The sequence below is a fragment of the Xylocopa sonorina genome, chromosome 4 (genome assembly GCF_050948175.1).
Source record: "Xylocopa sonorina isolate GNS202 chromosome 4, iyXylSono1_principal, whole genome shotgun sequence".
Taxonomy (NCBI): domain Eukaryota; kingdom Metazoa; phylum Arthropoda; class Insecta; order Hymenoptera; family Apidae; genus Xylocopa; species Xylocopa sonorina.
Window position 1 is genome coordinate 5,323,997 of NC_135196.1, and position 144,179 is coordinate 5,468,175.

At 40.6% G+C, this 144,179-nt stretch overlaps 4 protein-coding genes across 6 annotated transcripts; 2 read left to right on the forward strand and 2 right to left on the reverse strand.

Annotated features, from left to right (window-relative positions):
• Positions 1-15,185: 15,185 nt before the first annotated feature.
• Positions 15,186-98,069, forward strand: Ets98b (DNA-binding protein Ets98B). Of its 3 annotated transcripts, XM_076894347.1 has the most exons (7): positions 15,186-15,458; positions 38,415-38,564; positions 71,865-72,250; positions 72,431-73,101; positions 75,162-75,316; positions 82,016-82,211; positions 83,635-84,007. In XM_076894347.1, exons 2-7 carry the CDS (start codon positions 38,550-38,552, stop codon positions 83,997-83,999), a joined length of 1,788 nt encoding a protein of 595 aa, XP_076750462.1. In that variant the 5' UTR covers positions 15,186-15,458; positions 38,415-38,549; the 3' UTR covers positions 84,000-84,007. The 3 variants fall into 3 exon arrangements, with proteins under 3 accessions (XP_076750462.1, XP_076750463.1, XP_076750461.1); XM_076894348.1 differs by lacking the exons at positions 38,415-38,564; positions 83,635-84,007 and adding an exon at positions 97,966-98,069; XM_076894346.1 differs by lacking the exon at positions 38,415-38,564.
• Positions 98,070-107,550: 9,481 nt separating this feature from the next.
• Positions 107,551-109,563, forward strand: LOC143423340 (annexin B11-like). The gene is made up of 7 exons (XM_076894611.1): positions 107,551-107,607; positions 107,991-108,167; positions 108,229-108,433; positions 108,518-108,670; positions 108,752-108,925; positions 109,012-109,193; positions 109,438-109,563. The coding sequence occupies exons 1-7, from the start codon at positions 107,590-107,592 to the stop codon at positions 109,486-109,488; spliced, it is 960 nt and encodes a 319-aa protein (XP_076750726.1). The 5' UTR covers positions 107,551-107,589; the 3' UTR covers positions 109,489-109,563.
• Positions 109,564-123,954: 14,391 nt separating this feature from the next.
• Positions 123,955-128,440, reverse strand: LOC143422649 (transmembrane protease serine 9-like). Its single transcript, XM_076893450.1, has 10 exons — positions 128,309-128,440; positions 127,949-128,099; positions 127,620-127,872; positions 127,402-127,539; positions 127,094-127,283; positions 125,557-125,649; positions 125,141-125,309; positions 124,718-124,970; positions 124,334-124,471; positions 123,955-124,177 (listed from the first exon to the last, which is right to left on the reverse strand). The coding sequence occupies exons 1-10, from the start codon at positions 128,358-128,360 to the stop codon at positions 123,983-123,985; spliced, it is 1,632 nt and encodes a 543-aa protein (XP_076749565.1). The 5' UTR covers positions 128,361-128,440; the 3' UTR covers positions 123,955-123,982.
• A 1,722-nt stretch (positions 128,441-130,162) lies between these two features.
• On the reverse strand, positions 130,163-133,041 carry LOC143423213 (chymotrypsin-1-like). Its single transcript, XM_076894373.1, has 6 exons — positions 132,908-133,041; positions 132,171-132,285; positions 131,740-131,992; positions 131,405-131,542; positions 131,122-131,274; positions 130,163-130,497 (listed from the first exon to the last, which is right to left on the reverse strand). Exons 1-6 carry the CDS (start codon positions 132,969-132,971, stop codon positions 130,483-130,485), a joined length of 738 nt encoding a protein of 245 aa, XP_076750488.1. The 5' UTR covers positions 132,972-133,041; the 3' UTR covers positions 130,163-130,482.
• Between the last annotated feature and the right edge of the window lie 11,138 nt (positions 133,042-144,179).

The window sequence follows — 144,179 nt, forward strand, 5'->3', positions numbered from 1 at the left end:
GATTCAACAGCAGACGAAACGCCGGCTCTGCCGCGTCCGCGACCCTATGGTCGGCTTAAGTTGTGAGAATTAAATTGGTCACCCTTGTGAAATAATGTATTTTTTTGCTGTGAACCTCGAAAATTGCGAAATACGAATTGTGCGTCGTTTTGCAGCCTACGAATTTAAGTCTCAAATAATTTCGCGAGACTAGAATACGAGAACTGAACGGGAATAACGAGGAAGAAGCGAGAAAGTGAAACGAAGAGAATGATAAAGATTGCATTAAGAAGAAGAGAGAAGAGATAAGAAAGTGAATGCGAAGCGATGCACAAATTCTTCGCGAAGTTAACGTTCTTTAAAAAAGCAAGGAAACATAAGCGATTTACGCGTTTAAATAATTTTTTTTTTAAAGAGGAGTCATTCTTACGATTGAAACTTGGAGGCCCCATTTCGCTTGTTCGATAAAGAATTTTGGCGCGTAAAAGAATCCTCGTAGCGAGCGTATTTGCATAATGCATAAGTTCCATTGAAATCGACGATCTATCTGCTTTCGTAGAGCCTCGTCGCGAGCGTTCCGCCGTGGCGATCGTTCAATTATTTTTCCAGCGATACCACGAAAAAAAATTGCGGATAATCAAAGAACATTATGCAGTTAATTGAACATGACTATTAAATACGTAATGAGCGGTTCGCCGATAAGAATATCTCTCTTAAGTGCTTAATAAACTATCGCAAATTAGATAGAGAATAATCGCCGTGCAGAAGAGTACCTGCATTATTCGAGAAATTATTATCCCAATATATTATATGCCGTTAATGCCTGAGGAATGTGCGACGACAATTACCGCACATTTTAACGGACGAACAATCCAGTGTAACAGGGAAACCATTCAATTCTACGAGCGCGACGATCGCACTCTCCTTTAAACGGAACCATAAATCTAGCCTCCTCCGTTCGGAAGATTTGTTATCTACGTTCCATTATTTCTCCGTGTATTTTATTATAATTCCATTCAAATTCCCTCATTTGCGCGTACGCAAATATACGAGACGCTAAGTGTCACGGTGATGGATGCCAGGTAAACGCATCTTGAGAAATCGATGCCTTTTAATTAGCGTCTTCGAGCAGTTCTTTACATTTTCTTCTTTTTTTCGGTTTCGATGGGATATTGACTTTAAATTGTGCTCGAAGAAATTAAAACTAATTTTATATATTATTTTCCTCTGTACAATACTTGATATAGTATACTTGAAAAATATTAGTGACTAACTATTAACCAATTCAGATCGCTGAATATACAATATTGAAATTATATGTAAACTGAACAATTTCAAGAGTAAATGAATGAACAGTGTCATTAGGAAAGCAAAAAAGACAGTCGAATAATCTGGAAAAGAAACGGAACCAGCGCACGAGCGTTGGTTCACAATGGCCGCCATCGCCAGGAGCAACGGCGTTCACCGCAGTGAAACGCGGTGCATGCTCGTGGATAAAAGGGAGGACGCGGCCTGTGTACAGGTTTCACGGGGCTGGCTCGCCACGAAAATCCCTGAAACGGAATTTCGCGCCGATAAATAACAAGAGAGCTCACCGACTGTACCGGCTCGAATCGTTCTGTACCACATGCCACTTGGTACTCGGGCAATTTAAATAAATTAACGGAGAGCAAGCGTATCCAGGCCCGCGTCCTCCGTGGAGGTGAAGCAACAGCAGCAGCAGCAGCAGCAGCGGCACCAGTCGAGGAGGCAGAAAAAAGAGCGGAGGTGGAACAAGAACAACGAGAGGACGAAGAAGTCGATGGTGAAAGAGGAAGCCTATGTGTACGCATCGAACGATTGTAAGACTGGAACACCCACGCGTGCTCGCGATGCCTTCGTGCAGCTTTTTTCTCCTTTTCTTTTTTTTTCTTTTTTTTTTATTTCCCTCGCGGATATAATTGCAGCTAATGGCAATCATCGGGAATGCGAGATGCGTACCGATCTTGCGTACGTGTGCCGCTTGACTAGCGATGGGCTCTGGGACGATTCGAGTCGCTTTCGACGTGTAAGATCGCGAACAACAGTATGACTGTGGTTAGTCAGAGAGACGCGATGGTATTACGTTAGCTAAAGAAATTCTCGAGATTCAAGAGATTTACGAAAGTATTAAAAGTTTCAAGACTTCTTTGATCTACTGAAACTTTGAAAACTTCAAGACTTATCAAAATTTAAGGACTCAAGATTTATCTTCACCTAGAAGACTTCAATACTCACAGGACGCGTCGAGACTTCAAAGACTCAAGCCTCAACTCCACCTAAGATTCAGGATCTACCAAAGACTTCGAAGCACATTGTATCGAATCGTGTTCGCAATAATCGCTACGTCCGACGGCAACGGTTCGAGGCTGCGTCGATATTTAATTTATTGGTTGAATCGTTAAGTAGTCGTCGGCTTTATCGAGGCTGGCTCACTTGGAGGATTGACGGCGAACGAGATAGGATCGATCGGCGGACGCGGCGCACGGAAGATCCACGGAAGAAGATGAAGAGAGGCACGGCTCCGCGCGGGGATTTTCCGATGTCTCGAGCCAAAGATTTATTTTCGTCAGCTTCTCCTCTGCGAGTAGAGTCGCGTTCGTGCCGGCAACGTGTCGCTCGCGCAGCGCGCGCTTGCCGCGAGGATCGCGTACCCTGTTGTACACGCTGCTCCGATAGCAGCCTCCACTCTTCGCTACGTATTTGTTCTCCTTGTTAAAGGGTGGAACGTAGCCGAGTGTGGGACCGGGAGTAATTTATCGGAGCATCGTTGTTGGAATAATTCATTCGAAACGGATAAATGGTCGACGAAAATTAATCGGAGCGCCTGGTATCTGCATGCTGCTGAAAATGGCTGGCGATGCACAACATTTTTTCAGATAACGTACAATAACGACGAAGACGAAAATACGTGTATCCGATAAAATTGATTACATCGACCGCGAGCGCCAAAAGAACCAAACGAACTTCACGCTGACTCGAGGCGCAACGGTAAAAGCTTCCCAAAGGCGATTTACAAGAACACTCGGCGCCTCATCAAACGAGATCATCGCCACAAGATCCAAGCGGTATAAATAACATTAATTAGCCATCCGAGCATCAATTTTCGACTTCTTTGCTCGGACACAACCGCGCACCCTCGACAATAACGCTCGCGAGCGCGCATCCACCCTTACATTATTGTTCACCAACGAACCGTTAAGGATAAGACGAGCAAGCGATCGCTAATCAACTCGCGAGGAAGATCGAAGTCGTCCATCAGCGGGCAAGAGCGATTTATCGTTTCGTTGATCGTGGCGGGTGGGGAGTTTTCGCGAAACTTGGCGTGCGATCGCGACTCGATCCTTCGCGATCTATCGTGAGAATGCGCGGGAAACAGCGAGCTGCGATTTCCTTCGACGAACGACTCGCGAGATGACAGGCTGACTCAACTGTACGCTCCATGGTCTCGCGTATTGCCACACGTTTTCTATGATTCAGTACGGAAAGGATTCGGCGCGCACGGAGAACCGCAAATTGGATCGGTGAGCTGTTCGATCGCCGGATAATTAAGGGCGTCCTTGATCGTATCTCGCGGTCGAGATCAATCGGTATAATTTCTGTATGGATGTGGTTGCAACGATATTTGAAGAAGCGGTCGCTGGTAATTTTGCTTAACCACTTATGGAGTACTTGGAGTACATTAACGTGTATTGTTAATGTTTCTGGAATTTCAATGGTATTGATAAGTGTGAAAGTAGATAAAAGTTTCGACAGTGTTAGTTAAAATAATTAAAATAATAATATATATAACGAACCTCTGAGGATTCAGAAAATGGATCGATATTAGAATTAAATTTTCCTGCTTCGAAATAATTTCAATTCTAATTAGTCGAATCTCAAAGAAACAGGTGTCCACGTTGAAAGACTACATTATAATGACTTGTCGCGTATGCAATAATTGCAAATAGCATCAGTCGATACTTAGATTTTCCAATAAAACAGATTTCTACGTAGCATGATATATAAATAAGCGTTTGTAGTTTCATAAAAGCCGTCGCGTTTGAGGCTAATTGATAGTTATTTACTTAAACGTAGCAGCGGATATAATATCGTGTAACGCAGCGCTTTTTGCGTCCATTGTATACACTTATTGTATCTCCGAGCCGCGATCAAACGCTATAATTCTGTACGGATAGAGAGTTTAGAATCGGGACGAGAGGGCATCGCCGGTTTCTCGTTCGATGTTACGCGATACTAGATTCGATGCGCCGATAACTACGATCTGAGCGTCGCGGGTTCTATCTTCATGCATCGTCAATTGCACCGGTAATGGGGATGTTTAGTTTATGGCCAGACTGCGGATGTTTATGCAAATCCGTATTTTTCTAACGCGACTAATGAAGTGGAACTTAGATGGAAGATTGTCTCTTCATTTTCTATCTTCCTAGTTTTACAATCTACAATACTTGTACATCTTAATACGCCGTAGGATATCGTCGTAGACGAGAATTTTTCTTGCACAACGTACACTCGATCTCTGTATTAAGAACGATCGCGTGAGAAAGCAGAAGGAATCGATAGTAACCAAGAACCGAACGCTGCTTATTTCCCGCGTTACATCCAGGCAGTGATCGCGATTATCTACGTCGCGATATAGAAGTTCGCATACGAACTCAGATTACAGAGGAGTCTACTTAATCACGAAACGCTGGCTCATGAGGCTCATAAAACGTACAAGGCTCTCCGTACAGTCTCGCGTGTCTCTACGTACCGCGGAGCGTAGCGATTACCCGACAAAAAGGTGATCCTGGCGCGGAATATTCTCAAGGGAGGCGATCCTCGAGCGGAAGGGCGGACAAGAAATTAGCGTCCGAGCGGGCGTTTTGAAAATGAGTCAATCGAGGAGGAAGTCGAGGCGCGCATAGCTCGACGTGGTTCTCCGTGGTCCCGGTAGCGCGCATAGGAGAGACGACTCTCCACCCCTCGGCGGGCGTTTCACCGAAAGGCGAGAAAGAGGAGCGAAGGAGAGGAGCTGAGAAGAAGGTGGCGGCGAAAGACGGCGAAAGGCGACGCGGGGGGGTGTCGGGGAGGCGGTGGCGGGAGTAATGCAGGAGCAAAAGGCAGAAAACACCGGTAGGCAGTTTTGTAGCTGTTTTTATCAGCTTCTGGGCATCGGGGGTTCAGACCCGACGATGCCAGGACGCATCTTGGGGGGTTCGTGTGGGAACGTACGTCTCTTTAGCGTACCTCCCCCTCTTCCTCCTCGAACGGTGGCCTTTTTATCCTCGTCCGTTCTCGCTTGGTCCTTCTCCAGCGGCGGCTACGACGGGTCGAGCTTCCCTGCTTGGCTTTCCTTTTTCCCCCGTTCGCCAGCACGGCGACTTGTTCCTCTCCCGCGCCGTCCCACCTTCCCACCGCGTCCCCGCTTCCTCGGGGCCTCCTCTTCATCGTACGGCTGCCTCGGGTACCAAGGGTCATCGAGGTCACCCTCCGCGGTGCACTCGGCTACGTGGTGTGCCCTATATTTACGCACGGTAAGAGCACCCTGAAGAGGAGGTGGTCACCTATCCGCGTCCCTTTCTCTCCCCTCTTCTTCACCAGTTTCGTCCTACCCTGCGCGTCTCCTTCCCAGCATCGTCCTCCTCTCGCACCGTGAAACTCGCTCGCCTCTTCCTCTGCTGCTCGCTCTAGAGCTCTCTTTCTCCTCCTACCTTTTTTCTCCACCCTCTACTCAGCTCGCTCTTCAATAAGCGCCGATCGCCTTAAGATCGGCTCACAACAATCATTCGAATGCTCCGTTCGTCGAGGCCCGATTGAGTTGGCGTGCTTTTCGGCGGCCCCTCGTGCCAGCACGAGTGATTAACCATGGGAAGATCGCGTCGAACGTGTTCTTTACCGGGGCAGAAGTATTATCGAGAGAGATAATAGGAGCGGGGGATGTTCGCGGTGGCCATTAATGTCACGGGTGGCGTTCGCGGTGATCGCGCGCGTCAGGGTAGCTGGTCTTTTAAACGGGCGCGTGGTAAATCACTGATCAATTTTACGTTATCGTAATAACGAGGAGATCGAGGCTCGCGCCTCGACACCGAGTGCTCATTAAGGCACTCGTAACTCGGGGAGCCGGGTGCGAGGAACGTTGACTCGTATACGTGGACAGAGAGCCGTACGATTGTTCCGACACCCAGCGCGATACTTGGCTGCCAACGATAATGCCATTTTTTTTTCGCCACTGAACGCCACATTTCTAGAACGAGATCTATGCTCGTTTGTTTGCGTCGTGGGGAGCGTAAAGAGGATATTGCGCTGTGCAGTTCGACTGAAGAGCGTGGCGGAGTCGACGAACTTGCTGGCTAAGAGAACGGTGTGAATTATTGTTGAATGTGGGCTCTCTTCATTGCCAAGTTCTAACAGGACTAAATGCTATAGCATAATGATTTAAATCTGCAGACCAAATATTTAATATCCAAAAGATTGACTTCTTTAAATATTCTGAAGCGAAGGTATGCCATGGAGAATGCGAGGTCACTTTGTCAAAGGAACAGCTCTTAACTTTTTTTACGGAGCGTATAATTATTTGAAAAAAATAAATTGATTTCCCTTTCCTTCTTTCAATTTTTCTGAACTCCTCGCATGGCTGTGACATCTGGGGAGCGCGGTTGAAAAGCCACGGAGTATTAATTGGTATAATAAACCGTCTATACGCGGAGGGAGCGCGTATTCCGAAAGGTTACGATACGAATTGCAATGCCGCGTGCCTTAACCTTTCGCGAACCGCATCGTACGGCCGTGGATACGGCAGATAATGGCTAGTATTATCTGGTTGAATTGTAATTACGTAGCCCCGGCCTCCACGCCTGTTTAATGCGATTTTTCGACCCGCGTCCTGTCGCTCGATCTTATCTAGCGAAAGTTGGTCTCGCGCGTTTCGCCATGATCTGCGTCACCGGTTGCAGGTGCGATACCAATAACTTTCGATGGCGTTTGGCGTCATCGAACCGCCGTTTCGACTCGTTCCATGGCGTGAAACAGCTCCTTGGAATGGCTTTTACCTCTGCTTAGAATGTGAGCGTTGCTCTGAAAGGAACTGCGTCGTTCTATTTAACCCAAACCTCGTCCTATCTAGCAATTTTTCATTTTTCCAGGATACGCTCATTTTCACGTGTATGCGAGATCAGACGGCAGATTTTAGAGGCATTTACGAAGTGAGAAATTGCTGAATTATCGCGTTCGTCAATACGAAGATATTCCATTTGTTAATTATCCCTTCTTTGAAGTCTTTTTAATTTTTTCTAAAATTATCTGCTATCAGACGATCGTTTCGCTTTCTATATTGCAATTAGACATTTTCTGGAATATTTTAAAGTATACGAAGTTTTCCATACGAGTTAGTCAATTTTCCAAGCGAAGAAGAAGAGACGCATTCTTTGCCAGCCTCTTCGCGAAATCGTTCAATTTCAATTTTGCACCATTTCGTAGATGAGAAGATCGATTAGTTCACGGTGGAATTTCTCTCGAGCGCTCGTTCGAAATGTTAGGACAATTAAGCTAAACAGGGCAGGGACGAAACACGTAAACGCCTAATGAACCGCGCGAAACGCGAATCCGCTGGGCGTAACAAGCGGCTGGCTTGTTAATTAGCTGCTTAAGCGAGGCTAGACTCGGCGATCATTGCAATACTATCTAGCGTTGGATGGCCGTCGAGCTCCAGTGTCGACTATTAACTCGCATGGAAAAGAAGATATAACGCTTAGCCTCGGTGAAAGGGAATGGTCTTTTGTGCGATGCGATTACAGGTGCTGGCAAAAACCGGCGCGATGCCAGTCGATTGTGGGATGATTATTTTAACGGGGCTGATTGGAATTTTCTACGCCGTGGAAATTATTCGCCTAGCGATGTTTAGCGTAACTTTGCGAACAGCAGGGATAATTTCAGTCGAAGTGCGGGTATTTCGTATTTCTGCTGCTTTATTAACAGATGGAAATTTAAGAACTACCTGACTGTGGGAATACGAATTACTTTCAGTTTCAACGAATAACGTGGAGCGTATCATAGAAATTTATCGCTATTTCGATTTTATTTCGCTTCATTTCTAATGCAAACAATTTTTAGTAGATTTTTAGAGTTTCGTTCTTTCTTTTTTCACTTGTGCTTGATTTATCTCTTTATCAGATACGTTGTGCATGTTATTATTTGATATATAGAGGGAATAAGGATGGGTGATTCCTTCTGAAACATTGCTATTGGCAATTATTGGAGTTTTATCATAAATATTCAAAGGTTTGCAAGAGTAATGCGATACAACGAGTATGAGTCACACGCATACTGTTCGCAACATGAATCTTGCTACTAAAATTGCGAACTATTGCGTTTATTTCGTCATTTCGTCGCTGACATATCAATCTTTTCATTTTTCTCTACTTCTACGCAATCTTAAAGATCGCCAGGGAGCGCCCATTTGTTTCTCGGTAATTAAGTTAGCAATCTACGATTAATTTCAATGATCAGAAAATTAATCAGCTTAATAATGCCGTAGACAGTGATCATTAAGAATCAGACAATAATTTGTCTGTATCTTTCAAATTGAACGGGTACTTGCTCCATTAATATTCGCACAATGCAATCTGCGAACTCATAAAGTTTACATACCTCCATCGAACAGTCATTAATTACACCTCATTAATAGTACAGATTTTATCCACGACTGAAAAGAGTAAAATATGAGATACTAATTTCCTTCTTTTTGTCAAAAATCTTCTACTTCCATCTTACTATTATTAATTAGCTTCGTTGTGCACGATCGAATTAAATCATCGCGAAACAATTTAATTAATTTTGATTAATTTTGTGGAAGAAATTGTAAAAGTTAGAGATCATGTCGATATCAAACACTACCCTAAAAGACATACAACGAACAATATTCAACAAGTAACGATATCATCATCGTGTGTAATTTCAAAGTCTTTCCCTCATTATTTATCTCTCCAACTAATTATCACACTTTTCTTACACGAAACAAGAAAATCTCAACGTACAGCATTTAACGCTGAACAACATTAACAAATAAGCTTGTTCTTTTATAGCACAATATATTAAAGCATTCAAGACTCAATTACGATCACGTCTGTATTATAAAACATCGATCTATCGTGCGCATAATGCATCGAAACTAATGTAATGACAGGAAAATTGGAATTTACAACGTGTTCGAGTGGTTGGTTGGCGAAGCGGGCGGGTGTGTACGGTGCCTAAAGATGCTCCGGAGACCTCATGCAAGATACCACGGGGTGGTCGCAATACGCGAACGTTACGAAGATGCGGGACGATGAAAAATCTCTGGTATCTCAAGCCAAGATCCCTCGAACAATGGGATATCTTCGGGACTCGACTCGCTTACGGTGGACAATTATTGCTCGATTGCCGGAAGATAATGTTTCATCCTGGATGAAATAATGATTTTCTTTCGGGCCGGACGAAAACATGTGAAAATTCCACGATAATGGCGACCGTAAATTATTTCCGTCCCCGGTTATATACCGATGGCATCACGATAATTGGATACCACGGTTACAGCGGATCATCGGGGCGATCGATAAATTTCGATGAAAGGAAAAGTGATCTGGTTCACTTTCCTCTTGAGCATCGACCCGGCTAAGATACGGTAATGTCTTGCCCGTTTTTTCCTTTGTGCCTCGCCGAGAACCGTTTAATCCGATGGTTGCAAGTTAATGGATGGATAAGTCGGTTTAAAAGCTCTTTCGATCATTTCAGGCGTCCGTTCCGTTTTTCTTTTCTTCTAACGAGGAACGTGAAAACGTTCAATTCGTCACTTGCAATTCCCGATTCTTGATTTCTACTCGTTTCGTTGTAATATTTGTTGAACGTGGAATATTGTATAGCTATTTAAATCATATGAATTTGTCTTTTCCTTTTTCTGTGATGCAAACGTCCTGCTTTATATGGAGAATACCCAGATATACTTATGGTTGCGTTTCAATTCTTGTATGAATAATATTTTTTCTCACTCGCATTGAGAGATAGAAAGTAAAACTTACTTCATCACAGTACTAGATATATATTTCTTCAATTTTCTAAGCTCATTCACATGCAAAACCCTCTAAAAGAGCATCCATACTTCTGCAGTATCTCGAACTTCGCCAGAATAATCTATACTTCTTCAATTCAATTTCCAAACTATGAATTTATATCACCACGTTTGTATTAAAGAATGAAGTGCAATGACAAAGTAACTCCGATATAGCACACACATGCACTCCGTGTCAGCTAGTACGTACCGTTTCCGAAAGGAGGAGAGAGAACGTGGTGGACGCTCGACCCGTAGCGCGTATCCGCCACGAATGTCGCAGATTGCGAAAAGAGGGTGGCGGCGGTTGCCCTTGCACTTGGACCAGCCGCGTACGAGGGCCGCAGTTCTTTTCTTCGCGACATAAATCCTCCGCCCTTTTTTTCCCCCTTTCCCGTGCTTTCTCACAGCTGAACGACGTTAACGCTCCGCGCGCCGACGTCATCGTCGCATCGTTCGCTTTTATTTTCTGCCCGCGCTGCTACGATTCTCACACGATCCTCTCCCGCGGAACCGGCCGCGGCAAAACAGACCCGCGCGACGGACCAGACTGTTTCCACTGAATCAAGCTCCCCCGATTTCCGTTCCGCTGACGCAATTCTGCTTATCCAATCAGACGAACCGCGCGACGGTTACGAACAGGATGATCGTTGCTAAAAGATGAAATAACCGGTTCCTTTGTTCCGCCGCGTTTGCGGAGCCGCGAGAAGAAATTGCGTTTCGCGTGCTCGTTGCATTGTCGCAAATATTGAAAACAATTTCAATACGAAATAAACTGGGAAAGTTGTAGAAGGATTGGATGAGACTTAATATTCCTATGTTCGAAATAACATCTGTAACAAATGATTTACAAATCATTCGTATCGATTACTTTTTTATTTTCTAAACATAGCGCAAATTGTATTAAAGTTTCTTTGAAATTTTATTCATACTCGTAATCTTCCGAGTCATCGTTAGAATTTTTGCTGTCATAAATTATACGTCTTTATGGTCGCTGGTTTTACATTGTAAAATATGTTCGATCTACTTCTGCATATTGCTCGTGCGATTTTCATAAAAAAAAAAGGTTTCGCGTTGTTTGCGCATCGTCTCGTAACTATAACTCTGGGTGGTGTTACTTAACACGGACAAATTGGCGCGAATCGCAACGGAGTGAAAATAGGAAGCCACAGTTACGATATAAATAAGACGTTAGGAAGGAAAGCGCGTTTATATGTCAGAATTTACGTCGATGAACGTAAAACGATTTTTTTTTTTCGAACAAGTGCAAAGGAATTAATTTCCCAGCCGGATACGGACTTTCGCAACGGGGAAAGACCGATTCGAGCGCGGCCAACTGGTAGAGACCTGTTCGTTAGCCCGTGAACGATTCTACAATAACGCTCAAAGTGTTTTTATTGGGTAATAAGAGCCATTGAAATCGATAGATCAATAGAGCGGTAAAATTTATCATCTCACTCCCGTACGTATCTCCTTTATTTGCATAAGAATTTTTTCCACGGTCATAGTGGATTCGCGTCGATCAAAGCACGAGAACGATTGTGTATGGCCCTACAAATTACTCGGTTCTACCATTCGGACAATTTATGATCTATGCTTCCTCAAACTTGAGTATCAATTTGTTAAATAATTGCTGGCTTCTTTAAATAATAAAATTATCGCGTAAGGGTAATTCATAATTTTATTGCGTGGGAGTCGAACGCGTTTGAAATTATGAAATGTTAATTAAACTACTTTTAAGCTGTCAGATACTACACATTGTTATTGCTGGCAAAGAAACTGTAACAGAATACAATAGTCTACAGTATTTTATTTCTTCCCGTGTAGGCGCATTGCAGTCGCCGGTGCTGTAATTAATGTCCTTATTTAAATTGGAGATTTATTTCAACAAAAATCATTCCTATATATATATATCAATTTCAATCTCCATATTGCATCCATCTACTATCTAACCATGTAATTAGATAACCAATCATACATACGTTAGATTTATTTATCAGGATGTTTGCGGTTTTCTCGAATAAATAATCAAGGAACGCGTACTCTGTACATAAGTAAGTGACTCACGTAACGTTGCGCAGGTTATTCGTGAATCATTTAGCAAAAAGTCAGAAAATGTTCGACCTGAAGAAAAGAATTGAAAGAGGAAAAAAGAGGAACGAACGCTAATTTTTTCAAACGATCAGCTTAACCGCACGGTTTACCGCGTAAGATTCGTTCGTTCGTAACTTTTTTCTTGTCTTTTTTTTTTGAGACAGCGGTAATACGAATTAACATATGTGACGCACGTGGATGTAAAAACTCACGGTGATTGTTGCCTCATGATTGATCGTTTCCTTTAATCAACGCTACACTGCTAACGATACAATTAAGAGTAAATTTGCACGCTGGAAGACAGCCGTGTTTTCAACGATTAAAAGCGTGGCGGTAATCCACGGTTTCCGTTACCGTTTCGGCACAGAAAACGTTAAAAAGACTTAAAGAGTTTCCTACCACCGATCGGATTAGTCAGCGTTCGCATGATCTGTATAGCGATGCGAGCTGGCACGCGCTTTTGCTTCTGTTGACACGAAACATCCCAAGTATCCTGAGCATTCCTTGTTTTGTAGGTGCGCATGTATCGCGTAATGATAGAGACGACGTCATGACGCGTATCTTGTAAAATCATTTTTCATGAGATTCACCGTGGGATCGAATCAATCTTTTTCATTCCTCGTGAGTTACGACTGTCGTGCCGCGGTAATATTAATCCTCGTAGAATTTCATTCGTCTTAACCAAGAGTCGATCAAAAGCTTGATAACACCTTAGAAAGAATAAATAATTTTTCAATTGCTCTCGATAATGAATATTTATTATCGCCTTGCGAGCACGCTTGTGCAATTCTGGTGAATTTAAAACGCGTGCAAAACATACAGAATGCGCGCAAGACGGTAAATATAAACAAGTTTAGTCATTATAGCATTTACGAGATGAGAAGTTCCATTTCTTCGATCGCATTTGTAACTATTTGACGTTATTACGTAAACGTCGGCAGTCTATCAATCACTCGAGCGATATTGCGCAACGGAGACTCTAATGTCACAATTTTTCAAATCGCATGCACATACTTTCCGAACAATTTCTTCCACTTTCGATGGTCGCTTTACTCGGCGCGTACGAGCGCTTCTTATTAACCGCAGCATCATGTAACCTACGCGCTACACGGTATACCATTAAACGAGCCAGCAATTTCCGGTTTTTCGCAGACGGCTTAATCTTTGGAAAGTTTTACGTCAGAGCCGGAAAGGCTCTGGCCTGGAATCCGTTTCACAATCCTCCGTAGCGGCGCGGCGCCATCGTCCTGCATCGCCATAAGTCAGAAAGGGCCATTGTGTCCACTTTTCCTCCATAAACCGTGTCGCGGATCTAATCGCCGACTAATCGCCCACGCAAATACCTGCGTGCTCTCGCGCGGATCGTTAGAGTGCGTTTCCAAGGAGCCCGCTACGCGTGTACCGGGATATTTACTGTCGGATCAAGGCTGGTAGCGGATTCTACGCTGCCGTCCCGTTCAAGAATGCCGTAACAAAGCTTTTCATCGGCTATTTTCGCTCCTTACGATAACATCTCTCGATTTCTTTTTTTTTCCACCGTTTTTTCCCTGCGTTTTACATCGCGAACGTGCGGATCGTTTCCGTATTATGGCGACCGTATAAACGCGCGCCATTCGTTTCGATCGATCGCGTGCTTTTCCATCGTATCCATCTTGTATTAAGGGTATCGTTTCGCGCAAAGTTTATTAGTCTCTCATGGGACATATTCTAAGATTTCTCTCGAAATTATTTAGAAAATTTCGCTGTAAATTTTGTCTTGATTTTAATTTATCGTATTCGAGTCTAGATTTCGAAGTGGATTGTATTATTGGAAGAATTATCGTAGACCTGTTCGTTGTTTCTAATCCAGTGGTACTATAGAGACGTCATCGTTACTCACGCAGTGATACTGAAAATCTGTAGGAGTGTGTTGGCTATAAGCAAGACAATTTCTTTAGAAAGTGTATAACTAAATGGAGAAATCGTGGTATTTTGTAAAACGTAGCAAAACGAAACATTGAGGGACAGTAAATATTTTACAAAATTCGAATCCTCTATAAATAATTGGCAAAGGACACGATTTATTGCGTTACGGGATACATCTCAAAGATGCATTAATTGGAATACAATTTATGGTTAATTGAAATGGAAACATGCAGCAATAAATAATACAGATGTACATAGACAGTGTCGTACAATTTCAAACTAAATTCCATCGATTCGTCTTCAAAATTTATCGTCCATACAGTTGACGAAACGATTAAAGAATAATTTCAAAAGCAACAAAATTAAAATTAAACGCTAATTGTAAATCGTTAAGCAAATTACGCGGTGGTCGTGTATCATCGGTAAAAACGGAGAGGACCGTGCGCATGCGCGCGGCTCGTTAGTAGGTCGCGTCAACGGCTTGAACGAACTCGTGCCGCGACTCTCGTTCCGAACAGTCGCAGAAAGGTGACTCGAGACACACGACGCGCATAAATCGTCCACGATCGACGGAAGAAACCATCGTCCGTCGAAACTAAGCCAGAGTGCCGGTTCAATCCCGCGCGAGTGTCGTTCGCAAAAGCCTCCGAATCGAGTGATTCGTGGATCGACGCGGCTCGAGGAGAACACGTGAGAACGCGTCGAATCTGTGCGCCGGTTACGGATTCGCGAGGTAATCGCGAGGTTCGTACGGGTTCGAAGGGATGGAATATCGAGGGGTGGGAGGAGGAGGAAGCTTTCGAAGGTAATCGTTGGTGTGGATCCAGAGGAATATATCGGAAGGTGTTGTCAGTGCGCAAGGATCGTCGCATCGGTAGTTTTCGCGAGGAAGCCGCGCGATAGTAGGTCGAGACAGCGCTCGGCTAAGCTCGGCTACGGTCGGCTACGGTCGGCACGCTCGAATTCGAAGTTGGTTCGCGGCGACCGCGCGCTCAGTCAGTCAGTCGCACGCGGCAAACGAAGGCCTCGAGAACTCGAGGGAGGTTCGACGACGCGCGAGAAAAGCAGCTACGAAAACGAGACCGTAAGCGGGAAGCAGAGACACGGGGACACTGGACGAAAGGTGAAGGGGAGAAACGATTAAGTGACTCGTTGGAAACGAAACACGGGGTTTTGAGAGGACGACACCGCGGGATCTTGCGTCGCGCGTTGCATCCACGTGAAGACTGGAGCCACTCTAGGGAGTGAGTCGATCTCTCTTCTCGATTCGAGAGATCGACTGTCATCCTTCGAGCCGACGCCGTCAGGCAGACGAAGGAGAGATTGTCAAAAGTGTGATAGAGCACGGAGGCGCAGAAACGAAATGGTGTACGGAGGAGGCTTCGACATGGTGGAAACGGTGAGTCCCTTGTTTTTGTTTATATTCCGCGAGCAATAAAATACCGCATTGCGCGGGGAATAACAACTAGCGTAACCGTGGTTGTGTCGTACCGTTGCGTTCTTTCGACGTCGAAGTATTTCTGGTCGGGTCTCTTCTGCTTTTTAACTTAAGCTTGCGTAAAATGATGTCATACGCCATTTGCAGATTATTTCTTACTTCATTGGTAGACGCGAACGTAACGCTGATTTCCTAACAAAGAAATATGTGCTATTATGTTAATGGTTAACGATGGAATGCGACCATTGTCATATTTCATATAATAATGTTGCATACGGGTGTAGATTCTATGCTTTCAAAGTTATTTGAGAAAAGAACTTGTATAAGAACTGATTCTTCAGGTATCGTGTTCTGAGACATACGCAATAGCACGTAAAGAATTGGCGCGAAAACTGTCGCCATTCAAACGTATGTTACGCGCGACACGAATATTATTCCCATTAGATGGAATTTATAATATGCATTGCTAAAGTAGTCAACGCTGTGCATATTAAAAACACTATTTCCTTAAGATATTGATATTTTTATTAAATACGTTACACAAATACGACAGATATATTTTAACTTAAATATTGTTGCAGATAGTAGTTGAACTAGGTAATAATTTCGACTTACAATTTCATTGCACAATACCTTGTACCCTACGTATGTTATTTATTAACCCCCTACGTATGTTCCCGCCAAAATGATTATTCCCGTGTAAATCTGTAGAAATGCGTGAACAATGAATTAGCGAATTGAACGCGACTTTTAATGGCAGTCTTGAGAAAACTGTAAACTCTCGAGATAAAAGTTATTTGCACGCCAGGCGCACGTACGTAAAGGCAATTAGAATTAATTTGACCCGAGTCGCTCGAGAGGCAACGGGTGTTTTACAAGTGAAATGCCGTATTCCGAGCCTGGTGGTTGACGATAATGAGCAAAAACGATGGTCACATCGTCAACCAGGACCCGGATAATTTTTCCGGGACGATTAAAGTTGTGTACACGTAGCGGCGCGCGTAGCATCTGTCCTTTCGTTAGTCACCTCTAAAATCGCGCTCTCCTCGCTACGTATTTGCAAATAAGCGAGATAAATTTATCTGGCTTGAATATCTATGCCGATGGATAACAGGCTGAATTCTAGGAAACATCTTGCATAATATTTTTGTCCCGCTAGGTACGTTTTCGCGTTCATCAGGTGTGCGTAAATGCCTTATACGTATGGCAGACGCGCGTAACTTTTTTCGAAATATGCGTATACAGTGTACGATGGAATCGCGTTGGTTTTATACTTGTGTAATCGTTATTTCGCACGATCTGTTAAATAAGAGTCGATATTACATCGTTGCAAATATTTTTCATCTTTTCTTTTCGGATGAACTTTGGTTAAAGTTAATAAGTTTCCGGTGAAATTGGAAAATGTATTTCTACAAAGCAGCTGGCATAATTTTTACACTCGATGCCACGAGTATTCTTGTGTTCATCCAGGTGTATGTAAATGTCTGATAAAGAACGCATGAATATTTTATAACTTCGCAAACTAATTTGTAACGAATAATGCTTAAGTTCCTAATAAAAATCCTGGCTTCGATCACATTATTCCTATAAATCTAAATGTTCAATATTCATTCTTTTCACTTTGTTTCTCATACAATTAAAAATCGTATAGATTTTTAAAAGTGATTGTAGCAATACCTAATTAGATCAACCACCGATTATTCTTAGAACTTCTTCAATTTTAGATAACCATATGTTTCATGATGCAATCGAGGAATGAATTTCATTTTATTAGACAGCATAATTCATCGCACAACATTATTATCGTAAACCGCTTACATTCGCGAAACTAAATTACAGAGAACATAAGATGAGATATTACAATGATAAGCATATTCATGAAAATATTGAAGCTAATTAATTCGTCTGTTTTGAGATATTGCTCGAATGTCCAATGCGTTTCAAAAATCTTATTCCGCTTATGCAGAGTTTTCGTTCGAACGTAACGTATCGTACGGCTTTTTAAATTGTATGGTAACGAGCACCAATTTGTACCAGTCGGAACGGACACGCTTCTTCCACGATTCAATCGAGGTTACGTGGATGATTGAAATTATTCGAGTCTCTTATCTTCCCCGTGGATCGATGGAAACGCAGTTTCGTTGTTACGAACGCATTGTCCCAGTTTGTTTAAGTAGATACGGCACTGTCGTAGAAAGACACAAACAGTCGGAGACGGTCGCGCGGAAGGCTAACTTTCGAATCTACTACCACTAAACTGTCGGTAGTCAGGTACGAGAAATTCACTCGGCTGGTACGTAATGGAAAATTTTGCAGTAAAAACGGAAGCGAAACGGGTCGTTTCTTCGTCCCGAAATTTCACATAGGGGGATGCGTCTTCGTTCTCGCGATAATCGCTAATCGTAGGTAATTATCGTATAAGACACCGATAACGATACAAAACAGCAGAGTTGAATTTACTATTTTCCTTTTCTAGCCATCAGAGATACATGTCTCTGCTAAAAATATCAATAATTGACCAATCATATCGCTTTGTACTTATTTCTTCGACACTCTCACCGTATTGGAGCAACTGGTGTTCCACATAAAAGCGGATACTGTGTTGCACAAGATATTAATACACATTAAACAGTTCCTTAAAATAATTAGATAAAAATTGTTGCTTTCAATGTCTGTGACATGAAACAGTTTTTATACGATGTCGCACGCGAGATAAGGCACTTGAGACTCGATAGAAGAGAACGATGACAGAATCGAGTTCTTTTCATCCGGTCTCCTCTTCGTTGCACATCGCGTACAGTGGCTGACGTAAAAATTATTCGTCCGCTCGTAAATACCAGACGGCCAAACGGCCGTGAATTTCGCTTTCGCGAGACATTTTTACCCCCGCGCGTAAAAGAAGTAATTGTTGTTCTTCTTTGGATTTCTTCCTCGTGCCGCGGATAACTGTTCACGTGCAGCGGGAAACCGATACGTTCGACCTATTTCTATTTTACAATTCACTGCACGGCGCTCATAGGAAATTTATATCGCTTCTGTATCACGGACAATTGAACAGCTGAGTGAAACGGGGATACAGCTCTGGAAATATTGAAAATACCTTGCCATCTTTAATCAGCGATCACTGATTAGCCAATCGTATGGTTTATTCACGTATTTTGGGATAGATACGATTGCTCGCTACTATGGTATTATAATTAGCTTAATAGTAGCTTGTTCGATGTCAGTTGATTTATTTGGATAGTTTTCGTTATTTTTTTTCGCTACTAATTATAGAGGACAGCTGCGTACTTGCGTTTCTCTGGCAAGTAGAGTACCTACTTCCTTCGTTCGGTATATCATTTCGCGTTCGGATTCGTTTAATCGCGTTTCTCAAACGTTCTCCTTTTTCTATCGCGTCGAATGGTTAAATAGTTAATAGGTACGTTCTGTAATAGAATTATTTATTCATGAAAGAACTTTATAAGACTCAACGACATGAATTTCGCATTAGCATATTCATACGCATCTAAAATGTCGCTAATCTGTACGGTCACACTTGTCCCTCGATTCACGCGTACAAATTATATTTGCCATTTTTTCTCCTTTTTTCCATTTTACCTTAGACACGCATTATCGATGTCTTTAACCTTCTTCGAAGTTTTTAATGGCTCGTCGAGCCTGAATCGTGATCTAATCTTATTAAAATAACCCCCACTTGTAGCGCACGACACCTCATTCCGTGTTCAATGTTTGCACTCGATTGATCATTGGTAAAGTTAGCATGGAAATACCAGGAATAATTAAGTATCACTAGCCTACCCGTCGAATGGTTCTTTTTTATCGCATGCAAACTTCGTCGTTGATGCGATTACGTTATTATTTATACATTTACACATTAATATTCAATAAGAACACATTTAGCGTCGATCTATTTTAGCTGCATGCTTGATAATGACGTTGGTACGAGTTATTTATTTTCGTGCAATTCCCTAAGCGTAGCATTTTTCTAACTGGTTACACTATTATTATCTAATTCGACAGTTGCACGCATATACGTGCGCGTTACACATTTAACGGATACGTTCGGTCATCTCCATGGCCTTCTTAAAAGTTTCCAACGTATTTATTTCCAAGTGTGCACAATAACGATAATTATATTTTATTGTGCCCATAAAATTAGTCGCAAGCCAGCAATAATATAATATATCTCGTTCGTTTCAATTTTTCAAAAATTTACATGCTTTTATGATTCACGCGGCCTTCGTTCGATACCTTTCATTTAAACTCTGCGTTTATAAATTGTAGGACCCTGAATTCGACAAACAGTTTAATTCTTTTTCCTTTTTTTCAATTAATACAATTTCGCATACGCGTTCGATAATCTATAAAAGGCGAATATAAATACGAAATCTAACGAAGCACGAAAGCCATCTTCTTAATTAAAATAACAGTAACCAATTCTATTCATTCGTAGATTATTAGAAAATTCAATGAAACACGAAAAGCACAGAAACGAGTTCGTTTCCACGATATTTTATTTTATCCAAGTAATATGTTGCTTGTAAAAATTCCACATATGAACGATTACAAACACAGTTAATTGCGATGCGTCAAAATTTCAAGCCAAAGATAATCGGTTTTGGAATTAGACGAGCCTAGAATTCTATGCTACTAAAATAGACAGCCTTGTTCGTTACCAGCAAAAATTACGTATATTCCAATGGCTCTTGTTTCACTCTAAATTGATACGTATGATACCTACTGCTTTAACCACTTGGTTGCAATTCAGTCAACGACTACGAGACCCACGAGCGTGTACTTAATTAACCGAAGAAAATCTTTATAAACACGCTAATTGAACCGAGTGTTTTTCATTCGTTTCCACTATAACAGTACGCGAACGTACGTTTAATTATTGAAAATGAATCGTAACGAAAATAAAAAGGATCAACTCGCAAATGGAGCAAGTACGACTCGCTTTCGTTCCAAGCTATCCGTCACGCGCAAGAAACGTAGCCGCTGCTCCAACTCGAGTGCTCGCGGTTTATATATCGAACTCGTTGCACCTTAAACGATTCTAAAACCACGCTGCGCACCCCTCTCAACTGCATCGCGTACGCGCGGACAAAAATCGACACGGAATCTCTTCGTCCGTAAAGTAAGATTCTCGAAACTCGAGGAACGCGTGGCCATCGAGGATCGTAAATCTCATTGTCGTTGATAGGGGACGGTGGAGAACAAGCCGGACGGTCGCGAGCGTACTTCTCTCGCGGCTGACCGCGTAAACAGGGTGTAATTAAAAAATCTCGCTAGCCGGTCTTTGTGTCGGCCGTTACATATAGTTGATGTCCTTGCCGAGGCAATTCGAAATCCTGTCCCGGTCTCGCATTAGCGAGGGCGTGGTTGGTCGTTCGTTCCTGGTCCGAGGATAGCAGCCTCGTAGTAATTGCACCGGACTCGTTTCCACGACGCGACTTTCGCGGATTCGCGTACCTCGCCTCTTTCTCTGCTCGCTCGCACGTATCCACGTCCCGTTTCGACGGCTGACGAGTGTCGCGGACACCCAGGGCTTCCTCGTACCCTCGAGACGCCGGATGCGCCCGTTCGCTGAACGTTTCAGCGCCGCTTGGAATGCCGCGTAATGGGTAACGATATCGTCTACGTAGGATACGCGGGTTCGAAACGTTAGGAGCCGTTTGTTATATAACTGGACTCGCGAGATCGTAATTACGATCCCGCGCGCGCGCGCACGCGCCAGGGGAGTACCGTTGCGGGGACGCGCGGGTCGAAGAGGGAAAATCGCGGTGTTTTATTAATAGAATTCTCCTGGGCCGTATCGATAAACGATAGAATCGGAGTCCTTGAACGAGTCGCACGTAGCTGAGCGTGACCGAATTCGAATGGCGGTTCGAACGATATTCGATCGCGAGCGGACGTCGCGGGGTGGTTTTACGAGGATCGTTAACGTTTCCGAGGGTGGTTCGCAAAAAGCGCGATGATTGCTTGCCAGGCTTCGAGGCGACTTTTCTTTCTTTTGGCTTTTTCTCTTTTCCTTCTGCGGCTGGTTCTTTACGGCGCACGCGTTTACGCTCTCGATGCAGTTCGAGAGACAATTGCAAAGTAATGTAGACGAGGAGAGATAAATGTCAGCGATGAAAGAAGTATGCACCGGGTTCTCTCGTGGTATTCGAGTGACGTCAAAAGGTCGATTCGTCGAACCGTGGGTATAGCTGCACGGGTGATTATAATTCGGTTCGCCGGTTTCGCTGTTACCGCAAATCCACAAGGGATACTTCTCAGTCGATCTTAATCGGATTATTAAACATATTCAATGGCTCGGGAATTAAAATCGGCGATTGCTGGTAGAACGTACGGTGAAATGAAGCCAATTAATATGCAATAGAGATACTTACGAGAACAGTAGAAAGACTAGAGCATTTAAATTGATTTGTCGTACTCGGATATGATATGTAATCGAGCATAATTCCTATTGCAATTATCCGTTTAGCCAATTATTTTTCATATGTAAACACAAGGTTTTATCTAGCGAACACACATTTCCTTTCCACGAGCAGTAATAATTTCTCATTTACACGTGTCATATAACACTTATTCCTTGCGCCAATGAAGGCGATCGTTAAAACCTCTTGTTAAAATTGATCCCTCGCGTTTTGAAACGCGCAATACCGTCCGAGAACGGCGTGGCGCGTTGAAACTCGACGAAAAAAGAGAATGAAACAGCAAAAAAGAGGAGAAATACTTATTATATCCACGACGATGGCAAGAACGAAGGACCGACTCAATTCTTGCCCGCGGACTCATTGTTTCATTCGTTTCTGGTAGCCGAGAAAGAGTCAGGCGGTGGTGACCTTCTCGACTTTCCTGGAACAGCGCCGCGTTTTTCTCGTTTCGCCCTTTCGCCCGTTCTTCACCCTTCCTTCGCGCGGCTTCGGGGCCACGCGGACCAAAGAATTCGCCGGTATTATTCCGGCGCAAAAATGTTTAAATGCTCGGACGGTGCCTTTTCCACGCGCGTTACTCAGTGCCTGCCCACCCCCTTTGTTCTCCAACCTGAACGGCTGGCGAACTTTTCACTCGAACTGCACGGATTTACACGCGCACGGCACAATACACCGATCATTCGGACGTCCGCCGAACAATGCCGATTTACATAAGCGAGATTTGTCGATTTTTCGTTCCACGACCACCGGACACGTCGATGCACGCCGACGTGTATGCACGTGCAACATTGTTCGAGAGCTCGAATACACTTGTTGCGTTTGTCGTTTCGAAATAATCGCGATTAGAACCAGCTTTAGACTCCACGAATTGATACGTTAAATATCGCGTGAGTTAGGAACTATGCGATCATTTTTTACGGGAGAAAACATTTTTTTATATTTTTTTTTAATTATACAGAGTGAATGGAAAATTGTGAAATTAAAAGTAAGTTGAAAATATAGAATGTATATACAGTTTGAAGGAATTTGGCACTTGTGTAGAATATTGGAGTATTATTAAGAACAGTAGGTGTTTTATGACTTCCGAATAGATTTTCACGTTGTAGAAAAAGGTATAGCGGAAACGCGTCGACGTCGAATCGAGAATATACCGCGTAGTCGTTCAATATTTAATAATACCAGTGTTTAGTTCTGCTTGGAATCGCGTACTTGAGAGATAAACGCTGACGGGGATCGTTTCGATGGTTGTTGTCATCGAACAGCCTGTAATCGCGTGGAGGAACAGCGTGTACCTTGGAATTATATCATTCCGATCCGAGAAAGTAATGCTCGCGGCTTTGCATCCATCCTCGACTTCAGGTTTGCATCCTCGATTGCTTAGTTACGCGTCGACCTAAATCGAGCTGTTTTTATTTCAATGGCGTTCAACAAAACATTTGAGGACAAACGTTTTATTTCTTCTCAAATCTATCGCGTTACATAGTTTACTTGTAAATTTATAAATGATTTTTTCAAACAAGTAATTAGCGACTGATCAGCCGTGTACTTCATGCATGACTAATATTACTTTCATTTCTATTTTCGTTCGTTTTCTCTTATTGCAGCTATAGTGTCTGAAACGATAGACACACGCATATGTTAATATCTTAATAACTAACGAAATATATTAATTTTCAACATTTTTTTTATAAATATAAATATTGTTTAATATACCACGTGCTTAATGAAGATTTGTACAAGTTCAATTCTAGTCGGTTCGATCGTTGAAATGAAATTTTGCGTTTCAAAATTGCCACATAAATAATCGACATGTACTACTTGCGATATTGATGAACGATCGATTCGATCGATAAGCAAAACGACAAATCGTCTCGGCTTACGCGATATTAATAAATCGAGTCGAATGCTGGCCGAGTTTGTGGTATTGACCACATCGAAGATCAATGGCACCTCTAGACAACGATAGAAAGGTCATTTGACCAAGGCCTGAAAAGTGGTCAGGCGGGATTTAGTACGGATCTTATTTTCAGAGCTTTGACAATCGATGGTAGATAATTCGTATTTCGAAACTGGATCGCAATAGCCTTTCTAAATGCTAGACACGATTTCATTTCCCTAATTGTTCGTTTGTCCTTATTTTATAATATGTAATATATTCTATAGGCCCCATCGTTATTCAGTTATCCAACAGGTTCTCAGTTTGAAAATTACACACGTACGATGCGAGGTAATACTGAACAGAAGGTGATTGTGCGGAATTATTTAAAATTTATTGCGAAAACCTCGTTCAAATTAATTAAGTTCTACAAACTCAAACTGCTCGAGCGGAGATAATTTCAAACCAATTTACCAATCCGAATCCATTATTTACCGCACCTCAAGTACGGTTTCGCGTTTCAAGTAAATTTCATCCAACTATTCCTAGCCACGAAATATATCTCGATGCACGTGCACGAGGAGCAATAACCATAAATAACGAATAAAAATCGACGATATATCAGACATCTTACTACTCGAAGCTCGGTTACTCGAAGCATCTCAACTCGCGTACGTTCAAACACCAGAGACTTAATTACCCGAATCTTCGTCTAACTTAACCAAATTGAACCGCACTAGGATTACCTCCGAATCGTTAAAATAAAACGAACCGAAGGACTCATCCGCGCGTATAGAAGCCGCGCTCGTCTCTGCTCGCGGCGAGTCGAGTCGACGAATGAACGATCCTAATCTTCGACTGACGAATATCAATGGCATCTCTAAATACCAATAGAAAGGCCTGAAATGTGGTCGCGCGGTACCTTGCGCAACCGTTACGATCGAGCTGGGTACGAAGTGACGCTGTCGTTGCTCGCGTGTCGGCCCGCGCCGCGATCTACAACGATCTAGCCACGGCTACGATCCGGGGAGGCCGAAATCGGGGGCATTAATCAGCGTGTACGGTGCGTGCACGTGGGTGGCGAGCATTGACGCAAATCGTGGTAATGATCGCGGCGCGCGTTTTATCCAACGCGGCGTAGATAAATCGAGCGAGGCCGGCGGTTTCGACGCGTCGCGGCTCTCGAGAGCGGTCGATTTCTCGAAACGCGGTTCGCCAAAGGTCGCTCGATCGCCCCTGGCCATTTCTCGGACGCGAGAAAGTCGTGGCGACGACGACCGCGCCGGCTGCAGGCGAAAAACAGGGGACAAACGGTGGATGGAAACGGGGGAAAGAAAGCAGCGGGCAACCTGTGGGATGTGTCGGAAAAAAACGAGCCGGTTCTCACGATCCTCCGCGTGTGAAATGAAATTGAAACGCGAGTTGCATAAATGCGCGCCGCGATATTTGCCGCCGCTGGGTTTCGAAGACGCCGAGATAATGATCGGGATCAGACGGTTTCGTGGTGATTGGGTGCGCGGTAGCCATGATTGATTTATTGTTAACCCCTCGAGACCGTAATTTCGTTCGTTTGTGGGAAGTTTCTCGGTCTGCTTTGAAGGCTAGAAACTGATAATTGCTTGAAATTCATTGCGCGATGCCAGTGCAATGGCATACCAATAAAACACGCCGGTGGTGCAGTAATATATCGTAAGAATAGCAGAAGATAACAGTTTTTGAGAGGCGAGACGCGTGGATACGACTACGATGTTGTCCCTCCGAATGTATCTGACTAAGCGTAGAACAGATTCCGCCCTGATTGGATATCCCTGCTCTTGATATAATTTATGACGCGTACGCGCAATATAATTTAATTTGACCGGCGGAGTGATAATGAAGCAATCGTAAGAGGCAATTCATCTTTTACGTCAGCCGCTTAAGTGTAGGAGATTGAATAGAGTAGTAACGCACCAAGCACCAGGAAGGAAATGTATCATTATTGAAATATTTATATCGCACTCTCGATCAATATCCGAGAATTTAAAATACGTATCAGTTATTCCCGTCGAGGAACGAGATGGATCGTACGGATAATTCATCAAGTTTTGAACAGCATTTAGCGCAGCCCGGCAATCAAAATGCCTTCGACGTTGACTTCTTTTAATAAATCTGCAATTTTAATCGCCATGATATTAACGTCTTATAATTGCACGTAATGCCGCTGATTCGACTCCGATTACCAACATTTCTTTTCCTACTTCCTCCCTGTACTTAACGCGCCACGTTATTTCTTCATTACCATACATCACGGCGAGCGTTTCGAAAAATTAGCCTCAAAGATATCCAGTACGTTCAGCGTGTATCAGCGGGTGTACACCACGCCACGGTTTCGTTTGATAGACCGCAAAGTGTCCATACGACACTTGTTTATAAAACGACGCCCAAGAAGCCCGCCTCTAGAGGGTGTCCTTCGCCGTGGAATTAACACGGCCCCAACAACATCTCCGAGGAATTATTCATACAGTACCCTGTACGATATAACGAGGTCCTAATAAGCATCGCGTACACGCATGATTAATTTATGTAGCGTGCACAACGCTTGAACGAAGGGAGAGAATTGTTGAATCCTAGGAAAAGAGAAGACGCGCATGAGGGGGTGAGTTTTTGGGCTCACTCGCTAATTATTCGATCTATTGACGTCACTAGTATTATTTGAAACGATATTCTGTCTCTGAAGTGATTTTTTCGCAAATTTATGTTACCAGAGTAGTATTGTTGCGTTAAAAATTGTTAGCTTGCGATGAAGGAACGAGGATAATCGACTAGCTTGAAAATTGCGTTACAATAGTTCGTTTTATTCTAATAGTACCGTTTTACTGTGGTATTTCGATGGATTAGAAAGCACAGTCGACGTTATTGTTACGTCTCTTCCTACGTATAAATTTCCTATTTTGATTTCTTCTTTTTGATAGAGTACCGTATGTATGGTCACATTAAACGTTCCACATTTTGCGACACGGGGTGAATCAGTTACGTTCAGCTCTATTTCGCAGAGCTTACGCTAAACTTCTCGACCGTTTATTTATCGGATCTTTATCAATTCGTTTATTAAGGCGCTCGAGTGTTTGTTAAATCTGATATTCACGGCTTTGCTACATCGTCCGATGTTGTCCGTTGATGTTGCCCGTTATATCTGACCGGTTTTGCAACTTTGTGATACCACAGCGTTGCTGTATGCTGCCTTCTTGATTTAAATCTGCTACAGTGTTTGAATTTCCTTCGATTTTTGCACGCTCCTATTTCCTCGGTGCAAAATAACAAATTTAGTATAAATATTAGTATCAATTTACATTTTACGTGCAGAATATTCATCTCGAAAGTAGAAGATTTCAAAGAAGAAAAATCAAATGAAAAATGTCCATCGGAAATGCTGCAATATTTCTAAAACGTAAGTAGTCTCGAGTTGAAGTATCTCGTAGGAAAACATTCTAGCATCCGTTAAACAATAAACGTGGGGCTTTCTAAACGTTTGACGGTTAGAAAAATGCAGGATATCGCGGACACGACGTTCGAACAACTAAAGCAGACGGAATGCTTGACAAATCGGGGCGTAGGAGAGCAAGGGCTTCGCGTAGCCTCTTCTTCGTCCTGGACCAGACGAGTCCCTTAGCCCGTTGTGTCGTACGCGTGCATCCATCCGTCTGTCCGTCGAGCAAACTATGCTTTGCGTCCTCGGTAACGCGAAATTTACAGCGGCCATTACGCGCTGATATTCTTTGTCTTGTCGCTCAACCGCGTTCCTCTCCGCTCGGCTTGGTACCGCCTCTGAAATATACTTTGTTGCCGCGGCGTGGAGCGCGCGAACAACGCTTTTACCTCCCGCAGAATCTCGTCCCGAGGAACGATTTGCCGGCCTCTAATGCGAGCTCCGCGCGAACGAATCGTCGTTCGGCTGGATGCTCTTTAATAGTCGTATTACAGAAAGGGTTGCATAGCGGTCGGTGATCCGATTACGGAGCGAAACAGCGCTCTGAAATAACAGCGATTTAAGTAAATGGCGTTTTGAATAGTTGTTTCAATAGAGCAATTTAGCGGAATGTTAATTTCAGATCGTCGCTCCACTTGTGAATGTTATCTCGAAGCAGTAGCTCGTTTTCTACCATTGAAACGAGAAAGGATCGCGAGTGAGGGAAACAGTAAATAAGTGGAGGATAAGTATCTCAATTGAAGAAGAATATAAAAGGAGTATAAAAGAAGTAGTATAAATTAGACGGAAAATAAGAGAACGGATATTTCATTCGCGTTGAATCCAAATAGATTTACTTGGTATACGTAGACACGAAAGGAAGTAATATCGTAAGGTGGCATTTTATTGCGCAAAATAGTTTCAATCGACACTATTTCTACGATTTTTCTCAACCTGTCGCGAACATTCCTCAGTCCCGATAGATCACAAGTTGATTCTTCAGCGAAGTTGCGTGAAAGGTCTCTGTGTTCCCCTAGCGAACGAGCATTTTTCGTTGACCCTTACTACTGGCAACGAGTGGAAGCAGTGTCTGCTGTGGGAAGTTAGGGTCTCCAAGCAACCAATTAGCGTTTCATCTCAGAAAAAAAACTCAAGTATTTCAGCTATTAATAATTTCAACAGAAACATGTTTATTTTAAGCGCATACGCAAAAAGTATGAAATTTTTAAAGCCTCCAATTCTGACCAAAAGAGTACTAATTATTCTTGAAATTATTCTTGAAACATTTGAAAAACAAGTATTGTAATGTGACACAAACGAAACAAAAAATTTTGCAAAATTTACAAGAAAGGAAAAATAAGCCCACTGCGAGTGCTAATTTTTTTAAACAGAGTTCACACTCCTTCCAACGCGTTCATTCACGCGATATAACCCATTCAACGTGTGTCTACTGACATTGTACATAGCCGCAGAGAATAGTCGCGTTATTAATACAAGAATCGCAGGGATCAACCGCGATAAGATACCGTGTAACGCAAATAAAGTACCCCGCGATCTTTTGCGAAACGTCGCTGTTGACTCGGCTACTCCGTGACACGCTCAAGGTTCCGTCGTTTCGATCTGGACTACACCGTCGACCGAGTCTCACTTTCACCTCGTTTGTTACACGTACACCTTTTCGCGATTACACGGGATTCCCGCGGACAATTCGAGCGGAGAACGCCTCGAACGAACTCTCGTAAACGGATTTCCAGCCGGCTAATTCGTTGTTAACAAATCCATTCCCAGTTCGCCTTGTCCCCTTCACGCGATCATCGCACGTTGGAGTTAATGGATCGCTCGGCTAAGTCTCATTTCGCAAAATATGCTCCATTTGTCTGCTTTGCTCGTTAATTTGAAATTCCACTCGAGAAATTATTGTACTTTTCTTGCATTTTTTTATTTAAATTTAACTTGTGTTTCATTGCATCGGTTCAAAATGGTGCAAATTACAAATTAATTAATGTGTTTGTGGTTTTTTTTTTTGTTTTGTTTGTATGGACGTTGGTTGGTCCGTAGAATCTTTGCATTGGTGATTTTACTGAGAAAGTAGTAAATCTATTTTGATTTCTGGCCCGATTTCTACACTAGAAAAGCTCTTAATATTTGTGTGCATAGTCTTAACGATAGAATTCTTTTTTCTCGCCGGAGAAATTGTACCTATTTCATATGTAACGAGTAATTTCTTGTCTAAGAACATTTCGGTGTTACTTTCTAAATAATTGCGAAAACTAGCTGTTCGCTCGCTGTCTTAAGTATAGTGTTTACCGAACATTTTATCTAACACTTGTTTCATGCATTCTATTGCAAATAGCGTCTTATTTCACATTTCAATCGTTGGAGGCACCGTTTCAGAAAATTTCGCGTCTAATTTATATAACAATTCTTACTCCGTGCCTCAACTTTTCCAACCGCAAAATGGCAACACAAATAGGGGTTACATCACTAATACCCGAGTTTCACGAATCGTTTATAATTACTGCTAGGTTCTGTGATTGCGTTACTAATCGCAACTATCTATGCGAGACCAAACAAATTCTCGCCCATCTATAAAGTGACTAATTAAAGTGGAAACAAAGGTTAAAATGCAATCTAACAAAATGCCAGAGTCGTTCCTTTTCAATCACAATTGCATCACATTCTCCAATCGTCTATTTCAAAATTTCCATGATTAATTATCATTCTCGTCACTCGCGAACCTTGCTGGCCAATTAAAAATTCTATCGATTTCTACGCCGCTTGCGAACATCTCTTCTCCTCTCCGTCAATTAATTTCGATGGACAGGAATCGCCGATTAGAATAATCGCCGCGCGATTATAGAAGAAACACAAGGTGTTCTACTTTAATAATTATCATGCAAATTGTATGTAAGAGATGTCCAAATCGAAGTCCGAAAGAATAATTGCGTTACCTTAACCATCCGCGATTAGCACAACACAGCTATCCGCGCCACGCGATCGAGGCTAACGAGCATCCCTCGTACAAATTCACAAGTGTCGGAGGTTGCCCATTAATAACGGCTGGGAAATCAATTAATCGATCGAACGACGAACGGTTTCGTCATGCAACGCGCGGTATTATCTTTAGAAAGCCACACAGGTAAATAGCCAGGGTTCGCGCACACACGCGCAGAGGCTAGATCGGTGAGTAATACTTACGGTTAATGTTCTGCGACGCTCGAACGCAAGACGTCCAAGTGCGACCGGATTCCGCGGCAGCAGCGACCGTTTTACGCGTATCCGGATGAGGAAGGTACGAACCGAGTAAAAGTGTACACGGCTACGATGGAACAATGACCAGATGTCGCGCACCGTTCGCATACGCGTTCATTAATTAGCGTGGATTCGACTTTACGTTCCTCCATCTTATCGTTCAATTAATACAGCGTACTTTTAAATCCGTTGCGCTTGAGTAACGTCAATCTCTGTATATTTGCGAGAGTCTGCTCGAAGCTCCAGTTAAAAAAGCAATTTCTAACATTACTTCCTTTTTTATAAGGAATTATAAATGTACCTTGAACCATTCGCTACTAACGAGTATACTCGTGGACGATAAGATCTTATCGATTGCCAGCACGAGTTTACTCGTTATATTTTAAGTGTGTTCTAATATTAATTTTCTTGCTTGAAATTTGAAACAGGAATGGTAATACTAATGCAATCACAAAAATTTTGTGCTGGCATCGAATGGTTAACCTTGAGAAATCTTGCAGATCACATAAAGCAAGTTCAAGGTACTGAAATTCGAAATTTATCGGACCACTATAAAGGACGAGGATAAAGGCAGGAAAAGATATTTCAAATCAACTGGAGGCAACACGCATCGCGAAACTACTTTCGAGTGATTTAAATTCAAGCGACTTGAATTCACGAAACGCCTCGACCGTTCTAACCGAGGCATTAAACCAGCGGGGCCGTACAGTCTGCGCTAACGTCATCCGTGACTACTCGCTCGTCCTGCAAGCGTAATTAAAGCATCGCCGCGGGACCGTTCGTCCCATTCATGCCATTGTGCGTGTACGCTTGAAAACGAGCATTCTTTCCGCCCTCGCCCCGTCCCTCTTCCGCCTCTTCCCAGCTTACCTCCCGCCTTTTCTCTGACTCCGTTTTCACGTCCATCTTCGTGGCCGCGGAGACGCGGAGTCCGCGCCTGAATGGAATAGTAATGGCCAGCATTATTAGTTGAACGCCGCTACGTAATCGACGAGCAGCGTTTAGCTTGAAATTAGCGTGCGTGAGCAGAAAGGACAAGGTCCGTCTGGTGTCCACCTTCCTCGTCGACGGTATACGCGGGCCGCATTACACTCGACTTTCTAAATTCCGAAAAACAGTCCAGTTTTTCTGGATCGACGGGGATACGAGGCGAGATGGTTATGGGGAAAGTGGAAAAGTGTTTGGAAATCCTAGCTGGTTTGTTAGCAGTCCTACTTTAGTTAATTGGAGGATTGAATACTCTGAAACAGCGACCCCTTTTAGTGACTAATCATTTTCTTCATGTTTCGAGAAGCAAGCAGACAGGGTTACTCAAGAATTGTATAAAATTTACGTTTCCGTTGTATAAAATTACGTGATGTTTTACGCGTCATACGCGTGTATTCTGTGTTATTTGTTTCCATAAATTATCCATGTAAATGCGTAAACGCCAGGTCTGTATAATCGTGGAGAACATGGACATGTGGTTGCTGTTCGCGTTGAATCTCTACTGTTATGCCATTTTCGTAGTTACCACGATCTACCCCTGCTTCGCTGGTTTATTGCGACGCACTGCTTTCATTAAAACGGTTTTCCTCGCGGCGAGTACCGTTTTCATGAAAGAAAGTTTCCATTCGATAGAATCTCTGCGCTGCGACGAGATTTTTCGCTCGCTGAGAAGTACCATAAGGTATAAAAGCAAGCGTAACACATATGAGAAGCGAGGAGTTATTGGTATTCCGTGTATCGGTAACAAGTAGTTCTTAATTGCGTGTAATAAAGATTTTCGAAAAGTCTCTGAAAGCTGTTTGAGAAGATAATTAGTGGAGGAAACGCGTAAACCTACTTAGCTGTTCACTTATGCCAGTCATTCGTTCGAGAAGAAGAAACAGAACGACTTTACACGAAAATGTAGAAGCGCGACTTAAAAAAACGAAAAGTTTTAGTAACATCGCAATTAGTATGCCCAAAGGTTAACGATTCGAGCAAATTATGTACGTTTTACGACAGGTTGTACGAAGAACACGTGGCTGTTTAGATGGCATGGTTATTTTAAAAAATTCGTTGGTAATTTCCGAGCATAGTTGTTTAAAAATATTCGATATCATTTATGGCCACCTATATGCCGTAAAATACCCTTAGAATTTGCAACGATCCTCATTTTATTAGCTAAGGTGTTTGTCCAGCAACACTTTGCTCGCGCAAAATGGAAATCGCATTCTCTTTGTACAGTGTACAAGGCTCGGGTAATAATTGTAATTAGCCTTTCTTTTTCTACACGCAGCCGCGCGAAACAGGCGCGCGTACGCGCACAGTGGCCGTAAATTCAAATTTTCAGGCAGAAACCGATGGAAAGATGGGGAATGGCCGATGAAAAATTCGCTGATCGCCGTGGAAACACGTAACCTTCGTTTATGGTCGCCGCGAGCGTAACAGTCGTGTTTCGTAATTACCAAGGAACTCTGCCGTCGAGCTGTTCTTTTGTTCCACTAAGCACACCAGTTCCCCTCACGTGCGACCGAAAAAGTTACCCAGACGAGAATTATCGCTAATCGCTTGTCTTTGTTCATATTGTTACGTTTATTCGACAGTGATTTAATTGATGCCACTGTTTGCAGTGTTTACCGAGCTTCTGTCGAGCTATACATCACAAAAATTCTATTAACGTTGAAAAATTGTTTAATTATATTCGTCTAACATTTTCGAAAGCTGAGACTTTATAGTGGAATCAAATCGTATCGTTAATTAAAATTATGTAAATTGTTTCAAGTAGATAATTATAAGTGGTAATTAAAAATAGTTTGTCTTGTTGAGGAAATGAAATTATTTTTAGAGATCCACGGATACGTAGAATTGCAAATATTTCGAAACACTTAAATGTAACAAAATGATAAAAAAAAATCAACGAACTCTTTCTTTATTATACGTATAAAATCCATTTCAATTGAAGAGTTAACGCTCTTTCTTGATGAAAGAAAAAATGAGAAAAACGTAGCAATATTTTATTGCTAGAAAAGAATCTTTATTGGTCATTGTTATTAATTTAATTTCACGCTTTTGTGGATACTTAGCCTCGATTCGTTCCGGTTTGATTCTGTTTCATTTAACATTCGCGCGTTCGCGTGAATGGAAATATGCAGTCACCGTCGTTAATGTGCCAAGCAAATAGATGGTTACACACAATGGTGCTCTCAGCAAAAACGTTGCGCGTTCTGGCTATCGTTTCGATGTCAGAAAAATCTAACAGAGTATTAGAATTATCCGAGGGAAATTATCGACACCATTCTTGCCGATCGTTATTCCCGTTCTTCGTTATCTGAATATGCGTGTAGATACGGTTGTATCGAGGCGTCGAATCTCCGATTCACCGGCGAGATTGTTTGTTAATTTTCATGATAGCGCGTTAACCCAACGAGGATATGTTCACGCTTGTGCGAATGAAACGCTTGCGGTAATTGGCTTTCCCCTCGTTCTACTTTTATACCCGTGAATGCATGCGTTTTCGCGTTAGACGTGAAATTGCAAACATTAAGAACTCGTTAATCCCGCAACACGTGCTGGAAATATCGATGTCGGCTGTTTCTACGATTCGCTGACGTTACGCTGTATATTTTGTGTCTTCGTTGCAATGAATGTCCCTGCTGTGACGAACGAAGGAATTATTGGAAGAATTAAAATATTATTACGTGTTACTAAAACTAACAGAAGTTTAAATGCGCTTAATCGTGATTTCTATTCTGTACGCAGGTACAAATATAGAGTCTATTATCTCGCTGCATTTGAATTTTTCTACTGTTATAAAAAAAAAAGCCATTTTATTCTCGTTGAATTGATTTGACATTTCACGAGCGAACAGAAAATTCACCACCTTCGGTACCAGGTCTCGATATTTAATAGCGCATTGCGTATAAACGCGTTAGAGCGTTGCGCTAATGATAAAAAAAAACCGAAGTAATTAAAACGCGCGCTATGCTCACATTGCAAATTACGCTATTATACTACCGCAACGGAGATACAATCTCCACGTGCACAAAAATTAGCATGCATTTGCGTCACTAAGGATTGCAAGGAAACCACGTAGAGAGATCACTAGCCAACTGGTTCCACCCTCCATTTTGGTACCACCGCGAGAATTCGTAACCAAGCTAAATCATTAACTTCACATGTTACGAACAGACGAATTGCATCAACGAAACAAATGTCATTTTTCCATAAGCTACAGTAAATAATTGGAAAAATTTCTGAATTTCGATGATCGAAAGAAGAGATCCAATAAACGTCGATCCAGCTGTTGCGTTTATCTGTATACTTACAATTACGCTACGCGTATCATTTCACGAAAGCAACCAAGAACCTCGCGATCGTTTAACGTCGATGACGATCAGTATTTTTGATTCGTTCGAATTTTCCACGCGCAAATGGCCGTGCTCGATAAACGCTGAAGCACGTGTGCTCGCGTCGACGGCGTCCAAGTACGTAGGCAGTCGTGCAGCAACCGAGTTTCTTCGGTACGTGGCTTTACCGTTAGCCCGCTTGATACTCTTGTCCGCGAGTCGCCTATATACGGGCCGGCCTTTACGTACGTACGTTTAATGGACGAGTTCTCGAACCTTTTTCTTCGTTCTCCTCGTTCCTCGCGAGTTCACGCTCGAACGATTCGGCGGTGGTCGCCGTGTCTCGAACGCGAACACGCGGTGCTCCTCGGCGTCGAAATTGCTCATACTTTTCGGTCGCCTAGAAAGTTCTCCGCGGATGATTTCTCTCGCGATCCATCGTAGAATCGACTGTTCTTACATGTACAGTATGGCTAGTCTCACTCTTTCTTCATCGATTCCAGTGAACTCTTCTCGTCACTCTGAAAAGAGTACTCGAGTAAAGAATTGTGCCGCTTAAAGAGATGTACGTCTCTTAAAAATGAATAATTAATAGTAACGTATGATACGTTGGAACACAGACGAAGTGTTTCCACACGGATTATTACGTTGCAACAGGCAGTGAAGGGTGATGCGATTTCATTAGCAGCGTCCCAGCATGGTCCAGTCCTCTCCCCCTTTAACGAGTACTCGCTGGTTAAATTTAATCGGAAATTTAATCGGCCAGCACGGAATACCAGATAGCTCCCTAATACTTTCGTTAACGGCGGAATTCCGGGTAAAATCGAAATCCCCGGATACGATTGTGCGAAACCGGGAACGAAATAACGGGAGGGGGGTGGTGGCGGCGGGGTACGTTGCGCGGAGGGAGAACACGAGTTTCATTTGAATAGAATAGGTCGATAGTGATTTACGATACCCCGCGCTCGTCCGCTCGTGACTGTTTTCTACTTCTTCCTTTATCTTTTTTCCACCGACGCTACACCTCTCGCAGCGACCTCTGTTTTTAATGACATTACAAAATTCGTGTGCGCCAGCCTCCCAGGACTTTTGTCCCGTATCGGTTCGAGAACAGTGATCACGCTGTTCGAGTCGACGTCGCTCGCAGGAATGAACACGTTCATTATTAAAGAACAGAATAGTCGAACAGCTTCGATGTGAGAGTGACATTCAGCCAGAGACAACGGCTCGTTCAGTTTGATGTTTCGTCTACACCTTTTCGTCAGAGTGAAAGAGAAATTTTACTTTTTACTGGTGCCTCTGGTATCTTGTTTAGAGAATTATGGGGCAAACATTTGTGCGTGGTTTGCATGCAAAAATTGTATCCTATAAAATACTTTTCCAATATTTTACAAATTTCTTTTAATACGGTATCCAGAATAACAATCAAATTAAATAGAGAAGTTTACGAAGGTATCTGGCGCCATTTAGAACCAACTACGTTCCTTCATTTATTTCGATTTTGCACAGTACACCAATTTCGAGTCTAATTTACTATTATAGGACTCAATTATCTAAGAATCGTCTAAGCCTCGAGTAATCAGTTTCGCAGCGTTTCCCTGAACCGCAACGTTCGCCAGCACCCCTCTCCGATAAATCGCGGCTCGCTTCCTCGTGCTCGTCGCCAGTCGATCGTTTGAATCTCTCCGCGACGCTCGCCAAGATTTAACGCATCCTGAAGGAGTTCTCCGCACCTGTATCCACCGGCGCGGTCCACGTCTCGTATTATTTATCAAAGTTTGAGTTAAACGCCGCGGCGTCGGGCCGACGCGCGAACGCGTCAGAGCCGCGGCGGGCGAAAAAGAGAACCGTTCCCGAGGAGTTATAGTATCGCGTTTTAATTCTACATGTTTCGCTTACATACGCGCCGCGTCGCGGGCTAGAATTTACGACGCCACGCTCTCCCTCTCACCTTTCCCGTTCATGAACGCAACTTCGTGAATTATGACGCCGCGACGGAGAACGATGCGCGGCGTATCGGTGGCCCCGGGTTAGGCTTCTGAGAATCAACGCCCGCCATTACCCGGCGTCACCCCCTGATATCTCAATAAGGGCGCCCGATCTCGATCTTACCCTGGCTCCAGCAATTTTTACTGTCGTCCGCGGAACGCGATTGTTCAGGTTTTTATTTCTTTTTACCAGAGAGACGGGGTTTTGTTTCATTTATTTCGTAGACTTCGTTGTTCGCTTTGGATGGCTGGTTGTAGCGGTTCGATTCGAAAAGATTTGCTTCGAGGTTGTGGTTAATACGAATTGTTTGAGAAATATTTATTATCGTTAATATTGGTCGTTGCGAGTATACGAATATTAGAAATGTTAATTCTGGATCATTATGGCCTCGTTTCTGTTATGAAAAGTAGGGTGAATAGAGTCTTGGTAGACTAATCTTTTGTAATACTGAACTTATTGATAACATTGGTCACTGCACATTGATAGAGGAAGTTAATTTCCATTTTTATATTAAACTAAATCACATCTTCTATGAGCATTTAAAAAAAAAAGTATTTTGTCAAAGATTAAAATAAACTAATACCGTTGAGAAATGAATCATCTTCCTCAGGTGGAATATAAGGGTAGTTTTACTCCTCGCAACCGATGCGATAAGTTTCACGGTTCGCTTATAAATTATTGCACGCGTCTACAAGCGAAGTTCCGTTGGGGACGGGAACTTTTTCAGATTTCCTGACCGTTCAATTATACTTTCCTGCGGTCCACACGACATCGAAATCCTCTTTGCATCGTACGAAAATAAAAGAAGGGGGTGGGGGGAGGGGTGAAATCTGATTACAGCTACACGGTTACATGTATAGATAGTCATACCCCGCATTGCGCATGCAGAAAGAGAGCGAGAGAGAGAGAGAGAGAGAGAGAGAGAGAGAGAGAGAGAGAGAGAGAGAGAGTACCGCGCATATATCCTATCTGCTCTGGATACACACAGGAGGCGGGTTTCTTAGAACGGGAGGCCATTACCGGTGCCCAGGCCACATACTGATATCTCAATACAAACCCTTAGTTTGAATCCATTATAATGCCGGGCTACGCGAGCACAATCGTCGCGTCGTGTACTCGTCCACGTATGCGGCCATACAGTATTATCCTGCGAGGATGCCATCCACACCACGTTCCAGGAACGCCTGCTGGAACCCTTTCTCTTTCCTAGGCATGAATTCTCGCGCGTTTTACCTTTCCGTTTGTTACGTGCGCGCGGGTTCGCTTTCGTTGCGTCGCCGCTCGATCAATTAGGATTTATGGACTCCGAAAAATCGTATCTGCTAGGTGTTGTTCAGTAAAATTGTAACAGTGATAATAATTCTGCGTTTCTATTGTATTTAGTTTTTGCCAATTCCAAAATCAATTTTCTTTTGGTGTTTTCGAACGTGTTGTAGTGTGCAACATCTCGAGTTTATTATCGTTGGTATTTTAGTTGTAGCGTATTATTGGCACTTGTTTAGTAAAACTTATTAGTTAGAATTTGTATAAAGCTCTGAACGATGTTTTTTGTAATGTTAGATATTATTGCATCTGTTATTAAATTGTTATTGTTTTTAGGTAGCATGCGGATCTTGAATAGCATCTCAGCCTAGCACCTCAGCCTAGCTTAGCACCCCAGCTTAGCACCTCAGCTCAGCACCCCAGATTAGCACCCGTTGACGTTGTTTTTCTAATTAATTCATACTGGGACATATGCAACTGAATAAGGTACCAAATTTAGAGTTGCATATTTTCTATTCCTTAGATTCGAATGCATCCACAAGCTTCACTTCGATCTTCGTACCACGTCGTGCAACGATATGCAAAGTTACAGCATTTATTAACCGTTTTCGTACACGATCCGGGAAATATCAAATTGCCAGCCGATTTCCTATTTTTAATCTGTTCCATTCTCTCGCATAAATTTTTCTACTGACCTTTGACGGAACCTTTCTCCCATTTAACTCGCAGAGAGAATGGAAACCACAAATATCCAATTCGAAGGCATATTATTAGCCTATTACATTTCAGGTACACCTCCTCCGACCTTTATTGTTTATTCACACCCTTATCGTGTTCACCATATCATTCATCTTCCTCGCCGTTCCCTGCGAACTTCTCGCCATCGCTATCTCTGCGAAACATGAAAAAACGAGAGCAATTATGCTCTCGACAACGCGCTAGGAATTCTGCTTTGCGCTACTACGGTTCACGAATGCGCACGTTATTCCAATGAAACCCTTTTCCAAAATTCGCTTACGACTACACAGAATCCTATTCCAACTCGTGGCACCCGAACGGAACGGATCCCAACCCCACCCAAGCGAAAAGGAAAAAAGAACCCTGCCTTACATTCCCCTCGTATTGTCTCGATAATTCACGCTCTCGCCGCCTCATCTGACCTTTCAATCACGAATCCAAAGATCAACTCATTCTCAACCTCTCAGGCATCGCGCGTGCACAGAGGAGAGGTTTAAACCCGCGCGAAGTCCTCGCGCACCCTCGAATTAACCGTGGCGCCCGTAAAACGCGTGTCCCCCAGGATGGCCGTCGCACGGCCATTTCAAACGCGAATGATACGCGTGTCGGTGACACGGTGCACGCCGGCTACGGGGCGAATTATCGACGTCGCCCAGAGTATATCGTAAAGACGGGGACGTAATGTCTTTAGCAGCCGGGCAGGAGACCATCGATCGGGCGCCCTCGATCGCATCGTTGCGCGCCGCGCGCCGCGCGCGCGATAGCCCACGGCTCGCGGAGACATTCGCCTCCGCAATGTCTCGACGCAATCGTCGAGCCGGGCCTCTTGTTCTCCTCTAACTATCGCGGCTGTTCGGAACGAGAGCGTTCTTGCGACACCGTTCGCCGCGCGATTTTACGATAGAGAATACGACGCGGTGAACGTCCCCTTTGAGGCGCGTATCGCGAGCGCGGCTGCGAGATATACGCGCCCGGTTTCCTAAGGACGTCGAAATACGTCGGGTCGAGGACTGCCGGTGGGGACTAGTCGTAGAACCTCCAGCACCATTTTATATCACTCGAGAGCATGTCTTCTGTCTTTTATTCTGATCGTGATTCTTGACTTTTTGGCCCCTTTGGAATTTCACGATACCCCTGGGGGGGTGTCGGGATCGTCGTATCGCATGTGGGCTCTGCGTTCGAGTGCCGCGGTATTCTAGATAGCCATTTTTCTTGCTCCACGGTCTTATGAAATATCGTACGCGTATTTTTCGCGACTTAAACGAAGTTGCGTTGGACGTCGCAGTAAAGCAGTGATTTGCGAGTTCTATTGTTAGCGCGAACGAGCGTCTTAGCAACATTTTCGTAAAAGTCTCCGGTAAATTTGTATGGTCGCGATTTGTTAAAGTGGTTTACGATCGAAGGCAGATGATAAAGGGACGAGTGGGAGACCCGGGAAGTGGACACAAAGTAGATCTAGCGGACATTGTGCAAGTATAATGTATATTTTCGAAACGACTGATCTCCGAGCAAATTGCATTAATAAAACGGTTAAACAATCGAATCGAACTTGCGGCGATCATAAACAGCTCGTGCTGCTAACAATAAGCCGCAATTCTATTCAAGCCGGGATTAGATTTTGCAACAATAACTGATACAAAACCACGCCCATTCGTTATCTCCTTGCTCGCCTTTCTACGCATAACTCACATTAGATCCAGATTTCTATACAGTGTAGCAAAATGAACGCGTTAACCGCTCGCGAGGGATCTTATAAAATTCCCAGTGATAACCCTGATGATTTCCAATATCAAGGAAGCTCCAAAATTCATTTTTCTCAAGAATTTCCACTCTTCAGAATTCAATCTCCATTGTATCGTTAAAAGAGTGCTTCAGGGTGCTCTTTGGAACTGTAAGCCGTTTTCAATGCAAAATGGACACCGAGCAAAAGAGAACGTTGTCCACGAATCGCGCGGAACAGCGTCGCTGGTCGTCATCGATTCATCATCCGCACTTTTCGAGCGGACGCGGCTCTACATCATCCGCGCGGGGTGTTCACCCCGCGACACGGTCGAGCGTCCACCGCACGCATATTCGAAGCGGCACGCATTGCAACGGAGGTACAGTAAATAAGCACGGTCCGCCCACCGGTGTTTCGCGAAGCGCGGGTGTGACGACAGTCGGCGAAAACGTGGGACGAACAGAAGAAAACTGTGACCGGGCACCCACGCGGCCGACATGGAATTTTCTGCGACGGAGCGCGCGCGTTCCCGTGAGCGTTGTCGCGTCACCCCATTTTTTCCCGCGAATCGCCGTTCCCCAGGCGCATTTGTCGCCGGCAAATATGGCGAACACCCGCTTCCAGCGGAACAGTCGTAAAGTAACAGCCAGGGAATCTTTCGCGACGCGTACGTGCACGCGTGTCGATTCCGTGTCCGCTCGATGGATAAAATCGAAGAACTAGAGGTGTCGTTTCGGTGGAATCGGTTGGTAAAGGGTAAGCAGCTTGAAATATTGATGCGCGCGTTGCGCGTTGAGAGGTAGGCTTCGTGAAAATCGAACGCGTGCATTGTTTCGATCACCTCGCGAGGTAGAATCAGACAAATTTTGCTGGAGAGTCGTTTGAATAGCCAATTTCAGTGCAAATCTTTTTCTGAAGATTCTTTAGAAAGAATTACGTTGATATATTCTTTATTTTATTTCATTTATTAATTATTATACTACTGTGTTTTATGCAGATTAGAGTATTGTAATCAATGTTGTATTAGTTTTAAATTTTCACTAAAAATGTTCTGGAACAAAATGCTCCAGCACTAAGGGGTTGAAAAGAATTCAACATGAATCGACTCGACCAAACTCGATGAACAAGATCGCCATCATCACCCGTCCATCCGCTCGATTCGACAGCAGGCGTTGAAACGCGCGGAAATTAAGCATCTTGTTTAAGGATGAAGGAAAGAAAGATAGAAAGGCGGAGAGACCAATGGCGATCGCGCATCGAAATGCTCAAGGCGTGTTGAAGCGGGTCGACATGGAAGGCGTGCACGGACGTTAGCGAAAATAAATTTATTGCCGCGTTTCCAATTTTTAACCCGTTCCGGCCGTTCCTCTTTTTTTTCTCTCTCTCTCTCTCTCCCCTTCTCCCTTCTCCACCTCCTCCTCCTCTCCTCCTGTTCTTTTTCTTTTCACGACGTTTGCTCCCTCGACCCGGCCAATCTACGCTCAATCTTCCCGCATTCGCCGATCCTCTCTCCGTCCGTATGCGAGCTACGGAACCGCGGTGTTCCGCTGAATTAAACATAAGTCAGCGAGTATAAAATATGCCGCGAACGTTACCGGCAGATATAAAACGCTACTCTTGCTAGGTGTGCATATGCGCCACGTGCACCGCCGGTGGAATGCGCGGGCCACCTTAACCCCTTACCAACTCCCTACCAACATCCCCCGACCCGGCGATCGAGGAAAAGTTTACGTTCCACCGAAAACCAGTCGCTCGATCCATCCGAGGCTGTAAACTATGTCGCGGACTGGACAGATCGCGGGATCTCCCGCGGTCTAGCGCGCGTACGCTGCTACACGCCGATCGTTATCGGCTGCGGTACCAACTGGAGGCGCTTTTGAGGGACCGTTCATCGAAGGCGTCGAGATATCACGGTTTGCTTCTTTTCTTTCTTTTTTTTTTTCGATCGTATGTAGTGTGAGTTACGGACATTTTTTTTAAGCACTCCTCTGAGTGTCACTTGGCAAGGTAGATATTAGATACGCCTGTGTTTGGTAAACGATTCGTTCGGGACAGATGGAAGGTTTTGTCCTGTGGAGATATTGATGGAGGTTTGTTTGGGTTCGTCTGGTTTTTTGGTCGAATTTTTTTGTCACTTGATGTTTATGTAGAATTACGTGAAGTTTGATAGTGTCGAATTGCACAGAGTTAAAGTTAAGGAATCTATGAAATAAGAAAAGACGGAATTTTGCTTATTTCATATATTCCGGGTAATTAACACGTTATTTAGGAGGATAAGTTTTATCTTCGTTTCGATGATTTTCAATATTTTCGATTATTATTATTACTTTATCCTATAATATACTTCGTTGGATATATATTACGTATTTAGTGACTTCGAAGCGGGACATGTTACATTAGGAGCTGAATATTGGATGTAATTTGAAATTGTTTCCATGCGCAAGGAAATAATCCGACGTTGCGCTGGTGAATGCATCGAAGGAAAACCAGTGAAAGACTCCGCGATGCTAGGAACCGGGAGAGAAAAATTCGTTTCATTCGCGATAGGGGATTTAGAATTTTTTCATCGCTCGAGGATGATAGGTACCATAGTAAAATATCGCAAAGTACACGGTGAATTTGTACAAAATAACATAGATACGCGTTGCTCGCATAAAAATATGTAAAACAGTGTCCAATTTGCATAAGTATATGCTTCGAGCTTCTTTATTACCATGATATTAAACGCTGCACATGGTACGAACCCCGCAACAAATTAAAGTCGTATCTGTACGCACGAAATAAATGTGCCATTAACATTTCTCACGGTAATAACGATCATTCCTCGTGGTATAAGATATTCAATATTATTTCAGACACAATAACAGAGTATTTTCCACAATTTTAACTATTCCTGAGGGATTCAACGGAAGAAAAGAAACGAGAATACGAATAAGGAATTTTATACCCGTGTATATCTGTACTTCGTTTGTTCGCCTTAGACAATTTTTGCATTTATGAACCAGAATGCAGTTGACGCGTGTATCCACTTGCAGCAACCCCTTCGAAAATTACACACCCACGAATACATTACGTTTTGTAAAATTCGATTTCATCTGCTCGCCACTATACTGTTGTATCTTATTGGACCGGAACATTATGAGACCGCGGACGTTCGTACATTTATGCGAGATTTTAATATGCAGAAAAGCCGGAATGCATGTAACATGCAAAAGTGTACAAAAAATATGCAAAGCCAGGACTAAAACAAATTTCTATACTTAGATTCTTTAGTAAAATCCCGGCGACCGTATTTGGCGAGCCGAGCATGGACGTGTGCGCCTCTCCTATAGATTGTTTAATTCCTACTTTTCGCTGTAGGCGAGTAAGAACGATTTATAATCGTTAGGTAAACTTTATGGAACTCGATGGAAATTTAATCAACGGCTGAATAATTATACCCACGTCGGAACCCGGCAATTTAGAGCAATTATTAATTTCACTTAATTTCAGATCGAGGTAAAGCACTGTAATCGGATACAATTTTCTTCTATAAGTAGCGTGTAAAACTCTGTTTCTCTGAAGGTTAAGAACCCCAGCCAGTGGTGGTACCGTCGAACGACCGAATCGAGAACGGACCCGACGATCTTCGGCCGAAACAGTACAACCTAATTACGTATGTTCGCTCGGCGAACAGCGGATCATACGCATGCACGACGAATACCGAGCGTCGTTTCGCATGTAAAAAGTATCGTATTCATCGAACGACAGCGTTTCGAGATGGGACCGTCGCGTATACTGGGTGAACCGCTTATCGCGATCATCTTAAATTATTCTGTCGTTAGTGGACCGCCTCGAAACCGTTTTTCAAGACCCGCGATACGGTTCGAGGAGGCCCTTAAGACGATCGCAGGGCACTTGTGGTTATACATACCATCGAGACCACTAGCCGTATATTCCCTTGCATTTTTCTGCTCTCGAACATCTCTGTAAGCTATATCCTCCGATTGGACGTCGATCTTCAGATCACTTTGCAACCATATACCACGCGTTGAAGTTAGTCCCCACATTCTATTCGATATTCTGCATTTTACCGTTTTCTTCGACAATTTTTTCAACGTGTCACATATAGTATATTTTGTTAGATTTAAACATTTTACATGGCACATTTATAATTTATATTGCGTAACCGCGATATGCTCGATACGCATCGATTAAGCAATATCATGGAACTCTATCGGAACAGAACAATTCAGGACGATCACGCTAAGCGGTGTTCACCCGGTACGCTTGTTTGTTTCACCGGCTGTACCGTTGCGCGCAGTATCTTCAATTAAACGCGCAACTTAATAACCGGGATCGTTATTAATGCGTGGCGACGCGTATCGACGTCCTTTCAGCGTTTTTGCCCGCCGTTCGCCCCCCGTGGATCACCAGCCGACGCGGCCATCTTATCGAGGAATGAATTATGTCATAACGGGCCCGATCGGTGCCCGTTGTGTAAATGGTAATAGACAGGGGGCCTTTGTGCGCTTCCTAGGCCAGTTACGCGCGGAGCGCGGTTATGTTAATTAGACGCGCGAAACGTAGGGACGACGCGTCGGGTAACGACGTTGGGCAATTATACTTATCGAGGAGTAACACCTAACGGATGTGCTTTACTCGTGTCGTGCAACTTTGCACGCGGCTAAAGAAACCGGAAATATCGGATACTCGTCTCGTTTTATCGGTGAGAAAGTTTTCGTTTAAGGGATGAAAGCGTCCTTGGAATTTTTGGAGGGTGCAACGATACGTGCTGATTCGAATATTTTTAGGAAACGTGAGTACTGTATTTGGCAATTCGAATTGGAGATTCGTGTGTCGCGAACATAGAAAAATATGAAATATTTATTTTGTTTTATTAGTGGAAAGATATAGCTAGAGGGTGAGAACATCCTCGGAGTGTAATGATACGTGTCGAATCGAATATTTTTAGGAAACGTGAGTACTGTAAGTATTTGGCAATTCGAATCAGAGATTTGTGTATTTCGAAGATAGGAAAATATGAAGTATTTATTTCGTTTTATTAGTGAAAAGATATAACTAGAGGGTGAGAACACCCTCGGAGTGTAATGATACGTGTCGAGTCGAATATCTTTAGAAAACGCGAATATTACAAGTACTTTGCAACATAAAAATTGCTCGACCTTTCACAACGAGTAATTTCAGGTAAATTAAAAATCAACGTAATTTTATAAATTACGCTACCACACGCGAGAAAGGCATTATAATCCCTTTTCGCGACTGTTTATCAGTATAATTTTAGTAGGAGGTTACGAAAATTGGTAAACCCGAAATGTTTTCATTAAATAGAATTTCGCCGAGTATACGGAAATCTGATGTAATTAAGGAAATTACACATTTCTCGATTGCATATTGTACGTAAGAAGCGTAAGAAGAAACTTTAATAAGTATTATCATGTCTGAAATACGACAGTGTTCTTAATTTAGGTAAATGTTCTTAAATACAAGCGGTCGCCTCTTATCCCACAACTTATTACATCCTTGGATAATTCAAAAAAACACCGAAGGCACACGACGCATAAACTGTGCTAAAAGAAATTCCCATAAAGAATAATGGTACTTGTTCGCGAAGAAAACAAGAAGGACGTTAAGATCCAAGTTTAAAGGTTTAAAGTACGCTTTCCTTTGAATACAGCGTCCCCTTCCGTTTCCCGCTGTATTAAACGCAATGTGCCACCGTGTAACGGCGCTAGTAAAGCGAACAATTTATTCACACCTCGCTCGTAATCGTTATTATTATTATCCATCCAGGTCGTCCCTTCGCTCCGTCGAGCTTAACGTCACCGAGTAACTTTTATCTGCACCCGCTGACGCAACTCGCGAGTTAAAATGCATTCGATGGCCACGTGAAATCGACGTGGTTCACGATTTGGTTAACGCTCGCGAATGATTACAAAGCACGGCTCCATTTCGTTTGTACTCGCGAAACATTGATACGATTCGTATTCGCTGTGAACCACCGTCATTTGTTTTCGTGGGGATGAAAATGCAACGGGTTATAACGAGGAGACGAGTCACTGCCAATTACCACCTGCCATTATCAACGAGGCTACAATTTCCAACTTCCTGAATTATTTACGACCATTGCGGCCAACAGTGTCGATAAATTGGAATCAGAGCTGGACGAAGCAAAAATATATCGACAATTGCTTTGAATTTCATTTGAATTAACATTTCCAAGTCGAGAGGAATTTTCATTCGATCTTATTAGCAAGTTTTCTTGGAAAACGCAACGCGTATTTTATGTACTGGCCGATTCACGGACATTTTCAACGCGCATCCCAGCATTAAATCATGTAATTGAAGCAGCTTATTAAGTAGGAGCGAGTACGCGTCCGTGCGCACCCACCCGAATCTGCTCGCCTACATTCGACGTCGACGGAGCACGAAACCGCAAAGAAAAATTCTTAATTAGCTGCACTATCAGCCGTGGGTACGGAATCATTGTGTACGTTCAAGGAAAGTAGGAACTAGGGAAAGAAGGCGTTGCTTTATAATTGCGGGGCCCAGTGGAGAACAGGTAGATGTCCACTGTTTTATGATCAGGAGGAGATATCAGATTCAAGGAAGAATTGTTTTTATACGAAATATCGTACGAAGTGAGGATTATTTTTGATGGTGAATGAAAATTATTGTCAAACAATTCATTGCATTGTTTCCTTTCAGTGTCAAGAAAGTTCAGTTTGATTCTGATTGGAGAAACGTTGTTAAACTATGATTTTTCTTAGTGACAATCATTTATATTAAAAGGATGAAAACCATCCCTAAAGTTAACCGCGACTATCTCGAATATTATTAATGCACAGTATCTTGCAGTTTAGAATTCGATTCTATAAACTATCTTATAAAAGTAGATTAATTTAAATAACTGTTTAAAAAATCTGTTTTGTTAATTTCTACAAACCAGTTCACACACTCCAATTCGTTATTAAAAAGTACCAATTACATCAATTTACATAATTACTCTATCTCTGTTAGCTTTCAAGATATTCACGGTGTCAACTTTGGGGGTAGTTTTTCATTCCATTGATACAAACGATCTCTACCCTCGAATTCCATTAAAATCAGCGATCGATACTTGGATATATCTCCACATTATCCTGCGTCAGTCCTGAACTAGCAGTGTGTTGACAAAAATTAGCATTCAAAGGTTTCGTTTGGCTATTCTGCAGAGTTCTTCGAAGGTTCGTCCAGAGTTGCGAACTGAGCTCGATAACAGACGTTCCGAAACACGTGCCCAGGCACAATGCGCGTAAACGAGCATAGTTTAAGAAACGTAAAGCAATGGATTTCATACGGCTAATAGAGTAGACCGACTGCGGTCCTCTAATTAAATCCATTTACGCGGCGCGCTAACTGAGGCCCAGGTCCCGGCTCAATGTCGGTGCAACAAGTCGGCTATAATTCATTTGTCGGATCCGCGGGCGCAGCGACGCGATGCAAGCCGTAATGCGCCACTTGTTCGGTTTGCAGCGAGCCAACGTCACTGGATCTTAATTGGCTCCACTGTTTTCGTCTAATCTTGGTCAAGGGGAATTAATATTCGCGTCTTACGCGACACGAATTCGAAGACCGATCAGGGACACGCGAAGCGCATTGAGTTCATTGAAAAAACGGTTAAACATTTTTATAAAATTTATTTAAGTGTGAAATTGATACTTTCTTTTTGGAGACTCTAGGAATTTACTTTTGTGCTTTGTTGCAAGATTTTTTGGTTAAATATGAATTGTACTAATGGATTACGAGTAAAGAAGCGTATTCGTAGATTCGATTGTAGAATAGTCTGCGTTCTCGAAAACGAGGAGCATCTGAATGGCACGGGATTAAATACCCGGTGATTCTCATGCGAGGATCAGAATAAACCCTCGCGAAAAACTATTAAGGGATTAAGCAACGTGTAGTTTGTTGCGGTGTACACGGGCAATTGCTCGATGCCGCGATTTATCGTGCCGCTCTGAAAACTGGCGCGAAACGAGTCGGCGCGATCAACACATCGCGTAAAATAGCGCTCCCGAGTGAAATATGGTATCCTCCGGTGATTGCGCCTCCAGCGATTTATTCTCGCTTCGATAATAACGGCGGGACGCGGAACGCCGATACAGTTTACTCTCTCGGCTACGGAAGAAAAAGTTGTCCGAGTAGATAACAAGTAGGTTTAATTGAGTGCAACGGTATTCGATTATATGTTGTTGGTAGAAAAAAAAAAAAAAACGATCGCCTCGCGGGTATCGCCGATAAATTGCTCGTATGAATAATTTATTTTTCAGCTGAGGATAAATTTCTACGAGCTGGGGTGTGCTTGACGAACGTAAGCAAATGTGTCGATCGCGACGATATACTTTTAGTTTAGCTAATCATTCATTTGTTTTCCGCGTGCACGCGTGTCGCACGTTCGTTTCCCGCACGACTAAAAGCGCACCCATTTGCGTTAATTTCCAAGCGACATCGTCGATTGAAATATTTATCCAGTACTCGACTTTCTCCCCGTGCCTTTCGACTCGGTTTAAATTGGCCGGAGCTTCGCACTTTCCAACTTAATTACTGTCGAACCGTAAATTTAACGGCAACGTCCGCGTAAGATTTAAAGGCGCCTCCTCGAGAGCCCTCATCGAAAACTGTACGCGCTCTTCGTCAGAGTCGATACGACGATAGTCGCAATCAAACGATCCCGAGTAATCAATCGCGAAAGCAGTATCGTTACGATGGTTCAGGATAAATTCGAAGATCATTATAGAACAATTAGAAAAGTATCTCTTGGAACAAACAGTGAAAATTATTTCGCGAAAACATTTTCAATTTCTGCCGCGTGTTCCACTATATCTATCGATCATTAAAATATCTAAATGCTGAAGCTTGAACAGAGTCTCCATAGCCAGTCTCCATGAAATTAATAAACGAAAATTAAAAAAAAAAATAATTTCAATATTATTTAAACAACACAATTGCCACTTAATAATACCGCCATACGTGCAACTAACTCAGCTCGAACAAAGAATACTGAAACCCTACCGATCAGACCCAATTATAAAGGAACAAAACGCTTTCGAAACACTTCAGCCAACGATTCGTAGCGGACTTAGACAGGCGCCATGTTGCTTGCCACTTGATTATTTATCGCAGCGTAACTCCACGTCCTCCGATTAACCGTTTATCTGAACGAAAACGATTCGCAGGCTCGCGGAAGAACTGGTTAATTATTGGCTCCGTTTGACGCGGGCGGGCCTCGCGCGTGAACTTTTTAAAACCGCCGCGGGCCCGGACCGGGACACGGTTCACGGGTCGAAATAAATTATTCAAGTACGTGGCCCGACATTTACCTGCTTAGCAAATCCTATTAAACCTTTTTCTCGGCGATATACGTGAAGTCTTCGACACTGGCTTTTGTTGTCTGGAAATGGAACGGTTGCGCAAAGAGAAAGGCGCCGCGCGATGCCTCCTTGAATAAAGGAAAAGAAACTCCGTCTAATCTTTTATACAGGTTCTGCTGGCCGGTTAGCTGCCTCTGGAATTATTTTAGACAGCCGTGCCCGCGCGCGCATCGCGTTCACCAATCGGAAATTGAAACGTCCGCGGCGATTTTGCGAGCCGATAATCACTGGCTCTCGCCGTGCGAATATCCGCGTGCACGCTGCCCGGCTAAACGATCCGAGCGATCGATGCTTTGGAACACGCGATGCGTAACGCTGCTGTCGATTGTCGGACACGATCGATTTTAATTTATGGAAATTTCCAGAGTTTCGTACGCGTGGATATGATTGATGTTCCGTTTCGCAGGTACTAAACGACCGTGATGGACTTTGCGAGGCTGAATTCGCGATGAGGAATACATACTTTTTCGAGCGGTCATCGTGACTCGTCTCTCTCGTAACTTAACGAAATGCTGCTCCATATTGTTCCTTTAGATCTCTTTGAGAATTCGTTCCTCTTTCAGCCAGTGTATAATAATTCTCTGTTTTATCGCGAATATTTAGACGGAGAATAGTGTACGAACAAATATGCGTTAGATTTATAATACAACTCGCTAATATTTTATAGTGTGGGTTTTTTGAGATGACGAAATTTAATAGGAAAGCAAAGTAGAATCGTATGCAGAAGTAAAGAAAGAGTTACCAAAGAATCCTGTCTGTTTAAGAAAAGTAAATTACCCGAAAAGCATTGAATCACACTCGTGATGCAACAATTGTGACGCATGCCTGCGTGTGGGAAGAAAGTAGAAACTAAATTTCCAAGAAAAATGAGGAGCCCCAAGTAGTCGATATAAAATTTATTTCCACCGTCAGAGGGGAAATAATTAACTGACAGTAAAATCAATTCTCCGTTCCTTTCAAACATCTGTTAATGAGAAACCCAATTAACGATGTACAATGAAATAAGAAATACAATACCAATAGTCGTACTCGAGAAAACATTTACATATAATAATCTCGCTAGCGAGAATACGATCGTGAAGAAAGAAAACTACACGTGTAACACGAAATATGTATCACGCAACATCACGTTCCACACGTATTTTATACAAGCGGGATAAAAGCAAAAAAATAAAGGATCGATCCGGCGCAAATAAGAGTTCACTATCCTCTCCGCGCGACTTTCACCCTGTCAACATTTCAATCGGAGCATTACGCAAACCTGAACGCGTAGAACCATAACTCATAGCATCCATCGCAACGAGCGCTCGGAATAGCTGAGCGACTTCGATCAAAGTCGCTTCGAACGAGCCGGAAGAGCGTTTCAAAATATCTACGATCAGAATGCCCTCTCTATTCTAAAGTGATGACAATTAAAAAACGAACCAGAGGAGAGTAGGAGTAACGGCAGACGAGCGCAAAGTGACTCGCGAGTGGAAAAGAGAATATCGTGAACGATGTATCTCTGCGTAAGAAGAAGAAAAGAGTGAACACGAATCTGGCATCGTGGTACGTTAAGCAATGATATTTATTTCTATATAATTACAGACTATTTAGAAGGAAGAAGAGGAAGATTAACGCAGACATCGCTTAAGCTCGCATATGCGCGGAATTTTCCCCATGGATTAAAGTATTCCTCTGGGTAAAGGCAAAAATAAAAATGTATGGTTGCGGTTCTAATGGTAGCAAAAAAGTAATTGTGCCAACAAAAACGTAGACGTATTATTACGATGTTAAATTTCGGAATGGTATGGGCCAATCTTTCACTTCTTCGAATGATGCAAATGAGTTAACAGAGAGGGAATGAGGAAAAACAAGAGAAGGATGGAAAGAAATGATCGAAAGAGGAAAACGCAAACGAGTATACGTAAAAAATGTAATGAATAGGGAAAATAAAAGGAGGAACAAAGTCGGACAGATGTAACGCAACAAAAACGAGGATAATAGAGAATAAAAGCCGGAGAATGAAAATAAACGATGGAAAGGTTGAAACGAAGGCGGGCAGATGTAATAAAAGTGAGAGCAACGAGGATGGTAGAAAAGGCAAGGATCAGAAATAAACGGGAGACGGGGCAGAATATCAGCACGGAGATAGATATCGTGCGATAAAAAAGAGGAGCAGCAAAGAGGAAAAAGCGAAGGAGAATGAACGACAGAGATGAAGACACACACGCAGTCACGATACAATAAAAAAAAAAAACTATTAGACGATGTAGAAAAGATCCCGTTAAAAAGAACAAGAACGAGCGATAAAAACCCCAAAATGCAGTCAGACAGATCAGACATAGGTGAAAATGCAAGGTAATAAAGTGGGAAGAAAAACGAAGATCGCCAATGAATAACGTAAAGAGCAACGCGAAAGCAGACAGTCGTAACAATTCCTCGATCGAAAACAAGGATAGAAAAATAGACAACGAGGACGGATATCGTGCAACAAAAAAAAAGAAGTATGACAAAAAGGTGAAGAAAAGACGAAGAACGAAAATGGATAACGAAAAGAAGTGACATAGATGCTGTGGTGCGACGAGGTAAAGAAGAAGTGAAGGGGAAGGGGAAGAATAAAACAGAGAGAGAGAAAGAGAAGAGCGCGAGGAGAGGACTAGAGAAAGGACGTTGGGGACTGTCCTTCTCCCGCGTGGAGAACGGCACCTCCAAGGTCGGCCACTCCGGGTTTTCCAAATCGCAGTCCCACATGACGAGGCTTCGACTTCCTAACGCTGTCTTCCTCGCACTCTCTCGAGCTACCAAACGGTGGGAGCAGGATGGAAACGCGGTACACGCGGTGGAGCAGGGTGCGAAACGGAGGAGCTGAGGACTGCTTGCGTGTCTCGACGTAACCGTGCACGAAGAGAAAAGAGAAAAAAGTTGGCGACCGCTCGATGTACAGGGTGACTCAGAAAGAGTGACTGGCTTCTGAGAGATCGCGATTTATAAGTTGTTTCGTGCCGGGAGAATTGACGCCTGTAACGATACTGAGGTGTAAGAGGGATGGATAGGTGCGCGAGGGAATTGGAAATCGAGTCAGCTGTGCACTCGAGTGGCCATTCACGGTCCCTGACATTCAACGCGTTTTAACGTTAATGCAACGAATGCTAATGAGAGGATAGCAAATGGGAAACGAGATGGAATATGTAATGCTTCCGTAACGACGCTGATTGTATTTGGATTGAGTGGCAAAGATGAATTTAGTCATCGTGTTTTATGGGCTAAGATTCTGGTTCTGACGTAAGTGGTGTCAGCTGGGGGAATTCTAAGAGCGGATACGAAAATAAGCTTAACCAGATTGCTAGTCGATTCTTTTCAATTAAATTGAAGACAGTGCAAATATTAATTTTTAAATTTATTTTTCTATGATTTTTAAAGCATAAACTTTGACGATTCCAAAATGTTTTGGCATTCAAAAAGTATTATTTAATGACTCATGCAATATGAAAATTTAAGGGTTTATATATCGTAATAACCAATCGCCCCTCACTATAATACTTGAAAATTTATCAATCGATAGGAACGCGACAGAAGCTAACCGTTGAAGATTGATATCGCCGACACGTCACTAATAACACACCGCACAACCTAACCGAGAAAAAAATGATTGTCGACTAAGCACTAGCAACCATTTTTCGAATACCGGAACACCCGTGGCTCCTGCCATTTTTTTTTTTTTTTTCTCCGCCTCCCAAGAGCCAACGATCGTTTAGTAACCGCGGTCGTACGATGTGTATCGATCGTATCGATCGTTATACGCCTGGGCCCGCGGTTTTTTTCTATACCGTACGTGGGTGATCGGCATTCTTCCGGGTAGTTAATTTAAAAGCGGAGCAAGGTTCTATCTTATCGTAAATAACGATTTGCGCTACCATATCCGGAACTCCGCGACCACCGAAGCAACACGTTTAATGGGCATCAGTTTTTTTTCTTTCCCTACGAGTTCCTTTTCTATTTTAACTGCAACATTAAACTAAGAAATAATTGGGCCAAACTCGTTGTCAGTCTTTTAATTAATTTAGAGTATGTAATAATAAAACAGGAATAAAATTCGTTTGACTATTTCATTTTCAAGGCATCAGAACATTTAATACATCAGCTATACCAGTGATTAAATAATGATTAATGAGGAATTAAACAAGCAACGTAAAAAGCAAGAAAGCAACTAGGAAATGAGCAACTATAAATGTTACAACTGTAATCGTGTTTTTAAATAATAATACTAATAACTTCTAATTGAGGAAGCAATCTTATTTATATACCTTTTGATTAGATAGACAGATATCATGATAAATGTTAAACGACATCACAGATCTACATACCACGCATCTTTGGTTTCCAGCATGCAATTCTACGTATTTTACATTCGATTCTAAGATCACTGGGAAATGACTGACTTTAGATTTATGGTTTCCCTCGATTCACTGTTTCGATTACTCAGGGGAAGGCAATAAAAAATTCTGTCAGACGCAAATTGACCTTGCTCAATTCTGCTTTCTGGTCGAAATTAGCACCCCAACTCTTCGTTATCCGTAGACCAACAGCTAAGATTGACGAGAAGCGTAAGAAAAAAAAAAAAAAGAAGGTGGAGTCGATCAGCCGGAACAATTTTCAAGAATTATATTTATATTTGCACGCGGATGGAAAAAACCGTGTCTCACGTTGGCGAACGCATAAAAACTCCGGAGATCGTATCGACGTCGTGGCTCGTGATTCTTTAAACAATCGACATACGACTCATGACTTCATGAGACGGTTTTTCCCGATACAAATCTTTAGCCGGTGATTTTCTTATTTAAAGATCGCTGCGACCGATACGTGTCGCGAACTTAGTCGCGATTTACAGTCGGCCACGATCGACCGGCCGCGCGATACAAACCGGTGCTCCATTTAACAGAATTAATGGACGTATCGTTTATTTATATTCGCGCGCGCGGCGGAACGGTGCTGCCCTGACGGTGTTTAAATCGCTTTTGTTCGCCGCGAGCCGATGAAAATGGGAAAGTTTATGGGTGAACCGTAGAAAACCGCGGCGGGTTTCCGTGAAATTTCAAGCGCTACAGGCCACGCTGAACCGGCGCCATGTTTAGGTAAGTTACCGTTTATGTAACTTTATTTATGTCGGGTGTACTCGCGGCGTAAGGCATTGCCATATTCTTGTCCGATAATTGCGAATTAATCTTCTAATACCGATTTTATTTGTTATCCTTCTCGTATTTACGAGTACAGCGTAGACCGCAACGTTTCCGTGAAATTGCACGCCATTATATCGAGGGGGCCGTGTGTTTGAACGAGTAATGTCATTCGTATAATTGTTTCCTGAACTACGCGTTTATGATTGGATCTCTTTAAATCCTCGTGACAATCATCTCCATTTTCTTATTTTCTAACTTATTAGGCCAGATCTAGTAATATGTAACGTATTAAATTTCCAAACGTAGAATTCCATCACATAAATATTTCGAGGGAACAACTTTCTTTTTCAATTATCACGCAAAGAACATTGTCTAACTAAAATTGTCGTATCCCATCACGTTTGTCAACCAAAATATCGCAATTCCTCCGCGTCGAACGCTCGTTCCAATCCTGGAGAGTTCCTTCTTGACAATTTCTCCAGCCGCAACCCCCGAGCACCCTCAGATTCCACAACGGATCGGCACGATTGTCGAGCGCGCGCAAAAATGTGGAAAGAACGGGTACCCGGTCGGAAGTTTGAATTGAATCGTCGGATTATGCGAAACGCGAGCTTTCCGCGGCTTTGTTGGGCCGCGTGCGAGCATCCCCGAGGCGCGCGCGTCGTAATGTATGCACCGGGACCGCGCCGCGCTGGACCCACTCGCAACAATGCCGATGCGTGGGCGGCAAAGTGTTATTAATAGCGAGCACTGCCAATATCTCGGGTAGAAGCGACGCGGCGCAACGCCAACCAATAATGAGGCAATTATTAACGAGACGCGATTATGCGGTCGTGGTAGCGAGCGCGGAACCGCGTTCCATCGTTGGGGAGCTCGTCCTTAAAATTGACTCGCGTTTTAGACACGAAGTAACGGTTTGATAGTCGCTTTGGAGTCGATTGATTCGTTCACGTGTGTCTTTGGAACGATTTTGAGGGAGGTTTGTGTGTACTAGGAAAGTTGATCGTGCAGATAGTTAGTAGCGTGTAACTTGATGGTTCTCTAGGTATATATTTTGTTATTTAGTATTTGCTGATGGAGAGTTGCTTCTGCGACAGATTACGATCGTTATTTTTTAAGTATAGAGCAAGGTTATATGCTGTTATATGCTGTTTCTTCGATGAAGTTTTAAATATTGTTCGATTACTTGCGGTCATGTAAGCGAGATGGTTCAGTCAGGTGAAACGTGTTTCGAATGAATATAATTTGAATATATATTTGAAATTGCACGATTTCGTGTTATACATTCCAGCCTGTTTAAAGATATCAAGATAAAAAGCGTTTTATAATAAAAAGTGGCCAGCGTAGAAACGAAGGAGGTGTGCCTATAGTTTTTCGGGCTTTGAAGTTAAAACGGCGTCCTGTTTCTTGTGAAAACACATAAACCCGTCGAGTGATAGACAGTTCGTTTGCTTAATTTCGAATGTGAAGTATTTCTCGTCCCATAATTTATTCCTGTTGACAGAATTAAAAGCGGTAAACGAATGAAACTTTGGGTCTGTTTAGCTTGCGCAACTCTCTTTTTAAAGTCTGTTTACAGACGCGTGGTAGAAAATGCTTTAGGTGTCACAACGGCGATAATTCAATACCAGTAATAAAATCTGGGACTGAAAAAATTGAGGAAAATATCTTCGTATTCTCAGGTCTTCGATCTATAAATCCCGCTTTCGGTATTTTCCAACATTCTAAAATCGTGGCTAGAAAAAAATATAGTGGAAGGACAAAGGATTTCCATACACGGCCTTTTATCTAAATGATTGCAAATAGATTCAGTTGGGTGTAAGTAGATTCAGCCAAGCGCGCCACTGGTCGACTGATAGACTCGTTAAATCCAGGAAGCGTGGCTGGCCCGTGTGGCTGATTCTACTTACAATTAGCTCGATCCTCGTAGTCGTATACCACTGTTGTCTTTCTATTATACTTTGACTACTTGATTTTAGTGTAGCTAGAAGTAAATCGAAGCATTGAAATTCAGACAGGAAGACGGTTTCGAAGACTTGAAAAGCGAGTCCCAAATTTGCATAATGAGGATATTTTTTATATTTTTTTAATGCAAACAATATACCCTCCTCTCTTTTTTATCAACGATTTCAAACCCAGTAAAATGAAAAGACAAACCTCCCTATTTCCACATAAAAATTAGGATATATTTATATTTTTAAACAATTTTAACAATATAAAATAATACAATACTGATCGATTCAGTATGAAATAATTCATGTACAATTAAGTGCTTTTTAACACAACAAAGTTTGTATATAGTTATCTTTGAAATAGGACGCGTATAACTTCTCCCGCACTTAAATACGTGGAGATCTCTCCTACCCATGCGTTGAAGTCTCCGCAAATCACCGCGTAAGCGACGCTCTGGTTCGTCCGCGCTCGTGTCGGTTAAAAAATTCCCACACTGTTATTTGCTACGATTAATATTTCAATTTTGACAAATGTTACAGTTACCATTATGCTTGTAATTTCGAAATCTGTTTTATAAAAAAAATGATACGATAAAGAGGACTATTCGTGATTTCGAGTCGAGCTTCGATCGACACGAGACGTTTTGGTGTTTGTGCCTGCAACAGGTCGAATCTATAACGTCCACAGGGTAAATACAAGGAGTGCACGTAGCTGTTCTAGGACAAGGCCCACGCAAAGTTCCGGTATACCCTATAGTACGCTTAATAACGCGACCTTAAGGGCCGCTCAAGGCGGACAAACTTAAAGCCGTCGTAACTTCTTCACGGTGATGCACCGATGGCATTACGGGCCCGCGTTATGCCCCTATTATGCGGTATTACGTTACTATTTACGCTATCGCGATTGCCTATCTATTTGTCTTGCCCCGCCTTTCGTGTCCGCCTCTTCGTCTTCTTCTCGATTCTTATTTTTCACCGTAACACGAGCCTCCGTTTAACATGATCGAATTTCCGAAAGAAAAAGAAGTACTGATCTTCGTTGTAACTGATAGAAAGTGTTTGCAATTAGCAATTTATAAATGGAACAGTAAAATTTCATCTAGGAATTAATTTTACGCGGGCCACACTGAAACTCAGGGCTCAGTGACTTGTATTATATTCTCGATGAATCTTTGTCTCCGTGAACAAAAATAACAAACTCGAAGCGTGGAAAGTTGAATCGTTCGAGGACATCGCCGTTGAAAATTGAGGATATGACAACCTACGCTTGGACGGGGAACGAAACGACGTCAGGTGTGAATCCGTTCAGTAAAAAGTCCAGTTAAGTAGTAACCAGTATCGAAACATAAGAACGTCTCAGATATCTCGTTTAATTTGCGTTAAATTGAACGAACATAAATAATACACGCGATCTTGCCAGCGTACAAACATTACTCCTCTCGACGAGCACCAAAACCTACCCCTTTTCGCGTGTTTCACCATCGCTTTTTTGCACATTAGAAACTCCTCCTTCGTGGACGTTCCACCACGACGCGTGGTGGATTTCTACGCAGCTACCGTACGAGCTAATAGAATTTACGATCACCGCGAAATTCTACAATCTTTTTTCGCTACTCCGCTTTATGCATCGCTGCGGCCCGATAAGCTCGCCTGGCGGTGCTCGACGAAAGACAAGCGTGAGAATAAAGAACTGCGATAGGCTCGCAGTTACGTTCAGTCATTAATACCCGCAACAACATCGTTTAACTAGCCGAACGCAGGGAACTTGGAACGCTTTATGGTTCCGAGTACGCAGTATCTGCCTTGTTATCTCTCTTACCTGCGAATCGTCACGTGGATCGAAACATTATTGGAAGAGGGCTGCGCTACACGGGAAAGGGTCGCGCTATTATCGCTCGGATTCATTAAGTCGGTTCGTTAAAATGGAAACCGTGTTATAAAGAAATCATCTGAAACTTTACACAGAGTTAAATCGAAATCGCGTGATAGAACGTCGGGCGTGTATAAATGAATTTCTTCCCGTGATTACGTAATCTGGGGATCGGTATGATCACATCAGGAAAACGGGCGTAATAAAATTTATAGTACAGTAGTTGAATGTTACACGAAACTTACTGATAAGGGGAGTTATAAAATTAGCAATTAAATTCCTTTTAACAGAGTCACCATTATTGCAAAAGCTCTGCGCCTATTATAAATGCCGTGCATGTACGCGTACGTAGCCGTGTGCATTCCTTGTGGAGCGAAGAAAGGTACGGGAACGAGCAGGGCCGTGTTTAGTCAACATTATTACCATTCGGAATCTTTAGCTAGTTTACCACGCCGGCATTCCATATAACGACGCCACGAAGGTGCAACGCCGATGGTTCGCGCCACGTACTCGCATTATACGCGCATAAGTTATGCACATTATCGTTATGCGCCAGTTCGAGCATAATTTCTCCTCTCAAGTGGTTCGTACTCACGCGCCAGACCCGATGTAACGTTACTTAGAAACCTCCGATTTCAGTTTCTGTACCCTCTCTCCCTCTCTCTCTACTTCTCTCTTCCTCTTTCTTTGATCTTGTTCTGCACGTCTATCGACCTGTTTTACTTGACTTTTCTTGCGTTCAGCTTTTTACTGCTTTCATTCGTTGCGGTTATTACGCGCGCAGAGTGGTTTTGTTAATTTCGATTTTAGCCCCTGAAAACGTGTGAAATATGTGTACTATTAGGGAATGTGACAAGAGAATGGAGAATTGACGAGAATAAGGTTTCACGGAGGGAATTTACACGTGTAGAAAAAATCCAAAGGTGATTAAGAAATGTGAAAATGAGAGAGAGATTCTTTTAGTGTTTCATCTCTAATTACTATGGAAACATGTTGTAGTTAATGATACATTCTCTCGATATTTAATGCTACAGAAAAGTTAGAAATTAGAAAGAGAAGAATTGTGTAATAAAAAAATAACGACTAAGAAACGAACGAATCGCACTGCGCAGGATACTCGAATAATTAATGAAGCGGGGTTATGTAATCAAAATTTTGTCCGTTGGCTCTGCTTTGTATATTCAAATAAAACGCAACGTGTACCGTTACTCTTCGACGCGAAACAGGTATTCAAATACGCACGAGGTTTATTTACTGATATGCACCTGCATACGTATCCCCCTCGTTTCTCTTTTCTGTCACGGTTTTAATTGCATATGGACCATCGCAAGGGAATCGTTTCCCATTGAATTTTTAATTTAATTTTAATTTGTGGTATTGTCTCGCTGACACTTTTAATTTCCCTTCAATTTTATCTGCTTTTATCGAACGGACGTGCACCTTTCACCTAGCGAGACCATCGAGGAAGAATAATTCATTGGTCGCAAGAACGTAAATTAATTCGCGACAGGATATAAATTGCAAATAATTATTAATTATCAGATAATTTACATTACAATTTAAAGTATTTATTATCGGTAATTTCAATGAGCTCTGCCTTGCGCCATGCTACATCACTGTAACGTTATGCGCTGATAAAAAAAAATTGTCGACCATTGAACGTTGAATCTAATTGAAATTGGAGAAGCATCGTGAACGATACAGTTTAAGACGAGGAATTATGTTTATAATCAGCCTTCTCGATGGAAGTATCGGTGATGCTAGTTTTAGACGGTTTCAGCCAATCAAAATGGCAGGGACCACCATTATAAGGTCATCGTGGCTCGTACGTTATAGATCGCGGTTATTCGATAATCGAGACGTATCGAGGGGTTCGATCGGTTTGCACGGTATCCTCGCGGTTGTTGAAAATAATCAAGGTAGCATCTAAGTAATTTTCATAAGGCTCGCCGGTAGAACGCAGAATCTTTCCGACCTTGCAATCGAGGAAGAGGAAAAGGTTAGTCGTAAAGAATGAGAAACGGGAGAACGCGCATTTTTTTCCTCTTATCAAACCACTTTGATCCTCGTTGTCTGGATGTAAAAGATGGAGGAGAAACGAAATGTAAACAGAGATATAAATAACAATCGAATGGTTTTATTTAATTATTGGGAATTTTCATGAAACGATGCGAATGAAAAATTATGCAGACATGGATTTAATTTCAAACGATATTAATTCGAAATTGGAAATCGTATTTCGTAACACTCGAGCTTGAAGTAAAGCTTATTACAATGCAGTCGAACAAATATACTAATAAAAAAAATAAATAATTGCACGATTGTTAATGTTGAATCTATAATTAACCGACTACTGTTTCTAGGAAGGCACGCAAAAAGAAGTAAAAGAATGTTTCTCGGAAGCAATGAATGAATTTATGTAAATCGATGATCTAATAGGCTCAGTGAAGTATGAGAAATATTAGTGCTTGAATATTCAGAAATTTCAACAAAATTCTAATACTTTTTTCTAGATAAACACATTTTATTCAAATTCAACATATAATTCCTTAATTACTGGATAAGTAGATGAATTGCAATGTACACACGATTTTATTCAATTTGAGAGCAACGGATATTTCTGCAATTAGACGTGTACAAAGTATGCAAAAATATACGTAGAATATATAAATATTGCAGAGCATGCTAACTAGAGCAGTAATGAGCAACCTGCTATATTACGGGTTACCAAGCTATTTATGCGATCGATTTTTTGCTGAGTTGTACTATTTTTTAATTTAGTGTAGCAAGTATATAAATTCATCGACTAATATTCTAAATAATTGTTTGATTCCCATAGTAACAATGCGATTAGAACAGCAGTATCACAAGAAAGACACATTTTTCTTCATCTTGCATACATCTTTTTATTTGTCTATAAAGTATTAAAAAAGTATAAAACAGGATAAATGAAAAAGATACTATGAAAACGACTAAACTGTACGATTTTAATCAAGTGCAATAACCTCGATATAAACCCAAATTTATATGTGTTAAATATGGTCGGAAAGATATCCCAACACCTTCAGAACAGAAATTCGTTTCATCCTAAAAATATTTAGGCGCGTTTAATTTCTCGCGAATGCACACGAGAATTCGTATCGAGACTTAACGAGAGTGATAAAAATTGAGGATCGGTTGGCAGGCGCGAAAACCGATGGCTCCTCCTCCCTAAAAGAGCAAAGAAAAAGTAGGCGGTGGGATGATCGCGAGGGACGATGATCTTAGATAGTACGCAACTGTCATGGATGGTACATGTGTTACGGAGCGACGGTCGTTCACGTCCAGTTCAGGTACTCGACCGGCCGCGTAATCACGTCAGATCTCCAAGTGAAGTGTTCAGTGTTCGAACGGCATTTTCGTGGCCCGAGCGTCGAATTAAAAGTCGAATACGACCAACGCTCGATTCGTGGAACGATAATTAAGTGACTAATCGAAGGATGAATGCTTCTAATCGCCTCAACGCGTCCAAGGAAATCTCGATGGAAAGTTCAACCTTCTATAATTGAATTTTTCTTGTTAGTGAAAAAATTGATTACGACTACTGCTAGTGTTCTATTCGATTCGATGACATAATATGGATTGTGTAAAGTATAGAAACAGGAATAAGTGGTTTTCGTTGCCTCCCGTTTTATACTCGTGCAAGGGGTGCAAATATTTTTTCAAACTTTTCTAACTTTTTTCAGTTATAGATGGAATTATTTAATTTACATAATGAAATAAGTGTTTTAGTGACGTACAATTGTTAACAGTGTTTCGAATACAACTGTCGAGGCAGAATCTGATGAATTTCACGTGATTTGGTGATAATTTTCGGAATCTATTTAAAGTAATAGATAATTCACATACATATGCATACATACGTGGGTTATTTTTAATTGAACTTTCGATATTAGTGATTAACGGCACGCAGTTGGTGGTGAAAAATTGTTGAAAAGAGAACGGCGCGAATTAATATCGTCATTCGAATTTACGATCGATTGTCAAGGCTGAGTTAATTGAATCTCGCATTGAACATCACTTCCTGATTCCCGATGCGCCTGCAGATAATTGATTCCATTCGACGACATAAATTACTCGAGCGGTTACGTGATTCCGGTAAAGCATCCACGTAATCGATGCCCCCCTACTTACATCGTTCACTTCCATTATTCGCGCGGAGAAGATTCAAATCAGCCTCTTTGACGTTCGTATGGATTCCCATTATTTATCTGATTTATGCTTACCTCCAATATCGCGTCACGTACGCGTATTGAAAATGCGGCTGTTTCGAGAAAAAGTATTCGAGACTTGTTTGAGATCTGCAATTTTTCAAACTGTCCAACGGTATTCCAAAGATTCGTCGAAGGAGATTGCAATAACTGGGATTAAGTCAGAGAAACTTTTTTTTTCAATTCTTAAGCATTTTCATCTTCAGCCAATATTTTTACATTGCAAAACTTTTATGTAGGTACAAATTACTTATATTTTACAATTTTCTTGAGATTAATGCAATTCTACAGATTTTCAGAATAGATCAAAGGTGCGAGAATTTAAATGAAATTAGTTAATTAATTTCTAAAAGCAAGACTACTACTAACATTAAAATATAACTCATTGATTGAGAAACGCAATAGGAGAAAGGACAATATTGCAAAAATCATTGAAGTTCGTGAGAAACCACCCCCGACGTTTCTTGACAGAACCTCGTCCAAAACTTCTACGCAAACCGCTTCTAGTTGACGCCATAAACAGATTTCGATGAAATCGCCGGGAACTTTACCACGCCAAATCGTCGGAATTTTTCCTTAACGAAAAACTGCAATTCCTTGAACCAAATTTCCCATTCCACCGAAAAACCGCAGACCGCATCGATTTCGTCAAAAACAAGGGACAGATTAAACCCTGTGATTCCAATTATCCGATTCCTCGCCCCTCTAATTCCGCGTAATTCGTCATTGTCCAGCGAAACCGCTAAACAAACTCCCGATAATCACGTTGCATAATGGCCGCCGCGTAATTGCCCCGAAGAAAGAAGATTAATCGATCGTTCCTCTTTTTTTCTTCTCTTTCCACGCTACCATTGCACAATCCTTCAGCCCGTCGTCGCCGTGGTCGTCGTCGTTCCGCGAACCCACAAATCAATTCGACCGGCGACAGATTAAAAATTGCTGATGGCCAACCGAAAGAGAAAAGAAGAAAAAACGAAAGAAGGAGAAATGGGGTTGAGATGATTGGGGATGAGTCTCCTCTGGTTTGGAGCGTTATTCGAGGCGTTATCGCATCAGAAACGAAGACAAAGCCAGGCTCGATCGAGGGCTGGACGATTTCTCGGCATTGTCGGCCGGTTCGATCGGGTGTCGAATGCGATTCGAGCGGGCTCGTTAAGTCGTCCCAGATGAGGCCTCGCGGCCCGTTCCGCGCCGCCTCGGATGGTAATTATCCCGGCGAGAAGTATGCGGATCGGCGCAGAATGTCATGACAGGTAACGGTACAATCTTGTGACATTCGAGCGTATTACGTGTCGCCGTGGCGCGTTCCGCGTTTCGTACGTTCATGGAAGTGTAGCGAGCTGGATTCCTGAATGCGAAATCGTCTCGATGTTTTGGTGCAACCAGAGACGACGCCACGCGAAGTTTCGACGGGGACCACAGCGAAAGAGAGAAAGTTGAAAGCGAGACTCTGCTGTTGGCCACGGGACTCGCGGGTTTCGAGGAGAATCGCGGCGAATGATTTTATATTTAAACGGAATTGGTGGAGTATCTCGTGAGAGATCGAAGATATTGGAAACAGGTGGCAGTGAAAGTCGATTGGCCGTGGACGAGGAGGAAAAATTAATTTTACTTTGAAAACTACCCCTTTTGTAAAGAGCACGCTATTATGTTTGCAGAAGTATTTATAACCCCATAATTTACTATTTGTAATGTACCAAATAATTTTTGTGGGGATATCATCTATTGGTATATGTCGCGTATAAGAAAATCCACCCCAGGCTGACAAATAGTAGAGCGCCCACCTGAAAATTAGAATCTCAGAATAGAAATAAAAAACGTGTGATCCACGTGTATTTAAGTTAAACTAATTACGTAACGGAACGTTGAAATCAATTGAAATTAACGTCCATGAGAATAGATAATCTACGAACGCCACGTGTACTATCGGAATGACGTTGTCTCACGAGGAAATCCCTCACGTGAAAAAATGTTCACTAGCAATGGGTGACCGTGATCGAGTCTCTCTGCAACTCTAGTGCGACAAAAAGTTGTAACGATTGGACACTTCTTTTACACGCATACGATGGCCTTGCATCGTGTGCGTCGATCGAACAAGCATAGTTTGCGATGAACGCGATGATTGAGAGGTGTCTCGCGGGTTTTACGTCTTGGCTGTGTATTAATTCAGCGGAAGCACAGTTATGTGTTATTTCGCTTATGCTCAAGCGTTTTACAACAATTACGTGGAAGAGTTCCGAGGTGGCATTATTTTGCTTTTCAATGAGGTTTTATATAGCGATGACGTTAGACGTGTAGATCTTTCTGAATGATTCTGATGTTATTGACATACACTACTTGCCAGTGACTTAGGATCACCACTTATTTTGAGGGGAAGTTAGAAATTAAAAAATATGTTTTTCGAAGTATATTATATAACCTTATATCGAACCTTATTAAATTGAATTCTAACTTTTTTAATCTAAACAAAAATTATTGAATTTTTAAACTGTTAAAAGATGGAATTCGTTTCAAACTTTTGTTGAGTTTTATAAAAGTAGTATAGATTTATTTTAATATTATTTATTAGGTTCAGGAAGATTTTTTCTTTTTAAATTTAGTCTTCTATGCTATATATATGTTGAACAATCGTTTTTTTTATTAGAACGTTTTAACACGAAATAAAAAACATAAACCAGTGACGTCCAAAACAATGAAGGCACTTGAAATGTACTCATCCACTCGGTTTATTCATTCTCGTGTAAGTGAAGCAGATCGAACACCCGAATACCATCAGGATTCAATTATGCAGACAATATTCCCTTATTGCTTACTTACAGCCGAACCTGTCTCGTCGAGATCGTTTCAATCGTAAAGAAGATGTGCGAAGGTTTCGCGTCAATTTTTCTTACCGCTTCGCTCAAGGCTGGTTAATAACCATCCAAGCGCTTTAATTGTTTATAATATGAGTTGGCTGGTGGTTAAGTACGAGCCGACGACGGGGAGTTTGCAAATGACGCGCGTAATTGGGCGACTGAATGAACTCGATGAAAATAGCGTGGGAAGTTCGCGCGATGAAATTCTTGCGGTTGCATTTCCGGATTTTTCGGTGTCTCAAGACTGCTTTCCAATTTCTGAGATTAATGTGAACGAAATATAGATTAGATAAAAAGTATCTATAGAAAATTTTCAAAGCACATTAAAGATACTTAAAATGGTTTCTTCAAGAAGATTGATATTACGAATCGATCTGCATCGAATTCTAAAGTTAAAGGATAAAAGAAAACTTACGGGATTATCTTTTCATTATTTTATGCTCGAGAAAATTGCTTGTTGTATAGAATTATGAAATGTTATTAACAGTGTAAACTTATATAATGAACGACAGACTTTGATTACAAAATTTTTAATCGGGACACCGCGTTACCTAATGAATTATGTTACATTAATCTCGTCGTATTTCTATATTTCATAATGTATTTAAAGACAAAGTTGAATTTAAAAAGTCAACAGATATCTGACTCTATCTCGAGCAATTTATTAGGTCACTTCTCGAATTGAAAATAGCTTGAAAAAATTGTTGCTAATTGTTGTAAAATATTTTAGTACGAGTTGAAACGATCTGTTTCAATTGAAACGCGAGAAAAAGAAGTTGGCAGAAACTGATGGAGCCCTGACGTCATATTCCTTTCTAATTTCGTTACGTCACGACAGATTAAGAACCATCCAAGGTGGATGGTCCTGTGAACCGTGCGATTATTGTCCTTGAACCTGCCTGTTGTTCTCTCGTCAGGTCACTGAACCTCTCGCGAACTCTATTTCGAGATTTCATTTGTATCTTTTTTCCGGTTTAAAGTGCCTTCAAGAATTATATCATAGCGTAAAAATAAAACAAATGGCGCGGAATATCTTGCCCAATACATCATTTGGTACATCAATGTTGGTTACATCATTTTGCCAGGGGGCGAAATGTTTTTCGAAAAACTGTACTTTGACACTTCGAAATTATATCGGAGAAAAATACGAAAGATGCTTTCAAAACAGCGATTCTCGATCAATGGTACGCGAATAATTTATGTGGCATTTGTTTTCATAAATTAAGTCGAACCACGTGACCAAGTGTTTTAATTATTCAGCTCCAATTTTGACACTTTCCATGTATAGGAACGTAATTATTAGTTATTGATTCTTGGTTGTACATTAATATATACAAAAATGGAAATCAGTGCTGTGAAAATTATTTTCCAATTTGCGTAGAAACAAATTTGTTAAACATTTCAAATTTCATTTACTCAAAAGACGTAGGTACGATGAATTAACTCTCACATGTTATTTTTAAACTTCCACGAACCAAATTTATCGTCACGTGCACGCGGAAATCAATTAAAGGGGGCATATCGACGTTGGACGAGCGACTTTCCCCGGTGTTATCGCAGGTCAGGATTTTTTAGCGAAAAAGCATTATCGTTCGCGCGCAAAGTCCGTTTTGGCCAAAACGTTGCCGATTACGAAATCGTGGCCGTGGTTGTCCCGTGATCGTCACGGAAAGTTGCGAATTCTGGGAACCCGCTTACGAGAAAGGTGCATATCGCCGCGAGAATGATAGTTTCCTATCGATCTTGTCCGATTCGAGGCTGGACTTTGACGGTTTACATTTAATCGACTCAATTTCGTAAACAAAAAACTTACGAACGAGATTACTCAGAAACTAGCATGCGCACCGTCATTGATAATAATTTAGAACCGATTGAAGCGTAACACCCAATTTTTTTATACCCAATTTGAACGCGACTCTCTGAATGACAACAAAGAAAGGTTATTTATTGTTTGGCAATGATTGATCACAAATTAGTGATGAATCACTACCTCTTATCGAAGCTTAAACGAATCGTAGAAGATTCAAATATTTACGTAATACAGAAACTCTGCTACCGTTTTGAGCCGACCAACTTTTATTTCGATTTCATTAGCACGAACACAAAAAAGAAAAGCATATCTAGTATATATATTAAAAATTTTATTTTATCCGCTACTGTATTTCGCGACTGCACAAAAACATGATTAACAAAATAAAATTCATTTATTCCTGCAAACTCACGACCCAATCGCAACAGAGAACGAAATTACGAATGCAAATGTGCGATAAAAATCTTCCATCTCAGGTTTAATTCTGTTCGTCGCAAATTTTATAACAAACAGACAAAAAAAAGTCACGGCATTCAACTTTCAAACTGTATCGTCAAAAATAGGCCGGACTTCAGTACCGCGTCACTATCTTAATATTCATTATCGAAAGCGAAAGAAACGAGAGCCCCTCCTCCTCTTTCTCCAATTATATGAAACGTCTCAGCGGGAGGAGTACGCCGATTAATATCGCGGGCGAGATCCCGCGGCAAAAAAGAAATCATTCCCACGAGTCGATTCATGGCCAAGCACGAGCCGTTAAGATGACATTTTATCTCTCGCTGCTCCCCGCGAGGATGCCCGCCACCGCCCGCAAAAACTTGTCCCCGAGACGAAATTAATTGCGGCCACGAGCCCCCGCGCCTCGATTCCGAAGGGTTCCACGTCGAGGCGGCCGCGTTTTTCTGGCCGACGACTCTGCCCGGGGCCGATAGGTGTCGATTTCTCGAAAATGATGAGGTCGGATCGTGACTCGGTTGGAATTCCGCGTTTAATGCACGAGAGGAGAGAATGCAGTCTCGCCGCGTCGTCGACTGGCCGATGCCGGTGACGTCAATGGACTGGTCCTTAGGAAAGGCCAAGGAGATAGCAGGAAATCGAGGAAGCCGTAAAAACTCGTCGTTACGGAGACGATTTTGTGGTACCCGCCAGTATGGCAAAAAGGAGAGTTCCGTTTCGAGCGGGTATATATACTACAAGATCGGACTGCTCGCTGTTTGCTGGTTAATTAAGCGGTCTGTGTGATACCGTCCGTTTCTACTGTCGAGGCCTTCGATTACAGCCGCTTCGATCGCCCGTGAGACGTCCTGATGGAATTTAGGATAACGCGATCTGACTAATTAATTGAGGATATCGAAGAACGTCGATGATGGAACGCGTGCAATCGTCGTCGTATAAATCGTTCGATGGAATTAATAAACGCTTCGGATAGGTTTGGCATCCTCGACTGTGCGAGGATCGTAAGACTCAGTGTAATTGTAGGCACTCGCAGGCGTGCTTAAGATATCGATAAGATGCAGCAGGCAATTTTGAATACAGAAGCATTCGCTACCAGAGAAATCGGCCATTTCCGCAATCCCAGGCATCTTCCCGTTCGCGTGAAGATGGTGCTGGAAAGGCCCGCGGCGGGAGGGTTAAAGCGCCCCGTTCTTTCGCGCTGGCGAACCAAGAAAGCTTCGTCCAAGAATTCCATCGTCCATAGATCCCATCAGCATAGATAAACATTCTCTTTCCTGCCGGGACCTTTCGCGGGAGGCTAGGCTAGAAGTCGAGAAATAAGCGGTTCTCTTTTGTGCCTCGACCTACCCGTATCTCTCCTCCTAGAGCTCGTCTCTCTTTCTCCCTTACGCCCTTTTATTTCTCTTTCCCGTTCGTGTCCCTCCCTCCCTCTCTTTTAGCCTCTATCTTTCTCGAGCCAGAACGAAGTGTACCCACACGGCAATGATGTACACTGGTGCCCAGTCGGAGGAGGGATGGTATTGTGTCTCTACGTGGGTACGTACAGCGTAAGCGTGCAAATCCGCGGCGGGGCCTCGTGTATGGGTATAATCGTTTATTTCGCGTCGACCTTTGCGGGGCACTACGTCAAAATGTCAGACGCGACCCCGCCTGAGCGTAGGGAAGATGCACTGGGAACGTTGTAATGGGCTTACAAAGCGTAACAAACTGATGCGAGGTCAAACACACGACGGGCAATAAACACACGGAGAGATAAATGGGCCCTTAAGGTGCACGGGCGCACCGCGACGCGGTGGAAAGTGTTCCGTTTCGTTTCGTTCCGTTCCGTTCTGTTCCGTTTCGAACCTCGCGCCACCGGGGCCTCGTCTTACCTCAACCCTTTTCGCATTTTTACTCCGCCGCGGCGGGGCTTTCTTTCGAGCCTCGACCGGGATAATAGCGAGTCGTTAGCGATTATTTACAGGGAAAGCAACGGAGATATTTATTATCGCGCCGGTGGATCGCGAGCCCGCCGCTATTTTCGCGCTACGATATTCCGCGGCCGATCCTATCGAGCCCCGCTGATCCCGTGAACCCCCCGCACGACGGACTGCCCGGGTGAAGTTTTAATTACCGAGCGCCCCTCTTGCTCCGCCGATCGGTGAGAGCTGCTCTCATCTCCGCTGCTTCTTTTCATTCGGACCTGAGGAACGTTTCGAATAACCTTCCGACTCTGCTGTTCAAATTAAGTATTAATTGCACGCTGTTGTTTATACTTTTCATTCGAACAGGGAGGTTTCTTTTGTAATTAATCGATGCGAGCCAGGTTTCTGAAGCATCCATTAAAGTCTGTTTTTTTTCTTGGATAAGAAAATGTTATTCTATGGGTTCTCAATGAATGATCTTCGTACCATTTTGACCACGTCTTCGCTTAATTACATCCCATGAAGTATACCTTACTGTTTAAACAATTAATTGAACACTTCTCTCAAAATATAATTTTCATAAGTTGCTAGTGGTTTAGTTCCAGATAAGAGGAACAATTTAACTCGACAATTAAAATTGACGATGTATAGCCAACGTACACGTTACACGATAAGTGCGCATACTTGTCCATAGCGCCAAGTGCTGCTGCACCTTCCGCGTTTATCAGCATCCGCAAGAAATGGCTGAAAGTATTCCGAGCTAGCACGACAGATAAGACGCTCGCAATTACGCGTTCGTATCGGAATGATCATGACGTTAACGTTCGAATTAGACAGTTGACAGAACGATATCGCGACCTCGGCCGCTTGGCCAGTTTCAGAGATGGGCATGGAGATCGCCCCGAGCCATAAGTGACTTACGGAGCGTAACAAACTGACGCGAGTTTAAGTACGGGACGGGCAATAAACACGCGGAGAGATAAATGGGCCCTTTGCCCGTCGTTCCAGCCCCGAAGAAAGTGTATCATTTCAACTAGATCTTCCCAGTTGTACGTGCGAACCGAAATAGAAATCGTGGATCGCGGGAATGTTGCGGACGCTGCAACTGCTGATAAAGCATATTAAACGTTCGATAAATGAAAAATCGAATGCCATCCTTATTCGACGTACCTTGATTGCTATCTGAAGATCATAATAGGACGATCATTTTTTAAGAATTGATTAGGTATCGTCGTTTGATTCGAACGTCTGGAACGTATATAGACTAAAAGTATTGAGTTAAGGACGTAGCCATTTTCCATACAATTAAATTTATTTCCTTCTGTTATACTTTAATATATCATTATTACTTTGCTAAGATTGGCGATAGAAACAGAAGTACGAGGATAGGCAAAATTTGTAAAATTACAAAATTTACATAGATTATATTTTAACGTCGATTAACAGCAAGTACTCTACATCGATGCGATTAAAAGCTGACGCTCAAAGACCCACAATCCTTTAATTTCAAAGTAATGTAATAATTTCGCGATGATACAACGTGCTACAGAATAATATTTGAACGCGAGGAATCATCTCGGCGAGAAATGAAAGAAATTCTTTCCAGAAACCCGCTCGGAGGGAACGAGAAACCTAATCAATCTTAAAACACCTTTGTTCCAGATGCCACAGACAGTGCCTACCGCAGCCGGCTACTCGCCGTCATTCGACTACAGCACATTCCAATTCGATTTGTCCCTTCTTTCGGACGATTACTCCGCGGCGATCCCGCAGAACACGCTGAAACCGGCGCAGATCAAACAGGAAGCGCAATCACCGCGCCCCGGCTCGCCGACCACTTACTCGAGCCCGCCTTATACCGGCGCCGGTGGTGAACTGTCCCCGAACTACTCGCACGAAGGTTCACCGGGGTATCCGACCAGCCCTTACTACGTGCCCAGGAGCCCTCAAAGCGCGCAATTTTATCCGACCAGCCCGGAACCAACCGCGAAACAGCCGGTGAAAAGGGAGAAAAGCCTCGATCTTCTGGCCATCTTGCAAGAGTCCAGGTAAATCCTGTTAAATCATTTCGATATCATATCTCCAACACTTTTGCATCATTAGCGTCTATGGCGTAATTCGTAAAATAGATAGAATAGTGGCTTGTAGTTGAAATTTCATATTTCTGCTAACTCTCGATATTAAGCCCCACGAAATAACACGCAACCCCCCGCACCACCCGTTTTCAGACTCTTGGCAGAGAGTCTGGGCTACAGAGAGGATTCGACCGATTGCACGGTGCCGTGCACGCCGCCCAGAACCGAGGAGGACATCTACAACAGCCTTGACGCGGACTTCTTCGCGAAGAAAGAGGATACCGCAGTGCAAGGACACCCGTTGCTGAAGGAGATCCTCTTCAAGGAGGAGCCACGGTCCAGCTGCGGCAGCGCCGCGAACAGCACCTCCTCCTCGTCGCTGTCGTCCTCCTCGTCGAGCACGTCGTCCACGCCGGACCCAGTGGAACTCGAGAACGGCGGCTCCTCGCTGAGGAGCTTGCTGTTCAAGGGCGCCAGAAAGGATTTCGCGGAGACCGCCGCGAGAACAAATGCTCTGAAACTTGAGAGAATACAGGACGAGGTCAGGAATCCCCTCGAAAAGGAGGAGGAGCTGTTCAAGGACGGACAGAAGAGCGATCACCAGTTGCTCAGGGAGGTTCTGAGGGATACCAGCTTTCAAAGGAAGTACAACCTGAGACCAGTGGATCTGGGCAGCGTTGGGACCGGGTTCGTGGAAGACATGGAAGCCGGCGAATGCGTCGGTGACCTGACCAGAGAACAGATCGAGCCTGTCCTCAGCTTGGCCATCCAACAGCTGCAGAAGGACTTTGATAATACCTGCGTGGCGCTTGGTATTCATCCTGGTGAGTGATTTTTACTTTCTCCATTTCATTTATTAGTTGAACAGAGAAACGAGCTTGCACTTTGATACTTGTTAAAAGCCCCTTGCGTTTTCAAGCTTTTTCAATGCAGTCCAACGAACTTTTTATCAATATCACAATACATAAGTTGTTATGAGAAAAAATATGATTGAATTTTTTAAATATTTAATGCACATAAAAGCACGTAAATCTTGAGAAATACGACGCAAGGAATATTACCCTTGAATTATCGAGGAATGAATTTCTTCTCGCAAATAATTCTAACTTTGTACCTATCCAAATGATCAATCACTCTACGAGACGTACGCGAAGATTTCCTACAGAAGAAGTCCTCCTGCGTCTCTAATCGTTCCTGCAATTAACCGCTAAAAGGTGCGAAAAGACGTCCGCTTAATTAGAATGCTTCGTGTCAGCCATTAATTTCGCGCCTCCTTTCGAACTTGAAGAGAAGTCTGTACCGTTATAACGTGTTTAACGATCGCGCCAACAAATTGTCGCATAATAAATAAATAAATCGGGAACAGACATAGCGTCGACAAGCAATACGAAGGTGCGTGAGCGTCCATTAGACTCATAGACCTTCTTGCTACCTTGCCGCGGGCGAACGTCCAGCGTTATCTTCGTGAACGTAGGAGCGACCGGTTCGACTATTAGTTGGTCGCATGATGTCATGCTCGGAATAAGTTACGGAGTCACATCGTGCTTTCACGAGCGGTTACGAAATTTCGAGGCACCGCTCAAGGCCGCCACGGCTTACACTTCCGCCAATTTTCTATCACTTTCGTGGTGAACGTGGACGCCATTTTGACGCGCGCGAGGCCCGCCACGTTTCCGGCCAAACGCTCCGAGCCGCGAGAAAAGATTCACGAAGAGGAATCAGCTTTACGATCGCGGGTGTAGAAAGTTTGACAGTGAAATCGAAAGTAACTGTACTGATCGCGCGTCGTGAAACCTTGCTACACGTTTGTGTACGTTTCAATGAAGAAGAGGCACAAATTCGTTGCGTTAAACAATCGGTTGTACCATAAGAGACAGCAAAGTATGAAATTGAAAGTTGGAAAAGTTTTAATTATGTACGACTGTGTTGAAATTATGCGTTTTACGGTTGAATTCTGAGATGATCGAAATCATGTAGTACTCAATAATTGTGTTAATTACGTCATTGTTTTGCCATTTTGGGACATCGTATAAAGTACAATTGCTTAATATTAACAATTCTCAGTTCAGATATTTTCGTGACTTAATTTCGTTCCATTAATTAAACTGTGGGCGTCGATCATTGTTATTACTGTACAAGCTTTGTTTCTGGTAATATTTTCTGAACTTTTAAATTATACCTTTACAGTTAACGATAATGAAGCTTTGTAGGACGTAAGAATTAATTTAAACCACCAGGCAGAATTTTTAAGAATCTTATTACAAGTTCGATGACTGTCCTACTTATTGAACAAAAGCTAATCAGATTTATTACCCATCCATCGCATGTTCGGTCTCACCAAGAATTTAAAATTCCATTAGTCTCTAATATTCTAAATAAAAATGTCGAATCCTCTGCGATATTCAATGGTAATTAATGATCACTTGATAAAAATTCTGCAAACTTTTGCGAACACATGTTTCAGACAAATTTAGTAGAGCAATATTCTGCTTTATCTCAAATATTTGGTATAAAATGAACATAACGATATAAAAATCCTCACATGTACATCTTCGCATTGGAATCTACATAAAAATTCTTACCTCTATTATACATTCTATTAGTTTTCTAGTTCAACTCTCTTCAGTGACCAAAGCCACTGTTATCGTTCCGATATTAAATCCACCAAATCCGTTAAATAAGTCCTGATACATGTAACAAAAAACCATTTCATGTTAATCGACAACAAAAACGGGCACTCGTTAAATACGCTAATGTTTTAATCGCGAGGGCGCCCCGTTTACTCGCGGCTTAGAGAAAAAGGTGTTTAAATCGTCGACACGATTCACGACGTTAACGATATCGACGATGAAGTTCCCATTCGAAATGGCCCGACTAATTACAGAGCCACGACGCTGGAGTGCCGCGGACGTAGCAGCCTGGATCCAATGGGCCAGAAGGCAGTTGCAATTACCGTCGGTGCCGCTGGAAAGTTTCAACGTGGACGGCGCTACATTGGCTACCCTCACCGAGGAGGAGTTCTGTCAACGTGCCCCTCAGGTGAGCACCCGTCGCGCGATCCTCCGGCGAACGATCGACCACGCTTCGGCTACTGTCGTTCGCCGGCTTGTCTGGCTAAAATCGGCCAACCGCATAACGGGTATCGTTCACTTTCAACCGGTACCGTTACGCAACGCTGTTCCGCGTGGCAGCGACGATTATTCGCGGACCGTTTTAACGAAGCAATTAGCCGCGAATGGAATTTCGTGGTGTTTCGATAGACCGTCGTGGAAAAATGGCCAACGATCGATGAGGGACGAACGTCATCCCCGATGACGCTCGCGTCAGACGAGATAAACGAGGAGATTGGTTTGGCAGACGTAGTAGATATGTTTGCTGTTGTCAGCCTTTGTTACTTGTAATTACGTTGTTTATGTTTCACGATCAATTTTATATCGTAATTTGCATTGCTTTTGATGGGAACGAGGCAAGGGTTGTTTTATCCGAATTATAGAAATTATTTGGTATATAATATTATTGATGTGTCACAGACAATATGGAAAATGTCTGGTCAAATATCATTTTTCATTCGTTTGATCTTGTAAGGGTAAATGAATAAGGAAAGTGACACGCTTTAGTGAATTATGGTTACCAAGCATGAGCAACATTTTAAGACGTTATCTGTGATATCTTCGCTGATGGTTTTAGAAGAGTTTATTTGTTGTCATTCCAACAAGAATTTATGACGGGTGCTATTTTTTGGCATTATCGATGTTGCCGCTTGTTTTTAGCAAACAATTTACTAGAGACTTCCAGGTTGCGCTACATTCGTCGACAACAAAATGAAATAGCCTCACGTGATTTAGTAAACAAGTGTCGTCGAGTACCATGAATCAGTTAATGTTACATAAAATATGAGAAAGATATAACTTGACGCAACGATTAATATTTCATTAATATTGCAAATCGTTTTGTTGCGCGTGATGTCGTACCTCGTATGTTTTACGGTTATTATATGTTCCATGAATATAAATTAGCACAGACTAAATAATTGCTGAGTAATCACGGTTGTTAACATTTCGCGATGAATACATTTAGTGCGAACAAGAATAGTAACCAGAGAAATAGAAAAAAGCTCGGAAATGTCAGTGAGAGAAATAGATATTCCAGGAATTACCCAGCTTATCTAAACAACTTTCCTGAGGAATACTTAGGAAATTCTATTATGTCACTAGAAAATCCCAGAAAAGAACAACTTTCACACTTGCAAAACACCGTATTTCCAATCCCCGTCGGCGGGAAGAAGGAAAAAAATGCCGAAGACCTCTAATGCCTGTGTACACACTCGCACAGGCCAATAATACGCGCGTTCGCTCCACTCGTTATATCTCTCGCCATCTACCACCGCCATTTTATACACGCATTGTGGTCTCGATGCGGGGAGAAAGAAAAAAAGCTTCGAAAGAAATGAAAAAGGAAATAATAAAAGAAGAAAAAGTAACAGTCCCCTGGCCTGGGCTCGTTCGATAAAGAAACTAATGGCGCGAGTCACTGAAGAAACACTCGCGGGCAAGGTCCGGTGAAAGTGAATTTCCTGGAAATCGGTGTGCGTCCACGTTCTTTCCTCGTAATCCATACTGGACACGAACGGGAAGGGCACGACGTCGGCGTGAGTAAGCGCAACTGGCGTAATAATACGGTTTGTGCCGCTTAACGGAACCAGGATTCTCCCGATACACGTTTCGTACGCCGCTGGAATACGTGCTTTTAGCCTCCGCGGCCGATTGCAGATTTCTGTACTCGGAGCCCGATAGACCGTTATTGAGTGGACTCGACGGGGCCTTAAAGCGAGGATCGCCGAGTTGAAGCGCAAATGAATGCAAATAGTCCAAGTTAGAGGCGGCTATTTGCATCGAGGAAGATGGCGTAGTTGTTACAGCTGATTTTTAACCCCTCGCGGTAGCTACGTGTCGCAAATTTAAAAGGGACGCGCTTATTAAGAAACTATTAGGTCGATTGTTTTTATGTTTCCTATGTAGAATGGAACAAGGAAAAGAATCATGCGATCACACGTGATGTGTTTGCGCAAATGAACTAATTACATGGATAAATTTGCTATTAAATCATCGTGAAGATAATTACTTCTCCTAAATCGAGGCGTCTGACAGTAAAAGAAAACTGGATATGAAATAGTTTCAAATTAAAATACAAATCGACACGTCGCTTTTATATGATATCCTTTTCCACTAAACTTCAAGAAATCGCACTTTAAATTAAATTTTGTTCTAAGACATAACGTTTATATGAACTTTTTTGTTGCTTTTGAGGTGTAGTATCAGCTGCAAAAATTTATCACGCAAGTAGTGAATCACTTCGTATAGATTGCACATGATACACGAAAGCATAGAAAATACCTAAGGTTAGCATGTTATAACATATGAAAAAGATTTAGCAAATCTATACTGATTCAGTAATTTTTTTTAGTTGAGATTATAAGAATGAACATCGAAAGCATATGAATGTCTTTGAATAGGGACTTTCCTGCTTTGCTTTTATTTCCTGTTTAAAAGCGTTACGTTATCGTGTCTCTTTGTTTAATATGGTTTTACAAATATGTACGTAGACGCGAATTTATGTCTGGCCAGTTATCAACTAGCGCCACTTAAATAGCAACAATGAAGACAAATTAACTCCTGTTAAAATGAGTGTAAAATGGCTCTGTCTTGATTTAGTAATTATTGCACGAGTTGTCATGTTCACGTGCTGTGCGCCTCTGGACGGTCTTAACTTCTGTCTAATAAATTTCCGGGATTTTCAAACCACGAAACGACTTGCGTCGGACGATACTCCTAAAAGCATTCAACTTTGTTATCTTCGATTTTAATAAGCGGTGTGTTTCATCAGGCGTGTCTTCTGAGATTCTCCATTTGCATCAGATGGTACTAATTCCCGATTGAAATGTGAAAAATCATCGTATCAAATATCAGTTTTGCGCTTAGAGATCAAGAATGGCACCTTTCACGATTTTTGTGTTTCATCAGGCGTGTCTTCTCAGATTCTCTATTTTCGTTAGATAGTACTAATTCCCCATTGAAATGTGAAAAATCATCGCATCGAATATCAGTTTCGCGCTTAGGGATCAAAAGTGGTACTTTTCACGATTTTTGTTGTTTCGTCGTGCGTTAATGTCGTTTTATTCGGTTTCTCCAGCGGACTGGTTTCTACCTATGTAACGCTGTTCGGTTAATGTCTTTAAACGAGCGTTCGAGCTGAACTCGATAATAGTCACGATCCGCGATGAGACGTGGAGCAATTTTACGATGCAAAAATTAGGAAAGGTTAACGGTCCAGTTCGCGTCAGGGGAACCGGTCTCCCTACCGGTTTCTCAAAATCGTACGTGGTGGACGCAATGGAAATCAATAGGGAACAAACGGGTATGCTTAGATCAGTGCACGAGGACGGGTATATAGCCATGCATAATGGATTCAGCTTTGCGTCTTGTAATTGGATAATTACACTGTGCCGCGGTTCACTTGGTAACGTAGAATCATGATTGAACCCATGGTCATGCGCTATCTACAATTTCGAGCGCTGTTCGCTTCTCATTGTTGGGTTTGTACTTTGAGTACAAGTTGGGACATCCTGGGTTACTTCAAATTTTAGCAGATTCATTCGAAATTAATATAGTGTTTAAATATGCTACTTCTATAAGTATTCCTATGAGTTATTCTTTAGATACTTGGTGTCGTATGCATAGCTAATAGTTTAGAAAACTAACCAATACAACGAAGACGATATTGGAAATGCGTAAATGAGCTCTGAACAGCATTACGTAGGAAGGAATCAAACGATGGATGACGTTCGTCTCCTTGATTTTTGTTTCTAAAGAACCATTCTCAATACAATCTACCTAACTTTTCAGAGATCACAACCTCTTAATTCTATACAAAATTCATCCCCCATTAACCCTCATTGACGTACCAGTTACAATCACAAATTTCACACCCCGTTTCGAGGAAACTTGGCGTTCACGCGAATTCCCCCGGCGATCATCAGCTCTCGAGAAGCAATAACCGCGAGGCTCAGCTAGGAAAGGAGAATCGTCTCGCGAGCGGACCGTTTTGCCTTTGACCTGAAACCGAGCGTGGCACCCCGCAGGTTAAATAATTCATGCGGCGCCGCGGCGAATCCTGAAGAAGTCATTAACGTGTATTCCGGATTCGTTATGGATGCTCGCCCGGCGTGCGAGGCGCTATGTAATTGACCGCTGGGAATTCGATACCGCGGACGATTCTGAGGATCGCGGACCGCGAGCACCGTTCCCATTGCTGGAAATTACACGCGGTGGCTGGGCTCGCGTGTTGCGCCCAGGCGCCCGTCCAGCAGGCGGGGTGCATTGTTACGTCCGATACGAAGATACGCGATCGCTTTATTAGATACCACCGCGCATTTGCATCCGGTGAAATATGCGGCTTGCTATGCGCCACGAGCAGCTAGGCTTGAATTTAGGAAATCCCAGTGATCACAGGTCAAATACCTGGCGTCAACTTTTTTATTTTATCCATCCTGCCATACGCGAGGATGCTTTCGCGTGTACGTTATTTGCTTGGGGTAGTACTGGACTCGGGATAATCGATTCTGACAGATTTTTAATGTGATACATACAGTACATAGACGTGAATTCTCAAAGGGTACGATTCACTTCGCAGCTAGATTAGTTAATAATTCTTAATCAGCATTTTCAATCAAGAACACATCATCTCTCGTACTTGAGAAACATTGTGTTAAACAATATTTCAAAGATTACAAGAAAATGAAATCGTGAAACGATCGATATGGATCTCCTCTACTGTATTTCCTCGCGAAAGGTTGACACCCCCAAAGGATCCACGTTGTAGGGGGTGCCGCGCGCGTCATCGCGTCGCCGCCGCGCTTGGACCGTTGCTGCGCGTGTGACTGCACCCATGGTGCGTCCCGTGTTCCAGCTTCCACGGAGTCGAGCAACAGGATTGGCGGTCGCGCGGATACGTGCACGGGACGCGCTATTTGCCCGGCAGAAACGATCGAGAAGTGGGTCAACGGCTGGCTGAATGCCTGGCTCGGTTGCTTGGCTCGCTCGACTGCCTGTTGCGTCTCAGCGGAGCCGCTTTCTCTTCTCTCGCGGCGCAACGACACCGTCGGTTCAGGAATTCTAACGCTTGCTCTCCCTCTGCTCTTCTTCGTCGTATTGCTCCTCGTTCCCTGTTATTTACGGTTTCGTCGTCGCTGGACTTCCTCCTTTTTGGTCATCCTCTCTTTTCTCTTCATTTTTTTCGCGCGACGGTTTTATCGGTTTTTGTTCACGCGCGACGAATTTATCGCCGGCTTAAAGTGCTTTTTGGGTTAGGCTGGTTAATTAAGGATGGAATGCTGTTGCGTGGACGTGTAACTTTGTGGAGCGTTGCTGGTCGGCCTTGATAAGGTGGCGCGTTCAACGGCGCGTGCGTGAAGTTAAAGGTTTCCGGTGGAGCCTTGAAACCGGATTGAAAAGACACGTTATAGTGTTTAATCGAAAATTGACACGACTGTCGGGTTTGTTTTAGTGCTGTGTTTGGTGATACTGTTTCGTGGCTTCAGGATCTCTCTTGGTGGACATCATGATTGTAATTGGTTATTTCTTGTACATTCCTATACACTCGTCAAACAAACAATTCTTTTCTAAGAACAGTAAAGTACAATACTGGTACCATTAAATTATTCAATAAATTTAAATTATATTCTACTATTTTGAAATATTTGCAGTTCTATACATGTATTCCTCCTCTTTCAAGCTCGGTCGAAATGTTTCGTCTGCTTCGCAGATTTTCGTTCATTTCAATTGTTCCGCAAATATTTTCACTAGTTTCAGTATAATCCTTGTTGAATATTAGCGAAGACAATTAACTTAACGAGAGCAACACTATCGCCTGTACTGTACTCCGATACTCCCAGGAATCCTCTTAATTACACCGAACCGTCTCTGAAAGATTATTCAATCGAGGATTTACAGTTACCATCAGATGCTCCAATTCTTTTTACACTTTTGTCGAGAGACTCCAATTTGCATTTCCCCTCCACGCCGCCCCATACCGCTCCACTCCGCACGGTTACCCGTCAGCCTTAATTGTTTTACATTACCACAGAATTCTTCCAAGCCGCTATTAATCTCTGGCTATGATAAATTTATCTACTTAGTCCTTCCTGACTTCTCCTCTTCCCACCGATCCTCTGCCTTTCTCTCTCGTCCGCCCCCGCTTCGCCCTCTCGCTCGCTTATTTCGTTGCCAAACGGCGACCGCTAAAAAGTACCGAACACATTCTTGAAACTCCTTACCGTACCGAGGAACAGGTATTCATGCAAATGGTCTCCATATGGGATCATTAGAGATAACGCGAGCTGTTCAGAATGCGAGAGAAAACGACTCTCGCGCGAGCGATCCCGCGACACCGACATTTTCGATGGGAAACGCAATCGATATGAATTGCAATCGTAATATTTATTACCGAATCTCTCTCTCCCTCTCTCTCTATCCGCCTTAAACAATTCGACACGTCAGATAACAGCCTTGAGAAATTCTTATTACTTATCGTTCGTTCGAGTTACATTTGCATGGAATTTCGCTTGTTTTTGTAAGGGAGAGAGAGAGAGAGAAATGTGTTGGATACGATTCGAAGCGAACAAAGAAAAGTGGTAAGTGGATTACGATAGAGATTAATGAAATCGCTACTTTTTCGTTCCAGTGTGGAAGCATTCTCCATGCGCAGCTGGAGATTTGGAAAGCAGCGGTCGAGGAATCTCCGCGTAACACACTGGCGGCTTCCTGGGGCCCCACTGTCGTTCAGACGCCTAGCAGTAACAACAACACGTCATCCGCTATTGCAAACGCGGCTCCAGTTACTGTTAAAGGCTCCACTTGCAGCGTTGATTTCTCCGACGGTAAGTCAATTTTTAACCATCCTTTCTAGTCTGGTAATTGCTTCCAGCATGCCGCAGATGTGTTGCAATCTTCATACATCACCGCTTATTAATATCCGAACAATTTGATCGATTCGCAGCAATAGACTACAAGCATCGATAAAATATTAATAATAATTGTAAACCAGTGACGGATTGCAAAATTGATAGCGATGCTTTTTATTGCTTTATGAAACTAGTAAACCGTACATTTAAATTATTTATTGGATACGTAATCGTATTAATAGTAACTTCTTCCCCGCTATGCATTTTTTCCGCGTACCTATTTCTCAGCACAATTTCACAAATTGCATTTCGAACGATCAACAGCAATTTCTTTCGAGAATCATTCCGCTGTTTGAATCTTGACGATATTGACCGTCGAATTACTATCTAATTTTGCAAATTATTTAAATCGATTCGATTCAGTAGCACGCGTTAGATCCATAAGTACCCATGACCAGAAATATTAACATGCTAGTCGTCGTATAATATTAAGAACCAGAATTTATATAATCGTAACAAATCGCAGGCGAGCAGTAATTATACATTCCATCGGGTTCGCAAACACCGATACATCAAATTGTTATCACAGTAGCGATAGCTCGCGTTGAAACGGTTAATAAATAATCGTAAACCAGAAAAACCTGAAGGAACAGTTAGAATTCAACGTAAACATTAATATGTTAATCGCGATAGATTCCCGTTCGCCGATCTAACGCCGCCTTTCTTGTAACGCGGCAAAATTCACCTAACAATTACTCGCGCAGTCACAATTCTATCCTCTTATCACCTCCCTCGCATCGTCAGGTTAATCGACGCCGAAGTCTGCGATAAACCGCAGAAACAACTATAATCGCGTCATAAATATTAATGGGTTAAAACCACGAGTGCCATCGTGTCCCACATACGGATATCAAACTGCAAAGCTTTCTATCGTGCGAAGACACGCGTACCTTGTAATTACGTCTACTGCCGGCGGTTAAGAAATTCACGTCCCATCCGAATCATCGAAAGCTGTTAATTAACCCTGTTTCAGAGGCGAATCGCGCGATCAAGAATTATTTTGCGAAAACAAACACGTTCGTATATCCTCGCCAAATAACCGATTACAGAAACAGCCTGAAAAGCACGCTTATCAAACGACTAATAACAAGCATAGCTTCGACAAGTTTAACTATCTATATCTACCAGCTAACTAACAACAAGAACAGCCTAAAGATCTAACCGCCTATTCGCGAGCGTAACGCCTAACCAGTAACCAACTAACACGCACCTAACCAACTACCACGGCAGTGACCAAGGAGCGCATCGCCATCAGAACCGAAAACGGCTCGCGAGCGCACCGTGTGACGATCCTGGATCATTCACGAAAAGGAGGCTGGACGGGCATTTCTTTTTCCAGACGAGGACGAGGACTGCGGCTCGTCTCAGTCCGGAAACGGAGGCGGCGGTGGCGGCGGCGGCGGCGGTGGTAAGATACGGAACGGCGGCTCGCACATCCACCTCTGGCAGTTCCTGAAGGAGCTGCTGCAGAGCCCAGCCATCCACGGGTCCTGCATACGCTGGCTGGACCGTGGTAAGGGCGTGTTCAAGATCGAGGACTCGGTCCGCGTGGCCAGGCTCTGGGGCAAACGAAAGAATCGGCCCGCCATGAACTACGACAAGCTCAGCCGTAGTATCAGGCAATATTACAAGAAGGGGATCATGAAGAAGACGGAACGTAGCCAGAGGCTGGTCTATCAGTTCTGCCATCCTTACTGCCTATAGACGGAGTCCCGTTAAGCCTTTGCGCGAGCCCCGCACCGTTCGTGGTGTTACCTCGGGCCCGTTCGAAAAATCTTTCGTATTTATTCTCCGACTCGTTCCTTTCGCGCGAGTGCAATTTATAATATTCGAGTATTTATTGCAACGAAAAAAAAAAAAGAGGAAGGAAAAATGATACGCGCTCGCACACGGTTACGGGGTTACATCGGCGGAGCGTTGTCGCGGCCGCCTATCTTTTCTCACGGACGATCGATTCCTGTTTACGATACATGGCCAGGTCGTGTGTCTGTCAGAAACACGCATCAGTGATAAGTTCGCGGCGATTGTCGCTGCGTCCGACGGTTTATCGAAACGGCGAGCGCAAAGGGTTAACAGCTCTCCACCGATTCCGGGCTCAAGGTCGTCCAGGTTGATCACCTTGAGGCTGGCATTCGTTTTCGAAGGGAGTTGCTACGAAGGGCTTCCGACTCTCCTCTCTGCGTGCAATCTTTCCTCACTTAAAGAAACTCGTCGCGATTGCGATGACGCGGTGGTGTGCGTGCGTGCCTGTCTTTCCTTGTTGCGTGCGTGTCTTCCCGGTGTGTTTGATTGATATCTCGAACGAAACAAAAAAGAAAAAAAAAAATGAAGAAAAAGGACAAAAAAAGAAGAGAAGGAAACAAAAAATGTGGAGAACCAGTACGGAGGTCGAAGGTAAAGAATTAACGATCCACCGTGTCCGGTGTATTATCCAGAGGATAACGCCGCGCCACGGATGGGTACCACTTAGTACGCCCGTTTTGGGCGACCCCCGATTTCTTCCCTCTCCCTCAACTCAGCCTTTCTTCCATCCCACCCTATCCCCCCTTCTTCATTTCTATCCTGACGGAGATTTTCTGCTGTAACATAAACGATTATCCGGTGAAAAAGAAAAAAGAGTAAACCGCTCCTTCGTTTCACGATCCACGATTTCCCTCCCCGTGCTCGTCCGCGCGACGGGCACCCCTCCGATTGACTATGGCGTCGGGGCGTTTGCACAGTCGATTTTCACATTTTTCGAGTGGTGTACACGCTTTATATATTTTAAATTTTTATATTCTTTTTTTTACTACTCCTCTTTTTTTTTTTATTTAAAAAGCCTGTTGTCTTCTTTTTACACGGTTTTTTTTTTAAAGGATGTCAACGTTATTCATGATCGCGCGTCGACGTATTGATACCAGTTAACCACCAACAATATATTATGCGCACGTACTAACACTAACGTTCTACTAACGTAATGATAACGATTAAGTACGACATAATGCTGCTAGTACTATTACTATATTCAGAACGATATCAGTAATACTACTACAATGTTATTAACGATGCCACTAACCGTAATGTTAATGTTGTAACGTACTACTGTTGGTATTAAATCGGTATTATATACCGTTGTACTATCACTAGTGCGTTATCGATGCACGTGAGAACGTGTCGTTACGTTTACGCGCGATCCTATCGAGTGGCAATCCGAAAGGTGGACAAAATCGACGCGTTCGCGGTCTCGCTCGGAGGTACGTCCTGCGAGGGGCGAGCGTGCTACGCTAAAATCCCGACGATTGTTGTTGCTCGAAGACGGAACAAAAAAGATGAGAAGACGAGGAAGAAACGAGCAAATGGAGATTTCGTTGGAGAAAAGGGAAGAAACCACTCTTTCCTCTCTGTTCTCACGATTGCTTACCAGCGCCGGTCACCAAAGCCTCGAGCTGCATCCGGTCCACGGGTCCACGGTCGATGGACGACCCGGCGCGCGGAACTATTCGCTGCTGCTGGGCCTGTCCCGCCATTTTTCTTTTCGATTAAACTCGAGCGCTGAGAAGAGAAAGGTCTTTCGATGGCTGTCACGCTTCGAATGATGCGAAAAACGAAAAGAGCGAGTAGGTGAGAATTTTACTATTTTTACAAAAAAGAGTATCTATTTTACATATCTGACGTTTTTCTAAGAGCTTTTCCCTTGCTATACAAGTGCAAAGAAATCTATTTTTCTAAACGTGTCTTCTACACTTCTAAGTATTTAAAAATCACGAAAAGTGCCTTCTTCGACGCGTTTGGACGACGATAGTCCGGCATACGTCGCAAAAATTGCCAGCGATTTAACACGCGGCCTTTTGAGGATGCGTACAATGTTGCTCGCCGAGCGAAGCGGAAAATTTCGCTCGTACGGCGTGAAATGATCGACGCACGATCGATTCGTCCTAGGATACGCGATAACGCCTTCCCTTCCCGATAGAGGATCGCGTAGAGTTTCTTTGGAAACGACCAGAAGGAATAGAAAAAGAAACGAGAAATAAATTGAAAATCGTTCGAAGAAGAGAAGAAATGGAAGAAAAATGGCAATCGTGGATGGCTCGAGGCACAAATGTTTTGCGCGGCTGGTTCTGGTGATTTTGGTCCCATATATCTATGATATATTAAAAGTTGTATGTTCCATGAACGATCTAGCACGTAAGTTTCACTCTAGGTATATAAGTATCATGGCGGCTCACGTGAGCCGTCTGTTCAGTTACTCAAAGAGATTTCCCTCCGTATTTCTTTTTCTCTCTTTTGTTCATTAATCTTTCTTTTCTCTGGACGGCGATTAATTCCGTTAATCGTCGTTCCAACGTTTACCCTTCACTAACCATACATTTCTTTTTTATTTTATTCAGATTTATTTAAACTTTTTCTATACGAATAGTTACGGAATTCCTAATGATCACCGGGCTTCGATCATGCATCCGTCGTACATTTCTTTCTTTTGTATTCTCTCGTTTTACCTTTTTTCTTTTCCCAAATTCAATCTTGCATATCTCGACTTGCACGTCGAACGATTATTTATTCGACACTTTTGATACTTAAGAAGAAATCCCTGGAGATTGAAGGCTGAGTGAACAGTTGGAATTCATACGTCTCGGTGTATTTACATTTATTTAACGCGGATTTTGTTTTATGTTTATTTAAGTGGACTCACACCCTGGTGAACCCCGTTCGACGGTTCTACTAACATCTCAATCGTTTCGCTCACCGATATCGGTTGTACATAATACTCGACCTGTAATCATTTTGTACGTTCGTTTTATTTTTATTATTATTATTTTTTAATAATTATTTATTTAACTGAGTTCGTTCGTAATCGTATTAATATATTTTATATACGTACGTTATAAATATATATATACATTGTTAGAGAGTTGTTCTACGTAAGACGTCGAGGTCGTCGTGGCGTGTGTCGCGAGACCAATATGGGTCTTTCGCTGTCTTCGATGAAGTGTGTTTTAGGCTGGGATCTTCTGGTCTAGATCGTTGAAACGATGCGTTACTACTCGAAAGCATTTTATTTCAGAAAGAGACAGCTTTTCTTTAAAATTTTTACATGCATTCGTGGATAATTTTGTAATCGCAAAATTATTACTACAGCCAAGAACGTGACGAAAGTGTACAAATTCATGAAGAATGCATGGTTTGGACTGAGGTGACAAAATTGTAAACAAAATTTGAAAATACATAAAAAATTGTTTATAATATAATAGTTGTACTAGAAATTTAGTATTTCTGAAATTTAGAAATATTATCGTTCTTAAGAATTCTTGCAAACTAAAATATTTTTGAAAGCTTTAAAAAAAAATAACGAAATCGTATCTGTGCATTAAAAAATTGCTGCAGATTTTGAGTATATTGTAGACTTCGACTTACAAAGGAACATTCACTTTTCATACATGCAAAAGTTAATGAAGATAACATCATCGGTTCCGATAATTTCAAAGACGTCAGCTGCCGTAAGATAGCGGTTTCGAGCGAAACGACTCGAAAGTTTTACGATCGTATCGCGTTTTATGCACGCCATATTCTTGTGTGAATTTTTTTATTCAGACCTCGAGCTTTTCAAAATTCTTCGAGACGCTAGACCAGAAGAAATCCTTTGTGAGGAGTGAACGACAAAAAGGCGCGGCGAATTTTATATAATTTAAACGCTGACTCGAAGGGCAACGAACATATTCTTCTGTCCTGGATGTGCAATTACCGCCAAATATTGGAAACCTGCCAATTCTGGACGTAGATCGTTAAGCCAAAGAACATGAGCTCGATTATGTTCTCGAAACCAGCTGAGAAAGAGAGAGAGAGAGGGAGAGAGAGAGAGAGATTTTCGTTTTTAATTACGCGTGTTGGCGATTCAGAAATTGATGCAAGGCTCGTCGAAATGGAGATACTCGTTGCAATAAACGGAAATTGTGCGGGTGGGAATATTAGCGCATAAATAAAACATTGCCAAGATAATGAAGTCGTAAGCATTGTGAGATTGGCGATGGCGTATCGAATCTTGATCGGCTCATCGGTTAAACCGAGAAACGATTATTTAAAACTGTAACGTTTCTTTTTACAACCAGGCACACTCGTTAGCAAAAATTCGACCGTGTTCGTTTCGAAATTTCCAATAATTGCAAATAAACGTTAAACGAAAACAAAATTGTACGTGTTTTATTTAACAAAAAAAAAAATGTTCTTCCGTTTTTACTTGCCGGGACTTGCTTAAATACGCATAAATTACAATGATCTCAGGTGAAATACAATAAACCTCGATAATTGAGGGAAATTAACATGAACCGTATCGGCAAGCTCGATCTTAACAACCAGATGTATTCAGTCCCAACAAAACTTGTAATTTGTTTGCAACAGATATGAGAGAGGGGTTACGAGTTACGTTTTAATCATCTCGATCTAAGTATCCAACCGAGAACTCGTTTCGAAACGAAACGGTCGCTAAAACGGACCGCGATCGTTGAAGAGACACGCAGGAACTGTTTCTCCTGTTTCAGCGAGCCTTGTCGAGATCGAAACGTTCGTTCGTGACGCGTCTCTGCGTCCGTTCGATTCCGACGATAAAGCCTCGTTCAGGTCGGTCAAATTACTTGGATTAGAGTCGTTTGTCAAGCCACGATCGTGTTAAATTTATGCTCGTGCAAATTAATTGAATTTCGAGTCGCTCGACAAATCTTAGCGTCGATGCGTCGATTAAATTTGCATGAAAACCTCTTGCATCGCACAAGTTCTGTCTTATGTAATTACTTAGAAACATTATTGGAAGGACTTTGCTCAATTTCATTCGGAACTTTAAAGTTCATTTCGAGGTACATAGACGGTTAGAATTGAAATAATATAATTTGAAGATACTTAAATCTGGGTCAACAGAGGACCACTGTACATTGAATTTCACATCTTTTTCGCAACAATACATTTCACATATGAACTCACATAATCGATAAATATCGATAGTAGCTAATTCATATTGATATGGCGGAGTAGTATTCGAATTCGAGTAACTCGACTGATCTGAACGACGTTCAACGCCGTACTTAAGCCTGTCGCACGATCGCATAAGCCCGCGAACGGAACCGAGTGGCTCGCAAAATGAAATCGAATCATTCCACCGCTCGAATGCTTCTACGTTTAATAATCATCATAAAACTGACGTTATTGCAATCTCAAAGCGACGATACGGTAGGTATCCAGCTCTTATCAGGATTACTTTCGAAATCGCATACCTCCGCCGCGAGTTTCGCGGTTGGCCCTTCCTGGACAACGGAGAAATTCGCTGCATCGCGCGGGTTCCATCGTATGGAAAAGATCGGTCGTAATCGTAAACCATAGGGGATTATCAGCGGTCATTCGGCAGTATCCGCGATTTCGATCGGCCAGAGTTCTGCTGTCAGATTTATCTCCATCCCTTTTACCGACGCGGTGTTTGCGCAAACAGCATGCAAATTATTCGAATCGAGCATATCGACTTGTACCCGACCAATGAAAGATTCACGTGGCTTTGTCACGGTTTGGTCCTTGCGAGCGAAAGGTTTATCGAAGTAGCTGCGAGTTTTTAAATTAACTTTCGTCCTGGCGTACTTAATACCAGCCATGGTGTCAAGGTTTGATGATTTGCGTTCTGTTCTTTTTGCATTTTTGTACTTTGGCAAAGTTCGTCGCTTGAATCTACTTTGCGTATCACCGTGTGGTTGGTTTCTTGCGGATTAACTGGACGATTGTGAGTTTAAAGAATGATACTTGGTGCATTCTACTTTTTGAACGAAAATAGAAATAAGTGGTCATTGTTCAAATATGAGTGGGTGTATGTACTGATAAGGTACCATTTACTAAGTGATGGTATGTAACGATGTATGCTTCAAGACAGAAAGAGAAAGCGTAGAACACAGTGCGTAAAGTTTAATACTCTAATTATTTGAATATTAAGTAAGCGTATCGTATAAAAGGGTTACAAAAGATATTTGTATTGCGTTATATTATCAGTTTAATATTTATACATCAACTCAAGTCTAAATATGTTATCACATTTCTTATACTACGAAAATGAGATATGAAATTCAATCAAAATGCGTCACACGAGAGAATATAGACGTATACAAATATCTTCTTGTAGCCATTGTACAGGTGCACTTATGAGACAATTATTTCATTTACGAGATTATCGTAAAACATTTTCTAACATACTAGTACATAACTTTGACTAATTTCCAAAATCTGACACGTATATACCATAAAAGACATCAGAACACGTTACTACATATATATATATTTCCTTGCGTTCTTATTTATTTATTTATTTATTTAAAATGACATCCACCTTAATTTCTACTGTCTTGAGATTTCTATCCATTCTTGACACACACAACGTACATTTCAAATTCTAACTCTGAAATGTCCTCATTAAAGTGGTAACATTCCCGAAGCGTTCTCGACGAAAGCGATTCTCAAAGGCTCATTCGTCCCATGCAACAGGGCTCGTGACGCTCGCAAATCGGCCTGTTCCAGCCCGAGGCTTTACAGAAATCGTGCACCGGTTGACTAACGCGGTCGTTCGTTCCATCGCGGAATTTACGATAATCCATTGTGCGGCAGGCTTCGTAGCTTTAGTGGTAGCCAGCCACTTCCGTCAAGCGGTAAGGTATACCGAGCTCCAAAGTACACGGTGTACCTTCGTGGTTCCAACAAGGCCGGCGTTTATATACGAGCGACTATTCGCCTCGAACGGCCATCTGTTTGGACAAAAGCGCGTTTCTGCCGGAGGACCCCGCTCGATTCTCGACAGCTCGTGGAATTCACGCGCGGAAATGTTACGGGAGAGCACTTTCCCCCGACGAATGCGAAATAATGCGGTTCTTTTTGCGCCTTAATATTCTGGCGACTATAGTGTCTTAAGCGAGACGCTTTTTTGCGAAACGAATTTATGCGGTGAGTTACTGTAACTGGGTGGTTTTGGAAAATTGATTCAAACTGATTGGGAGAATTTGTTTTTCTTTTTATTGGAACATGGTTAGTGCTTGGAAACATTTAATTTATTTCTTTGGTAACTCGTATTTATTGTTATTTTGTTTCTTTTTCGTTTTATGGTGATGGAAAATTTGAGTTAATGAATGTGCAAGCTGACTATTTAAATGTTATTATAAATATTCGAGACATATATTTTTCCTAAATAAGATACACTCATTATTGGACGAATTTAGAATTAAATGATGATTTGAAAATATTAAAAAGTATAACATCTCCAAGTACTCTGTGCATAAACATTTCTCCACAAATTAGAAATTAAAAGTTACAGTAATTAATTCGAATAAATTAATCGTCTTCGCTCGAAACGTGGAAAGTTATTTCGAGTCAGGTTCTAATTAGTAAAGCGATTTCATGTTATTTGACTCAAAACGGCACGAATTATGAGAACAATTCTGATAACATCTAGAAAATGGCAATAGAATAGAATCGATCCTGAACTTGATAAATGAATAATCCCCGCGAAAAAGACAATAATCAATGCGCAATGTGATATTTCTTAATAACTTCACTATTTTTCAAATGGCGAGAAGACTGTGATGCTCTTAAAAATTTACGGTATTACAAATATTCATATTCTAAATAAAAATTTATGGCGTATCTATAAACTTTTGTAATGGTTTATTAACGGTAATGGTAACTATCAAAACTAATTGAAATTCAAGTAATATCGACGCATTTCAACCAGACATCGAACTCAATCTATTCAAATTAGTACCATTTCAGAGAATTGTAAAATGCGCTTTCATTTTCCGGCAATGGTTCTAATTAACCGCCAAACGAATCGTCGTTAAAGGACTTCGTAAATAATCACAAAACTACGTGCGAGCGCGTAATTTATCCGCGGCGTTATGACTGCCCATTAATTCGATACATTAATTACCGTCAACGAGTCTATTTAATTAGAATTAAGACTTGTTTCACGGCGATAAAAGATGATTGTTCTTGCTGCGTGACGTTTCGTTACGAGTTTAAAGATATTTGTGCAATCGTCGAGCAACTGTTTCTCCCGACTGTTTCCACTAATCGGAATTAAACTGACCGCGTATTGCTACAGATGCGACGAGCCGTAATTAACGATGGACGATATAAACGTAAACGTAATTGCATAAAACTAGACACATACACATATACACACACGCATATACATACGTATATCATTATATTTTTTATTGTATGCCGACGTTCTTGCTGACAGGAGTTCGAAGCGAGATACTAACACGAAGCAAAGATAAAAGGACAAAAAAAATATTGAAAAAAGTTACAAAACCACCCAAAAATGCGTTTTATTTATATAACCTCTTCCATATTTTCAGGCGATTTAAATATTCTTCTTTTTTGTATTTCTTCATTGATTTTATATTATATTTGGGTGATGTTTAATTAACACCCTGCCACATTATATAATTCGAAAATTTATGGTATACTTTCGTGAGAAATTTATTACAAGGAAATATGATTCTAAAGAGAAACCGCAAGTAATGTTCCTTGGAAGTAGAATTCATCATTAATCTCTAGAAAGGTTACAAGCATAATTAGAAATTCATTAATAATACTATTATAAAATATTGCGACAATTGTGATAATTTTAGATTTAAAAATAATCTGTTTTATGATAAACAGACAGAGAGAGGGAAAGAAAAAGAGAAAGAGAGTACACCCTTATGAATATGTAAAACCTTCTCAACGTAAATTCCATAAACCTCGCTATTATCAGTCAGGTAATTCGGAGAATGTAAGAGTGAACGATTGCGACTTGGAGTCCTACTTATTTTCATAGCCAAACGTCAATAATATAAAAAGAAGCGAAAGCAATCCACGATCGTGGGCGAGTGAAAGCCCTGGAATTCTGCGAGCCTAATCGGCGATAAATTCACGATGACTCATCACGATTAAATTTCAGTTGGAAGATGATTCTCTGCGCGAAATCAAACGAATTTGCATCGAGCAAAAAAATACAAAATAATAAGTACGAACAAAATAAAAAAGCAAAACAGAATATACCAGGACTTTTAATAAAAAATAAAAATTATCGAGAAAATAATTGAAGTAGTTGAAGATGTATAAATGTATATAAGGATAAATGGAAAAGATGTGGCACTTGAATTTTCTCCATATTGTTTCACAAGATAAACGAAATCGGTCGATGAAATCGAGGATAGAGAGGATCTTCGGCATGTATCTTCACGCCAGCTGTTCCGTGTGTTTACTATATGGAAATTGGCATTTGCTTTCGAGAGGACTGAACAGAAGGAGCGAGCGGCCCGTTATTTAATGATATTAAAAAGAACAGCAACGAATAAGGGAATAACGTGTCGCTTTAATGGTACCACGGTCTAGCAATTTCAATTACGACGTTTTAATTGGACCCCGCTACATCGGGGCAATTACGCCGATTAACGGGATGATACAGGGCAATTGGAGCGCGAATTTCATACCAACAGCGAGGATTTATTAGCCGGTGAACATTTTTTTGGGGAAATTGCAAATGGTTATGCTCGTCAGCCACATAAATTATACGACAAATAAGCGTAGCATTGTGCAATAAGTTATTGATTTTCGTGTGAATAATCATAACAGGGAAACTTAAAATTTATACGTAGTATATGTTGCAATTAATTAATATAGATTCAAAATAATATTTATATGCTTGCACGGTTAAGAATATATTGTTGAAATGAATAACTACAACTGTATTTGAGGTAAAAGTTTCTTGGATTTTAAATGCATTGCATGTCGTTGGAGAGACTCTTATATCAAAAAAGATTATCGTTATAGAATACCTTATATAATATAATTGCAACATTCGAAAGAAAATCCAACGTCTAGTTAATGATAAAATGCGATTGATAAGAATAAAGCGTAAAGTAATTCGAACAGTTGCGATTCGTAAGACAATAAGTAGATACAGGAATTTTAAGTCAGGCATAGATTGCATCTACTGCAGCAATTACACATATCTATTAAAATTCTCTGAATTTTTTGTTCATAATGAATGATTCATCACTAAAACAAACGTAACTTATCTGTAACTATATTCACGTGCAATTTTTAATATAATTCTGTTAGTTTTCACTGCTTAGAGAAGGCTTAACCGAAATTGAGATAAAATTGTAGATTTAGGTTAATTAACTTGATTAGTTTCTAGTTCATAAACACTTTTTCACGATCTCTTTTACTTTTACACTCTCATTAAACCAGTCTTGATAAACGAGCAACCTATATATATCCATCAGTTTGTTATTTCTCAGAGGATGTAAAGGATACTCGAAGCTCCACGTCTATTCAAAGTTAAAATGCCCAACGCAATTTGCGAAACTCAAAGAACAATCCAACATAATTGTATTAATAAGAGCAACCATCAAGTAAATTACAAAGTATTATTCGCGTCGGATATTTAAAAATGTCGACAAGGATAATTAATCCTTTGTCTCGATGAAGTGTGCTTTAGGGATCTCTATTAAGATTTCGACTATTATCGTAGCAATAATAAAAATATAAATTTGCACAAACATCTGTTGGAACTCCAGCAACGCGCCACCCCAATTCAAGCTAAACCGATCGCCGCCAAACAACCAAAAACCGGCGGCTCCCCTCGTCAAACTCGAGCATTCCAATTTACACGAGCTGTACGATCCACGGTGAACACCGCTCGCGGGCTCGGCCGAACAAACGAAGAGGAAGAGCTGCGAGCGAAGGAGCAACGGCAAAACGAGGAGCAAAAACGTTCGAACTCCGGAGGATGGCGAGAATCTCTCTGCCATAAAGATTCGTATCGCTCTGGAAACGTCGAGCTGCTCTCTTCTGCCCCAGCCTATCTCTATCCCTCCCTCTCTCCCTGTGTTCTCCACTTTTTTCACCGCGTCCTCGTCCCACTTCGAGGATCATCCCCGCGCGCGGAGCGAAGGGGGCGGACACGAGGGCAGTGGGCGTCCCTTTACGAGATTTACGACGATTTAATCGTACAATTAATCTAACACCTTGTTGCAACAACACCTCGTACCGCGGTATCTCCGTTACTCTCCACGATTCCAGGGGGAAAAATCGAGCCGTCTGCTCGCTCCAGGAAGGAAGAAGGGAAGGAAAGGGAGGACGGGGGCGCGAGTAGGGATGGGATCAAGTTCAATGTGTACTCGCGAGCCTGAGTCAATCTTGTTGCAAGTACCTCGCTTTGTTAAATTTAAGTAACACTCATAACACGTGATAGTTAAATCTGTGTAAAAGAAAATATCCATTGTGCGAATTAATTGGGGTAGCTGCAGTGTTAGAGTAAGGAAATTTTTAGCGTGATTAATTTTCAATGTTTCTGCTAATTACTTTCAATGTTTTATATTATTTTCTGTTGGAAAATCAAGGTTAGTTAAATAGTTTCCTTCAATTATTGTATTATAGAATACATGCTGCTTCCATTCGCAATATTTACAAAATGAAAGACGTGATTCGGAAAAAATATGCTGTTGCAATAAAAAAGGTTCCTCTGCATTTGCAAGATACTCGGAATTATCCAAGTTGGTATCGAGTGAAACAAACCTTTAACGTAGCTAAAAATGTACAAATGACAATCGAACAAGATGCGTATATAGTATTGTAAGCATTTATTAGTATACTTGATCCCATCCCTAAGTGCGAAGAAGGAACGATGGACGGATCGACGGAGCCCTGGTTCTCTGCCCTTCGATCTATCGTGGCAGAATCGCTGGCAGAAAAGGAGTATATACCGCAGTGTTAAAGGGGAGTAACCAACCAAAGCGATGGGCACAAGGGTGTACGAAGACGAAGAGAGGAAATAGAGCGCGGTTGAGAGGAAAAAATTCGAGGGGTGGAATTTTTACGACTGAGGATAGAGAGGATAGAACAGTGGTGCGCAAAATTCATTTTTAACGCGTTTCGGATCTGCTTTTGAAGATTAAGCTGGCGACTTATCTTTTTATTTATAATCTGCAGCTTTATGTGCATATATTTCTTTGGGTAATATTTATATCTGAATTAAGTGAAATAATTATCAGTAATGGATAAGTAATCGTTTTCGAAATGAATAAATATCTCGGTTTTATACTGTTTCATTCAAACGAAATTAAATATTATTTTAGTTTTGCAAAAATCTTAGTTCTGCGAATGGTGGTATCGCATGCTACTGTAATTGGTTGTTTACAAGCCCTGTAATTTATTTGAACGAGCCGATCATCACTTAATAACGATATTTCTTCAATTAAACGCGACTTAAGCAAGCGATCTGAAAGTATTTTACGTGAAACTCACTTTTTACTGTAACTTGTGCTTAACCAACGTCGAATTCAGCATTAGTTTTGCGCTTAAAATACATTTATTTCATGGCAATTGTAAATCGCACTGAAAGCTTAATGGTCATCGATGTTCGCCGTGTTTCATTGTGAGTTGAACTCGACCGCCTTGAATACTTTCGTTCTTCTTAAATGGCACGAAAAACAATTAACGTAGAAGCTGCTTCGTGAAATAAACTGCGCGGTTTACAGTTGCTCAGGATCGTTCCTCGGTCGCTCGAGACTTTATTTCGATTGTGCTGTTTCTTTTTCCGACTTTCATTAAGCGGATACATATAACTCGAATAACTATAAATCTTGTGGTAAGAAATAGATACATAAACGAAATAAATAAACGATATACAAATTGTCAAGTAAATTGAACAGACATTGTCAAAAACAGTTCAAATCATTTTCAAGTGTCGAGTACATCCGCAAAAAACGAATTTTTTCAAAATTATTTCCGAAATTCGAAGCAGAAAACGGTGAAAGATTTATGCGGGTCGCGAGAGGCCAATGATTGTGCATCACTGATCCGTAGGGTAGTCCGTATTCTTATGAGACCGCCGCTACGTATAGTTACGTAGAATAAATGAATCCTCCAGTTATTTTATCGGGCCGCCATTGTTTTGCGATCTGAACGCGGTCCCGTGGCCGACACTCTTAAGCAGATGTAATTTAAACGTGGATGTGGTTCGCTACGGATCAGGAAAAATCGATATCGTGCCTGTTTTTAACGCTCCTCGAGATAACGAGTCGATGGAAGGTAGGAGAGCTTAAAAATGATTAGGCATAGATATCATTCGAACTATCGTGTATGCGGTTATCTCGTATCGATTTATAGTACTCCTTTTATTGGCAGGTGTAAATGATGAAGTATAAACGCTATTAAATTGTCTACTTCGCGACTTTAAACAGTTGTAAGTGTCAAAGTACAAAATACTTCATTATCTTTCAGTCAGACCGTCTTATCTAGAAATTGTTTAGAATGTAATTCTAACTCTAATTCTTCTCCACCTTTTCAAACATCAGTAGAACTTTAGTAGTACCGCATACGACATATATTACCCCTTATCCAAAACTACCCTATATAACAATTTCCTCTTTTCCCGTGTACTCTGAAAGACTTCGCACCCCAAACGAAGTAGGGTTAAAACTTGCATTTGGCAACGTCCTAGAAACAGTCGAACGCAAGTATTCACCCCTGTTGTACCACGGATCGCTCGACGATCTACCCTGTCATCTTTCTCGTAGTCCCAGGATAATTAACCTAAAACATGCGCAGAATTCAAGCGATGACTGCTCGAAAGTTCGTCCCTATGTATCGCGCATTCATTAATACAGCGACTTGTCGACAGGGGCGAGGAGTCTCGGGTAACGAGTAACGGATGCGAGTCGGCGAAAATTCCAGGCACGTAGAACCGTGGAACCGGCGCGGCTGCACCTGCGGGGGCCGCTTTTGCACCTCCCGGTCGCAGCCGTGAACGCGGAGGAGCCGTCCACGGCGTTGTTCCGCCGCCGATATAGAGACTGCCGTGTTTGCACCGGGGACACCCCCGCGAAACGAGCGGGTACCGCGCGTGCGTCCGTACACGACCAAGGACAACAACATTCTCCGCGAAACTAATTGCCAGGTAAGTATATACGAGCGACGAGACCGGCCGAGCGCGGTGGAACACGCGCCCGATACACCTTCACGTGAACATGGAACGCGCGGCGGCAGAGGCGGAGGCGCAAACGAGAGGGACGAGGGGACGAACAATGAGATGCGAGGGGAAGATGGGAAGAGCGGAGAGGAGTTAAGCGAGTGGAGGAAACGAGGGAAAAGCTTGCGAGAAAACTGTGCGGTCTTCTGGGATATCGAGGGAGTTCCATGAGGGATGATTTTGGTCCCTCAGGAATCGAAATTAAATATTTCGTTGAGGTGCATGGTTTTTTATGAGAGATTATGAAATTAGAGTCTGTAATAGTTCTGAAGTTTGGGTGGTAAGCGATGTTTAATGGGCGAGGGGATAGGGATGAAGTTTCAAGGGGGATGATTTTGGTCTCTAACGAAGAAGAACGTGATGTTACATGAAAGATTTCATTTTTGCGCATACTTTTTCTTTATGGAATATTATGAAATTTGTTTTGTAACAGTTCTAAAGTTTAAGTAGTGAGCGATGTTTAATGGATGAAGGTGCAGGGTGCATGATTCGTACGTGGAAGGTGAGCGTTTCGAGGCTTGAAAGAGAAACAGAAGCATTCTCTTTGTTTTAAATGAAAAATTTTGCCATTCGTTTGTGCGTGAATTTTCATTTTTGCGTATGCAGATATTTTTCATGTATATATGAAAGCTATAATCAATTAAAAATAAGAACACCCCGAACGGTAAATAACAAACATCAAAAGCAATAAGCCGTTGCCAAATTGAGAAATGTGAAAGAAAGCATCGGAAGAAAAACGTGTTTAAAAGATGCCCGTCCGTTGAAGAGATATATGTTAATAAGTATGCAGAAACAATGAAAAATGAGTCGAAGAGCAAAGTCTGCGGATAACCGAGGGCAGTGAAGAACGTGAAAAATAATGTGAGATATACTTTAGCGAAGACAAATGAGAAAAAATGTCGAATGTCAAAGAAGAAATATCTGCAGCGGGGGTAAGAAAAATGCGATAAGACTGACGAAATTATAAGGATGAAGAAGTGAGAGGTACGAAGGTGAATTATGGGACCACCGTGAAAGACAGATAAAAGAAAGAACGGCATAAATAAGAAGTGATATGCAACAGACAAAGAGCACTGAAGTCAAGAAGATGCGGTCGTTAAAGAAAAATTGAAGAGGTGTATCCGTCGTCCATAAACTCTTAGAGAAAACATACTTCCGCGAAGAAAATTATAGCCTGAGGAGTGAAGTATGTAAGATAAAGAGGAAAAAGCAGATTAAAGAAACACAAAAATCTTTCAAAAGGAACCACAAAGAAATGCGAGAAAGACATCTCGTGTGAAGAATATATATAGTCAATGAAAAGTGAGATTAAAGAAATAGAAGAAAGAAGAAATAGTAGTGCAAACGAGTGGGAATTGAAACAAATTTTTACATAATATATTAAAACATATATTAACTTTTAGGATGCAAATAAAATTAATAAAAGTACCATAACAGGAAACAATAAATAAATAATTAAAACTTCAAGGGGAGTTTTTAAAGCAAGGATAAAAGAGCTCTTATTAAAAAAAAAAGAAAAAATTCTTTTAACCGAAAAAAGATGTTCGTGTTCTCTTCTTTTTCATTAGTTCATAATAAAAATCGTGTGTTCTATAATAAAAAGAGAAAGGAACGCGATTATTACTCGCAATATAAGTACGCACACATATGCAGCTTAATTACAATGTCCAAGAAAATTGCACGCAACTATACTTATACAAACAATACAAATAAAAAAACATAACAAATCAATCGATTAAAACAGCAAATTTCTATAAACAAAAAGAAGAATACAAGAAAGACAAAAGAAAAGTAGCCAAAGGTAGCCTAAGTAGATGAAGCAGAGGTGCTCGGAAAAATCGAGAGCGAAAGGCACGAAGTAACAAAGAAACAGAGAGAGGAGAGACAAAGTGGGAGTCAGAGAAGAAGCCGAAGAAAGAGAAAGACAAACGAAGCAGAAGTGCAGTCCGCATCGCACAGAATTTATTGCTGGACCAGGTTGGACCACGTTATGGTACAACGAAGAGAAGTTACGCTCGTACCAGAACGCATAATTTATGCTCTCATTATGCGACAACCGAGATTCATTACGAGCAATAAGCATTGTCGCGGCAATTCGGAGATCGATCGCGACTTGGTAAGTGAATACACGAACGATGATCGGGTTCCTGAGTGTTACTTTTCGCGAAATAATCTGGCCGTATAAATAAACGAAGGGTGAACATGGCTTTCGAAAAATGGTCGTATTAAGAATATTAATGCTCGCATCGAAATCTCTGCAAATCGAAGGGCCATTTCGGAGAGGACGTGTGAAAAGTGTTAACAGAGAGACGCGACATTACCATTTCACTCTTCAACCAATGGAGAAATTAATAGTAAATATTGTATTGTTTGTATAATAATTAATCTAAGTGAAGAGTGAGAAAAAGTTGAAAACAAGTACAATATCCGCCTTTGTGTTATCATTGCTCGATTGACGACGAAAGAGAAAGGACCTCCATAGCACTGAACTGCAATTATCGCCTTTCTTTGGATTATTCATCGGCCTTGAGACAAGTTATGCTCTTTGCAGACGCGTGCGATTGCAATTTACTCGATTGTTAAAACCCGGCTAATAAATTGCAAGTTTGCCGACAATTTTCGTGTTGGAACGTTCACTTTTACATTCTTTAACGTTTCCTTATGCGAATTTCTGCGTCCGTCGCAATAGCTTCATCTGAAATAACGATGCATAAACGAGTCTCCATTTTCTGAAACAGACGCAGAGGGGATGGTGGAATGCTTTAAATGGTAGAGTCGTTCGTATTTATTCAAGACAGAAGGTGGTAACCTTGCAAGTTTGATAGCTGTCGATCGCAAAGCTGTTCAAAACGATTAATCTCCTTCGTCTTTATCCGTCTCGCGATCCCTCGTATCTCATCTCTCCATCGAAAGAAGGTTAATCCCTCCTCCTCTCTTCGCGAGATTCCTACTTATCGCCTTAACCCTTTAACCCTTTGGTTAATTCCTCCGTGTCGATGCTTCAGCTTCGTTTTCCTTTTGTTTCTTGACGACGACGCTCTTGGAAATGTTTGCAGCTTTTTAACGATTCCTTTCTTGTTTTCTCTTTTCTTCTCTGGAAAACAAGATGGTTGGAACTGATTGTTGATCGATGATATGTTCCTTGGTACTGGTCATCTTTGTTGGTCTTTTTCTTTTTAATTTCATTGTGAAATGAGAAATTTGAATTGAATCGTTTCTTGTTTAAGACGGAATTGTAATGTTCGCTTTGATGAAATTGCATAAATGACTCGACGACATTGAAGATGATGGGCACAGTGTACTACAACGTGAGTGGAGAGTTTAATTGACTGGCAAATTAATTGACTTGCATTGTTCAGTTTCCTGCTGATTACATCGTTTAGTTGGAGATTGAATGGTTGCTTGAATCGAAATAATTTAAGATCACTTTGCATAAATTTGAACCACAATCGAGATTCTTTCAACCAGATCCTGATTCGACATACATTTCGAATTATGCAAACTATATTGCATAATATAAATTTCAAACAAACGGTCATAATAGTTTACTAAGACAAAATCGATAAAAGTCGACATAATTTTAAGTATTCACTACTTAAAATCAATTTCCTCGAATTCAAATGATTTCAAGTCAATTAATTTAACTCAAATTGCGAACGCAAACTTCAAATCATACTAAATCAACCAACTTTAGAGTAACTTTATATGCTTTAACTTGACTGAGAAAAATTCAAATACGTATTCCCAACATTCGCGATCTCTTTCAACGGTACGTAACAACAGGCAGCGCGCGTAGTTCGTTTATTCACCACTCTCGAGCTTCCTTTTACACCTTATTACCTCGCCATAGACACGTTCACCGGTCTTTCTCCCAGCCCTTTCTAACAACCTTGTCCAGCAAGAATGTAATCGGTCCCAAGGATGCGGCGTAACCGAAGAGGAAGAGGTCGATAGGTTAAAGGGGTTAAGAAAGATAGAACTAATTGCTCGCCCAGCAATATCTCACAGAAGTGCACATAACAGACGAACAGAAATAAAAACCGGAAAAAGCTCGTTTATCCGTACCCGTTCAATTAAAGCTGCACAGAAGTTATTAATTCAATCTCATTCGGTATCCTTTAATCGATCCTTTAATAGGTACGACATTTATTAATTAGTCGCTTGGATGATCGCTGAAATGTATATTTTTATAAATCCAATTAAATAACAGACTTTTGCACATTTAAATTGACCATAAATATCTTTAGGTTATCGTTTGAACATTACATTGATCACGATTCTTAACATTCGCCAAGGAACGCGGAATTTTCGATTGTACGAGCCCGCATGTGAGTGTGACGTTGTATATACGGTGTTCAGTTGCAATTTATAGGGCAGGATAGATGGTTCGCAAAGTTTCTTCGAAGAAACATTCGTTAAAAAAAATCATGCCTATATAATACAATTTAAATACGATTAGTAGTCTCTTTAATCCGACGAAAAGTATGAATAATCGAATAAGCATGGCTTTTATTACCATTTATTTTAACATTTGTAATTTTTTCCTCGTAATAGCTTCTTCCTTCGCGTTTCTTTTTATCAATCGTATTATTTATACGCTAAAACGAAACGCTCTGTGTGTGGCGCGGCAGTGTACGTGTAACGTAAATTGTTATACTACTACTCGGTGCTTGAAAGAGGCGACGTGTCAGAACGCACTGGCATATTTCCTTCTTAGAGACCAGAATGCCGCGAGGAATCTGTTTCTTATCGCCGTGTGAAATTTACGACGCGATTCCTGGTGTCTCGGGGCAGCTTTTACGCGAATTAGTAAAACCGGCGAATTAGAATTGCAAATAGCACGGCTACCGTAATCGATACGCGGTTTTTAAAAATGGCATTAGCATAAGGTTGACATTCACGGCATTCCTGGTATACTTTGTTAAAATAAGGTGTTCAGCTATATAGTACACGTACTCCAACCTGTAGGACAATCTATAACTTCTGAATTATTAATCATCCGCTACGAAAGTCACTAAACCGATCAAAGCAATAGATGACTGCAATAAAAATCTATTTCTATAATTTTACAGGCAGTAAAAAATAGTAATACAATTTACTCGTCTTGTAGAACTACAAACCACTCCCTACGTACCTCTCGTTCTTCACCCACGACTTTCGTTCAAAAATATCCAAAAATAATCAGCACCCTAATCTAACGAAGACACCTATCCCTCATACAAGTAAAGTTCGAGAGCTCGAACGAAGCTATCGCCGTGCATCTCGTCCACGAAAGAGACCAACTTCTAATGAAAAAGCTTTTTAATGAAAATCACTTCGTCAGCCTAAAAAAACGAGGACCAAGAGGACGAAAGGCGCAAATCTCGAAGAAGGTCTAAAGAAGGGCTCTCTATCACGGAAACCATCGGTCGTCGTCCAACGATGCCTGTAATCTGGGCTCGTAACCACTTGCTCACGGTGGAGACAGGCGGGGGTGCGGCGAGGGAGTACAAAAAACCAGCGGAAAATGAAATACGGATTACAGTGGTTGGACGAGCCACGATAATGACGGGTAATGACGACCTCGGCAGGAGATACCCTCGCTACCACGCCGGTGCACGGATCAGATTCGCCATTTTTTCATGGCCGCCCCCGCGCTCAACTCGCCTGCGTGCCATCCACTTGTCGTCGTTGACCGAGCAATTTTCGTACAGAGTTGCCAACCCCCTCTTGTCGTGGAACAGGCCTCGTTTCGCTGCTATAACAATACCATTAGTCCTCGACCTTGTCTTAACGCGCCACATTATTTGCCGGTTAATTCAGAGACCTCCTTTTAAAAGACTAGCGAAGATAGACGCGTAATTATCTCAACGTGAATGTTTCTTAATTCCTATGATCCTTGAAATAATTCTAACTCCGCACAATTCTCTGATCGTTCAAATGCGAATAGTTGCTACAAATGTCACATAAATACACACTTGTAATCAGTCCAATTGTTCCAAAAAATCTCTCGAACAGTGATTCAACACGGTAAGAAAGATGATAAAATGTATAAAAACAACAAAATTTCCGAATCTCCCAGAAACTAGCATCGCAGGTACATTCTGCGCGCCGCAACTCTGGCCCCCTTTCATAACGCCGCGATCGTGAAACGATCCGCAGAAAATTTTCTGCCGCAGGTGGAAAAAGGGGGTCTCGATCGGAGATTCTGTCGGAGGCGGCGCGAGCCGTCGTGAGACGCGACCGCGACGTGCGAATGCGAACATAAATCCAAATTAGCGGCAACATAACGCAACCGTGTGCAACCTCTATCGGTGCTACGATTCAGAGAGGAGGAGGCTCGCCTCTCTCTATCCGGAGGCCGGTGTTCGCGCAGTCGAATGACAGTAAATCGTACGGGCACGCTATCGGGGAGCTCGATCGGGCCCAGAAGGGCGCTTGTTTCGCGGCTGCCGGTTCCTCTGTTCCAGCCAGCGTGAAAACCGCACCGATACCACCGATCTCTGCTCGCAGTTCCACCGATTTCCGATCCCTCCTGGTCCGCGAACCGACCAGATGCCTACACGCGTTGCCTCTTGTCGATCGTTCGCGTTCAACGAGTCGAATCGTGTATCTCGATTGACGAAAGACGTAGACTGTTACGTTGCGGATAGATGGAAAAGTTTCTAGTTTGGAGCGTATAGAATTCCTGTCGGATATTTATAGTTTTTATTTTATAATATGTATATAGTCATATATCCATTGATGTATAGAGTTTCGTTGTTCGATAATGATTGCATAAGATTGAGAGCTAAGATTGTGTTTTTTCCATCCATCTTCGTAATTGAACAGTTAACAATTAGTAGAAAAAAAAAGAATATGTCATGTATGTGATTTACTTTTTGAGAAAATAGCAAAGTAGGGGTACATTTGATTACTTAGTGGTTATTGATTGAAAATACTGAAATATCTATTATAAAATGGTATTCCTTTTTACTCTTTTTTACTCGTTGTGTCAAATATTCAATTGCGCATCGCCTGCTTTAAATAAACCTTAAAGGAGTAAGGGCAGTATGTTGCACTGCGTTACACTGCTGCATGTTGGGTTGCCTACTCAAAGTGCAACGAGAGTGCAAGCGAGTAAATTTCTACTATTATCGTACGTTGCAGCGTTATCTATGAACTATTGCCTGAAACCTATGGTACCAGTACAGACCGGAAGATAAGTCTTCTCTTTATCGTAGAATTTGAAAGCTGCAATATCTATCGAGAAAAAAATGATAGTTATCATACCAGGATTACGCAGTGCAATTGCGCATTGTCTTTGGTCCACCCTGGTAAATTTGATTAGTAATGCACGCAATTTTAATGTTGCCTACCATAATATTGAAAATAGAATTTTTTCAAAAATATATAGAAAAATATAAGAAATTATTTAGCTTATACGACTGATTTCTACATTTTTTAAATGACAGAAAATTTGCTACTTTCTTGCATAAATTTAAAAAATATGATTCTTTATTGAAATAAAAAGTTGTTAATCAATAATCGTATGAATGGTTAAATAATATATAGTGTTATATTCGCTAAAAGCTCTTAATTGAAAAAATTTCAGAAATTTTAATTAGGATACAAATTTTATTTAAACCGGAAATAAGGAAGCAGCCATTGATGAACAAATTGTATACACAATTCGTTAGCACACCGTTAGTTTGTTGCCAGACGCCGTGTTGATAGCAATTTATATATTACTCACTGTGTTGTAAGTACTTAATCCATACATCTTTGTTATCAACTGCGTAATACTTTCCATTGTTACTCCGCCAGCATTTATACTTTGTCATGAATTTCGTTTAATTGCTACACATTTAATCAATAATTTAGTAAACATTATTATAATAAATGATCAATATAAGGAAACTTCTTATATAAATTGTGTAATTCTTTTTCGATCACGAGAGAAAGTCGTACTTTCAGTGAAGGTTAGCGAACGTAACGGAACTCTACGAATATAACCGAATCTCGAACCAACTGTTATAATTACAGATACTCCTAGACGCAAAAACAACTCAGTAACAAAATTAAGTTTCTAGAAAGATTCTCAAATTATTATAAAATCAAATATTTTCTATGTATGCGGGTAAAAAGAAAGGAGTTACTCTGGAACTCTCTTTAGAATACTTCGAAATTCAATGTTTCTACTTTTTGGTTACTTTAGTATAACATGATTATGCAATGAATGAATTCGCACTATTAATTTTAACTACGATCATCTCACTGTTCTGCCCAAAATACGGAAATATGGTAACGGTAGACGAAAGAAGTTTCGGAATCAAAATGCATAAACTCAATTGTGATGTAAGGCTTTTGTTTTCTTCTATGTGTCAAACAGATTTTGCTTAAAATCGAAGTAAAAGAAAGAAGAAAGGAAAACATAATTAATTTCGCATTTAACAAGTTAAATAAACCGCCAAATTATTCAACTTGAAGTTGTTCATTTTATGCCAGAACTAAGATACCCTATAGATAATTAAATTTAACACGTGAATTGCCACAGTAATTTTTAGGAATTATAGATTATATTACTAAAAATTTTAATTATATATTCTGTTCATTTATTAATAAACTTTCTGTTCATGTAAGACAACCTTGATCTTTTGTTCTCTTCCTTAAGGCTATCTTTTCATACGTAGATTGATATACTAGGAATTTTATAGCAAACTACGAGTTATTTCCTAGTTGACACTCAAAGTGCTAAAATGGAACTCTTTTAAAAATAGACACCATCGATATTTTTTAAAAATAAATATCGATGGTTTCGATGATTTCTTAGAATATCGATATTTTTGAAGTATCGCTATATCGCTACTCCCTCTATCTGTAAATGTGGAACCACAATTAGGGAGATTCAACTTCAGTAATTTTTAGGTTTTCTTTTTAAGGACGCTCCCTTTGGCTTCTCTTGAGGACGATCCCTTTGTCTCGTTTTAAGGACATACCAATATTTATGAATTACAATAAGTGAGTGATTAAAATATATATTTAAATACTTGTAATAATTAGTTAAAAGATATATTGTATACAGAACAAGTTAATTCTTCATCATAGTAAACGTTCATACGTTCCACATTTATACAGCTTAAAGCTGCTCAATTTTATATTCGAAGTCAATTAAAAAACATAGTTTTATTGCAGAATGTTATTCCTTTTACTTAATTTAAGATCTTTACAAAAACCAGTATTTTGTTACTTATTTAATTATTCATTTTTTTAATTACAGATCTTTTGCAGTGTCTTTCGCCCAATAAATTAAACAAAATGAGTTATGCGTACGAAGTAAGTACAATTAATGGTTATCGCCAACTATTCTTAAGACTCTAATGTTGTATGATGATACATTCCATATCCATTTCATTACCAAGATCAAAGCAATGTAGGTCTTACAAATATTCTCTTAATTTTTATATATGATTATGTCCCTTATCTAATGTTATATAGTCCATATTTCCCTTTAGTAGAAGGATATCTTATCTATGCAAGTACTCTAATCTATGATGCAAGCAATGTCCCTTTATTGATACACTTTCTCCTTATGTATCTACTGCGAACACATCTCTAAATAATTCAGGGGTTTACTAAAGCAAAATATATTTTGGACTTATATATCCTAATGTATCCTCGAAAGTAAAGAATGTATAATTTGGTTGTTTATGTTGCAGTTATCTCCTACAGTTGTACCATACGAGGATTTTGATCCTGTAGCAGATGCAGAGGTTCTAAGAAAGGCAATGAAAGGCTTTGGTACAGATGAGAAAGCTATCATCAATGTGCTAGCTAATCGTAGCACTGAGCAACGCCAAGAAATTGCTCTTCAATTTAAAACATTATATGGAAAGGTAAAGCAACAGGAAAGTTTAACACCATGTATAAAAGACTGATTAAAGTTTGTTTAAACAGAATCTAATAGAAGATTTGAAGTCTGAATTATCGGGTAAACTCGAAAAGTTAATTCTTGCAATGATGACGCCACTACCGGAGTTTTTCGCGAAAGAATTACATAACTCAATGGCTGGTATCGGTACTGACGAATGCGTTCTGATCGAAGTATTGTGTACTATGTCTAATCAGGATATTGAGGAGATTAAAGAAGTTTATGAAGCAAGTAGGTTTTAGATACGCGTGATAATTTTAGATTTTAATATGATATTTCATATTGCTCATTAAAAATTTCCTACTTTTTCGTTAGTGTACGGAACGGCATTAGAAGATGATTTACGTAGCGAAACTTCTGGAAATTTCAAACGGTTAATGGTGTCGTTATGTTGTGCCAATAGAGATGAGACATTCGACGTAGATCCCGAAGCTGCGATAGAAGATGCTAAGAAACTTCTCAGAGCTGGTATACGTACATCCTATGTAACGCAATTGTTTTACTACATCATTGAAATATATTAAATTGTCGTTCTAATTTTGATTTTAGGTGAACTACAGTTCGGTACTGACGAATCTACATTTAATGCGATACTTGTTCAAAGAAATATTTTACAACTGAGACAGATATTCGAAGAATACGAAAGCATTACTGGTAATTCGATTGAAAGCGCTATTGAAAACGAGTTCTCGGGTGATATTAAAAAAGGTCTTCTGACAATTGGTATGTTATCATTGTATTCTATATCGTTCTATCATAATTTTTTCGGCGTAAAATAATGTATCGATATCTAATTAATTTTATTTCAGTGAAATGCGTGAAAAACAGACCTGCTTTCTTTGCCGAACAATTATACAAAAGTATGAAGGGTCTCGGCACAGACGATGATCGTTTGATCAGATTAGTTGTCACACATTGCGAAGTAGACATGGGAGATATCAAACGAGAATTCAGTGAACTATATAATGAATCATTGGAGGACTGCATATCCGTTAGTATATATTTCAATAAAGTCATACAGTTATTTCAAAGGTGAAGGCATTGAGATGTAGATTCATTTAAAATTAATTTTTTAAGATTTTTTTCATATAATTAACTTTTCGATTGTTTAACTATATTTTAAATTTTTATAATAACTTAATGCACACCGTATTATGAATAAACACGTGCCTTTGCGACAGTAAAGTCGTTCTTAATAGAATGAACAGTTTTCAATCTAATAACATTTTTTACAGGGCGATTGTTCCGGCAGTTATAAGAAGTGTCTTCTGGCACTAATTTCCTAAAACTACGTTAACAGAAAATGATCTATTATGCATTATTGTGACTAATGGCCTAGTGGGGTAATTTTTCGAGTATTAATGTCTGTAAAATTTATAAATGTGATGTTTCTAAAAATATATATAAGAATTTAAACACGGAGATATTCTTTAAATACCTATACGAGATAATACGTACGACGAACGTACGTATTATTACGAATAACACTACGTTCATTATGAATTTATAATTCGCGATATTAATTAATCGCGAGGTGCGTCATAAAAAAGCAATACACGAGTAATCACCTAAGGATGCTTTTTATGGTTCGCAAATCTAATTTATACACCCAAAATTTAAATACGCAACACTAGTAAACTAAATTTTAGAAGAAATGATCTACTTAGGTGCAATATCACCATAGTATAATGTAGCTTTTTGGGCTATGTAGGTGACGCTAAGTACAAGATCATACTTCCATTTATGAATCAATCAAGACAAAAATAAGCCAAATCATCGCAAAAATTGCCTGCCAAAATTGACAGGGCCTTCTTTATAATTCGCAACACTAATTAAGGGATTTTTAGGGGAAGATTTTATTTTATGTCCACATTATCTTGGGTATTTTATTTATTAATGCTCGCAACGCTATTTTAAAAACGCGATCTTATGTATCGCGACACTAAAGGAAAAATCGCGATTAACATTTGTATGCAACTATAATGCAAACCGTGACTAATCATTAGTAACGCTAAAAAGTGAATCCGCGATTTGCCCAAAATAATGTAGCCAGGCATTCTGCCGGATAAAGTAATGAGCATAGTGACAATGTGGTATGAAGGAATGGCTTTGCATCCAGAATCCAGTATTTCTGAATGCAAGAGTCATTCGTTGCAGCCCTCTTCTCTGGGCCTCTTCGGCTCACAGCCTCTTCTTTCTTCGGGCGCCATGCCCAGAATCTTCTCAAACATAAATCTATGCTCGAGATTTCCTAAGCACAACCCAAAACATGATATAAACATCAAAAACATTAAGCGAGACAGCTAACAGCACGTAAGACAAGCAACGATTTAAGAAATCGTTGTTCGTGCAAACGTGCTAAATCTCGAGCAGAAAACGTTCGTTTCGTGCAAATCGCGACCGCGACCACGGGGCGATTCGAAAAATCGATCGAGTAAAGCCAGTGGCGAATGGCATCCTCCGTTCGCGCCAGCTATACCGTCGATCTTTCAAATTTAATTTCCTGAAACAGGTTGAACCACGCGAGAAACGCGCCTGCTCGATCGGTGACTGTGGTCAACCTGCCCGGCCCTACCTACTTAAATCTAGCACACAATCATACCAGAATAAACTACCTACCTACTTAACGCTATCTTTGAAAAATGGCAACAGATTCGTACCAACACATACATACAACACACGGAATAGTCGCGAACTTGCATACAATCTCACAATCTCTAAACTTTATACATACCATATATTGCAATCTGAGGAATGTGTTACTGATCGTTGTACATTACTATTATTATAAGTAATAATATATGTCATAGAATAAATGCAATAGTTAATGTTTAATAAAAACTGACGTATTCCCACAGACTAATCATACGTGTGATACATACGTCGTACAATACACTAGGACATCAGATTGCAAAAAAATCTTATAAATTAGTGGGGAATCATCGTGCCCATCACCTTTTCCCCACCCAAGTAGCACCTGGGCACGTGAATGGGGTCCTGGCAACGAACACGGAAAAGGAAGCTGAAAATCCTGATCTAAATATGATTAGTACAAAAACAACAACATATATCAACCGTACTTCGGTTTATTTTTCATTTTATTTTTATTAATGGATAGGTAGGACATAGGGCGAGTAGGAGGGTATATTAACACACAATAATATTCGAGCGATTTCATCATCAAAGCACATGTTCTAAGATACCAAAATATCATTCAAGTTTAATGCTTTAATTTCGAAATCAACTCGTTGAAATAAAATTAAATGTTTTCTTGCACATGTAATTTAACATAGTTTCGTTAAACAAATAAATAGACTTTAATATTTTTAAATCTCTAATTACAACAAATATAAACTTATTAGATAATTTCTATTATACGATATTAACAGGAATATTAAATGACTGGAACATTTAATATTCTTAATAAGCGTAAACAGTATAATTAATAATGATACACGTCATATTATTAAATGTTTATATAACAATTATGACTGTAACAGATACGAAGTCGGAGGACATCCGACTTCACCAATACTGCTGAGTTAAGACAGTATATGATCTTATTCATTTCTTTATATAGAATCTATCAAAGATATTATGTTCATATATATTTATATATAGATGTATATGCATGTACGTAAGATTATAATTAATACTAATAAAAATATTTCATTTGTGTAAATGTTCATATATAATTTATTACTTTATATTTACTAGACATTTATACTGGACGTGTATAGATTATGAATATTACATTGTTCATATTTATTTAATTCATAATTATCAACACTATTATTATTGTATTATTAACGTTATGTAGTAATATTTAAAAACGCGAAATGCAAGAAAACGTAACCTGATCTAATAAATGATACACATAAGAAAAAGTTTAGTGCTCACAGGTATAATTGTATACCTGTTGTCACTATGCTCGTTAAACAAATTCTGTATAAATACAACTAGTCACTCGTGTCGATTTAAACCTTTCGTCCTACGACATGATGAATGACCAGAGGAACTTAAAAGCATGCGGCTCACCGACCGTAGATCGATGATGCTGATGTCTGGATGAAGTCATCGGAGATGCTGCTGATATTTGGAGGAAGTCATCGGAGATGCTGCTGATGCTTAGAGGAAGTCATCAGAGATGCTGCTGATACCTGGAGGAAGTCATCGGGGCTGCTACTGATGTCTGAAGGAACTGCTCGTAGATGCTGCTGCTGCCTCGGTGAAATCATCGAAGATGTGGCAGATGTCTAAAGAAAGTCATATTATGAATTAAAATTCATGTTACCACACGATGAAGCAATTAAGAAACAATATAAATGTATACATGCGAATCATTTCACCTTTAAGATATATCTATTTTAATAATAAATTCAATTATACAATAATCAAACTCAAATCATGTTTTACAAATGCAAAAAATCTATAGAAAATTGTAAGAATAAAATGTACGAACAACAAATAACAAAGAAAATTCAAACAATTGATTTACATTTAGAACACTAATAATGTTTAATATATAATAAACCAAGAGTAGGTATCAGTTGAATAAAGAGTTGGTAGCGATAAAGTTACTTGTACGATAACAACTGTAAATATTCTGCAGTCAATAAACAAGTCTGTTACGTACCTCAAAAACAACGAGACAGGTTTCGACAGGTACAGCGGAACAACACATAATAACAAGCCACCTTTGTATGTGTGATTCACTCTCCCACTCCTCCAATACACTTGATTACGAGCATAAAATCGAAATTTGTTTCTGGAATGCAAAATACACATGTGAATATATAATTTCCAGAAAAAGTCAAATAACACAATCAATATCAAAACTTTTTATATTGGAAATGAAATTTTATGCACTACATAATTTCTTAGCAAGCGTATATAAGTGTAAAATCTCTACTTGGACATTTCTCGGAAAATACTAAATAATTTGTAGAAAAAGTTATAAATACACGAACTTCGTTTTATATCTTATTCTTCTCGTCATATTTTAGGTATGCAAACACTTTTTAATTAACTTTAAAATGAAAATTTAAAGTAGAAATGAGAGGAGACGCTACCGCCATGAGAGTTTCAACTAAACTACAAGGAATTTGAATCTCCGCGCATGCGCGGTCAACAATAAAGCAGAGCACCCGAAGCAAACGAATGTATTTAACAAAATGACAAGACTTTCAAAATTTTTGACATAAGAATTGAAATTTTACGTATTACAGACAATCAATCATAGCAAGAACAAATATACAATTGTACTCACGTATCTCTCCAGCTAATGGTTGTTGCGTTGCACTTACTCGTACAGCTTCTTCGAGTCAATCCAATTTATTCAACTATTCCATTCTTTACGTTCTTTATTGCAGCAAATAAAATTCTCGCACAATTTATATGTTTAGCAAACACCAGTTGACTAACAAATTTCTTGAAAGAGAGTTTAGTGAATTGGAGTTGCTTCGTTCCTACGTTCTTCCTTCCAGCAAGTTAAGATTAACAATACCGATTATGTAAAAAATCCGTGCCCTTATATACCCAAACGTAGGCGCAACCGTTAACCAATCAGATCATTCTCTTGAAAAGCGTTAACCAATTAGAGTTGAAACGAACAATAGTCACCCCGTCGATGCTGCGAGCGATCTGATTGGTTAACAGCTGCTACTCACATTTGGTATATAAAGGGCAATTTTCTTTGCATAAACTTTAATATCAAACTTGACTTGCTAGAGGGAGGAACCTCAGCGCTTGCACTTACACTTAGTATATAAGGGCGGTTAATTTCTTCTATAGTTTTGCTTAGAACTACGGACCTAACCACTTCAAGTCATATCAGGTTGCCAATATTCTGGTGTAACAAGGAGGCATTGCTTTGGTAAGTTATAGACGCAAATGTTTTATTCTGTAGAAGGAAGCATAAAGTGATACACGAGAACGAGTGTAGTTTCATTTAAAAATTAGGTTAAGAATAATTATATCAGGATTGGGTTTGCTTGTCATGTTTCCTTCTTAATATACAGATAAAATATTGCACTTACATTTTCGCTTATAATAAATATTTTTATTATTAAATATAAAGTAGAGATTAAAAATGTACGTGTAATTTTTACGTCTTATGTAACGATAAATGTAATATGTGTTCGATGCATGAACAAAAAGACATTTTAGGAAGAATATTTGTCGTATTATTTCAATAGTTGAATTTTACCTTGAAAGAAATTTATTTCAATAAATTCCTTTTTATAACAATAATTCGAATATTTCAGTACACAATGTACTGCAATATTCGTAATTAACATTGTATAGATAATAAAATAAATATGTAGAGTGAAATATTATATATGTTATACGTGTATATACATATAAGACTATACGTAGATATATACATATAGGACAGTAGAAATTTTTCTGTGCAAATTATCTACGACAATGTATACTATAACAAAACAGGGCGCACTTTTCTTAGAGAAATACGCACGAGAATTTTCCTGGAACTCGTATTTCCGAGACGTGTCGTTTGTAGTGGATGTTCAATTAGCTGATTTGTTTACAGTTGAAGCAGATGGCGAAATATCAAGGCCACTAAATGAAACGTAGAAGCGTAGTTGGAAAACTACGTTCGAGCGCCTTCAGCCTCGTTCGAATGTCTTCGCGCTCGTTCGGTCGCTTCCGGGGCATGCGGAGAATGGCATCGCCAGTCAGTTCGTGTCGTCCTCTACTACTGGTAAAACGTGCTGTCTTCTGCTGTCGATAAAACTTTTTAAGACACGTTTCTGCTTTCGAGGTACGTTCACAAGCTTGCTTATCGACTACGTAGTATTCTTAATTACTATTTTATTACACTTTCTTCTATTATAAACTTTGTTTAATCATTGCATACTTGATTAATTATTCGTTGAACATTATCATTATAAATGTGAATTTATCTTTGAATTTTCTTTTTGCTTTTGCTTTTATTACGCGCTTCATTGTTCGTAGTTGCCCATAGACTTTGTTTGAACTTTGAAAATATGATTTGTGTACTTGTTTATTACGAAATGTTAACATAACTTATTTTACCTTTATATATTTATTCTAACTGTTTTGTTTCGTTCTGTTACAGATTTTCAATCAGTTACATCTTGCAAACGATGAATATAACGAGTAATGAATATCATAATCAATAGCACAACAAGAGCGAATGATGTCTTTTATGGAGAATGGGTAATGTTGCATTTATTACTGAGAGGTGTGATCCAAAGACCGTAAGAACATATCGTATAAATTTGTATTACCTTTTTATCGATTATTTGGTAACATTTGATATATAATTCATGATGAACATGATGTACGTAACAAGTAATGATTTATTTGTTTAATGATCATTTATAACATATAATATAGCTCATTAATTAGGAATATTGAATATGCTTTAAATTCTGATACCAAATAATCATAATAGAATTTTTATTGATCAATCATGAATTCTTAATGTGTTCACAAATAGTTTATAATATTTGGATATATTTTACAATATATTCAAATTTTATAATTTATTTTATATTTTTATTTTTTATTTTTATATTTTTGCATAGTTGAATAATCTAACAAGAAAGTAATATTCTATTGAACAAACGCTCGATCAAGAAAAGATGAAGAATAATACGAAAATAACTTGTGTGTTGTTTTTATTTACCCCTTGTTCCCCCACTAACAATGTTTTTCTTCCAGAATATTTTGGTGACCGCGCGCAATGCGGTCGGTAGAGTCAGTGTTTGTTGCGATAAATAGTTTCACTACTTTTTAAAGCACAGTTGCTCTAATTTTATTTACATTTTTTTTATAATATTCATACGCGATGGAGTAGAGTCAGTGTTTGTTTCGTAAAATGGCAATAGTATATTAGTCTTTTATTTATATGTTTTTTTATTCGTATTTTTTTTTTTTAATACGATTTTTTTTTAAATGATGCCTCCGTATTAGAGTCACATTGCTGCCTACCTAAAGGATCTAGCTGTGCTTCAAAAGCTAAAAATGTAAGTATCTTTTGTACATTATTTACAATTTCAAATTTGATAAACTTTTGATCTTTTTAATTATTAAATTAACATAATTGTGGTTAATTTATTGTAGGCAATCACAAAATTAGTCACAATGAAGTAAATTAATAATTAAAAATATTAACAGGAACTTTAAAAGACCAAATTATAATAATATGGTTTCTGTTTAAGATTTTCAGCTACTTCTACGATGGATGCATCTACCACTTCTACCCTGACGACAATGTTTATGATGTCCTCCTAGAGGTAAGTAACATTTCTTAACATTTATTCTTAACTAATTCATTGTGTGGTAACATGAATTTTAATTCATAATTTGACTTTCTTCAGGTATTTACCACATTTTCGATGACATCACTAAGGCAGCAGCAGCAACAGCAGCAGTTCCTCCAGACGTCAGCAGCATCTCCGATGACTTCTACCAAACATCATAAGCATCTCTGATGACTTCTTCTAGACATCAGCAGCAGCATCGATCTACGGTCGGTGAGTCGCATGCATTTTAAGTTCCTCTGGTCACTCAATCATGTCGTAGGACGAAAGGTCCAAATCGGCACGAGTGATTGGTTGTAATTACGTAGAATTTCCTTGATGAGCATAGTGACCATGGATATATAATTATATCCATGAGTAGTAACATTTATTTTGTGTGTGTTATTTATTAGATCAGGTTAGGTCTTCTTGCACTTCGCGTTTTTAAATGTCATAATATAATAGTAGAAATACTGATAATTATTAAATAATTAAATACGAGTATTATAATAATTATGATTCATCCATACATATTCAGTATATTTAGAAAGTTTAAAACGAAATAGTATATTAAACACTAATATGTATAAAAGTGAAATATTCTTATGAATATTAATAATTATATACATGTATGAATGTATATAGATACAATTTATTTTTATGAATAAATAAGGAAATATAATATATTGCAACTACTTTGTTGTAGCAGTGCATAGTGGTGAAGTCGGATACCCTCCGACTTCGTTTCTGCAATAATTATAATCATTGTGCAATAATGTTGGTGTGGATGTTGCAAATTGAATGTATAAAGCAAATCATATATATGATGAATATCATATATATGAATTATATTGTTAATGTATAGCATGGCTTTTGTTGTAATAGAAGTTGATTTCCTTGAGTGCCGAAACTATGTTATATTACATGTGCAAGAGGACATATTGTGTCGAGTAGATTTTGAAATCAAAGCATCGAGCTTGAACATTATTTTCATATTTTAGAATGATTGCTTTGATGACGAGATCGCTCAAAATTAGTACATTTCTTGTAGATTTAAATTCAATTCTCTAGTTATATTACATTGAATACTGATCGACGCAATGATAGAGACGCTTACCAATTCCTTCTATCATTGCAATGTACGGAATGTAAAATAATTGATTTTAAATTTAATGTTAGTTTCGAATTTAACTGTGATTTTAAATTTAATTGCAATTTAAAGTTTAACTATAACTTTAAATTTACTTTTAATTTAAAATTTAACTACAATCTGAAATATAACATTGGATTTAAATTTAATTATCCTTGTCAGTCAATAAATGAACTTTACGTTCATTGTCGAGTAGCGAAGTGTTCCCACTATAGCGTCCCAGTATTGGCCTCTACCCCGTTGCGTAAGGCCCTTGGTTATTCCAAAAGGCAGACGGGGTAGTCCGTCACCCCCACCGAGGGCATCGGTAGTGGTGGACTGCGTACTTAGATTACTGCACTGGGTTCACTGCCGGCTGATTGGGCGTATCCCAATCCCTGCCTCAAGGAGAGGTCGTGCCTGGGTGTCACCGTAGGCACCTGGTCACGTTAAACATTTCGCGGACGTGAAAATACGTCAACTGGTACTGGTGGCTGTAGTAGTAACCTCTTATTGGTTTGCTTTGCCTGTTTTTAAGATCACATGGGGGGAGGGTACGCTTCGAAGGAAGGGTTACATCCCAAAGAATGTCGTTCATTTCTTAAGGTGAAGAATCCTTCACTTTGTTCGCGTCGCGCCGCGCCTTTAACTCTGTTCTATACATTATAATGTTATAATGAATTGTCAAGCTTCTTTCTCATTTCTCGATCAGTATTTAATAATTGATAGTTAGTTACTCCACTGCACAGAGCATTTCTAGCTTCGTGTTCGGTTAGTTTGTTAATTGTCGCTATAGCGTCCCAGTACGGGCGCCCTGCCCCGTCCGTAAGGCCCTCGGCTATTCCGAAGGGCAGACGGGGCAGCCCGCCACCCTCACCAAGGGTATTGGTAGCTTCGAATCTCGCTTAGGGGTTCGCGGCGCGCTGATTGAGCGTATCTCAATTCCTGCCTCATGGGAGGCCGTGTTTGGAATGTTACTCGATGACATTCTGGTCACGTTAACCATTTTCGCGGACGCGAAAATGCGTCAACCACGCTGGTGGCTATAGCGGTTAAGTACGTTTGTTAAACTGATAAAACTCTGTGCAGCGTAATAACTATCAACGAATAACTTTTTCACAAAGCGCTAATCCGTATATTTAGATCAGGATTTTCAGGTTTAATCCCTTCCGTGTTCATTGCCAGGACCCCATTCACGTGCCCAGGTGCTATTTGGGTGGGGAAAAGGCGATGGGCACGATGATTGTATAATAATTAATGATGTGTGTTTTTTCGCGGCTGACGTGCTAGTGTATCGTGCATGACGTATCTTCCACGTTGTGTGTGTGTGTGGTTAGGCCGTGGAAGTGCGTCGTTTCCATAGAAACAGTTTACTATTGCCCACAAGTGGTACCAAATTTATTCTTAATTACAATAATGGTACCAATTCCAATAAGATCCTCTAATATAATTGCTAATGTAACTTCTGCGTTTTGCGTAAAATACAGATTTTTTCAATGTTTCAAATTTCACATTAGACTTTCAAATGTAGATAAAAACGCTTTACTGGCGTTGTACGCAATGATCGCTAGTTTCGTCAGTCGATTACAGCAGTGGTACGTACCCTTAGAGTGTGCAAGATGTATGCCAAACTCGGGTGTCGGAGGCGTCCCGGGGCGTTCTCTCTAGTGTAGGATTTTTGCGCCCGAGTGTTTGAATGAGAAATTTCCGGGGGTTGAACGCATGTGTTTGTGTGAATCGTTTGCTATTTTAAATATAGAGCTAGGTAGGTAGGTAGTTTACTTCTGGTATGTTTGTCTGCTAGTTTTAAGTAGGTAGGGCCGGGCAGGTTGACCACAGTCACCGATCGGGCAGGCGCGTTTCTCGCGTGGTTCAACCTGTTTCAGGAAATTAGATTTGAAAGATCGACGGTATAGCTGGCGCGAACGGGAGATGCCGTTCGCCACTGGCTTTACTCGATCGATTTTTCGAATCGACCCTCGGTCGCGGTCGCGATTTGCACGAAACGAACGTTTTCTGCTCGAGATTTAGCACGTTTGTACGGACAACGATTTCTTAAATCGTTGCTCGTCTTGCGTGTGTTTAGAACTTTCTCGTTTCATGTTTTGATTCATTTTTTGAGTCATTTGTTGGTTTGTGATTAGGGAATCTCGAGCTTAGATATAAGTTTCAGGGTCCTGGGCTTCATGCCCGAAGAAAGAAGAGGCTATATGCCGAAGAGGCCCGGAGAAGAGGGCAACTATTAATGACTATGCATTCAGAGGCAGGCAACCCTCTCGATGCAAAGTCATTCTTTGTTACCACTTTGTCACTGTGCTCATATTTGTGTAGTATTAGTAGTAGTATATTCTAGTCAGCAAAATGCTGGCTCATCAAACGCTGGGCAAATCGCGGTTTCAATTTTAGTGTTGCGTATTATTAATTACGGTTCGAATTAGAGTTGCGAATAAATCTAAATCGCGGTTTTATTAGCGTTACGTATTAATCCAGATCGCGAGTTTTATTAGAGTTGCGTATTAATTAATACATCGCGTTTTGAATTAGAGTTGCGTAAAAATGATAATCGTGGTTGCTCCTTTAGCGTTGCGAACCATGAGATCGCGATTGTTTGCTGAATATATAATTATTATTTGCTAACATTTGTTTCGCGAATAATTTTAAATTGTATTTGCTATTTTAATATATAAAAATAGTTTTTAATTAATTTTATAGTGTTGCGATTTATATATATCGCGAGTAATTGCGTCTTGTTGCTTCTTGTACAAATAATAGTTTTCAATTATTAAGTTTCTGATCCCATTTAGTGTTGCGATAGTTAATGGCGCGTTTCTCACGATAGTATTGCGATTAATGAAGTGCCCAAACCTTCCACTTATTCTGTGGAAACCGTACGTCGCATCAGGGTGCGATATTACATTTGTAAATTCTTCCACTTGCTCTGTGGAAGTGTGATCTTGTGTATAGAGTCACCACAGTAGCCTAAAGGCTACATCGCACCGTGGTGACATTGGACTGATGCAGATCACTCTTTAAAAATCTCTTTTATTAGTGCTGCGTACTTAAATGATGGGTGTATAAATTAGCGTTGCAAATTAAGAAAAGCGCCCTGAAGTGGCTGCTTGCGCATTGCTTTTTTCTGACACACCCCGCGAATTAGTGTTGCGCATTATAAAGGGTGCCACAATATGGCTGTTGTCGCGATTAATTTTGCTAATTTTTGTTTACATAAATATTGTAATATTTAACGCGATTAATCTTCAGATATTATCAGTTGATACATGTAATAAGGTGATATATGTGATAATTTAATACATTAGTGTGGCGAATTATGAAAAAGTGCCACAGTATGGCTGCTGTCGCGATTAATTTTGTCAATTTCTGTTGCAATAAATTATTAATGCAACTATGTTGAAAAATTTACCGCGATTAATTTTGAGGTATTCTTTGTTTGACGTTATAATAAATTCATGACACGGAAGAGGAAGAATACCTCATTCACGATATTGAATAACGATAGTGATGTTGATCGAGCGTTTGTCATGAAATATTACAGAGTAATATAATTATTTTCTACAAATAGATAAAACTCTCTGGTTTTTGCAACCTTTCATATAATGTTCGTGTATGGAATATTACAGAATAAAATAGTTATTTTCTATGAATATACACTTTCAGGATTTTGCAACTTTTCATGTAATATTGATTAGTGATTGATATTTAAACATTCCATTACGTGTTTTGTATATCAGAATGAATAAGCATTAGAAATCGCAAAGTATATTGGAATGCAATTTGCCTGCAAAATCGAAGTTACTGTAGCTTTCTAATACTATTAAAAGGTATTATTAAGTTGGTAATACTTCATATTTATAACGATTCTTTTGAAGCGAATCAAAGTGTAATTAATTTAACGAAAAATAATAAGATACATGATAGAATAGAATGTAAATTTTTAGTTTTGTTACACCAATGTACATTATAACCAAACACATTGGTTTTGTTACATGTTACATACATTATTTTTTTCATGTTATTTCCATAAAATTATGTTTCTGTATGTCCAATTTATGTATATTGTTTGTCCGTCAAATTTTTGTAAGGTATTACTAATCCATTACTAATCCATGGTATAAGTTTTTGTTGTAGCTTACAGTTCTACAGAAACGTCCATTTGATTAAAGTAATACATCAGGATGGAAATGATGCTATAAGGATGTAGGCATGATCATACATAGTACAGTAAAAAAGGGTGGACTACAAAAAGGATATACGATATATATATATATTATAAAATCATATTTATATTATTTCTATATAAATCTATTAATCTGTGTTATGGTTTCACATGTTCTACATTTCTATTCTAGATATTCCAGTGTTTCCAGTTTTATTTTAGGTGTTCCAGTGTTTCTAGTTTTATTTTAGGTGTTCCAGTGTTTCCAGTGCTGTTTTAGGTATTCCGGTGTTTCCAGTGCTTCCAGTGCTGTTTTAGGTATTCCGGTGTTTCCAGTGTTTTCAATTCTGTTGTCCCTTGTCATTACTCATATGTTGTCTTGCATCTTGTAAATTCGATCGTAAAATTTTCTATTATATTCTTCCTTTGTTGCTTCAGAGCTTCTTTTCTGTTGTTTGCTTTTGCAAACTTTTCAAGTTCATGAATACAAGGTACTTCATGTACTGTATTCTATTAGATCCTTGTGTGCGTAGGGTGAAACATTTTTAGACCTATGCATAGGTAAAAGTCACTTCTTTTAAGTTGACATATATTCCTAGTTATGTTGATTGGTTTGAAATTAAAACAGTTATTGACTAGGCAGGGTGTCTGTGTTCCCTTTCATTTCTAACAATTCTTTCTCGCGATAATTCTTTATGAAACTCCTTTCATTGTACATTTGCATAGGGATCAAACATCGAACTTGTTGCAAATGTACATTGAAAGGAGGTTTTATTTAATAATATTTTGTATAAAAGGAGGGTGGATGGGACGTGGTTAGGGTGGGTCTCCATTCGCAGCAACCTCCACGTGGTGAGACCCGGGAACCATATATTTGATATATAATTGTTAATTGCATCATATGGTAGTATGATATAATTAAAAATTATATAGCAAATAATTTGAGCAAATGGCTGCCATAGGTTTTAATCATGTTAAAAAGACTTGTTAGGGTATTCGTCGAATGGATCTAAGTTTTTTCGAAGACTACCGCTGAATAAAACTAGCTCTTGCGGTATAATACTAATTTTCGAACGAAAATCGTGCAATGCAATCTTATCAGTAGATATACCATCTATAATAATGTCTCCTTCAATATACGCCAGCCGACAAAGAGCTCTGATTAAAGAGGTCTTTCCTGCATCTACTCTCTCAACAACTCCCACCTTTTCCACTGGTTTGATCACAAAACTAATACCTTTCAAGGCATAAGGACTTTTAGATCCACGCTTTAATATGACATTTCCGAATTCTAGTAGATCCATTCTGGGCCATTCTGACGATGGCATTTTTTCCCTGTATACTATCGAGAAAAAGTTCTTCTTCCAGACGACTGTATTCTAAAACTCTTTCTATAGAGGTGATTTGATTTTACAATTTGGCAGTTTGTTTTATACCCTATTGCAAAACTATACTGATTGCAGAAATTTTTTTTACAAGACTAGATTACTTTACAAAGACTAGAAATCTGATTGATAATTAATGCTACGCTAATCTAAATGCATCTATTCATGAAATAGGCATAGCAGAAAATAAGAACTGCCAGTGCGGTAATCATACACAGAATTTGAATCACTATGATGCTGTTAAAAATTTAGTCAAACAAGTAGGACTCTGATCGGTCAGTTGCAAGGCTGTGGATAGGTCGGTACAAGATCGAATCGTTTCTGCATGCATCCAACATCACAGCTATTAAAATTATCACCAAATTCATAATAATCTCAAAATTTGACAAAAATTTCCTTCCTAAACAATTCGAGTTATTAAATCATACCTTATAAATGTTAAAAAATTATTCGCTGTCGATAGCGATGTGCGACTAGTTTCAGTACTTTTCATAAAGATGGCGTCGCAGGTAGGGAATTCAAATTGAACTGAAACACTTTTATAATTAATGAACATTGAATGTTCTTGCAATCATTTAATATATTATGAAAATAAGTGTAGTAATGTACGATCAACTCGCATGCAATTCCAACGGTGATTGAACAAAATTAATAAAAAGTCTGAGAACTTTTGTTAACTCATTTATTATGTTTGTACATTATTAGGAATTGAATAAAAGTTTCAGGTTTGCATAAATTTTGGTAAAAAAATAGAAGAATTAATTTTACATGGTAAATTCAGTGGCTGTTTCAAGGAAATATCTAACGAATGTAGATAGCGTCAGCTGGTTGTTCAGCCGTGTCCTCGTTCATGAGATAAGTTTCCTGGTTTCTGATCCATGAGTTAAAGGAAGATACCCTAGTGTATACGTCAGGCTTTCCAACACCGCATGGGATTCCGTAGGAAACGATACCGATCTGTACTCCATTGGCTACGAGAGGACCGCCAGAGTCACCCTGAAATTTGTGGAAAAATAAGGAATTATAAGCACAGCAATCGCAAAACTATTTCCGAATTTGATCTTAATTTGTAACTTCGAATTATTCTATTTAAATATCTACTCCAGTTACATGTGATATAATGTTAATTCATACTACGTCCAAATAACTTACGTTGCACGCTCCTTCTCCGTATTTGGTGAATGTGCAGATCTGGCTGTCGGTCACGTCTTTGTGAGTCTGTTTGCATTTTGCCTGGGTCTCAACTTGTAAGTTGATGTATTGCAAGTTGTTTGGTATGTTTCCACCAGCCTGAAAGTGTAATTTATGTTTAACACATCGTGAACAGTCATCGTTTCAAATTTTAATCGAGTTGCTCCAGTTATTAAAAAAATATTGGAAAATATGTTAAATCCTCTGAGCGCGTGTAAAGGGTACTATCAATGTCGATTGATCATCAGATTGAAATGTGTACATGGAAAATTCTTAATGAATCTCAAATGTCAAAGAATTGAAGTTTTAAAGTCTTAAATAGATATTAGATATCGTTTTACTCACTCTGGTTGTTCCCCATCCAGACAGAACGCAGGACGATCCCTCGTATTTGTTGTTACCGGAAGCCAATTTAATAGGTTGAACCAAGTTGTTGAATGCGATATTTCTGTCCACGCGAATCAATGCCACATCGTTAAGGATGAGTCTTGGGTTGTAGTTGCTATGAGCAACGATCCTGTCTACTCCGTAGCTAACTCCATTAGCGCTTACTTGATTCGTTCCAGCATGGACTTTGATGTTGCTCGTACTGCCGATTCTATAGGACAAACATTCATCGACTTAAATTTCCTCGCTTTTCAATTATCAAGTTGTATTATAAATTCTATTCCGAGAATATTAACCGATACGCGACTAATACTATTGAAAACGATTCGTTGCGATCAGAATTTAGTTTTGCGTTAGTTTTAAATTAATTGAGATACCCACCCTTGAACGCAGTGAGCTGCAGTCAGGATGTAACGTGAACTGATGATGGAACCACCGCAGAAATGGCTTCCACGGCTCCTCAGAGACACTTGGTAAGGGAACTTTCCCACTGGAGCATCTCTGCCGCCTACGATTTGACCTTCAGGCGCAGCTGTAAAGAATTTTATATTTTATGTGACATTATGGATCCAGTTGAATTTTGTTCTTTCGTTTAGTGTCTTCCTCAAAATGTCTTTGAATAATTTTTAAAAATGCTCGAGAATGTTTTCTTTTGCTTACTTTCTCGCTGATTCTTTTTAAACTATCACAGTTACAGTAATTTGTCTAATAAAATATTCAAAATTTGGATCAATTTCAAAAATTATTCCTTTAGAATAATTACTTAGAATTATATTACTATAATTGTTCTTACATACCAAATGCAGCGACTGCGAGGCCAAGTATCACAATAGCACCAAAGGCTTTCATGTTTGGATTGTTCATCAATACTATACTTGGTCGAATGGGTACTGTCGACCGGTTTATATACTGCTTAAAACGTGTATCGTGTCGATAAGATTCAACAAAATATTAGATTTTTATCAGAAACGTGAATCAATGTAGAAGAGAATTCTATTAGATATATGTGACAGTTCAGTAGTTCTGATTATAAAGACAAGATAAGTGTGCCTGTATCGTCGATTATCGGATATTTTTTTTCTTACAAAGGGGAAGTAATTAATTTCATGACGAACGCATATTTGATACCATTCGATTGATTCCTCGGTAATGTTATTGACGTCACGTGAAATTCTCGATTGATAATATTTTTTGATTAATCCAATTCTGATTAATTGCACTAGAGTATCTTGTAATTATAATTGTAATTGTATTAGAGAGAATATACAATTGTACAACATACGTACATATATGTCCAAATAATTAATAGAATGTTCCAAATAGGGATTGAAGAAAATCGTGGTTGGTATAATTAAATGATAAATTTGAACTTTTTATAGCTATCAATTTTATGCTACTTGGATCCTTAAATGGAAGGATTCAATGGTGGTATGCTCATACTGCATCGTATAATATAAATTGACATTTTAAGTATTTCTGTAACTTTATTATCCATGTTTTAGTACAAATTCTATTTTACAAAATTCATACATATATTCATTCTTTCACAGTATAATAAAATAAGAGAAAACACGAAAAAAAAGACTTAAAAGACGCTATATAATTTGAGAGATAAATTCAAAGCGTAATGTTATATATATTAGTCTCATCGTGGACATGTGAACCAAAATCATACTGTATCATTTAAAATATATTATTGAACGCGGAATCGTCTGGGAAATAATTTGAATTCTCCTGCAGGATCCAATACTATTGCTATATCGCCTAATTAGCAACATGCAACCGTGAAACGAAAGATAAATATAAAGACTTCATAGAAAATGGTTGAGAATTTCGTTGACTTTCACTAATAGGGATATTACAGATTTCATTAACTACAAAAAAAAAGCAATGAACAAGAGTCCTTGAAGTTTTAGAATTTTATATAACAACTTTTATGATAGGAAATTTGAAATTTCCTATCTTAGTGTAAATTATCATAGAGGATATATCTTAATCTATGGTGCAACTCTTAGAACGATAAACGATTAGTTATAGAGTTGGTATCGAATTCGTTGGACAGCGTTATATTTGCAACGATCATCAGTTCTTATCTTAGTTTAATTAATTAGAAACGTTATTAAGGAACATGTATATGTACTCTACTACATTAGTCTATCTTTCATTACTTTTTCATTAACTCGGCAAATTAAATTGCACGTACGATGAGAAACGAGAAGGAAAGTTTAATTAATACAAGTAAACTTTATTGCGTAACAATAGAAATATTGTTACAAAAATGGTACAAATAATATGGTTTCAGAAGCGCATAAATTTTTCATTTGTTCGAAGAAGGAATATAGATGGCGTCTGCTGGTGGTTCGGCAAGGTTCTCAGTCATAAGATAGTTTTGTTGTTCTTTGATCCAGGGTACGAAGGAGGACACTCTGGTATATACGTCAGGTTGTCCACGAGCGCACGGTGTTCCAAAGGAAACGATACCGATCTGTAGTCCATTGGCTACCAGAGGACCGCCAGAGTCACCCTGAAATTCGCAGAATAAGAATAATTTCAAATCTAATATTTCCCAATCAGTAACCTCGAACTTAAATGCAAAATGGCACAAGGAACAAATAAAAGAAATAAACAAACTCTCTACTTACATGACAAGCACCTTCTCCAACTTTGGTCAGTGTGCAGATGTGGGACTCTTTCACCCTCCATTGAGACTTCTTGCATTCTGCCTGAGACTCGACCACTAAGTCAATGTATTGCAGGTTGTTTGGCGAATTTCCTCCTAACTGAAATCGCAATTAAGGCCAATATTAAAAAATTTAAATTCCAAAGCATCGAATCATGCTTTTCTGTTTAATATACTCACTTTAGTCGTTCCCCATCCAGACAAAGTGCACGTAGATCCTTCGTAGGTGTTGCTACCGGAAGCCAATTTGATCGGTTGGACCAAGTTGTTGTACGCGATAGTTTTGTCTACGCGAATCAATGCCACATCGTTAAGTAGAGTCAGCGAGCTGAAGCCACGGTGGGCAATGACTTTCTCGGCTCCGTATTTTTCTCCATCTGTGTTCAGTTGAGTTGTTCCAGCGTGTACCGAAATTTCGCTCAAGTCGGACAGTCTGTCGAACAAATATTTCACACGGTTAATTTCTATTGTAGAAGTTTCTTTTCGAAGCTATTAACGAAGAAATGTACCCCTGAACGCAGTGAGCGGCGGTAAGGATGTAGCGCGAATTGATGATGGAACCACCACAGAAATGGCTTCCACGCCTCCTCAGAGACACTTGGTAAGGGAATTTTCCAACTGGGGCGTCTTTACCACCGACGATTTGGCTGTCAGGGTAGCCTGTGAAGATGTTTAATTAAATTTCATTTGTACACATTATCGCATGAATATTGAACTATGGAGGCTCAAAACAGAGTAGGAGATAATTGTAAAAACACTTGAAACTATTTTAGTCGACTCTAAAAAGTGATACGTATTTTTTATCGCTTCATCAAATTATTTTGAGTAACTCAGGGAGAGAATTTATTTTCATAATTATCGCTGCTTACCAAATGCGGTGACCGCGAGGCAGAGCACGAGTGTAACGTAGAGGGTGTTCATTTTGTCAAGAATTATAATTCTGTGACTGGCGAAGATTGTATTAATCGGTTTATATACTGGTCTAAGACGCGTATCTTACGCGATAAGGATAAACATAAGCGAGTGATTTTTATCATGAATGCGAAAAAGATTGACGTTTGAGATATATGAAAATTCAGTAGCTCTGTTCACAAAGATAAGATAATACCTGTATTGCGTCGATCATTCCGACTCGTTTTTTTCTTTTTAAAAGTGGAAACAATTAGTTTGATAAGGAGTACATAAGCATTTACCACGGTTCGATTGACTTTTCATTGATGAAAATTAAATATATATATTTATTGATCCATCGAAGTTTTTTGTTTTCACAGTATGCAATTATACAACATACAATTTGAAACTGTATCAAATTGTTATTAGAGCATTGAAAAATTAATTTTTTTATATTAATACTAAATCATTTTGATTGGTATTACTTGTGATTATCTCGTGTGTCGATTAATGAAACGAAGCTCTAATATTCGAAGGACCACTCTTCTTATGTAGAAAGGACAAAAACTAAGTTCCGAAATCCGTTATAACTATTTTATTTACGCTTTGAAAGCTTGAGTACTAAGTTCGTTCTAACAACCGTCTTAAAAATCCGAAACCATTACAGCTCTTAACTAAGTTGTTGTGGGGTTGGGACACGCGGATAGGACAAAAATCAAACTACGAATTAGTGGTGAGGGAAATAGCCAAATTACACTATTGGACAAATATATGAGAACTAAGTGGCTGCTTCTAAACTGAAGATCACTCTCAGATACCGAATTTATCCTTGAGTGACGCACGCAGAATATTTCATGGGTCTTTAACAACTGTAGTTGGCAATAACCTTAAGAGGCACTTAACACGTTCACGCCGGCGTGACCCACCGGTGGGTCACACTTGACTGTTCCGTGGGGCGGCGTGACCCACCGGTGGGTCACACTTGACTGCTCCGTGGGGCGGCGTGACCCACCGGTGGGTCACGCGTTTTCAGAAAATTAGTCGTTTCTTCAGACGAACCACTTTCCTCCAGATCCATTTTATCTATTATTTATAAGGGCAAAAATTCAATTATATTCTAACCGCCTCTGTAGAAGAAAAGATAATTTTACCTTCACAATAAGCGAGTTCAAATTCGCAACGATATTGCCCCGCCCCACGAAGCTTAACATGATAAGACAGTCCCGCCTCACGCGGAGAAACGTAGATTTTCGCCCCGGCGTGAACGTGTTAAACTCCGAAACGCACGTGACAACGAAAAGTATAAATCAATCGAAGAATCTGCTAGTAAAGTCTGCCAAATTCTAAGAACCGAAAACTACAAGTTGTCATGATCTCAAAAAATTATCGCTGCTTCGAACTAGATTACTAATTACTTAAACGTGGATAAGAGTTCCAAGTAACTAGCGCCAATGTGATGTGAATTATTATGAACATTATTATGAAAATTGAAATTTATTTATATCATATTATTATATAAATACGTAGACACTGCAGTAGATAGTGTAGACTTGTTTATGGTGCAAGAGCTTAATCGATAAATTATTAATTACCACACAATGTGCAATCATCTTTTAATCCATTCGATTCATGCCACCAGGAGATAGTCTGTTCATCAATTTCCACTTTTATTGTTCTGTATTTCGATACTTATAAATATATAAACAGTGTCGATATCTTATCAGTGTATTAGGTGAAGGTAACAGTTTATAGTTAACGCGAATAGATTTTATTACAAGAAGCACACTTGAGTTTGTAACAATTTTACTTTAAAAAAATTTAAATACACTCGAGTCGTATCGCTTTCGTTATACTTCGAATATGACATCTTACTTATACTATAAATAATTACGTAAAGAAATTATTACAGGTACGACAGAGCATTAAATATTTACAATAATTCATTTCCTTCCAGAGTCTTGACAGGCTTCCTTCTTTTTATATACATAGAAAATTAGAAACTGAACATTTCTCTATTTTTGCTTATTAAACATATTTTATAATTTATAACATAGCAGTCGATTGCTACGGCATTTTAATCATACTAATTAGTAGTAATTAATGTAGTATTTTCAACTGAGTTTATGCTATTGAAAGTAATCACGCGTTGTCACTAGATGGACGTAGTCTGAAAAACAAAAGGGGTATGAAATTGATTTTCTACTGTATGCACCACCTAGTTTCTTGTCTTTAATTTCAAGTAAATCATATATGCAAATATTTAAATTGTATCAAAAATATTTATTGCAAAACAATATGAGTTTCAATTTATAACAATTTCGTTAAAAAGTAAATATAAATATATTATGAGAGAGATAGATAGAGAGAGAAAGAGAGAGGGAGAGAGAGAGAGAGAGAGAGAGAGAGAGAGAGAGCCGAGATTCGTATCAGTTACAATGTTTGCCATTTGGGCTGGTAAAGTTGTTAATTTTTTTCAAACCTTTCATTACGAACGGTTTTGGGAATCAAAATTTTTACAACTATCTCGATATAATCTTAACAGTGGCGGCTCGTGTATGGGCACTGTAGAACTGCAGCACCCTCATTTTTTACTTGATATCATCGGTAGCATTTAATATAACGAGCCTTTTTTTCTTTAATTCCTTTTTTATACTTGTAGAATAAACCTTAAGTTTAATGTCAGTAGCCATTCTCCAGTTTATGAAAAGGATACGAGAATCTTTGTATGCAACTGTGCATCACCCCCACGAGCCACCATTTAGTCTTACAGTGATTATCGAATGTAATTTACCATGATAGTGTAATAGGTTCGTACGGTTGCGATCCAGGATTCGAAGGACGATACCCTGGTGAATACGTCAGGCTTTCCGACAGCACAAGGAGTACCGAAGCTAAAGATACCGATTTGTATGTTATCGATGACGAGGGGATCGCCAGCGTCTCCCTGAAACGCGAGGAGAAATACGTTATATCAAATTACCTACAATAGACAGTTACACACAAAATTGGATATTAATAGTATTTATATAAACCAGATATTTTATGAATATACATTATAAAAATTCTACACGTACGTAGCATCCACCTGCTCCAATGTTCGAGACTGTACAAATGTGAGAATCTTGCAGCATGTCGTAAGTTTTCTTGCATTCCGTATTGTTCTCGACACGCGTTTCCAAGTATATCAAGGCCTTTGATGGATCTTGTCCCATCTGAAAGTGAAATTCAGATCAACTTCATTATCAATAGTTCCAAACGATTTGAATAACTGCACAATTACGATCACTAGAATTCTCCGGATGCGAGTGTCGTTTTCTTAAAAGTACGAACTAATCGTCATCGATCGTAGAAATGGTAAAAGCCTCGCAGATTTAAATATCCAATTCCATGAGGCTCGCGATGGACTTACCCCGGTGACACCCCATCCGGAAAAGACGGCCCGTGATCCTTCGTAGGTGTCGTTGCTCGAAGCCAATTCGATAGGTTGGACGTTGTAGTCGAAAGTGATATCTCTGTCTACACGGACCAAAGCTATGTCATTAACCATGTTGTCTGGGTCAAAGTTGGGATGAATATTGATCGATTCCGTTCTGTAATCCGTATACCACCTGTCCAGTTGATACGATCCAGCGCGAACTGTGGTATCGTTCTGCACTTCCGGTCTATCAAATGGTAATGTTTCATTGTAATTCAGAGTTTTTGCTGGCCAATGACGAATTTAAAATATAAAAATTTCCACCAGTCGATCATAAAAGCGTTTAATCAGATGATAGTTTTGTAAAGAAGAAGAGCTGTTTCGACTGTCTGTTCTGTTGAATAATATAATCTTGCGATACGTACTGGGTAAAACAGCTAGCAGCAGTTAGAATGAACCGTTCATCGATGATCGATCCAGTGCAGAAATGATATCCTTGATAATTCAGTGATACATCGTAAGAAAACGTTAAAAAGCTACCTCCTAGATCACAGTAAAATTTATTCGTTCATCATTAAGATCATATCGTGATTTTTAGTCATAAATGTTGAGTCAAAGACTTTATAGTCTTTATGTAGATAGTAAAGTTCTTACAATCGAGCACTCGGTGATTAGATCCATCAAATAATTTAATTTATTGACACGCCAATTTGAACTATTTCTTTGAAAAATATGACTTACGCATGGACGTTTTCAGTTTGTTATTATTTTCTAAAAATGCAGACAGCACTTTCAGGCATAAAATATATTAAAACCAACAGAACGGTAGAAAATATATTTTTTCACTTTATAAAATTTAGTATTAATTTGTCAATCGCTACAGAGAAATGGATCTATGTTTATTGCAAACTGCAGAAACGAACAGTTCATACGCGATGACCTAAGACATTAAAAACGTAAAACTGTTTTCATTCTACAATTTAATTTCGCTCATAAGTAATTAGGTTACTAAGATAATCATAATTATCCTCAAAGTTATTTTTTCTGTTTTTTACAATGTGCATATATTATAATATTCTAATCAGTTCAAGTCACAAAGTGTCGATGTTCAGAGTCTCTAGGTTTTTCAACCAATTCTCTATTCATAATTCTTATTACTTACTTGCCGTGACTATGTAGCAGAGCAGAAGCGATGCGACCAGTGCGTTTGAGCTGGCAAGAATCATATTGATGCCTAATCGAAACTATATTAATCAATATAGTTGCGCGCTCTTTATATGCGCGCGAATGTTGATAGGAAAGTTTATCGGGTATATGAGTAAGCGGGATCACTGACCTTCGATACGGATGAATATTCAATAGCTTCAAACGTAAAGACAGAATAGTGTGTCAACGTGCATATTGACAATTATTAAATTCTTCTACTTTCAAAAAGAAGAAACGATTAATCTGATAACGAATGTGCACTCGATACTGTACGGGTGGTATCTGGTGCTCGATTGAATTCTAATCGGTAATACAATCTTTTAATTATTATCACTTGTGCGCGAGATGTGTGTACGTGTTGTCGAACGTTCAATTAAGTTATAAACGGGCACACGAGCGATGTGAACTGCAGAAATTTCATGGATGTTCCGTTGAGCAAAGGAAATCCTCCAGACAAGTTTCTTTTTAGTCTTTTTTCTTTACATATATACTCATTTAATCACACGAGCAACGTGATTATTACGTTAGATTATTTTATTTTCACATTTTGTTTATTAAACTCGTTTAATAAACAAAAATGTTTGTACCTACTGATAGGAAATATGAAAATTGATTCAAGAATAAATGATTTCTTTCGGTACGACGGAACAAATATTTATTTAGATTAAGGAGAAACATCGCAATTGTTGGGAATAAAAAATACTGTGTATCAAACGTTGAATTAAAAACGCCATTCTTCAGTTTTACTTTCCAAATTGCTAAAGATGCCTGACTTGCTCGCACGAAACGTGGCAGGCAAAAACTTTGTAATGAGCGGAACGAGCGGAGGGACGATGTTTGCAAATCATTAGTTCGGCTGGGAGGGATGAGGGTTGGTACGAGGGTTGAAGGCAGAAGATCTCCGCGATGTCTTACAGGTGGATGTATAGGCGCGTATCGTTACCAGGCATATTTAAGGTATCCACGTTTCACTAATTATAACAACATAGACACTTGGTATCGTAACACGATCGTTCGATGGACCCTCGTTAAACCGGTGTCTAGAAAAATTCGTAATCATCTGGAGACGTTAAATCGAGTTCACGAAGCGGCTTCGAAATAATTAAATAGTAGTTAAATCGAATTACAATCGAATAGGAATTAGTTTCAGATTTGTTAAGGTACATTTGATTATAAATTCTATGTCTTCTACGCGCAGTACGGATAGAAAAAACTATCCAATACATATGCGATTTAGTGTTTCGCAACTGTGATTACGGTGTAAGTAGAACAAGTCGCACGCGAATATGATCGGACAATCTGAGAAGCGAGATCATTTCCAAACAAGTTGAGGAAATGTACGCTCAGGCTGCGATCTTTTTCGGTCAAAATAAAATTAATAATACTTAATGAAATTTCTAATAAAGAATTGTTAGAACTTAAGTAAACGATAGAATATTGCTCAACAGACGTAATTGAATTTCGCCGAGGAAAAGTTAATCAGGAATTCCGTTCATTGTGTATTTTGCAAATGAATATATCCCAGCGTAGTGGCAATTCTTTCCGAGCATCCGAAGGGGATTCCGCGTCCCTAAGGATCAGAGAAGGTGATTGCGAATAACAAGAACCCTTCGTCCGCGCCACGAGTCTTGATCCTGTTAACGGGATCATCCGATCGCAGCTGATAGACCGAAACACCGTGAGATAAAACTAAACTCCCTTGGACCTTTCTCTGTGGCTGTTGCTTCGAGGTCACTGGATCAATTCGGAGGAAACCGTGTTTCCCCCCTTAAGGAGCGTTCCGTTTCAGACTTTTCTTGATCAAGTGTTTGAGCAACCCGTTCAAAGAGCTTAACAGCTGTACACTTAATTACGAATAGCTCGGATGTTTTTTGGGAACGTTTGGTATCGATCATTAGCTAAAAGTATATTTATTTCCAGTTATTTCGATTAAAAGAGATAATTGTCGTTAGATATAGAGTCATTCGAAGTGGATGTATCATTCCGTAGCATATATTCGTATACTTTAACGAAAATTAATTTATTTTTAATTTAGAAATAAAAAACGTGCACCGAGTAAATTCTCAGCGAGAACTATGACGGACAAATACTGGGGAATTCCTATTTTCTTCGTACGTCACGTGCACAGTCTATGTAGCGAGGAATACCCTGTTTATTTCATTTGAAACAGTACGATGAAAATACTTGTGCTATATAAAGATCGTTCGAGTTTATCAAGTAATATTACGGTAAAATCATGTTCTAAGAGTAGCGTGTTATCACTGTTTTTAATAGGAATTTGCATAAATTTCATTGTACGCGTGAACTATTTGTTCTACGACAGACTGGACAAGTTTGTGTAGTAAAATGAAACAAGAAACACATTTTGATTTATCGTTACGTTTACAATTAATTGGCAATGAATTCACGTAACAAGTGTCGCGAAATTTGTACAAATTATTGGCAAACAGTAATTCAAGCACTATTAACGCTGAATGGATATGGAACCAAATTACGTAAGCTTCTAGGTATTTTCCTCTCATTGATATTAGTTATAAATAAACAGGAAGAGATAGATATTGTCGTCAGTATAGATTATGTTTTGATTTTGTTGTGAACCATAACTTTTTTAGTACTGAGGTTATCACTGGATAGAAGTAGTTTTTAAATGAATTTGTATTTTTGGAAACAAAAGCAAAGTAATGGAATTTAGTTGGACATTATAAATGTAGCTTATATAATACTCTGTTTCATGTTCAGTTTCATTAAATCTGTTTTATCTTCGTCAACAATGAAGGAAAATAAGAGAAAAATAACTGTTAATCGTCGAGAAGTGCTGCTCAAAAGCGTACTATCGTGGGTAGAAATGGCGGACGTTCCTGAATATTCGTAGAACCGTTTGCAAATCGGATTTCCCGGCGTTAGGCCGATTCGTAATGCTCGGTCACCGTATTTACATATGCATATCATTTGTCGTATCGCAGGGGAGAAAGCTCTGTGCTGGTAATATCCCAGAGGACTCTCCATATATCCAAATCGCATTAATGCGCTGCCCATTTCGTGCTAAGGTACGTCGTGGACGATTTGATATGCGCGTGCTCTAACCGAGTTAACAATCCGCTGTGACAGATGGTGATTCGGGAACGATTTTCGGGAACCGATTCCCATCGATGCGCTTCCGGTTCCTATCGGTAATTAGGAACAGTTTCCAGGCAAAAGAGAACGCGCTTTATCCAAAGAATATATTAACAACTTTCTAAAAACTAATGAATTACAATTTTCATTCGTACTGATTTTTTTTCAGTCCAGAGGAAGCAATTGCGTCGCACTTTCATTTTGTTAAACCTTGTGGTTATCTTGTTAATCGTTAAAATATTTTAAGTATCTCTCTTCCGAATAACTCTCTACTCTAAAAAGAGCAGAAATGTACACACCAAAGAGGAAGTGATATGGTTGAAATCAGAGCTCTCCTCAGTAGTACGTAACCCTTTCGTCGCGTAAGAAAAGGTGCAAAGGATGGTAGCGTTGGAATTCCTCGAAAGAGACGGACGAACGTTCGGTAGTGGCCGAGGAGTTTCTTCGACTCCTTCCTTTGTCGTCCCCGCTCACCTTCTACTCACAAGGAACGGTTTTACAGCGCGGCTCGGGGCTGCTGAGGCTGCTGGTGTAATCACTGTCGAAAAATTGCTGAAAGTTCCCTCGTTCGACGGGGGAAGCGGGCAGCGTCCGGAGATCGATGGGAATCTGCGAGTTGTGGGTGCGACGACCCGAAACCAGAAGAACAGTCGTTACACACGGGCCAGCCAGAACGAGTGCTTTTGAGTGGGCGATGGTTACTTTTATGCCTCGTAATTATACATTCTTCCGGCCGTTTTGCCCTGAACTTTTAGGGTTACATTTAAACCGGGCCAATTGGACAGGAGGCTGCGTTTTTCGCGGGCGTCTCTCCCACGATCCTGCGGGACCGCGGACGCGTCGCCCGAACTTTCGCAGTCGTATTGTTCGTTCGACCAACGGTGTTTCTCCCTTTTTTTTTCATTCTTCAGCATCGCTTCGGAGATCTGTTTTTCTGGCCCCAGTTAAATTTTTGCGTGACTAGAAGTGTAGCTGTAGAATATTGGGAAAGGGAGAGGAGACGGTTGCTAAAAGTAAGATGTCAATGGTCGAATCAAGAATTTTAAATTTGAGACAGCTTTGGTGGAAGATAGATATTATCGATCTTTTATGAATACTATTAAGAAGTGGAATATTTTACTTTAAATATTTGCTACATATTTTATATATTACGTGTATTAATGGCCATTGTGATTATCTTGGTCATTCATATACATTTCTTCAGTCGTTCTTCGGGTTATCTTTCACAAAAGCAATTAGAAACGTAATTTCTTCAAGATTTATAAAAGCACCGCTAAGAACTGTTTTAATTTCTGATAACTTGAAAATCATGAATTCCTGAAAACGCGGAATTACAGATGTCGGGATTACAGTCGCTGTATCAACGGTAATACAAGGTCAGTGATTGCGCGACAATCTTTATCGTAACAACGATTTTGAGACGGTGTTGATACAAGTTCATCGATACGTACACGATACTCGCGCGTACTTACACCCAATACGATAATAATTGCTAGCGTATAGAAGCTACCCTGTGTTTTGCGAACCTATTATTAGTCCAAACGCGTATTACCCGTCCGGTTGTTCTCCATTTACGGCTGCTAAGTGATTTCAACCACGAGCACCCGTAGAAAGTGCCGGCAAATTGAGCATTTACGAACGCGAAGAAGACGTCAACGTGCGAGTACCATCGTCTTTCTTTACGGAAATTCAAGTATCGCTCTGGTGTTAATTAATCGTTTGCGAACGGTTCGACGAACAACAAGCCATTCGTTCCTTCCCGTTCGTTACGTTGGTTTTACTTATAAACCGTATATTACAAATACTTGTTGGTCTTGATACTTTTATACTTCTTGTCACTTCATTCTCGATCGTGCACTTCATTCTCAAAATTGAAAATATCCGAGAGTTACGTATGGAAGCTTCGAGCTTTCCTAAGCAATGTCAGACTGGAACCATCTGAAATCGTTTCAGGGTCCATCGCTAGTCGCGATAGACCGATATTCCGTGTCAAGGTCCGTCCGTTCGATCGAGAAAAAGGGGCTGCAGCTCGCGCGCGTACACACACACACACACACATACACACATGTCGCCCCGATGAGTGCCGGACCGACAATCGCAGATCGTGATTAATGGACCCACGGCTGGCGGATGGTCCGGTGTACGCGCCGACGAATCCGGGGACCGCTTAGCGTGAAATTTACCTGATGAATTGTTCTCACAATTATCATGATCTACGGGTTCGTGGATCCGAGAAACACGAAAGCCTCGGCCCGTCCGCTAATCTCTCTTCGGCGAACCCTTCACTTTGGCCTCCAGCGCACCCTGCGTCTCCACCCCTCTCACCCCGTGGCGAGGGGCGGCCGGCTCACCCACACTCGTGCCCCGTAACGATACTACTACTTTTCTGCGCCGCAGAAATCGGCTAGCTGGCAGAGATCTCGGAAATTCTTACGTCGATCGAGATACTATAATTATCTTCCCGAGCTACGCGGCGTGCATCGAGTAGATACAGAAGAAAAAACTCGTTCGGTTACGGGCGCGTAGTCTATTTCTTTCTCCCACGATCGAGCGTCTGTGTCGTCAGTTTTGATCACGGAAGGAATCGGGGCGAAGGCGGGGTGGTGCTCTTCGAGTCTCGTTCGAGTTTCGTAATTTATAATCACGTTCGTTCATTGGAACGATAGTAACTTAATTGACGGGAATGTGGAGGCTGTAACGTCTGATGTGTTCGTCAGTTGGGATCACGATATTGAACCCCGAGCAAAAACTTGAACGCGTAATCGTGTAAATTTAGTCATCGAGTAAGAGAGTGACTCGGTTCATAATGAAAATATAATGATAAATTCTTTGTAATTAGATTAAATCCAATGCAAACGGCGACATGTAAAAAATGTCAGTTGCGTGAAACTTTGTAATTCGTCAAATTGGACGTTCGTGACAATAGAGGAACGATATATAAAATAAAATATTTATATTTATTATAGATATTTCAATATATCACAGTGAGTATTAAAAAAAATATCGATAAATTTTTTAAGCAGTTAATTCTTTCAAACATATTTAATCGCAATATATTAATAAATAAAGAAAAAAATTAATAAATAAAAAAAATCTAGTTTAGATCCACTCGCTTCAGCCCTAGTATACGGGGGATTATTTCGATGGAATGCGCCGTCGTGAGGGAAGGGTTGCAACTAGACGGGCTCTCGCGGTTCCTCTGAAAACGCTTTGCGAGATTGCAGAAGAATTTTGGACGTCCACGAGACGTGATTTATGGAGGACTTTCGACCGTGGTGAAGATAACCTTAACCGTCGTTACCGTGAACACGGTCACGGTGATTTTATCTAATCAAAGACGCGTTATTACCACGGATTAACGAAAATGGTCGAATTAGCTGTAATAACGACTGGCCATTCAAAAAGTGATCTCGTCGCTATATTTGACAAAAGAGAGATAAAAACCGATTAAACTTCTATCTGGGTATTAGAAAGCAATAAATCACGGCGATTGTTTCAATTTTATCGGCAATATTAATATCTGATTTTCCGCAGTGATTTGATTTAGATTAATTCTTATTTGTTTAATCATTTAGCTGGATATTTAAAGAAATGTATTCGGCTATTAACGTACAATTGATAATGCAAATAAGATAGAGTGGCAAGGAAATGTACGCATAAATTTCAGACTGTGATCGAATTCATTGGGCGAGAGAAAGAAATTCTCATCATAAATTGATTATCCACGAGACACCCAGTCAGTACGACTAGACTAATTTTCACGAACAACACGTCGTCTCTATTATTTACCTCCTCCAATTAATCAGTTCGCTATACGATCTCTAGAAAAGATCATTAGGGCCAACCAGAGGAATGTCTCGTCGTATTTGCGATAACGAGCCGTTCCACTGACAACCAGGGATTGATTGCCGCTTAACCATGGGAGCACTATCATGCTACTTCGTTTAAAGTAGAGTGTCGCGCGGATAGCCGAAATTAGGGTTATAATCCCCCCCTGTGCCATCTGATACGCGCCGTACCGTCGCCCGCTCTGCTATTTACCGATAGTATTTTAACCCTCGATTTGTCGTAAACAGCTTTCGGTGGTCCATCGGGACTCCCGCCGCTTAGTTTTTGTCCGTCAGCCACCGGGACGAACATGTGCCGATTATCGCCGCTCCTCGATCCGGAGGCGAGTTGACGCTCGAGGTATCGATAATTCGTTTCTCGCGTCACGCATACTCGACCCGTAATTGCAACATGCCGGGTGTCCATAACCGGCGTACGCGACGTTACGCCTAATAGCCGGTACTTTCGATCGTCCTGGCGGGCGTCGCGAGAAATCGTGGGATTTCGATAATGATAAATAATGTCCAATAAATAGGACATTTCGATTACGCTGCATCGACGACGAGCTGGAAATCTTCTCGATTTCGAGGTTCGACGCGTCCTCGCCAACGTTTACTTACTTGTTTCTTCGAATGGTTTCTATCGAGAGAAAAGCTCACCTAAGTGAATCATCGGTATCGCGAGAAGTGTAAAAGCACGCCTGCGAGGAGTTTACGAAGAGTGTACGAGAGTGTCTATTTTTTGAAAATAATTGCGCGTGAGATATTAAACGTGGAGCGGATTAAAGGCGGGGGAAAAGCCAGGGAATGTTAGCTTCGGGATGTTTGTAATGCAATTGTGTTTCTTATCGCTCATTTTGCTCCGCGCAAGTGCGGAGGACTCCACTTTCAGTTCGCGAGCCTCCGTATTTTGTATGCAAATAAAACTGCCCGAATGAGTAGTTTGCATGCAAATAAAAGTGCTGGCGATGGTTGCTGCGTTGCCAGGCAAATGTCAGGAAATAAAACTACACGTATGCACTTGTCAGACGTAAATTGTTTATCACATAAGTTTACTACAAAGAAGTACCTACCACTTTGTGTAGGTTACTTGTTTGACCTATCAGAAAGTATTTCCTCGTCGTGTCGATCGAAGGTACTTCATCTACTTTGATACAAAAATCCAATAGAACTTGGAACGAAAATGATGTTTTCATGGAATACAATGGAACGGATGAAAAGGACGCCATTTTGAGCTTTAACGTCGCGAAATTCACTTCTCAAGCACACGGTGGACAAATCTCGAAATTTTCCTCACAGTTACGTAATCCTGTTCCATTAGGTACGTAGGAAGGTACACCAGTAAACCATACAGGTGGAATATGCAAAAAGAATACCGAGGAACGATTCGAAACGACGTAGAGAAGGAGGACAAAGAGAACGTCACGGTTGATATGACCCTAAGCGGGTATCGATCGCTGTTCTTTCCAGTGGAGCGGGCGCAACCAACCGGGATATTTTGATAATTCCCTTTTTTGAGCGCGATACTCCGCAGCGTGTAATGCGGAAGAGATCAAAGGCGTCAGTAGCACCTGTCCTCTAACCCCCGTCTTGTCATCCAGCAGAATTACGCCAGGAGGCTGGGGGATCCCAACGGATTCTCTCTTTCTATGCCCCACGCTCCACCTCCCTTTCTATCGTTCTCTTTTTCTCTCTCTATTTCGCTTCAATCTTTCCAGCGCTCGAAATTTTTCTTTCCCTTTCTCTGTATTTCTATTATCATCGTTCTCCAACCCCTTTGTCGTCCCTCTTCCACGCGTTTCCTCCAACTTTCGTCCACCACCTCTCTATTCCTCTCTCGCTCTCGCCGCCCCCTTTCATCCCCTCGATCCAACGGATTGTCTCTTTTCGTCCGTTTGTACGTGTGCACGCGATGGTTCGATCCAGACTCTCCGAATACGAGAGATTGTCTTCGTTCGATGTACTTTGCGTCCCCTCGACCGACGCTACCTGGATTAAACTGCAATTATCTTTATTGCGCGGACCCGCTGGCAGTGCTCGACCAGCACTTGCGGTCCTTTCATTTACAGACGCCCGTTGAATTAGCTAAGATCGTATGAGCTTTCGTTTACACTTTGGCTGAAAGATCGCCGGATGCAATGTCGGTGGACAATTTCCATGAAAGAAAGTATTATAATTTGAACGAATATGACGAATTGAAGATGGAGAACCAAGTGATTAGAAAGGAGATTTTTAGTGAAAATCTATTTAGAAATCTAGTTTTTCTATTATTATCACATGAATTATTTTTTAAGTATACCGTAGTAATTCAATGTTTCCTAAAACGAATGATTACTTAGCAACACAGCAAATATCCACGAACTTTATACGAATTTCGGTTGAAATAATCTTCACTCCTTGACTTTTTATTTTCCTCTTCACGTGGCCTCTATTTTCGCTCTCTCTCTCTCGATTCCTTTAGTGCGACGGAAGAACTATCTACTTATCACAATGCATTCGACAAATTCCACCGTGACGAATACCATCGTACCCAAGATTTTCACTAAAAATCAAGCTCACCGCCGTAAAGCTCCCCTACGTCAGCCTTTCCCACGAGAAACAATGCGTTAATCATTCGAATTGACGAAAGCAACAAAGGACCCGAGCAGTTTCGGGTCGAGCAGCCTCGGCGAAGCTCGCACGCGAGCGGATAATAAGTTCGGCGTGTATCCCTTTCACGTTGAAATTGCGAACCTGGCTCGCATTCAATTTCGCCAGACAAGATCCTCCTGCGCCATCCGCGAGACAACAGGCACCGGGGATCCGGCGTGCGTCTTGTGTGCTAACATTTGCACAGCGCATCGACAAAGACGTCGTGGCCGGGGACGGATTCAACGGTGCCACCACCGCCGCGATGCACCGAGACGCGAGTTCAAATAACTTGAGCGAGCATAAGTCATCCGTAAGGCCCGGGGGCCCTCGTGGCCGGGCAACCCTAGAATTATCGCTAAACGTTATTGCCTAGCCTCCATAGATCTTGCGTATAAAATGCTAGGTTATCCGTACCGTTTATGTGCGGTTAGAAGCGAGGGTGGATCTATGCCAGTCGTGACGTAGTCTAGAATTTCGTTCGACCGCTTTGTGCGCCGTCCCTCGCGAATTTAGACGACGCTTGACATATATGTAGACCCGACCGCTCGGTTCTGCTGCCTTTTCTGACACTCTTATTTTTTACCTTGCAGCTTTCAGCGTTTCTAAAAGTTTGTACACTTCGTATAATGTGTACCAGCTTACTATATTACGGAATACCATTGTCGAAGTGATAGATAGAATTATGGTAGAAAATTATAGGGAACGGTAAATATCTATAGAAGCAGAAGTTCGATTCGTGGTTTTTCGTTGTATTCGAAGGATCTCTGGTCTAGAAATTCGTGACGCAGGCGCGCAATTAATGCCCTTAAATGCGTTAAACGCTCGTGTCATCATTATCTGCTTCGTGGTCGTTCCCTCCGTTCCATGGTAAATGATATAAAGCATGGGAACGCTTTAGTTCCCGCAGCGAGGCATTAGCTCGTTTTTCGCTCTTTTTTTTCAATTTTTTTTTATCCCGGAAGCAAGTAAAGGGACGATAGAAATTCACAGGACTCTCGGACGAGGAAGCGTAGAACCAGTGGAACAGAGAGGGAAAGAATGGGAACGAGAGGGAGAGGAAATGTATACCGAAACGAAACAGGTCGCTTTGCTGTTAAGCGACAGGAGTTGGAGGGTATAATTCACCGATGTAACAGACTTTGAGCACCGTTACGTACAAAGATCAAAGCCGACTAAACCGTCCGAACTCCGTGCCAGACCGGAGCCATGATATTTTGACGTATTTAATGTTCGTTCCTTGTTAAATGCTGCCTTGGTATTAACCGAGCGTGCACCGTTAACAATTCAACTGCGTTTACTGCCTTTGATCCTTAATGATACGTTGCCCGCGAATCGTTGCTAACGATCCACGATAAAAATTCTATTGACATTTCCAAGTTCGAAGTCGCGGCGAGGGATCGCGTCGCGATAAATCATGGCACGTACTGTCCGATAGGTTCAGAAGTTTGAAAACACGTAAAAAATCTACACCGTCCCGATACGAACCGTGGAACGCAATTCATCATTAGACGTTGGGATTACGATCAGATAAGGCTATCAGAAATTTTACAAATATACCACGGTTTATCGATCGATTCTTTAAATATAACTACTCGATTGCTGGACAGACTGATTCATCGAGTGTTTGTTGGCAAATTATTTTAACGTATCAATGAA

Excerpts from the sequence above, each read along its gene's own strand:
- LOC143422649 (XM_076893450.1), bottom strand. The coding sequence starts at position 128,360 with ATGAACACCCTCTACGTTACACTCGTGCTCTGCCTCGCGGTCACCGCA. Across the intron at positions 127,540-127,619 it reads CTGGATGGGGAACGACTAAA|TTAGGAGGAAATTCGCCAAA; the intron begins GTGAGTATATTA and ends TTGCGATTTCAG. Across the intron at positions 125,310-125,556 it reads CCTCGCAGTCGCTGCATTTG|ATATAAAATTCTTTACAGCT; the intron begins GTATGTAAGAAC and ends ATGTCACATAAA.
- Ets98b (XM_076894346.1), top strand. The coding sequence starts at position 15,423 with ATGGTGTACGGAGGAGGCTTCGACATGGTGGAAACG. Across the intron at positions 15,459-71,864 it reads GCTTCGACATGGTGGAAACG|ATGCCACAGACAGTGCCTAC; the intron begins GTGAGTCCCTTG and ends CCTTTGTTCCAG. Across the intron at positions 75,317-82,015 it reads TCTGTCAACGTGCCCCTCAG|TGTGGAAGCATTCTCCATGC; the intron begins GTGAGCACCCGT and ends TTTTCGTTCCAG.
- LOC143423340 (XM_076894611.1), top strand. Across the intron at positions 108,434-108,517 it reads TAAAGAAGTTTATGAAGCAA|TGTACGGAACGGCATTAGAA; the intron begins GTAGGTTTTAGA and ends CTTTTTCGTTAG. Across the intron at positions 109,194-109,437 it reads CATTGGAGGACTGCATATCC|GGCGATTGTTCCGGCAGTTA; the intron begins GTTAGTATATAT and ends CATTTTTTACAG.
- LOC143423213 (XM_076894373.1), bottom strand. The coding sequence starts at position 132,971 with ATGATTCTTGCCAGCTCAAACGCACTGGTCGCATCGCTTCTGCTCTGC. Across the intron at positions 131,543-131,739 it reads CCGGATGGGGTGTCACCGGG|ATGGGACAAGATCCATCAAA; the intron begins GTAAGTCCATCG and ends TTTCACTTTCAG. Across the intron at positions 131,275-131,404 it reads TTGGAGCAGGTGGATGCTAC|GGAGACGCTGGCGATCCCCT; the intron begins GTACGTGTAGAA and ends CTCGCGTTTCAG.